This window comes from Rhinolophus hipposideros, assembly GCF_964194185.1.
Source record: "Rhinolophus hipposideros genome assembly, chromosome: 23".
Classification (NCBI taxonomy): Eukaryota; Metazoa; Chordata; class Mammalia; order Chiroptera; family Rhinolophidae; genus Rhinolophus; species Rhinolophus hipposideros.
This window is the reverse complement of record NC_138069.1, coordinates 23500590-23610686: the sequence shown is the minus strand read 5'-3', so window position 1 is coordinate 23610686 and position 110097 is coordinate 23500590. Positions and strand designations below refer to the sequence as shown.

At 49.9% G+C, this 110097-nt stretch overlaps 3 protein-coding genes across 19 annotated transcripts; 2 read left to right on the top strand and 1 right to left on the bottom strand.

Annotated features, from left to right (window-relative positions):
- The first annotated feature begins 22458 nt into the window (after positions 1-22458).
- On the top strand, positions 22459-27114 carry RPS14 (ribosomal protein S14). Of its 2 annotated transcripts, none has more exons than XM_081034766.1 (5): positions 22459-22735; positions 23763-23913; positions 24544-24705; positions 25763-25839; positions 26993-27114. In XM_081034766.1, exons 2-5 carry the CDS (start codon positions 23765-23767, stop codon positions 27058-27060), a joined length of 456 nt encoding a protein of 151 aa, XP_080890892.1. In that variant the 5' UTR covers positions 22459-22735; positions 23763-23764; the 3' UTR covers positions 27061-27114. The 2 variants fall into 2 exon arrangements, with proteins under 2 accessions (XP_080890892.1, XP_080890893.1); XM_081034767.1 differs by having other exon boundaries at positions 22726-22940.
- A 132-nt stretch (positions 27115-27246) lies between these two features.
- CD74 (CD74 molecule) lies at positions 27247-53786 on the top strand. Of its 3 annotated transcripts, XM_081034763.1 has the most exons (12): positions 27247-27384; positions 30689-30806; positions 31609-33305; positions 44033-44258; positions 47621-47793; positions 48002-48081; positions 48599-48661; positions 49395-49490; positions 49821-49908; positions 50904-51095; positions 51594-51656; positions 51935-53318. In XM_081034763.1, exons 4-12 carry the CDS (start codon positions 44182-44184, stop codon positions 51940-51942), a joined length of 840 nt encoding a protein of 279 aa, XP_080890889.1. In that variant the 5' UTR covers positions 27247-27384; positions 30689-30806; positions 31609-33305; positions 44033-44181; the 3' UTR covers positions 51943-53318. The 3 variants fall into 3 exon arrangements, with proteins under 3 accessions (XP_080890889.1, XP_080890890.1, XP_080890891.1); XM_081034764.1 differs by lacking the exon at positions 50904-51095 and having other exon boundaries at positions 51935-53786; XM_081034765.1 differs by lacking the exons at positions 27247-27384; positions 30689-30806; positions 50904-51095 and having other exon boundaries at positions 31622-31781; positions 33128-33305; positions 51935-53786.
- An 85-nt stretch (positions 53787-53871) lies between these two features.
- On the bottom strand, positions 53872-89796 carry TCOF1 (treacle ribosome biogenesis factor 1). Of its 14 annotated transcripts, none has more exons than XM_081034755.1 (27): positions 89599-89787; positions 87159-87214; positions 84099-84238; positions 80752-80825; positions 79861-80029; positions 79233-79306; positions 77114-77344; positions 75379-75588; positions 74942-75163; positions 74609-74803; positions 74295-74471; positions 73877-74128; positions 73629-73787; positions 71371-71508; positions 71018-71176; positions 70674-70880; positions 68048-68158; positions 63721-63904; positions 62467-62603; positions 60772-60885; positions 60274-60517; positions 59673-59758; positions 58937-59114; positions 56495-57046; positions 55736-55833; positions 54956-54999; positions 53872-54008 (listed from the first exon to the last, which is right to left on the bottom strand). In XM_081034755.1, the coding sequence occupies exons 1-26, from the start codon at positions 89704-89706 to the stop codon at positions 54973-54975; spliced, it is 4302 nt and encodes a 1433-aa protein (XP_080890881.1). In that variant the 5' UTR covers positions 89707-89787; the 3' UTR covers positions 53872-54008; positions 54956-54972. The 14 variants fall into 14 exon arrangements, with proteins under 14 accessions (XP_080890881.1, XP_080890884.1, XP_080890885.1 ...); XM_081034758.1 differs by lacking the exon at positions 53872-54008 and adding an exon at positions 54052-54175 and having other exon boundaries at positions 58937-59063; XM_081034759.1 differs by lacking the exon at positions 53872-54008 and adding an exon at positions 54052-54175 and having other exon boundaries at positions 58937-59063; positions 59673-59755.
- Between the last annotated feature and the right edge of the window lie 20301 nt (positions 89797-110097).

Here is a 110097-nt window from a genome sequence, read left to right as displayed (position 1 = left end):
TCCTCCCCACCTTTGCCTTGGCTCTCGAAAACCCATTTATTTCCTTTATCTTGATTATCTGGTTCACTTACTGGTTTCATTGTTTACCAGAATGTCATCTGCCCCCAACAAGTTGTTCCCAGCTGAATCCCCACAGCCTGGCACATAAACAGGCAAATGAAAAAAATGAATGACCTTCGAAAATTTTCTCTCCCACTGAGCCTCAGTTTCCCACCCCCAGTGTTTTTTCAACAATCTAAACGACCGTGCAAGTTAGGCAAGGTTACTGTGCCCATCCTCATCAAACAGAGGGGGAGGAAGCCCAGAGAGTGAGATGATTTCTGGGAGTGTCACACTCAGCTCTGACTGCTCTAAGCAAGGGCCTTTGGCCATCCCTGAGCCAGCCTGTAATGGGGGTGGGGGGTGGGGCGTGTGGATTTGATTAGTGAGCAATAAGGAGCTTGCAGTTATGCAAATCATCAGGCACCTCCCCTGGGGAATGCTGATTCCCTAGGCTTGGGGTGAGGCTGGGGCACATTTGGAAAACAGTGCATTGCCGATTTCCTAAGGACCTCCAGAGGCTCGAGATTATCTAACTGAGAGCAAAGCAAAACCATATGAGCAACCAGAGCTAAGGAAAGGGAGGTACAGAAGACAAGCTTGACCAAGATAGACTCATCCTGCTTCCCTCAAAGGGTAAACTCCTTGTGCTGGGTTTGGGGAAGGGGTGTTCAGCTGGCCTGCTCATCTGGGGGTGGGGAGACAAGATGCTAGGAGATGGGCCCAGGCCTCTAACTCCCAGACATGTCCATGTGACAGCTTTGGGTAGAGTGTAGTCAGACAAGACCAATCTTAAGCTTCGGTCCACGTTCAAATACAGCCTTGTGACTTCCTAGTACACACTCCGGCCACCCCACCAGGGCAGCCAGGGCAATAGCACCCACCAGCAAATTCTCCTTTGTAATCTGTGTTCCTATGGTCCTCAGGTCCTTGAAGATGGTCTGGGTCTTGGGCAGGTTAAACAAGCCCCTAGAATCTTACTCATGTAAATCTCTACTTTAGAAAACCATTTCCGCCCACCTGAGGCCCTGTGGGCATCTTCTCTGCCGGGCACTGTGCTCCTTCCGGGTAAGGAGATGCAAGGTTGAAAGAGACATGGGTTGGAGATGATCTGTGAGGCCCTCGCTGTGTCCAGAGGCTAGCAGAGCTGAAGGCCTGCAGGGGCTGCCGAGAGCAAGTGCTATGGCCCCCAGTAAGAGGGAAGCAGAGTGAGGGAGCTTTTGGGGGAGGCAACCTCTGAACAGGGTCAAGAGGAATGGGTGGGATCAGGGTGGGGAGATGGACATTCTCAGTACAAAGGACAACCTGTGCAAAGCCGCATGGAAAAAGCGGAGTGTTACAAGGGCAGGAGGCTGGGGAAGGGGGAGAAGAGTGGAGGAAGCAGGAAAGAAAGAATGAGCAAGAACCCTGGAGAGGAGGGTTAGGAGCAGATGATGGTGACCTTGTGTGAGGGGCTCCAGGGATTGGACATCTGAGAGCCTGGTGGAGTGAGAAGGCTGTAAGCAGGGGCAGGAGGTGATACGAGAGAGGGGGAGGGAGGCCACCTGAGCTGAGTGAGAGGCTGCATTTGGCCAGTGGAGCTGCAAATCCACCCATTTGGAGAGCATCTGTGAGCGAGGGGAACGTGTCACGAGCCGCTCTTCCTATTCTCTTTAAGTCTTCAGAGTTGCTGTTCACCACGCTGGACCCAAAGCCCTCCAGCTCACTCTCACCCAGAAAGCCTGTAAGGAGGCGAGTCCCAGGCCCCACTCAGGGAAGTGGCCTCCCCAGGAGGTTCTGAGGAAGACTGTTGGGATGACCCCTCCTCTATCCCCTCCGGACTCACCATATCTCCTAAATTGTAGGGACTTCCTTTGTGCTGACAGCTTCCCCTACACAGACCCCCTCCTCTGTCCCAGATGGTCTCAGGGCCCACTTGACACTCCCCTTAGCTGTCTCAAGGGCGCCTTTATCCAGCTCCACAAATCAAAGGCTGAACTCATTATCTTCCACCCAAACGCTTCGCCCCCTCTTCCTATTTGCCCAATTCACAAGTCCAGTCCAGAAATCTGACACCAGCCCCTTGTCCCAAATCTCATCCATGAGCCAGTCCCATTGGTTCCGCCTCCAGTTTTTTTCTGTAACCCAACCTCAATTCGTCTTCATGACTACCACCCTAATCCAGGCTACCATCTTGTCTTAATGTCTTATCTTAATGGTCTCCTAACTACTCTCTCTCTCTCCCACTTTGCCCCTTCTAATGCAACCTCATCATGCCCGTTTCTTACTTAAAACCACCAATGGCTTCCCACTGCTCTCAGGATAAGTTCTCCATTTTGTTTTCCCAGCCTCATCTCTTGTCCTAAATAGTACACCCCACCCTACCTTCCTCTTTACTTCACTAATTCCTCAGTAAGAGTATGGACTCAATCCAGACAGTTTGAATGCTGGCTTTGCCGTACAAGCTGTGTGACCTTGGGTGAGTTTTTCAACATTTCTGTGCTCAGTTTCCTCATCTCTAAAGTGGGGATAATAATCGTATGCACTTCATAAGGCTGTTGTGAGAATTAAATAAATTAAATATGTAAAGTCGTCAGTGTGGTGCCCTCACACGATAAGCACTATATAAACATTAGCTAAATCATTAATTATGATCCTTTGGATATCAACTTAAATTTCATTTCCTCCTGGGGCTTTCATTACACCACTAATCCAGACCACGCTTCCTAGTGTACGTGTCACACCTGATCTTCATCACCCGTGTAGTAACTTGTAGGTTGCCTGTCTCTCTCTAGAGTGTAAGCTGTGTGTGGGCAGGACCACGTTTGTCTCACAGTTCCAGGCACAGGATCGGCAACCCATAGATACTGGCTGACTAAACAGACGAAATGAAAGTAAATAGATTCGTCGCAAAACAGAGGCCACTGTCTGCCTACAAAATGCCCAACCATGGTACTTCAATCATTTATTCATTTGACATTGATGAGTACCTCTCCTATAGTCTTTCTCACACCATCCTGTGGTGAGGGGAAGTAGAGGGAAACAGAGACGAACAAGACAGTTGTAGGCCCTGTCCTCCAGGAATGTACAGTCTACTATAGAGACAGACATGTAAATGCATCAGATGATACAATGTAGCCTAACAGGGTTGTTACACTGGCCTGTAACAATTTTGTTTTGTGAAGCCTTTGGAACAATAAAAATAAAAAGTAACTGAAAACAGACACTGTTGCCTATTTTAGCTATTATCCCCAGTTCCCCGCAGGGATGTCTTTATAGCAGGAAGGGTAGGTCCTGTCCCACGGGCATTCAGGCCACCCACTCCTCCTCTGCCTGGAGACCTCCTTCATCCTTCAGGGCCTCACTTAAGCAGCTCCTCCTCCAGGAAGTCTTCCTGCTCCTGCCAGGGCTCTGTATGGGCCTCAGTCATGGCTCTAGTGATTTTCTGGGACTATAGTGGGATTTGTCAAGAACAATCCAAATTTCATGTCATTTGCTTCTTTAAAAAAGTAAAAGGTGATTCAATGAATGTGTAACTACATGTGATTTCATGTTGGACTTCAGTGGAGGCAGAAAATAGCCTCTGTCAGACCACGTGACCTGATTTGTGGTTTAGAGAACATGGTCACCATAATTACAGCACTGACCACATGGTGTGACAGTTTCCTCTCTCTCTCTCTCTCTCTCTCTCTCTCTCTCTCTCTCTCTCTCTCTCTCTCACACACACACACACACACACACACACACACACACACAGCAAATCCTTCAAGGATGGGACTATTTGCTTCCTGGCAGACTTTGATATCTGTTAAACAAGGAGAAATAAGGAGAAAATCTGTGAAATGGGCAGGTTATCAATGCTTCCAGTGGACAACGGCTATAAAATGTTCTGGAAACCTGGAAACCAGCTCAAGACTGTCTGCGGTGGGAGATAGGAGCAATTAATAGCAATTGATTACGTACTCTGGTGCATGTCACCTGCTTTCTGTTTGTTACTCAGCAACCCCAGAGAGCAGGAAGCTCAGAGAGGTGAAGCAACTTCCCCCAGGTCACCCAGACAAGAGTGACAGAGGAGGTTTCATATCCTGAGCCACACTACGTGCTTGTCACGATTTGTGTTACTCCACCTCCTGGTGCCCAGGGGCCACAAGTCACCAAACTGTGCAAGACCACCTGGGTCTGTGCCTCCTCTGTTTCCACGGGGTTTCCTTCCCACTCTTCCCTCTTGTGCCTCCACTGTGATAGATGCTGCTGCTGTTCGAAGGGCAACCAACCTGCAGCTGGTTTCCAAAGCAGTCCCACCTCTGGGGCCAGGTTGCCTGTTTCAGGCAGAATCTAAGGACATGTGTCACCCCTTCCCCAGGCCATCCCTCACTCCCAGGAGCTGCCACTGGGCCAAAGACTCTGTAGCACAATCCCTTTCGTGTACAGCACTTTTCCTGGTTTTTGTTTTGTTTTGTTTTCCTTTTATAAAGCATTTTCCCATTCTGTAAACCGATTCCTGGGGACCCCACAAAAGTCCTGCGAGGTAGTCACAGTGGAGACTTTTCACTCCCATTTTAAAAATGAGAAAATGGAGGTTCAGTCAACCTGTGGGAGATCCCCTCAGCTTGCCAAAGAGCCAAGCGGTGCTCAACACAGTTTCGGACCACCTGCCCACATTCTTCCAAGTCCCTGGAGGGTTTAAACTTGACCTAGAGAGCAGGGATGGGGAGTGAAAGATCTTCAGAATCCTCACACAGAGAAGATAATGGCTTTTGCAAACAAATGTAAATCGCTTAATTTCCCTTTTTACGATGCTCATTGTGATGTACCAATTACAACCTCACAAAGAAAACACTCAGAGGCACGTGTGGTCTCTAAATGACGGGACGGCTGTCAGCTCAAAGTCCTCTGAAGGCACGGCAGGGCCGGGCCGAGTTCAGGCTGAGCAATCAAGGAGCAGGTGCCAAGGTCTGTAGTCGCTGGGCGAACTTTACCAAACCTCTCAGGTGCTTCGCAGAGGGCCTTTGTCCCGACCTTGCCTCAGCCCCAGGCCATTTCTCCTCCACTCCTCCACCTCCTAACCTCCTTATTCTTCAGTTCTCTTCACTTGATCACCTGGAGCAAAATACTTTTAAGGGCACGCTAATCAAAAGATTGATCCAAAAAACGCGGTGGGATTTCTCCACAAGATTCCCATTGATTATTCTAGTTCATTCTCACCACTCGCGTGGGGTAGGGGGTAAGCATTACAACTCCCACTTTCTACTTAAAGAAACTGAGGCTCAGGGTCCTGGTACCCCCACAGCAGAGATCTAGAAAGACCCCCCCAAGTGAAACAGGGAAGGGTGGTGGTCGAGCCATCTGGTCTGGGGGTTTGCTACCCAGTTTTCCTCCTTCCTACCACTCCACACACCGCCCCCAACATGTTTTGTTCATTTGCATGATTTTCCTGGGCCCCCTTGCTTCTCAGTTTATAATTCCTTAGAAAAAAATCAATCCACCTCCTCACAGAAATAGAGAAACCCAGGCCAAGGCGGGAGCAGGGGCCTGCCGCCATCGCCAGTGACAGAGCTGAGCGAGGATGACCTGGGGAGGCCTTGGGTGATTTGCTTGTCACCCTTCCCCACCTGCCCAGCTGTGTGTGTGCACCAGCAGCTGACAAGGAAGTGGCACCAGCAAGGCAAGAAGTCCCGGGGGCAAGTCTAGGTATCATTCCTGGGCCCTTGGAGATGAGCCAGCGTGCGGGGTGGGGATGGGAACGGCGCAGACTCCAGCGGGAAGTTGCCTCTGGACGGGCCTGGTGGTCAGACCCTCGTCTGGGGCTCTCTGCTCCAACAGGCATGTGGATTCTTCTCATTCCGAGGTCCTCTGCACACCCACCTGTCTGCGCTGGGTCTGACTTGAGGTGGAGCTGGGGTTGGGGAGGGAGGAGTGAGGGAAATGGGAGGGAGACTCCACACACACACACACACACTTGCACTCACTTGTACACTGCCCATATCGCTCACCCCCACCCACCTCCCTCCATCCAGTGCTTAAGAGCTTTGGAGCCAGACTGTCCTGCGTTGGAATCTAAGGTCAGCCCTCACTTACTGTCACTTAACTTGGCTTCAATTGTTTATTTTTAGAACGGGCATAATAGTACTTACCTCAAAGGGTTGTTGAGAAGATTAAATGAGATATTAAGGAGCCACTTAGCATAGCTTTATTGTTACTGTTATTTTAGCTGACACTTCTCTGTAGTTCATTGGGGTTCCCTTCTCTCTATTGTATACATATACATATGCACACGCACACATGCACACACAGACACACACACACCACAGGCTAACTCCCAGACTAGCCTTAGCCAGCTGACCCCCCCCCCCAAAGCCCTGCCACCCTCTGACCCCTCTGCTCTAGGAAGCCTGGAACTTTCAAGGCCTGGGTATGTGCCCTGTGTGCCCAGCATCCCCTCTGCCCAGAATGCCCTCACCTCTACCTCTTCATAATTCTAACCCCTTCCCCCCTTCCTTCAAGTTCCAGCTCCAGTCCCATCTCCTCCAGGAAGCCTTCTCTGACTGACCTCTGCTGTTCTTCCTCCGAACAGCTGAGGCCCTCTGAGTGAGTCACTGCCACTTGGTACTGCTTTGGAATTCCTGACTTTGTTGGTGAGAAAGCCTCTTCCTTCTTCCTCCCCAGAGTCCGTTGAAACTGAAAAAAGTATTTTCCAGGCAAATATGGGATACCCTAAATCAACCTCAAGATTCCTGTGTCACCCCACGTCCTAGCAACTGTAGTCACCATCATACATCTTCCTGGAGCTGGAAACAGGGCAGGAACTAGAGGTCGCAGGCCAGTGACCCAGGTGGACAAATGGGAGAGGCTGGAAGGACCCCCCACTCCATTATTGGGGTCCCAGAAACAGTTCTGCTGAGGGATGGGGAAGTAGAGAGGGTCATGTGGAGCTGAGAGTCCCTGACACCGACCGTAAGGAAAGGGGTCAATGTAGGCCCCCAGCCTACAGGTCAGCAGCTTGAGGTGAGGGGGAGAGGAGGGCAAGCCCCAGACTCCCCACCTTTCATGGGGAAGGCATGCAAACCTGTTCTCAGAGACCCTGCAAGGTGCTCTGGGCACCAGCCGTGCGAGTGGAAGAAGCTGCGGGAAGCAGATCCCATCTGACAAGGGGAAACCACTCAGAAAGCCCAATAGACTTGGGCACAGTTTGTTCTTCACCAGGCGACAACTGGGAGAAGGGAGGGGGTTGGCAGAGGCCGTTCAGCACTGGTCAGGGTGGGTTGGGGGACCCCTGCGTGGGGTGGGAGAAGGACCAGGACTCCTCAGAAGCTTCCAGGTTCTCAGAGTAACTAACTGTCTAAGCTTCAAAGCCATTGATATAAAAATCTCGGAGTCTGGTTCTAAAATTCTGCCCTTTTAAAGTTCTGAAATGCGACACACAATTTTAATTGTTTTAGTAGACGTTTAAAAAAAGTAAAAAGAAACAGGTGAAATTAATTTTAATAATATATTTAACCAAATATACCCCCAATACTAGCATTTCTACATGTAACTGATATGAAGAAATTATTAATGAGATGTTTTAAATTCTTTTGTGCCAAGTCTTCAAAACCTGCTGTATATGTGACAGGGCATATCTCCTTTCAGACGAGTCCCATCTCAATGCTCGATGGCCACACGTGGCTAGTGGCTGCAGTGTTTGACCGCATAGTTTAGAAACCTAAAATCTGAGACTCACTTCTCTAAAATTCTAGCATGTTGTGCCTCTGAGATTCTAGAATTCTGCAGCATACTAAGGTTCTGTAATGCTACAACTGTGATTCCACCAGATTAAAATGTTTCCCCAAGTCCGCTCATGGATAAGGCTTCCCCCCCACATGTTGTGTGTGTGTGTGTGTGTGTGTGTGTGTGTGTGTGTGTGTGTGTGTGTGTGTGTAAAGAAATCCAGGTCCCTGCAGAAGGTCTGGGGGTGAGGGAGCAAGGAGCCCTCCCCTCTGCTGCTCCGACCATCAGGCCCAGCTGGTGGAAGCAGGGGTAGGTGTGCCCACGTGCCCAGGGTGCCGGCCTCTCCACGTGGAGCTGCCTCACCCGCCATCCCTCTGGCTCGTCATCTGTCCATCCATGCGCACAAGCCTGGCAGTGAGACTCCTGTCTTTGAGTCCCTCCGGGTGGGGGTGGAGAGTGTGCCCCTGCCTCCCTCCTACTCTGGAGAGCCTCTGGGGGCAGGTTGTGGCAGATGGGGCTGGCGAGTGTGGTTAAAACCCCAGATGGAATCCCCTGAGGGTGGAACTGGTTTCCATTTGCTCCAGGCTGCAGTCTGGGGGGCAGGAGTCACGACCGAGGAGGGCAAATGTCAGAGACCCACTGTTTGGGGCTGGGAGAGCCAGAAAGGCTCTCTGAGGTCGTGTGATGTATGCCTCGAGTGGTGCAGATGGGGAAACTGAGGCCCGAGAGAAGAAGGGGTTTCCTCAGAAAGCCACAAGGTGAATGCACAGCCAGATGAATGCCTCCTGGTTAGCCATGGCTTTTCCTCTTCCTGCTCCAAACTCCCGTCTCAGTCTGGGGAAAGTCAAGGTGCAAACCTGCATGGCAGGATGTCAGGGAGGCTGTGGGAAGGCCCCACAGGTATATCCAGGTGACTTCCTGGGCCTGCTTGCGCCAGGCCCAGATATCTCCTGGTTCCAACCTTGCTCCAGGCTCAATCTTGCCCCAAGTTCACCCTTGCCCACAGGCCCACAGGTCCTACAGAGGGTCCAGGAAATCAGGGCGTAGGCACAGGCAGGGGTCTGGGTGAGGCAGAAGCTGGAGCTGGATGGGGCGAGTCCGAGTCAGCAGTGGGCTCTGTTATCCAGCTCTGTATTCCATCTCAGCCTCCTTTTGTAGCCACAGTCCCATTTTCTCCTCACAAGAGCCACATAAACTCCCAGCCCAAACGCCATGCAAAGGGCCAGTGCTGGAGCTTTGTGACTGTTCCACTTTTTGCAGGTGGGGACACGGAGGCCCAAAATGGGGCTATGACCAGTCTCAGCTTACAGAGCCAGAGGGAGGCCCCTGGGGGAATCGCTGGCTCAGCACCCATCCAGGTGGCGCTCCCTCTTGATCCACTACCAGGTACCCAGAGGCTCTGCAGCCGAGAAGACGAACCTCAGGAGTCACCTGCAGCCACACTTTCCAAGCTGGGCTGTTTCCAGGCCGGGTTTCCCCTCCAGAGAGAGCCCCAAGGCCATTCCCTATGGCCAGGAGAACCAGGGAGGAAATGACAAAGATCCTGCCATAGACAGTAACAGAGAGCAGCCTGAGCTTTGGTTTCTGGGATCTGGCTCTGCTGAAGTTGGGGGTGGGGGGGTACAGCAGAAAGGCAGACCTGGAATCTAGATTTGGAAAAACAAACTTCGGGGTGAGGTGGGCCTGGGTTCGAGTCCCAGGGCTGCTACTTGGCAACCGTGTGACCTTGTGTCTGTGACGTCGCCTGGGCTCCTTCCTCTGTTACCGGGCTAATACCCACCTCCAGAGTAGTGGGAGTCTGCGTGTGCACAGCTAAGCCCATAGTGAGTGCTGAATAAACGTTAATTCTTGCTCAAATGCCCCTCCAGGAACCAGTCAGGTCTGCGCCAACACCCCCCCACCCCCACAGCTGCTGCCCTTTGCTGCCATAAATATGGTCCATAAATATTTATTCAACAAACAAATGAATGAATGATTATTGACAGTCCAAAATACAGCAAACGATAGGGGAAGGCTTTGAACTCGTCTATCAGAAGATCTGACAGACTCTGTCACAACTCACTGGGTGGCCTCATTTTTTAAAGGACTTAATAATAACTAACCTTTCTAAAGCACTCACTGTGTGGCCAGGCTTTGCTAAGAATCTTAGCGCACTTAGTTCTCCCAGCAGCTCTCGGAGGTGTGACCATCACCCTGTGTTCCAGATGAGGAAACTGAGGCACAGAAAGGCTAAGTAGCCCCACCACCAAATTGCTGGTTGGCGGCCATGCCTAGATGCGGGCCAGCCGTCCTGTCCCCTGAGCTCATGGTAGTCATTCACGGTGGCCGAGGGCCCTTTTCGTTCTCCCTTCAGGGTTCCTCCAGCCAGCGCTCCTCTGGGGGACAGCTCCCCTCCGCAGGCTGCTGCTGCAGCAGCTCAGGGCTTCCCACACATTTTGGAGGCTCCAGCAAATCAACCTTTGGGGTGTACATGGGAGATGAAGTGGGGGCTCAGAGACTGTCAGTCTGTCGCTCGGGCCTTTTGTCAGAGACTAATGCTCACCACTTTCTCGGTGTTTCCTGTCCAGAGGGAGACAGGAAGCCCTCAGCTCATCCTCCCCCACCCCTGCCCCAACTTCTGGACCTTCCTCTTCCTTGTGCAACCACTAACCTTGAACTTGAGGTTCAATCCCGGGCAGACTTCCCAGTGTGAAGATAACAACTCAGCACTGGGAATCCAGGGACAGAATTCTGTGCTCTGCTAAGAACCAAAGGGTGCTTTCCTCTCTGTGCAGGCAGTTAGAGAAATCCTGCCCTGAGATGGGAGAGACAGGATCAGGAATGTGCCAACATCAGTTTACACAGAAGCTCCACGGTGACGGTGCGAGATTGTCCTGACCACCCTGCTTAGAGACAGGTCAGATGGTTATCACCCAACTGAACAGAAAAGGAAACTGAGGCCCAGGAGGATTAAGGGACTTGTTCATGATTATGCAGACATTTAGAGGCCGCAGCAAATGTTTATCCAAGTCTCCAGAGTGTGCATGATAACAATAACTGTTATTATTGTTGCAAATATTTACCAAGCTCTGACTCTGTCACGAGATTTCCTCTCATTACCGTATTTAATCCTCTCAGCGACTCTCAGCAGTGACCCCTATTTTATAGATGAGGACTGAGGCACAGAGAAGCAGTTATTTGCATCCAGTAGTCAGAGTGTCAAAGCCAGATTTGAACTCAAGTCTGTCTGGCTCCAAAGTTTCAGTCCTTACAGGCAACGTAGGGCCACCTCTTCCTGGGGTGGCGGAGTCACCCTGTTTCCCAAAATGGGGCCTGGTATGTGCCTGGCCTCACCCCCTCATGGAGCTGCTCCAAACCTGGTGCACACAGCTCCTGGAAACCCCTCAAGCTGCGGGCCCTGGGAAACGTAGCAGGCCCTGCAGGACGTGAGGCATGTGTGTGTGAACCCTTTACACGTAGCAGCAGCCACTGGTCTAGGTCAACGTGGCCCTGTGACAGCCGCAGAGATGAGCTCACACATGTATGCACAGATTCCTTCCTTCCTTCATTCATTCACCTAAGACCAGCCAAGCGGCCCTCATGTTTCTACACACAGACATTCACTTCTTTTGCCCACCTCCCCAACTCCGGACAGCTACAGGATTTATGGGGCCCAGTGCAAAACAAAAATGCAGAGCTCCTTGTTCAAAAATTAAGAATTTTAAGACAGTGACAGCAGAGCATTCAACCAAGTGCGAGGCCCGTGGGAGTACAGAGGTGGCAGCCCATGCATGGCCTGCCCCGGCGCCTCACCCCTCTCCTTCTAGCTTACCCCTCCTGCCACCCTACCCTCCTTTCATATCCTCAGCATTCCAAGCTCTTTCCCACCTCAGGGCTTTTGCAAAGGCTGTTCTCTCTGCTGAGAACCCATTTCTCAGTCTTCTCTCATAACTGGGCTTTTCTCATCATTCAGCCCAAATGCCGCCCGCTCAGGGAGGCCCTCGTGGCCCCGGTCTAACGTGGCCACCCACATCGCTCTCCATCATATCTGCTGTTTATTCCGTCCCAGTGTGCATCGGCAATCTGTGACCTCACACGTACTTGTCAGTTTACTGCTTATTGTCCATTTCCCCGAGGGTAGGGCCCATGTCTGTCCCATTCAGCACCAAATCGCCAGGGCCCAAACCAGTGCTTGGCACATAGTAGGTGCTCGATAACTATCTGTCAAACAGTAAATGAATACATGAGTGAACAGATACAGACATCCTAACACACCCCTCTCTCCCCCCATCGCCTCCCACCCTCCCTCTGGAACCCAGACAAGCCCCTGGCACCCCAACAGCACCCAGACAGCACCCGAGAGCTAAGACCCAGAGGGGTAGACGGATACTGAAGATTCCAAGCAAGAACAGATGGAAGTGGCAAGGCCTGGATAAAAAGAGAAAGAAAAAGAAAGAGGAGAGAGGGAGGAGGAGGGAAAGAGGAAAGAAAAAGGAGACAGAGTTGGAGGAAGGAGAGGAAAGGCAGACAAAGGGGGGAGGATGAGTTGGGCTTGGTGATAATCCTGTTTCTTCTCTTTATTAGTGAAACTAATAATTACTATTAATACCTGGCCTCTCCCTGGCCCTTTCATCCAGGATGGTGGGGAAGTTTTGAAGATGAAAGTCTGGGGGGCCTCTCAGATGCAGGTTACAGGGCTTCACAACCACTAATTAAACTTGGCAGCCCCCTCCAATTACCCCCTACCCCCCACCCCCAGGATACTGAGCCACCTAATTCAATGCCTTTCCAGGTGGGCACGCAGTAGCTCGCAGTAGCTACTCTCTGGGTCTGGCCCTCCTCCAAGAGATGCTGAGTAGCTGCCATTGGCCTGGGGTGGGGCTGTCAGCAGAGATGGTCATGGGGGAGGTGCCAGAGAGAGGAACCTCACACCAGGTGGCGCTGAAACAGAGGAGCCTTTCCCTCAGCTGAAATTACACCCCCATGCCTGAGGCTGCCCCTACAACCCCACCCCGGGGTCTGTGTCTCTGGGCCCTGCCAGATGGCAGTGGGGGAAGTGCCACTGGGAAGGAGGACCTAACTAGACAAAGAGACAGAGTCAGCATGTCCAGCTCCTCCGCGCAGCCCCAAGACCACCTGGGGTCTTGGTTTCTGGCATCCTCAGAGGCCAGTTTGTTCCACCTCCCTCAAATGGGCCTCCCCTCTCTAGCAGTCATGGCTGACATAAGCCAGGCTCCCCTGCACGTGTGCAGGGATGGGCCCTCACTCTCTCCTGTTGTTGAGCTGCCTGGACTGTGGGCTGTGTGACCGCATCGAATCCCTTAACATTCAGTACAATCTAGAGGCTCCTGAAGTTATATCAGCAGCCCCCTCCTTTCAGATGAGCCCCCCACTGCCTGCCCCATCTTTCTACTGGGAAATCACGGGGGCGGGGAGCTCCAAAAATAACAGGGCCTGAGCTTGATTCCCACTCTCCACAAAGGTCATGAATTCCCCACCTTGGTTCCAGGCTCCCCCACCTTGGTAAGTGGCCCCACCGTCTACCCGATTGCTCAATCCTAGGGCCTGGAATCATCCTCACTCCACACCCAGTCCATCTGGAAACCCCCGATTCTCTTTCCAACGTATCTCTCAAATCTGGATGTTGTCCTCCGTGCTCACAGCTGCCATCGTGCTCTGAGCCATCATCTCTGTCTGAACGCTGGAGGTGACAGGGGTGGGCTCAATCTCTTAGAGGGGGTGGGAAGCAGACTCTGAGGAAGAGACCAGAAGGGTGAGAAGGTGCAGTTAGGAGGCGGGCTGGAGAACCAGCCAGCGTTCAGACGGAGGGAACAGCTAGTGCGTAAGCTGCCAAGGACGAGAAGGGATGAAGGACTGCATGGGGCTGGGGGCAGGTAAGGAGAGGGGAGAGGTGAAATCATCCAGGAGGCCAGGGTTCTGGGGGGCCCTGGTGAGGAGCCTGCATGGTGTCCTGCACACCGTGGGAAGGCCGTGAAGAACTCTGAGCAGAGGGTGGCGTGTTCTGATTTGTGTATGTCAAAGTCCGCGCTGGCTTTGTTTGGAGAATCAGGTAAAGGTAGTCGTGCTGTTCCCTCCATCTGAACGCTGGCTGGTTCTCCAGCCCTCCTCATAACTGCACCTTCTCACCCTTCTGGTCTCTTCCTCAGAGTCTGCTTCCCACCCGCTCCAAGAGAATGAGCCCACCCCTGTCACCTCCTCAGTTCTACCTGTTTCCTTCACAGCATTTAGCAGGATCTGTAACGATAAAGTTGTCGGCCAGTTTACTATATACCATCTCTCTGTCTCCAACACTAGATTGTGCCTTGATGCCTATATTGTCCATTGCTTTTCATTCACCAATGCCTAGCACAGTGCCTGGCATACAGTCCATGCTCAATAAATGTGCTACATGGATAAGCAACCCAGGATCTATATCCTAGTACCACCAGCCCATTGGGGCCCATTCTTCCCTTCTGGGCAACTCAGAGCAAGTCCTTTGCAGCCTGGTCCCGCAGGGTGGCAAGGGGCATGCGGGGCCGGCAGCAAGCGCTGTCCCTTGACTCCACTGTGAACCCCCCGAGTAGCCTTAGGCATATCCCTGGCCTCCTGCCTCAGCTTCCCACTCTGAAAACGGAAACGATCACCTGAGTGAGCTCCTGGGGGTGACGAGGCAAAGGAGAGAACCTACGCCAAGGCCATCACACCCACGTCCCAGGCACATGGGACTGCACTTGACTGAAGTGCAGATTTACACACTGACTGACACTCACACTCCGCAACCACCTTCTAGGCTCAGAAACCACAAAGCCCTTCCCTAAGAGCCCCCCCCAACACACACACACACACACACACCAGCCTCTGCCAAGGCCCATCCTTCCCCAGCAGTGTGGCGATCAGGCGCCATCTAATGGGCTCCTTGGGGACAGGAGGCATTCTCAGCCCGTGTTCCACTTAGGGTGGGGCCCCCCACTCAGGACAGAGTTGGGCCTCGGAGCAAACAGAGGGGCTGCCCGTCGGGGTACTTAGCCTCTTGCCCAACATAAAATCTTAACACTGAACCCCGCAGGCCTCCTTCCCCTCAATCTTGGAGCTTACCTTCCACCATTCCCTCCACTGCAGCCACACAGAACTTCACGAATGATCCTGAATGATGGGAGTTTTCCTTTCACTCAAGACCTTCACACAGGCAGTTTTCGTGGTCTGGGAATTCTCGCCACTTTCATCTCCCTGTCCTGGCTGAGCTCTACTCCCACACTGGGCCTCTACTTCAGTGGGCCCTGCCCAGGCTAGAGCTGCCCTCCATTGCCTGAAGCCCCCTCCCCAAGCCCGGGGGGCTACGCCTGCTGCTCAGGCACCACGTTTCTTGCCTTCATGCTTGTCAGGTGAAGACCTTAACAGAGGCCTGGAATGCTCTCCTCTTCGTGCTCAGTGCTGAGAGAGTCCGGGGCCCATGTACTCAGACTGCAGTGAGTCCTGTCAGCATCTGCAGCAGGAGGGTCACAGCCTGTGGAGGATGGAAACTAGACGTTTCCAGGAAGGATGCAGCGTGTTGCTTCAGGCTGGGCCCCACCTCCAGGCCCAGCACCCATTGGGCTGCATTAGGTTTCTGACTCCTGTATGGGTGTCTATGGTGAACTAACTTAACCTCTCTGGACCACAGCTACTGCTCCCCACCTTCTCCTTTCTACTTTTTGCAAGACTTCCTTCCAAGGGGAGGAGAGGACAGATCCCACGGATGAATTAAAGTAGGAACTGTTGCTAAGAATTGGAAGTATGGCGCCTTCTAGGCTGGGCTTGAGGATCCAGGAAAGGGCTTAGGTTTGGCTTTTCAAGGACAATTGCCTGCTCTTCATTCATCTACTCAACAGATATTAAGACAACGCCTGGATCCAAGATTTAAAATATTTGGGCTCTGGAGTTAGATTGCCTGGGCTCAGATCCCAGCACCACTACCCAGCTGTTGACCGCTTACTGGTTTCCTCAGTTGTAAAATGAGGGGAGTAAAAGATTTCTACATCATGGGGTTATTGAGAGCATTCAATGAGATGATACATACAACTCGCTTAGTACAGGGTCTTGTATCTTGTAAGTGTTCAATTAACATAGGGCTATCTTTGCTACTATTATTCATAGAGCAATTACAGTGTTCAGTCTCTAATCTCATGCTGCCTTTATCTGCCTACTCCGCACCCAGGGCCTCCCTTGTCTCCAGCATTTTGGTTCCCATGGGGCCCTGGGCACCCCCTCCCCAGGTCTCCCCTGGATTCCTCCTGAAGGCCTCAAAGCCTTCTGCCGCCTTCAGGACTTCCAGAACCTGGAATCTCCTCTCTCCTAGTCTTTTCTTTGAATATTTCCATCTTGTCCCAGGGAACCTGGCCCTCCCCTGAGGATGCGACGTTCCCCCTCAGGCCTCCCACTGGTTTCTCCTTTTTCTTCCACAGCCCGTGGAAGTGAGAAAGGGGGGGGGGTGAGGGAAGAGAGACATTACAGGACGTGAGCACGTCCGTCATCCTCCCTGCTCCCCAGTCACTTTCAGGCTATTCGCCCTCTCTCCTCTCTAAAGGACACTAGGTTTGAAGCTTGTCCCTGCCCCGTGGCACTCATTACCTTACCTCAGTACAGCCATCCACCAACCTCTGGCTCACACCTCTCATCCTGGAGGGCTTTACCCTGGACTCGATGTCACTCTCAATTGGTTTGTCCATGTTTTAGTTCTTGGTCATTTCAATATTCACATAGATGATTCACATAGAGAAGAAAATTAATATTTTCTTCTCTAACGACCTTGTTCCCCAGCCCATCTTGGCCACTCAGTCCCACGGTCAGTACCCACGCCTGCGACTCCTCCCTAAATCACCATCTCAATCTCATGGCCTCCAGTCCCCGACCAGCAGCTCAAAGTGTCAGCCAGTCCCTGACCCCAGCCGCCCCTTGCCCCATCAGGACCTCTAACCCTTTGCTCCCCTAAGGGCCTGTATACTGTCCCTTAGCCCCTTGATGCTCCCACTACCCCAGTTATCCACCTTCAATACGACTCTCAGTCGTGCTCATTGCTCCTGTGCACTCACCTTTGATTTCTCTGCCCGTCTCTCAAGTTCTCTTCTCTTGGTAAAACCACAACTCTGGTTAAATCCCACACTCTGCTTACTCCATGCCTACATCCATGCAGCTGAACATGGCTGGGGAAAAGACCAAGCACCAAACTGCAGTAGACCCTTAATGCTACCCCGGAATCATGCTCTAATCCCTTAGACCTCCATGACCATTCAAATCCTTCTCTCAGCTCCAATCTTCAATATTCACTCCCCTGCCCAGCCTCATAGCTGCTGGATTCCTACTTCCCTTTTGAGACTGTTCACAAGCTCTCACTCCCAATGCGCTCAGCCTCCAGCATCTTCCTTCTCCCTCTGTGCACAGATGCACTATCCATACTTCTGTATAGGGCCCATTCCTCCCTCTGTGCACTACTCAAGGATGCGGCTCCATCATCAGTTTTTCTCTCTGGACTAGACCATTCCCATTGGTGTGCAAGTATCCGTTATTGATGAACCTTAAAGGAAAAACAAAGGACCTCTTGATCTCACTTTCTCACTCTTCTGCCCCTTTGCACATTTTACCTTCCTCTTTCTCTCTTAAATGTATTCCATTCAAGTATTTGCACTCCCCCGACACACAAACACACCTGAAACTGCTCTTGTCAAGGTCCCCAGTGCCCTCCAAGTTGCTACATCAGTCGTCATTCTCAGCCCTCATCTTCCCTGACCTCTCAGTGCGTCGCCATGGCTGCCCATTCCCTTCTCCTTGACGTCCCTTCTTCACTTGGCTGCCTGGACATCCCCTCTCTTGGTTTTCCTCCCTTTTCCCTGTTCCCTGCTCCTTTTCCCTTGGCTATCTCCTTCTCTTACTCCCATGTTTTGATGCTCAGGTCTTGGATCTCTTCTCTATCTACACTCAGCCCTTCGGTGGTCACAAACAGTCTCGTTGTTTCAAATGTCACCTTGATACAGGTCGAAGACTCCCAAATTCACACTGCGAGCCCAGATCCTCTCCTCAGTTCCAGACTCATCCATCCCAAACCTCCTCAGCATCTCCACTTGGCTGTGTGATAACATCTCAGGGGCGGCCGGTTAGCTCAGTTGGTTAGAGCGTGTGCTCTTAACAAGGCTGCCGGTTCCATCGCCACATGGGCCACTGGGACCTGCGCCCTCCACAACTAGACTGAAACAACTGCTTGACTTGGAGCTGATGGGTCCTGGAAAAACACACTTAAAATAAATAATAGTTAAAAAAAAAATCTCAGACTCAGGCCTCAGACTGAACATCTACTCTTCCCCCAAAAACCTGCTCCACCATCGACATTCCCCATCCCAGCTCACGGCAACGCCATCCTTCCAGTTCCTCCAGCCATAAATACTGGAATCATCTTTGATAATCTCATTTTCTCATGTCCCTTGTCTAATCTATCAGAAAATCCTGTTGGGTCTACTTCCAAACACAATCAAATTTTGCCACTTCTTTTTGGCCCCACTGACGCCACCTTGGTCTTAGCTTCCAATATCTTCTCTCACCTCTTACCCATGATCCCTGCTTCTATGTTAGCTTCCTACCCCCGCCACCAACAATCTATTCTCCACAGAGCATCCATAGGGATCCTATTAAATTATAAGTCACATTCTGCCACTCCTCTGCTCAAAACCCTCCAATGGCTCTGCTCAGAGTAAGAGCCAAAACCCTTACAATGACCTAAAGGCCTACATAATCTGCCCCCACTACCCATTATTTCCCATCACTTCATCTCCTTGTCACCCAGCTGTCCCCTCACTCATACTCCACTCCAGCCACAACGTCCTCCTTGCTATTCCTAGAATATACCAGTGGTGATTCTACCGTAGGGCCTTTGCACGTTACTCCCTCTGCCTGTAATAATCTTCCCTTAGATATTGGCATGTCTTGCTCCCTTTCCTCCCTCACACCTCGGCTCCAATCTCTGCTCAACGTGGCAATCCTGCCACCTCTGTTTAATTCCGACACCTGCCCCACCTCTTTCCTCAGACCTCCAATACCCTTTACCTTGCTTGACTTTTATTTTTCCCATACTACTGATCACCTTCTAACATAATAGAAAATTTTCTTACATATTATGTCTCTCTTTCCTGCCAAATGTTAACTCCCACAGGATAGGGATCTTGTTTTGGTCACCAGTGTATCCCAAGTATCTAGAAGAGCGCCATACACATACTAGCTGATGAATAAGAATGTACTGAATGAGTGAATGAATGAATGAATAAACTATGAGAGAGGATGGTAAACACGTTCCCTGTGCTCACAATGTTGACAGTGCATGGGGTGGGATAGGATGGGGAAAACAGACAAAGCAACAGGGAGCGAAGACAGTGCAGAAAGTGACTCCTGCCATTCCTCCAGCCTGAGCTTCCTTCCATCTCTCTTTACTCACACACAATACCCCAGCCATATTACCTGTGTTTTGAATTCCTTAAATTCTCCCAGAGCCTTCCCACCTCAGGACTTTTATATAAACTGTTCTCCCTGCTCAGACCATTCTTCCCCGTCATTTAGCTAATTCCTACTCTGTTTTCAAGTCTTAGCTTAAATGCCATTATTATTGTATCTCAGGGCTTAACACTGAGTAAGTTCCCAATAAAGACATATGTTTCAATATACAATTTTTTCAATAGTGCTAGTATACCATTTTACATGTGAGAAAACGAAAGCCTAGAGAGATAACAATTTTTGCCCAAAGACCCTCCACTAATAATATTTGCAGAAATAATAAACATGTGGATTAAATAATAAAAGTGGAGTTTGAAAACAGTGACTTTGATGGTTTCTGGGATGCTGATTTCCTGTGCTTGCTTTGGAAATCTAAAATTGAAACTACACAGAGAAGAATAAAGGGCCCCTGTGTGAGGATGACATGCAAATTCGTGAAACATTCCATATTTTTGCCAGATGGAAGGGGGGTTGGGGGATAGGAAAAAAAAAGAAAAGGGATTAAGAAGTACAAATTGGTAGTTACTAAATTGTTATGGGGATGTAGGGCATAGCATAAGGAATATAGTCAACAATATCGTAATAACTACGTATGGTGTCAGATGGGTACTAGATTTACCAGGGTGATCACTTCGTAAATTATATAAATGTTCAATCACTACGTTGTACACCTGAAACTAATACAATATTGTATGTCAACTATAATTGAAAAAAAAGAATTATTTGTAAAAAAAAATTTTCCTGTGGAAAAATTTGTCCTGAGGTGATGGGGTTGACGGCCTTCAGCCACAACATTAAGCTATGCTCTCTTCAGCAAGCCTTCCCTCTCTGAGATTTAGAGGTCTGTTTGTTTAATGCAAAGTGGAACCCACTCCACAAGACTCCAGTCTCTGCTAACATAAGGCCTCTATTGGAGATCTCACTACTGGAAAACAAAAAGCCCTCTTTTTCAAAGAATATAAACAGACAATTCACAGAAGAGATGCAAATGCTGAAAACAATCCATAAAGAGATGTCTAACCTTACTAATCCTGGAAGAAACAGAATACAACAAGCAGATATATTTAGTTTCTCAGTTTAGCAGAAGTGAAAATTGATGTGAACTTTCTGGAGGGCAGTTCAGCAACACGTATCAGTACATAAAATACCTGTTCCTTTTGACTTCTGGCAGTTTACCCTGCCAGAAGGAAATAGCACAAGTGTGCTCTTGAGAGTTTTGTTTATATTTGCAAATTCTGGAAATAACCAAAATGTCCAACGATATAGAACTGGTTAAATAAATACTGGTACAGCTACGCAAAAGAATATCAAATCGTAGTGAAAAATGATGCAATACAGGTATTCTGGTTGTTTGCAAGGCAGAGGATTGGGTTGCTAGGGACAGAGGTGAGAGGAGGAGGGTTTTTTGTTTGTATACTTTTTGGTAACTGTAACTTTTTATTTTTGTGAATGCATTTAATATTCAAAATAATAAATAAAATGTAAAATATTTGTAAAAAATGTAGGTTTCACTAGTTGTTATGGGAAAAACAAGGTTAGCAAGGGATGTACAGAATACAATTTCATTTACATAAGATTGTATATTATATACTAAAGATATGGTATACATATAAGTACAGAAAGTTATGTCCAGAATGATGTTTCAATTTGATAATGGTAGTACCTCTAGAAGAAAGAACTTAGAGATGATTTTTACTTTTTTCTACATATTTCTCTGTATTGTGTGAATTCTTAATAATGAACATGGTTTTTTTTAACCATCAAGGAAAAATATTGTTAAGATTATTTTCCTTTCTTAAAGAAAGAAGTGCCCTGGGGGTGGCCGAATAGCTCAGTTGATTAGAGCCCGGTGCTCTTAACAACAAGGTTGTCGGTTCAATCCCCACATGGGCCACTGTGAGCTGCACCCTTCACAAACAGACTGAGACAACTAATTGACTTGGAGCTGATGGGTCCTGGAAAAACACACTTAAATAAATAAAAGTTAAAAAAAATTAAAAAGAAAAAGAAGTGCCTCTTCTGTAAGTATATGCGTAGATGATATTGGAGAAGAACATACACTGACGTGGTAATAGCTATGGGTAAAAATGTCATTTCTTTTCTCTTTTTTGTTCTCCATTCTGCATGTTTCTATTTTATGGGTTTTTCTGTAATTAATTTATTTTGCGAAGGGGAAAGGGGGCACTACAGTTTTAAGAAGTTCTTCCTTAAATTAAGCTCAGGTTGTTCAGTGGCATCAATTCCAATGCACAAAGGGCTATATGCTATTCTGCATAATTGCTCATTTTGTTAAAAAAATTACATATATATGCAAATTACATATATATGAAATACATATATGTAATTTTTTGAACAAAATGAGCAATTATACACACACACACACACACACACAGAGGGTGCCAAAAAATGTATACACATTTTAAGAAAGGGAAAAACTAAAAAACTGAGCTGGCCATGTGGCTCAGGTGGTTGGAGCGCTGTGCTCCTAACTCCCAGGTCGCTGGTTCGATGCCCACATTGGCCAGTGAGATGCACTCTCTATGCTAAGATTGTGAACAACAGGTCTCTCTGGAGTTGGGCTGTCATGAGCAGGGGGTGGTGGAAGAACGGGGGGGGAAAAGAAAAGTGTATTAAGATTGTAATACTCAATATATACTGATAACAAAAGAGGAATACAAGTCATGTGTATACACTTTTTGGCACCCCGGTATATATATTCCATTCCATATATGTTCCATTTCATGGGTTTTACATACATGTATAGGTGTATATATGCACCTATACATAAACACATATGCACATACATACACACACACAGATATAACCTACTTCTTAGCCCTCCCCCATATCTCTTTCTATACATTCTCCCAATGTTTCAAGGTCCTCCAATATTGTTATTAGCTCAATATATAGAAGTAGCTATTAAACCTATAAACGTTGAAGTCAGAAATGCAAATAGGCCACAAATGTATGATAGCAGTTAAAATTCCTCATCTGTAAATGGGAAATCAAAACAGTATCTATTTGATCATGCTGTAAGGATTAAAAGAAGCAATGCGTATTGCTTAGCCCAAGTTGGTATATAACAAATACTGAATAATTTGTTCTTCTTTTCCCTAGTACATGCCTAGTAGGCTAAACTCGTTTCTTTGTTGTTGTTGTTCCCCTCCGCGCCACGAGGTGCGCTGTTGCTTCCAGGCTGACCAGGCCTGGGGTCAGACTGGCGGAAGTCCTTCCAACCGCGGCAGCCGCCATCTTAGAACATAGATGTAGCTGCTTGGTGCAATCTCAGAGGCTGACCCGCTCGGTGCGACACCCAGCCCCTTGCCACCTTTGGCGCTCCCTTAAGTAAAAGAGTCTTTTCGAGAGCGAGGCTTAATCTCCTTGGAAACGCTAAAGCCGGTGTCTTTCGTGAGGCATCGCCCCGTGACCTCAGACGTACACTTCCGGGTACGCAACGTTCCCATCGCCCCGCCCCTCCTCTCTCTTTCCGGTGGCGGAGTCTGGAGAAGACACGCAGGTAGGAGTGCTGGGCGAGGACAATCGGGTGGCATCCTGCGGCAAGGGGGTCCAGCGGAGTGGGGGGCGCGGGACTGGGGTCTTTGCGTGGAAGTTGAACCAGGTGCTGGGCGAGAAAGGCGCGGCCAGTCGACCCCATACGCAATTTTTCGCCTTGTCTTCGGGAGGCGGCCTCCTTGCTTCAGGAAGGAGCCTGTAAAGTGGGGGTGAGTGAGGGTCTAGCTTTGAAGGCCTTGGCGCGGCGCTGCGACCCCCGCTCCGTTTAGGTGGCGTTGTCGGGAAGGAGCAGGTATCCTAGTCTAACGTGGGCCCCCGCCTCTATTCCGTCCGTTTCTTCCTGGGCGGTCGCAGACCAGGCGCCTCATCTCGAGTTGCCTCGTTTGGAAAATTAAGCACAATCATGGCGCCGATTTCGTGGGGTTGTCGTGGGGATCCGAGGAGGGAGGGCAGGGAAAACGGCTCCGTGTGGGTTAAATGTGGGCGATTGCAAAGCCGGGTCCGGCCTCCAAGCCGGAAGTCGGGTGTAGGCGCGGCGGGTGTTTCCCGATAGGGCGCCCCCGGGAGTCCTGTGTGCGGGAGTGTGGGCGGCCGCCGGGGGCCCCTGCGTGCCCTGGGCACGTCTCCGCGTCCTCGGCGGGACGTTGGGTCCCTGCGAAGGGTCCGTGGTCACGTGCCAGCCACCCCCTGGGCTGGTTCGGTAACAAGGGCTCCCGGTCATACAGCCCAGGAAAACGGGACGTGGGGTTTTTTGTTTTGTTTTTTTAATAATCTTGCAAACCAAAAGTATAAACGTTATGGGCTATTTGAACCCAGGGACGTCTTTTAAGCCTGGATTTTTTTTTTTTTTTTTTTTAACAAAACCACATGTCTCCACGGGCATTTTGGACAGGACCAGATGTCTGCCAATCCTTGGGAGGAGGTGCTCCTAGAGAAGCAAAACTTGGGGTTTTCTTTCATAGCCAGGGGAAAGGGTTCCTGGAAACCCTTTGTGCGTTGACTTCTGTGATGTTTTAAAAATTTTCTTTTAGCAATGGCACCTCGCAAGGGGAAGGAAAAGAAGGAAGAACAGGTCATCAGCCTCGGACCTCAGGTAGCGGAAGGAGAAAATGTGTTTGGCGTCTGCCACATCTTTGCATCCTTTAATGACACTTTCGTGCATGTCACCGACCTTTCTGGCAAGTGAGTATCTGGGTGGAGAGGTGCAGGACCCAGCTAAGCAAGGTGTTTGGGGGAGGAAGGGGGTTTTCCTGGAAGAATTAAAAAGAATGTTCAGGTGACATGTGCTTGGTTGTTTAGTCCACAGATAACTAATTTCCTGGGCACTGGGATTACCAGAGAGCTGTTCTGTGCCCTCCTGGCCTGTCGCTGTGGTGACTATTGAGTCCTGTCTCTCGGTAGTTTGTAGAGGCGATGGTGGACTGGACGTTAGCCCTGGGTACAGGTTCGGGCTGCCATTAGCAAGCTTTTGTGACTTGTGTGATGTCACTCATTTTAAGTTTTGTTTTCTGCGGATGTAAATTACGATAATAGTGCCTACCTCACAGAGTAATTGGGAGAAATTAATGCAAAAGTAAGGAACCATAAAGTGTTAATACAGAGTTCAGGTGTCTTATGCCTTTGGACTCCGGTCGACTAACACCCATGGAGGCAGAGCCTGTGGCAGTCTTGTCAGAGACCGGAATGCATGTTCCAGTTGATTTTCATCCTCTGTCATACCAGAGCTGTAGATCTCTGTACTCATTAAGGCAGGATATGCACTCTGAGTCCTTGTTAGATGGGAAAGAAATGACCCTGTGCTTTTGTCCCCAGGGAAACCATCTGCCGTGTAACTGGTGGGATGAAGGTAAAGGCTGACCGAGATGAGTCTTCTCCATATGCCGCCATGTTGGCTGCCCAGGATGTAGCCCAGCGGTGCAAGGAGCTGGGCATCACTGCTCTCCACATCAAACTCCGGGCCACGGGAGGAAACAGGTAGGGAAGGCTGGGGCTGGGTTGTACGGTGACTGGGTTTGGCTGCCAGAGCATCTTAATCTGAGGCTTGGTTTTTCTTTTCTGACTTGGTATAGGATATCTTAGCTACGTATGTAATTAATAATTGGTTCCTATATGCTCCCTCTCCTAAGCACCTTACTATGTTTATTAAGCATTCACTGCATACCAGGCTCTGTGTTCTGGGTACTAGAAAAGGGTGATGGGGGAAAAGTAAAGATAGCCTCTACCTTCTTGTGTGGCACCTAGGCTTTGGAGACTTTGAACAACATAGGGCAGGGGAGCTTATTTGCAGCAAGTGCTGGGAAGTACAATGTCATGGGTGGATTGGTGATAAAGTGTAATTTAAACATAAGACCTAAATGTGCCAGAAGTCAGTCAAGTGAAGGAAGGATGAGGAGAGTCTTCCAACCAGAAACAACTGCAAGGAAAAGGTCCTAAGAAGGGAATGAACTTGGCACATCTGAGGGAAAGAGTGGCATGGGGTGTTATCAGAGAGAGAGGCTGAAACAAGGTCCTGTTAGGTCATGAAAGATCTGGTAGGTAAGAATTTGGACCAGGGGTGGGGCATAAATACTGTTTAATAGTAATGACCTGGTGGGATTGGGTATGTGTGTTTTAAGATGACTTCTGTGAGAAACAGACCAGGTAAAAAGTTAAACTGGTCCAGTGGAGAGATGGTAGTGTCTTGGGCGGGTGGAGCAGTTGGAAATGGACAAATCACCAAAGAAGATTTAGAATCACAGCATGTGGCTGGAAGGGTAGTGCCTTAAACAGGCTGTAGGCAGAGCAGGGTGCAAACTGACCCATGGCTCTAATGTGGCCTGTCGCTTATTTTTGTGTGGTCTGTGGACTGAGAATAATTTTCACATTATTAAAAGCTGGTTTCTTAAAAAGTATGTTACAGAACTACATAAACCGTAAGTCACCCGCTAAACCTAAAACATTTACTATCCGGCCCTTTATGGAAAATGCACATCCCTGAACTAGAGGGTTGTGAGAGCTTGCAGCCTATAATAACTAGATCTTCATTTCCTAGGACCAAAACTCCTGGACCAGGGGCCCAGTCAGCGCTCAGAGCCCTCGCCCGCTCGGGAATGAAGATCGGACGGATTGGTCAGTGCCCTCCTCTAGCTGATGCTTGAATTTGCTTTGAAGCATTGACCCTAGAAAGCATGTGGTGTGCCCAGCGGTTATAGGGCCTGATCTGGTGACTGTTGGCAGTTAGGTTAGTTACTGCAGGCTGCAGCAGACACTAGGTGACAAAATCTCTGAACACCCCTGTCGCCGTGATGTGAATGTCCTTCCTTTCTGCATTTGGTCAGTACCGTGTCACTTTTGAACCTCTTCCTGACAGTGGCAGGTGGAACTAAGAGGTGAATTTTTACAAATTGAAGGTTTGTGGCAACCCTGTATATCGAGCAAGTCTAATACCAGCACCATTATTTTTCTAATGTTCTTGGTGGTTAGCATTTTTTTTTGGCAATAATGTATCTTTTAATTGAGGCGTATGTACATTGTTCTTTTAGATAATGCTGTTGCACACTTAAGAGACTATAGTTAAACAACTGCATAAGCAACTAGAAAACCCCCAAAATTTGTATGACTCACTGTATTGCAGTGGTCTGGAATCGAACCCGCAATATCTTTGGGGTATGCCTGTAACTGTCAGTGTGGAATGCCAGTCATTGTGACAATGAACGGAGGTGGGGCAGCAACTCTCATGGTTGAGAATCACAGCAAGTTCCCTACATTTGTGTAGTCACAGGTCTTAGCCGTTTTCTATTGTTTCTGTGTACTTGGTGGCAACATATACTGATTCTTCAGTCTGATGGTCCAGTCCTCCTATTTTAAGATTTTTTTTCCCCGGAGTGTTTTCAACTTCCTTTTACCTATTGAAAAGGAGATAGTCAAAAAAAAAAGAAAAAAAGAAAAGGAGATAGTCTTCAGTTACACTATTCAGGAGGACTTTTCTACTAGACTCTGGGCTAGGTGTTACACACCTGGATTTGTTACCTGTCTCTGACATCCTGTGCAAGTTGCTTACCCTTTCTCAGCCTCAGTTTCCCTTCTGGAAAGTGAGTTCAAACCACATCGAAAGTTTTGAGAAAGCAGTGGGGAGGGGGTTACAGCTCCATGTCCGTCTGTTACTTCCTGAGGACTCATTCGGGGACCAGTTCATCCACTGCACCGCTAGCCTAGGGAGGCCTGGACACCTTCCCATCTACCTCTTTCCAGGCAATGATGTTTTTTCTCTTCCTCCCCACAGAGGATGTCACCCCCATCCCCTCCGACAGCACCCGCAGGAAGGGGGGTCGCCGTGGTCGCCGTCTGTGAACAGGACTCCTCAAATTTCTGTTTTCTGTTAATAAATTGCCTTTGTATGAGCTATTTCGACTGTAGTTTTCTCTCCTTCATGTAGAGGCCACCCCTCAGGGAAATTGGATTCCTTTCTCCTGTCTTATTTAACCAGCGTGTGGGACTGAGTTGATCACAGGTACGGTGCTAAACCAGCAGACATTTAATAGATACGTCGCTTCAGAGGACGTGTATAACCTGTCTGACAGGAACGCCAGAGGGTTTGGTTCAGCTCCTGACGTGGGACAGTGTGTGAGCCTGGTTCTGCAAACTGGCTTCCTGGGAGGAGGAGCCTAAGCAGAGGTGAGAGGTTGGTGCTGCAGTTGACATGTATACACTTCGTGTTGTGGCATTAAGTTACCTCAGGTACCTAAAGCAGACCAAGGCCTTGGGAAGCTTGTTTTAAAAGTGGAGGTCTTGATTCCAAAAATGGACCAATTCTTAAAGAGCTAGAGTCGAGTGGAAACTTGAGCCAAGTGTAGCCTGAGCAGAGGAGGAGACTTCCAGACTTGAGCCATATATATACACATGTGGGTGTACACTCGTCCCCCAGACCTTCTGTGCAAAACTGGTAGCGCACTCTTGCATCTTGCTTTTCCTCACTTGGAAGATCTTGGAGACTGTTCCATAGCAGTACATAAAGTACATAAAGATCCAGTCATCCCACAAATACATCCCGAGCCCTATTTTCATCAGCGATGAAAAAAGTTATGCTTTCCGGAAGCTTGTATCCAGCTCCAAGGACCCAGTGGCACCAGATGGTACTGAGTGTTCTGCAAGGGATTGGCACAGGGCCCTGTGGTGGTGACTGCTACACCAACAGGTTATTAGGAGATGTAGGACAGCAGCAGAACATATCCAGGTTCATCACAGCTTGTCAGTACTTAACATTGGAGACAAAACATTCTTCACAACTTTCCCCTTGGAAGAACCCTGGAGACCCAGGCCTAGCCATGGCTCCTACTAACTTAACTATGGGGGACAAGTCAACCTTTTTGGACTCTTCATCCTAAAAATGAATGTGATTATAACCCAACGTATAAAAGGAATCCGTATTGATAATTGATGTTAGTAAGTGAAGAAAATATAAATCTAAAGGAATTCCAAATAATATAGAAACTCCCCTATCAGTAAGTGGAAATTTTTCCTCCCCTTGAGTGTGGGCTGGATTTAGGGACTCGCTTCCCAAAAGAATAGAACATGGAAGAGGGAGATGCTCTGGAGAGACTTTAACCAAACTATTGATGTTGATATTGCTTGTGAGAAATGTTGACCACGTACTCTGATGAGATGAGAGCACCACCTCTGCGATAATTCTTTCCGAAAACCCATAACCCAATTAGAGGACATTCTACAAAATAACTACTTAAATTGTCAAAAGTCATGAAAAACAAGGACAAAGACCAGAGGAGTTGAAGGAGACATAATAGTGCAATGGGACCCTGGATCAGAAAGTGCATTTGTGTAAAAAAAAAATCTAAATAAAAGTCTGGTGTCTAATTAGTTTCTTAGTTTTGAGGAGTGTATCATTAAAGTGTTTAGCACAGCGCCTGGCACTGAAGAAGCTGCTATTATGCTGGTTCGATTCTTATGCCAAGCAGCATGAGTGACAGCTGGCTGGAGTCCTGGTGGGAAAATGCTGGCGGTTGCTGGGGCATTCTTTATTTCCTGTGATGGGGCTTTGCAAATTGGCCTGCTGTTGCTTGGTAACCAGGGATGCAACCAGCCAGGTCTTTGAAAGCAGTTCCTTTGAGGGTTTTGTTTTCAAGGAGAGCTAATTTCTGCAGCTCAAGTTGGAATAGGCCACCCTGAGGCGGGCAGGACACCATGAGGTGTTGGCCACCTAAGATTACAGACCGTGGAAGCCCAGCCTTGGCAGATGAGCCTGATGTCCCTGGCTGTACCTGCAAGTCCAGTCAGGCCCCTAGAGATGGTCCCAGCTTCTCTCCCGGCTCCTTTCACCTGAGCTCCTGCAGCAGTCTCCTAACAAGTCTCCCTACCATCTCTGGCCCCTGCCTATCCCCACCCCTCCACCCCCACCTCCTGCCCCAGCTAGGTGATCTGAAACTAATTGGATTATATCACTTCCAGGGGCTTGTCACTGCCCCAGCCTGCTGTCTTCAGTCTAGAATCCAGTCTCCTGCGGGCCAGAATTTTTTATCTGGCCTTGCCCTACCCCTTCACCCTCTCTGCCCAAGCCAAACCTAGTCCTTTCACTTTACCAATTCTTCATGTCTAAACTGTTTGCCCATGCTTTTAATACCTGCTTTCCCCTACTTGTCCTCGCTACCTTCTGCTAATCTGTTAGAATCAGTTCTTCATCGCTCAGTTATCTTCCTGGCTGCCCCTCAAGGTGCTCTTCCACTGAATTTCCACAACACCTTTATTCTCTATGGTCACCCTTTATCCCAACAGCCTGTTTTCCCCACTCATCTCTGAGCTCTCAGAGGACAGGGAATATGTCTTGTTCAGTGTCTGCCACCCTAGCACTTAGCCTAGTCTCTGCAACAAAGTCGGAGTTCGATAAAGATTTGTTTGATGAATCATTGAAAGAATAGATGAATGGGCTTCCACATTCTGTAGTTAACTCAACTAGATAGTTTGAAGGGCCCTTCCAGATCATGGATAAATTAAAATACGTAAGTTCCTGGGCTTCAAAGAAGTAAAGGGCATTAAGGAAATGAGACAGAAAGACATCAAAATGAAATGGATTAGGGAGCAGAGAGCTGTAGGTAAAGAAAGCTGTGGTAGCCATTAGGGCAAATACCAGAACCAGTGCCAGGAGCTTAAACAAGCTCTGTCCCTAACCCCAGGTGAGGGAGCTGAACTTGACCTTCACAGTAAGCAGGAAATCCTCAGATTTCTGAGCTCATGTCCCAGGTAGGACTGTCCCCGGGCTCTTGACAGAAACAAAAGCATATCCTCTGCGGAGAAAACCATCTACAACTGAGGCCTTGCCAGCAGCTTTTGCTTCTAGTTAGTCTTCATTGGCCTGGGTGATGAGGTGGCTCTCTGTCGTCCCGGAGGCTACTGTCAAGGCCATTCTCAGTCTCTTAATGCACGATCAGGAAAATCTTTCCTGATGTAGCTTCAGGGGAGTATTACTGACCTTAGGTGGTCCAAAGAGAAGATGTGTAAGGGACTTCAAATAGGTAAAGTTCTATCCTGGGGAAGAGGGAGCAAGCAGTCGTACTGCATGTAGGACTTGGCCAGTGGGAAGGAGTTGTAGAGAGGTAGACTTGAGCATCAAATAAAGAAGTTTCCTAAGAGCCGCTTGGTGAGAATAAAACTGCTTCATATAATAGTTATCTCCCCATCATTGGAGGCATGAAAATATAAACCAGACTCCAAAGCCTAGTTACATCAGAAGTTTTTAGTGTGGCAGAGACAGTTGTACCCCAATATGCTATTCCTTCATCTTCTATTGTAAATAGGAGTCTCCGTTTTTAGCTGGATATATTGCTAAATGGAATAAAACTATAATGCCCAGCCTCCCCAGGCAGCTAGGTGTGGCCCATATGACTAAGTTGTGGCCAATAAGTTCAGCAGAAGTTGTGTATGCAATTTACAGGAAGTATCTTAAAAAAATTTTTTTTTTTAATTATAGTTACCATGCTCAAGATACAAGTTGTGATCAAAGAAGCAATACGGTGACTGCTGCTGCCAAGTGCCATCCAATGGAAAGGCAGGGATCTTCAATATAGGAAGCAGCACATCGAACCTTAGTGAGTGTGACAAGTTGCAACTTGTTCGGTGCAGACGGTCGGGTGTGAGCTACGGTTGAGAGATGTGTTGTAAAGTGTGCCGTAAATCATCCTCCATCATGACAACGTTCTGTGTAACATCGCTTCTGGTAATACATGGCAATTACTGTCAAAAACCCTTACAGTATGTTGTCATCCATCTTCACCAGACCTGGCACTGTGTGACTTCTGGCTTTTCCCCAAAGTCAAAATGACTACGAAAGATAAACGTTTTGAATCAATTCAGGACATTGAGGCAGCATGACAGTGCAACTAAAGACACTCATGAAAGAGGACTTTCAGAACCGCTTCAGAAAGTGGCAAGAACGAAGGGATAAGTGTGTTCATAGCGAGGGGGAGGATTTTCAGGGTGATTAATGGCAGTGTGTCTTTTACTGTAGTAAAATTTTTTTAAATTTAGACATTCATCGTAGTTTTTGGTCACATCTCACAACATCCCCAGGACTTACTTATCTTATAAATACAGAATTGTTTTGAATGGGAAAAGGCAAGTGCTTTTCCCCTTTCCTCTAGATAATTGCTTTTAGATCTTTGCTGAAACTTGTCACCTTATCTATCAGTCTTTCACAGATCAATTAGTGTTCCCCACTACTACCTCCGACCATCATTCTCAAACTGTTTATCCATTTTCCTGCCATGTACACGTAACCCCAGCTGATATGTGTGTCTGTCTCCGAGTCCAGTGGTGCTAAACCTCGAGCATGCGCCAGACTCAGATTCAGCAGATCTGAGATGGAGGCCTGAGGATTTCCATTTCCAACAGGTTCCCAGGTAGTGCCGATCGCAATGGTCTCAAGATCACACTTTGAGAACCACCAGACTTGTCTGTTTAGGTCACTGCTGTGTCTTGACCCTGGGAACACTGCGTGAGTGATGGTGCTCTGTAAATACTTGTTGACTCACATTTCGGGCATTATCTCTTTCAATGACTTTGAGGTAAGTACTGTTACCCACATTTTACATATGGGGAAATCGAGCATCAGAAGAATTAAGTGACTTGTTCAGGGACACATAGCTAGGAAAAGGCAGAGCTGAGGTGCACGCCTGCTTTTGTCTGTAACCCCAGATCGCGCTCGTACTCGTTGCTGTCATACCCCTGGCAGGTGGGGTTCAGTGCAATCATTCTGGCCATGAGGTTGAGGCAGAGAAGGACCCTCCCTGTCCCTGTGTCTGCAGAGGGTTGGGCAGTAGATGGCAGCAGAGTGCTGCACCTGAAGGGAGCCCAGTTGCTTCTGGAGCTTGCAGCCATCAGACATCAGTGACCGCCAAGTGGTGGCATCATTTTGACAGGAAACTCCTGCTGGGATGGGGCGGCATCTGGGTTCCGCTGTCATTACTTCTGTGGCTCTAGGCATATCCCATTTCCTAATGGGTCTCAGTGTCCGTATTTTTTACGGAGAGGAAATTGGATCTCCATAATCTCCAAAGGGCCACGGAGTTTAAATGCATCTATGAGACAAGTGTAGCCACTAAAATTCAAATGCCCCCAAATCAAATGTACGATTCTCTTCTCTTCCACTGGAAAAAAACAAAACAAATCACCAAAAATAAATACATAAACCCCACTATCATAGCACTATCCAAAAGAAATATAATGAACGTCACAAAACTGAGCCACATATGTAATTTCAAATTTTCTAGTAGCCATATTAATGAAGTATAAAAATAAAATTAATTGTAATACATTTTATTTAACCTAGTATGTACCAAATGTTTTCAACATATAATCAATATAAAAATTACTATCAGGATATTTGACATCCTTTTTTTGTACTAAGTCTTTGAAATCGAGTGTATGTTTTATACTTAGAGCACATATCAATGTGGACTAACTGTGTTTTAAGGCTTCACCTGCCACACGTGGCTCGTGGCTGCCCTATTAGACAGTCTAGCCCCAGGATATTAATGGCAACCACTTAGTTAGGTAGGCACTGTGCTGAGTGCTTTCTATAGAATATTTTAATCCTCACAATGCCCTGTGAAGTAGGCAAGATGATTAGTCTAATTTTGCAGATGAGGAAACAGATTCAGAGAAACTGTCTTGGCCAAGATCATAAGCAAGTAAGTGGGAGCGTCTTGAATTTGAACTTGGCTCCATCTGGCTTTAGTCGGTGCTCTTTATCTTAACATAATCCTGCCTTGATGGTAGATGCTTAGGACGTGCACCCAATGGGCCCACTGGCAGGGATTCCAAATCCAGGGAAAGCAAAAGCCTGGAGCCAACAAGCAGGCCTTTGTGGGCAGGAGGCCAGGCCCTGAAGCTTTCTTTCTCCCACCCCCAGTTATGTGTTTGACAGCATCAAGCTTGCCTGGCAAACAACCAGTGACTCTGTCAAGGAGAAATCATGACATTAGGAAAATCATGTTTGTGTGATGAATAACTGAGCTTGCAAAGAAAAAAGAAATCTGGCATCAGGAGAAAATGAAAATTGAGAAATGCAGAACAGGAATAACCTACAGGTGAGTGCAGAAGAGGACAGAATTCTAAGGGACAGGGCTAAACCCAAAGTGCGGAGGTTATAGGGGGGCAAATTGTAGCCCTGCCTCAGGAAAAATGTCAATAATGGTATTGTCAGTAAGTAAAATTTATTAAGCATTTACCAAGCAACTTAAATGTAGCATCTCTTTTAATTCTCATAATCATGCTAGGAAGTAGGTACGACTATTATTGCCATTTTATAGATGGGGAAACTGAGGCATACGATGCTAGTAGGTAGCAGAGTTGAGATTCAACCAAAGCAACTTTGGCTGGAGTCCGTGCTCTGGACTGCCATGCTGCTCATGTGGTTAGTGAGTTCTCTGTCTCTGGAGGCATGCAAGCATGTGAGGAAGTGCTCAAGAAGGATCATTCTTGAGTAGGACAGAAGCCTGGTGAACTGATAATAAGCTTGTCTACCTGGTGAAGGTAGAAATTGCCCACATGAAACAAAAATTGAGAAGGAACCCCGCCTGCCTTTCTAATCTGTCTCCTTGGGAGACAGATAGGAGCTGCAGGAGGCATGGCCTCTGCTAAGACTGATCCAAGGGAGTAAAGGGTCTGCGGGAGGCAGTGCGGCGTGCTGCTTAATAGAATGGACTCTGCAGACAGCTCGGACCTGGGTTCAAATCCCGGGTGTGCCACTTACGAACACTTAGCTACTACTTGTACATCCTATCTAATCACCCTTAGACTTACAGGGCTGTTGTCTCATTAAAATGAGAAAACACGGAGAATGCTTTATACTCACTTATTAAGAGATGAGACACAGTTCCACCCAGAGGGAATGAAAGTCAGGAGCCAAGTCCTCAAATCCAGGGGGTGGGGCTGTTGGTGGCAGCATTTGGGACATGAGCTGACAGGTTGAGGAAGGAGGTCTGAGTGCTGGGAAGCAGGAAAAGAGAGGTAGCAGGGAGCTGGTGTGGCTGTCTTGGAGGAGAGGGCCACTCCTGCTGGGGGAGGGCCTGGACGACAAAGCGATCTTGCAGTGAGAGGGGCAGCTCGGTGGAAGCACCATGGGACTCACAATGCGGGAGCTGGGCAGGTCCCCTCCTTACCCCCAGCAATATCAGTCCTCCCTCAGAGTCATTCCAATCTGTCTGTCGACAAACATGCTTGAACACTATGACCTGCGTCTTCTTCCACCTGCTGCCCCCACCTCTCTGCTCCCCTCATCCTGTTGGCTCTGCTGCTTCCCCTCCCAGTCACCTCCCAGCCCATTTTGCAGAACTGCTCTTGTCAAGGTCTCTCATGACTCCATGTGGCCAAGCTCAGTGGGCATTTCTTGGTCCTCATCTGCCCTGTCCTCTCAGCGGTGTTTGACATAGTTGACACTCCCTCCTTCACTCCTCTATTGGGATCTGTGATCACACCCTCTCCCATTTTCTTTCTGCTCCCTGACCACTCCTCTGCTGCTCACAACTGCTCCTCTATTCCATCTCTAAATGTGGAGAGTTCCCAGAGCTCAGCTCTAGTCCCATGGTTTTAAATACTGTCTGTAAGTTGATAATTCACAAATGTATTTGTTCATTCTTTTTTTAAGTTTCAGTCTGATACCTTCAACCCTCTATTTGATGTCTGCATAGGGGTGTCCCACAGGATACAGCCAGACCTGTTCCAGAATGTGTTCTCGCAATCTTCCCCATCTCGATGAATGCTGCTCTCCATCGTACATCGGTGCCTGAAACCTGGGCACCCTCTTTGACCTCACTCCTAAAGCAAGTCCTCACAGATCTACCTTCAAAATAGTTACCGAATCTGTCCGCTTCTCCCCGTCTCCAACAACCTGAAGTCACCACCATCTCTTAACTAAACTATTTCAACTTCTAATTGGTTTCCTGGCTGCTGCTCCTGCCCCCCTTAAATCTGTATGGCATGTGGCATTTTAAAACATAAACCACACTGAGGCCCTCCCTGCCTGACACCCTCCATTGGCTTCTTACTGTTTTTAGAAAAACACCCAAGCAGCTACCAGGCCTATCCAGTCTGGCCCTGGCCTAACGTCGACATCCGAAATCACTCTCCCCTTTGCTTACTAGTTTTCTTTCTGTTCCTCAAATGTGCCAGAGACTTCCTGTTTCTATGAATGACGTCATCTTCTCCATCACCCAAATAGGAAAGTTCAACAGCGTCTTGGTTCTCCCCACCGACCTCTACCCGTCATATCCAGTCTGGCCTGAGTCGTGTGGGCTGTCATCCTGACAGTTTTACTCTTCGTCCCCTTTCTTCCATGCTTCCAGCCACAGCCTCCATCAGGCCTGCTTCTCCAGCTTAACTTTTCACTACAACCTCCTGACTGGTCTCCCTGTCTTAGCTTCAGCTCTGACCTGACCACAGCCACAGAGGGACCCCTGACCCTTAAGCCCCACCTGTCATTGACTGGTCTCTGACTGAGATCTGACTCCTGTACCACCAGAGACTGGGCTCAGCCCTCGCCAGGTGTCTCCAAGCGCCCCTGTACCTTAGTGCCTGGCCTAGAACTGGTGTTTAACACAGATTTCTTAGATGAATGACTCTTAGGGGAGGACTCAGTGCTGCTCAGTTGCACTGGTGGAGATCACGCATCCAAAGATCATGCTATTTACCTACCTGCCAGATGGTGCCTCGCCCTGGAGAAGAGGTGGGGAGTCCCAGATCCTGAATTGGTTGTAGGACATCTGAGCTTGGGCAAATCAAATCCCCTCCCGGCTCAACTGCCACCTCAGTAAGATGGGAGGAGCCGAGCAGCTAGTCTCTTTCTCCCAGAAACACTATATTATATCCAGGGCCTTTTGTTACACAGTGTTTCCCCACCCAGGCTCTCCTTGAACCTTCACAGCAGTCCCATGAGGCAGTGGGGCTTATCTGCCCCTGTTGTGTAGATTCTCAAGGCAGCAGCCTGGACCACCCTTTTAAAACACAAGTCAGATAATATCTTTTATAGTTTTTTTTTTCCTTTCAAACCAGAATGTTGTCAAGATTTACCAATTACATGCGGTGGTTGTTTCTTGAATCTTTTTAAATATAGAACCCTGTCTACACAGACACCTTTTCTCATGACATTGACTCTGATAGTACTGTTGTTGTCTGCAGAGTGTCCCTGGATTTGTCTGTTAGCTCGTAGTGTTCCTTGTTCTTCCATCTCCCGTATTTACTGTACACTGGAATTTAGGTCTAAAGGCAGACTCAGTTTAATGATTTTTCAGCAAAGATACTTCCCAGCTGGTGCTGAGGATTTTACCCCATTAGGAAACACGTGATGTCAAGTCGTCCCACTATTGGTGATGCTAAGTTTGATCACTTGGTGGTGACAGCAGGACTGCACCATTGTAATGTCCCTTTCCCTGTTGGCAACCAGCAAGGTGCTTTGGGATGATACTTTGATGTGTCCTCCTCAGACATTTATCTCATGGTTTTGGCATCCATTGGAGGGCTTTGCCTGAATTAATTATTATACTGGGGGTTACAAATAGGTGATTTTTCTAATTCTATCTTTCCTTTTACATTACTTAGCTTACATTCTTCTATGGAGTGTTCCCCCAGCAACTGGGATTGAATTATAGTTCCTTCTAAAGATGTGGGATAAATTATTCTAAATGATGCTGGAATTGTCCTATATTTGGCTGGCAAGTGCCTCTTCAAGTTGGCCCTGGGGTCCTTCTGACAAATGCAGTAGTCTTTGAACACTTCTTTGCTTTCTGGAAAAAAAGATGTCTCCGACTCACCTGTATTCTCCCTTCCTCAGCTCTGCAATCTGCCATGTTGGACTGGGATATGAATCCAGGAAGTCTGCCTCAGAGCTCTTTTGTTTAACACTCATGTTGGACTGTGGGGGCCAGTTTCGGCTCTGTGTGACCTTGGGCCAGTTCTCTTCCCCTCTTTAAGCCAGACTTTCTCTGTATGAGCAGTGGGGGAGCTGAATTCTGCCTTAATCCTGTAACCCCCTAAGGGTGTGGCAGATACTAAGCTCTCCTTGTCACTCTGTCTCTTTCCCCAAGCAGGAAGGGTGGGTGGGACAGGGCTCCTCCACTGGGTAGTGGGGCCTGTGTGACAACGGAGACCTCCTACCCTGTTAGAACAGGTTGGGGGAGCCCTTCTGGCTCACCCTGGGAAACTCAGAAATCTCTAGCCTACGGCAGACAAGGACAGGATGAGCTTTGGGGGTCACCCTCAGCCTTAGCCAAACCTGCCTCAGAGGAAAAGGCTGTAGACTGCCATTTTGTTATTGCAGTTGGCTTAAACTCAATTGACTCGGATGCATTTTTTTCTTTTAAATTAAGTTTTACATTGTATCAAACTCACAAATTGCCATATTTAAATAATCAAATCCTTCTATAAGGCTGGCTGTGAAAAACAGTGCCTCCCCTTTTCACACCATTTTTAAATTTTTAGCCGATTTCTTTGGTATTTACCTCCATGTCTCTGAATAACTTCTGGTATGGTTACTTCCTGATTTTTCAGTTTTAAACATTACCTGGTTGGCTTTTCACTATGGCAGATGAAGATTTAGCCCCGTTTCCTCCTTGGTCCCTCTCCGTCACTCTTCTTGTCCTCCTGGCCTCCCATATGCCTCTATTGTTTGTTCGGTTAGATCCGTATTCAATGTTTACCACCTTATGACAATGTAAATGCTATTCATGGCTGAGCTACACAGTCTACTAGGATTACTATTCATTTCCTAAATAACTTGTTTTCCGAAGGATTAAGAGTTGTCTTGGTTTTTCATTTGCTTTTCTATGAAATTATTATAATTTAACCTCGTATTCTCCACAAATGAGCTCACTTTCCTCTGAGGACATTCAGGCATATCAGATATCTATCAGTTTAACTCGCCGAGGAAATGTCTTTCAGAGCCTTCAGGCCTCATCCAATGTGGATCTGCTGGGATTTTTCTGTCCTGTCATCCTGGGGGAAATTCTCTTTCATGAGTTGAATTTCAAGTTTCCCAAGTCCCAGGTCTTCCTTCATTTTGGTTCAGCATACCTTCCTGAAGCTTTCTGAGAAAGCAATTTTTTTTTAAGATACTGAATGTCTAAAAAGATATCGAGGACACCCTCACCCATTTAATATTTTGGCTTAGTAACGTGAAAATCATTTCCCCATAGAATTTGGAAGGCATTGTTCCATTATTTTCTGATTTCCAGGGTTGCTGTTCAAGAGGTGCTAAGTCATTTTGATTCCTGGTACTTTGTCTTGTTTTTATCTTTCTGGAAATTTGTGGAGTCTTTTTTTGTCTGTATTTTTCTGAAACTTGATGCGCCTTAGTACGAAATTATTTTCATATCTTGTCCTCAGAACTCACTGGGCCCTTTCAGTTTGGAAATTTATGTCTGAGTTTTGCAAATCGTACTGTTTTATTTCACTGATGATTTCTTTCCCTCGATTTTCTCTGTTCTCTATTTCTGGAACTCTGATATTTAGGTGTTGGGCCTACTGAATGGTCTTGAGTTCTTTTATCTTTTCTCTCTGATTTCTTTTTATCTTTGTGGTCTACTTTCTGGGAGATTAAAAGAAAATCTTTATCTTCCATCTAGATTATTTAATATCTGTCCTTGTATTTTTTTTTTTAAATAGCTATGGTTTTGTTCTTCTAATAGTATTTATATCTTTATAGTATTCTATTTGTTTCATGAGTGTAATATGCAGGGCCTTTTAGCTCCTTACGGCTATTAATAACCCTCGTTTCCTCCATGCTGCATTTTGGGGTTGGTTATTTGTTTTGTACATTCTGCTTCAGCGGCTTTCTTCAGATGTTCCATGATCCTTGATTTTCTAAAAAGCCAGGTGGGAACTGGAAGCCATGAGTAGGGCTTATCCACTGAAGGCTTTCCTGGAGGGTTATTTGGTTGGGTTGTGTCATCAGGGAACGCTGATGTCAGAATCTTTAGGTCATTCCTTCTGGGATGGTCATGCTCCCCTGAGAAGGATCCTCCCATTTATTGCCTGGAGGGAGAAGGCCTGGCTTCTGGCATTCTGGGAAGGGGGTTGAGGAGAAGGCTGGGGCTCTCAGCTTCAGTACCAAGCCTGTGCCCTGCACTTGCCTGGGGATAACCTTCCAGTCTCCTCTCGGGATGGGAGAGGACACAGGTATCCAGCTGTTTCATAAACCAATCCTCCTCTCTTTAGCCCCACGTTTACTCCCACCACAGTGCCAAATACCCAATTCCTGAGCCTCCTGCACAGAAACAGGAGGCCTGTCAGCTTTTCTTGCTGCAGGTTTAGGATTCAGCTTCCTGGGGTCTGCTAAGGGACTTACCTCTGTTCCACCTGCTTTCCAGCTCCCCTAATTCTGCTGCTGTTTTCTCGTCTCTTGTTCTCTTTGCCCTTTAGATTTACATTTAAACAAACAACCCCCCCCCCAAATATTTGTTATTTAGTGACAGAAGTAAAGTAGGAGGGAAGCAGATATCATTACCAAGAAAAATCTTTTTTCAAAGTAAGCTATAATTCACATACCATAATATTCAAACTTTTAAAATTGTACAAGTCAATGGCTTTCTGTATATTCACAAAGTTGTGCCACTGTAGAATTCCAGAATATTTTCATCACCCCAGAAGGAAACCCCGTACCCACTAGCAATCATTCTCCATCCCCTGCTTCCTCCAGCCTCTGGCCACCACTGTTCTACTTTTTGTCTCTATGGATTTGCCTATTGTAGACATTTCACATAAGTGAAATCATACAATATGTGGCCTTTTGTGTCTGGATTATTTCACTTGGCATGATGTTTTCAAACTTCACCTATTTTATGGCATGAATCAGACTTCGTTCTTTTAATAAAATGTTTTATTGAGACATAAATTCCTCTTTATGGCTATATATAATATTCCATTGGACCGGTATACACTGCATTCCATTTACCTACTCATCAGTTGATGGACATTTGGATTGTTTCATTTTGGGGCTGTTATGAATTTTGGTGCTACGAACATTTGTGTACAGGTTGCTGTGTGGATGTTTGTTTTCATTACCTATTTAGATATCTAGGAGTGGAATTACTGGGTCATATGTTCACTGTTTATCTTTTTAAGGAATTGCCAAGTTGTTTTCCAAAGTAGCTGTACTATTTTACACTCCTACCAGCAATGTATGAGGGTTCCAACTTCTTCACATCCTTGCCATCCCTTGTTTTTGTCTGTCTTTATTACAGAAATCATAGTAGGTGTGATGTGGTGCCTCATTGTGGCTTTGATTTGTATCTCCCTAGTGACTAATGATGTTGAGCATCTTTTCATGAGCTTCTTGGCCATTTGTGTATCTTCATGGGAGAATATCTATTCACACCCTTTGCCCATTTGAGCTTGGGTTGTCTTTTTATTGTTGAGTTGTAAATATTTCCTCCCATTTTGGGGATGACTTTTCAATTGTTTTGATAGTGTCCTTTGAAGCACAACTTACGTTTTTTTCTTCGTTGCTTGTGTTTTAAGAAATCTTTTGAAAAGGTCTTATTTTTAACACAGCTTTACTGAGGTATAATTGACACATCATAAACTTTACATATTTGAAGTGTACAATTTGGTAAATTTGGACATACGCATACATCCTGCACATGTCCTCCACAATCAAGATAATGAACATAACCATAACACCCCAAAGTTTCTCTGTGCCCCTTTGTCATCCCTCCCTCTGGTCCCTTCCTGCACCCTACCCCTCAGTCCTCAGGCAACTATTCATCTGATTTCTGTCACTATAAATTAGTTTGCATTTCCTATAATATTACCTAAATGGAATTATACAGTATATATTCTTTTGTTCTGGCTTCTTTCATAGAGCACAATTATGTTGCGATTCATGCAGGTGTGGGTATCAGTAGTTCAGTCCTTTTAATTGCTGAGTAGTGTTCCATTGTATGGCTGAACCACAATTTGTTTATCTAGTCACTTGTTGATGAATATTTGGGTTGTTTCCAGTTTTGGGCTATTCCCAGTAAAGCTGCTATGAACATTCATTCATGTGCAAGTTTGTGTGGATGGATGTCTGACTCCATTTTTCTTGATTATCCAGAAAATATCTTTTTAAAATTATAGTTTGCATACAATATTAGTTTCAGGAGTACAACATAGTGATTTGACATTTATGTATCTCACACTAAGTCTAATAACAACCTGTCACCCTGCAAAGTATTGCGCTATTATCGATCCATTCCCCCCACCTTTTCACCCCTCCCTCCACCCCCCACCCCTCTGGCAATCATCAGTTTGTGCTTTGGTTCTATGAGTCTGTTTTTGTTTTGTTTTGTTCTTTGTTTGGATTTTAAAAAAAATGCTACATGTAAGTGAGATCATGTGGTACTTGTCTTTCTCTGCCTGACTTTTTTCACTTAGCATACCCTCTAGGTTAATCCACGTTGTTGCAAGTGGCAGGATTTTATTGTTTATTGCTGAGTAATAATATTGCTGAGTAATATTCGTGTGTGTGTGTGTGTGTGTGTGCGTGTACCCATTAATCTATCAATAGACACCTAGGTTGCCTCCATATCTTAGCTATTGTAAGTAATGCTGCAGTGAACATAGAGTTGCGTGTATCTTTTTGAATACTGATTCATTTTCTTCAGATAAATACTCAGAAGTGGAATTTTCTTCAGATAAATACCCCGAAGTGGAATTGCTGGGTCATGTGGTAATTCTATTTTTAGTTTTTTGAAGAATCTCAATACTGTTTTTCCATAGTGGCTGCACCAATTTGCAGTCCCACCAACAGTGCTCAAGGATTCCCTTTTCTTCACATCCTCGCCAACACTTGTTGTTTGTTGACTTTTGATAATAGCCTTCTGACTGGTATGAGGTGATATCTCATTGTGGGTTTGATGTGCATTTCCCTGATGATTAGTGATACTGAGCATCTTTCCAGGTGTCTGTTAGCCATCCGTTTGTCTTCCTTGGAGAAATGTCTCTTTGTGTCCTCTGCCCATTTTTGACTGGATTAGATTTTTGTTATTGAGTTGTATGAGTTCCTTACATATTTCGGATATCAACCCCTTATTGGATAGATCATTTATGAGTATATTCTCCCATTCAGTAGGTTGTCTTTTCATTTTGTTGATGGTTTTCTTCACTGTGCAGCTTTTTAGTTTGATGAAGTGCCATTTGTTTATTTCTACTTTTGTTTCCCTTGCTTGAGGGGCCATATCCAAAAAGATATTACTCAGATCAATGTCAAATACTTTACTACCTATGTTTTCTTCTAGGAGTTTTATGGTTTCAAGTCTTACACTTAAGTCTTTAATCCATTTTGAGTTTATTTTTGTACATGGTGTAAGAGAGCGGTCCAGTGTCGTTTTTTTCCCCGTGTATCTGTCCAGTTTTCCCAACACCACTTGTTGAAGAGACTGTCATTTTTCCATTGTATATTCTTGTCTTTGTTGTAGCTCAATGGACCATATAAGTGAGAGTTTATTTCTGGGCTGTCTGTTCTGTTCTATTAATCTGTGTGTGTTTTTGTGCCGGTACCGTACTATAGCTTAGTAGTATAAGCTATTTTGTTATAGCTTAGCTGTATAGTTTGAAATCAGGGCAGAAAATACCTTAATAGTAAATATTTGAATAATAACAATTTCATTTCTTGAGTATCTCCCATTGTACCAGGCTCTGTACTTAATGCTTATTTAATCTAGCAACTCTGCAAGTTTAGTATTCTTGTCCTTACTTTACAAAGCAGAAAACCAATTCAGAAAGGTCAAGGGCCTGGGTCAGGTCACACAGCTAAGATGTTTCTGACTTGGTATTTGAACTCAGGTCTGGCTGCATCAAAGGCCATGTCTGCTCTTCTTCTTCCTCCCCCGAAGTAGACAGATATACTGTCTCCTTTAACTCTTGAAATCTGAAACTCACTGAATATTAGAACCACACAGTCTTTAAATTAAAAAAAATACATCAATGCAAATTTTAAAACATGCCAATTTAAGATTAATGAAACCAACATGGAATACAAGCCATAGATAGTAAGAAATCAAACCTTGCCAACACAGTTAAATGTCCCCTGGGTACCGTTCCCAGTCCTCCTCCTTGCCTCCCTGCAGAGGCCCCCACTCTCCTGAATTGGAACCACACGATTTGAGCATCAGGAGGCAGAAGGGTAGAGTGGTTAAAAACACGGGCTCTACCAATTCCTGGATGCATGATCCTGAGCAGGCTAGCAGCCTCTCACAGCCTCCATGTCCCTATTTGCATATGGAGAGCAAATAAAACAGTCCTCAAAGGGTCACTGTAAAGATGAACTGAAATAAAGCATGTAAACTGATTAGCATGTGGCCTGGCACAAAGGAGGGCTTAGAACATGGTGGCAAGTATTAGTACCAGAGCCTTAGAACCATGGACTCAAGTTCATAAAATGCTCAGGTTAGAAGGGAGCAGAGGGAACACTGAACCCAACTTTCTTCCCGTTTTTGAGATGAGACCATAGAGGAGAGGGACTTGACTACGCTCACAGAGGGTGAGCAGCCCCTGTCTGTGCCCATTAATCTATCAGTGAGAAAGGGAGACAAACAAAGGCATTTTCTGCTTCAAAGTGATTTCCTGTCTAGGGACTGAACATTTCTTGAATATCCAGAGAGACTTATGAATCCAAAGGTCTGCCCAGAAACAGGTGATGAGGGCCCTGGGCAGCCAATGGACATGTGCGGGCCTTTCTACCTGCTTGGGGAGCTTCCCCTCCCCATCCTGCCTGTCAAAGTCTGCTTTGCCCCAGTCAGGGTATTTCCAGCTTTGTGGGTTTCATTTCCACTTCTACTAGGTGGGCGGAGTGGCCTTCTGTGGACGAATCAGATTCCTCCTCTGCCCCAACTTCAAAAGTGAGCCAAGGATTCAGGGTCTCAGACACGCAGGCAGCAGCAACAGCGGCAACAGCAGCAGGAGGTGTGGGGAAGACCAGAGGCCAGAACCATGGACGACCAGCGAGACCTCATCTCCAACCATGAGCAACTGCCCATGCTGGGCCAGCGCTCCGGGGCCCCGGAGAGGTATGTGTAAGCTGCAGGAGGCAGCACACCAATCCCGGGCCGCACAGACGTGCACAGGTGCTGGGGAAGGGGTCCCCAGAGGCATGGAGTCAGGCTCTGACTCGAACACTGTTTGGGTGGCTTTGAGCAAGTCACTGGCCTGCCCTGGACTACGGTTCTCCTTCCTATAGAATAAGGGAGCTTCTCTAGGGCAGGGGTTTTAACTTTGTTCCCATCATGCGCTTCCCTTCTCAAAATCAGAGGAGAGCTCTGGACGCTCCCTAGAGTTTCATACAGTATCAGGGGCTTCATGGATCACCCCCACCTAAAGCTGAGCCGTGAACCCTAGGTTAGAAATATTGGACGAGATTTTGACAATGTTATGGAGCCTAGATGGAGAAATTGAGTTTCTAGAAAAGAATGGAAGAGCAGCTCACCGTAGAGGAATTCTTTCCTAATAACCATGGATGGGTATAGTACATGTTTGTATGACGGGAATTATAGTTGCAGGAGTAGATGGAGACATCGGCCATCACAGGAGGGAGTTAGAGAGGTTGGAAGGGGGCGTCAAAAAGGGCAAGGAGGGCTCTGGTCCGTTACTGGAAGGGGCTGAGTGCTGATGTGTGTCATATTCTGCCAGTGCCCCTCTCCCTTGCAGTCAGGGGCCGGCACGGACATCCAGAGGACCCTGAGCCCCTTCTCCCATCCCCTAGATGGCCTTACCTATGTGTTTTCCTAAAAAAATGGGGGGCTAGAATGCAGTTACCCCAATGCTCCCCATGTCCCTCAATCTCGAAAAAGTACTTTGTGAATTACTAGGCCTTACAGCTAGATGTGAGGTCAGCTGTTGCTAGGCAAAAGGGGTTTGAGAGCGACACTCAGAGATGTCGGGGACCTGCCTTCTGGGGCACTAGGGCAGTGGCCTGTGAAGACCCTGGGGAATCCCATGGCTAGGAGGGCCAGCGTTCTTGTGTAGGTCTGTACTATCATATGTGACTTGGAAAAATCACTGCTTCTTTCTGGCTCTCAGTAATGTAATAACAATGACAACAGACATGATAATAGTTTCCATTCACTGTGTACCTGTTACCAGTACTCAACCACTGTTAGTAATTACTATGATTAGTTATGTGCTGGGTACGTAACTAAATGCTAAACTCAATCCTAATTCTCACAGTAACCCTGAGTTAGATACTTCCATTATCCCCAGTTTTACATAAGAGAAAATTGAGGCTCCTTTTGGTGACTTATCTAAGTTATAGCCAGTAAATATTGGAACTAGAATTTGAATCCAGGACTAATGTGGTTTCAAAGTTTGAGCTGACTACCATCTGACCCCCTTCTAAAAGTACAATTTGCGGGGAAAAGAGGTGGGACCCCTTTGAGCTCAGACTCAGTTGCTGACCCAGTGTGGGCTCAGGGTGCCCCCTCATCAAACCTTTGTCTGGTTTTCCTTTTAGTTGTTACTGCTTCTAAAACTGGCATGGCCCAGTCTGCTGAGGCCATTCCAGACCTGAGCCTGTTTCAGACCCTTTCGTGAACACTTCTGCCTGGCAACATTTGCATCATCATTCCTGCTAGTTTTGGTTGGCTCCCGACTTTGACTAATTACCTTTTTTTTTTTTAATTGAAAGAGGCAGTGGAAAGGAGGAAATGAAGAGAGGGGTGACGAGTTGGCTTTCATCCAGAACCCAGAGGACAGACATTTAAGATATATAAAGAGGAAGGAAACCAGATGTTCAAGTTAACTCCCTTGGGAATAGTCAGTGTTACTTGTGAAGTGCTAACTATATGTTAGTAATGGAGGTGAGAACTTTACCTTCATGATCTTATTTAATATACCAACCCATCGAGTAGATGGGATGTTCTTACCTCAGTTTACTCAGAGAGGTTGACTAGTCCCTGGTCCCTGAGCTAAGGGAGCAACAGAGCAGCTTTAATCTGTGGTCTTATCTTTAATATGGGTGTCTGGATTCTTAGGCCTTATGAGAAACTGAGGTTCCGAGAAGGGAAGGACTTCCCCGAGTTCACAGGTGAGAGGCAGAGCTGGGACTAGATTGAGTGTGGGGTTGCCGAAGGAGTGAGCATGTAGGTAGTGAGCTGGAGACCTTGAACCCAGGCAAGACCCAGGCTTGGATGGGTTTTTCACTACCTTTAGAGGCTAGGCCACCCCTGTTCCTGGGAAAGGCCAAGAAATGGGATTTGTTTTCCCTTCCTGTATGGTTTCCTCCTTTTCCCCACACAGGGTTTTTGCTTTACAGAATAACAATCCCTTCTACTGGACCTTGGCCCAGAAAGAGAGGGCTTGCAAGCAGGAAGCCAATGAGAATGAGCTATGTCTGTGATGCCATGAGTTACTAGACAAAAGCGTCTCCTGGAGCTTTCTAAACCTCCTTGCTGGTTGCCAGAGTAAACAGGGTGTAGTCTCATCCTGACAGTTTCCAGTGGGGTCCTGGTAGTCCCACCCCTGGGTGGAGGTGGGAGAAAACAGGTCAGGAACTCTAAGGGTCCTGGAACAAGATCCTTCTATCCCCCATACTGTAACTTAAGCATGTGCACCCCAAACTGCATCCAAGGCCAACAGCTGCTAAGGCTCCCTGAGGTCTGTCTGGCCATTGCTCCTTGTGCAGCCATTCTGTCCAGAGAGCGATTCTTCCAGGTCACACAGGCTCAGGCCCCGTACTCCTGCAGAAATCCCTCCTGAGTGGATATTACCATTCAAAATTCTTCTGTGCCATTAGCTCTTACTTCAAAGAAGAAAACTACCAAATCCTAGAATTGCTGAGGTGACAGGCCCAGAGAGTGGCAGAGACTTGCTCAAAGACACAGAGTATGGGGCAGAGAATGTGCCCCCGCATGGTGGGTGATGCCTGGCTCTGCTTTAGCCTGGCATTCATTGTCTGATGCCTCTAACCTACTCCTAAAATGTCAAGGCCTCACTTCTCTTTTTCAGGTGGGCTGCAAGCTCTGCTGTCCAGGTCCCACTTCCCTTTTCTCTGATTTCACTGCAGGGGTTGGGCGGCTAGGAGGGTGAAAAGCCTCCCTTGAGGGCAGCCCTGGCAGAGGGAACCTGGAGAGACACTCCACCTCAACGCCTCATAGCATAGGTGGAAATGAGGCTCTTACCCACTCAGCTTGGGCCCAGGGACAGCTCCAAGATTTCAACTGTAGGGCCAGCAGTGGTTGGAATGGTAGGGGCCGGGAGAATGTCTTTAAGCTACATGTCCATAGGCACTTGTTTGTGCCTAAAGTGTGTGTTAGGGGTAGCTGAGGGAGTGGGTGGGCTAATGGAAATGGGGGACACATTCCCCCACTCACAGCCAGTCCTAGGGGCAGCCACCTCCACAAACTCTCCTCTGACGTATCCCCCCTCTCTCCAACAGCAAGTGCAGCCGTGGAGCCCTGTACACAGGCTTCTCTGTCCTGGTAGCTCTGCTCCTGGCTGGCCAGGCCACCACTGCCTACTTCCTGTATCAGCAGCAGGACCGGCTGGACAAGCTGACGGTCACCTCACAGAACCTGCAGCTGGAGAACCTGCGCATGAAGCTTCCCAAGCGTGCGTGCTCCATCTCCGTTGTGACATCCCCCACCCTCCCTCACCTCAGAGACCCCATTCCTGCACCTACCTGGGCCCACTGTCCTCTCCCTCTGACCTGCAATTCCAGCCCCTCCTCATCTGGGTCTGAGGTCTCGGTCCCTGGATATGAGTACCCTCGTCCCTGGGCACTGGGGCCACGCTCATGCTGTATCTCCTGACCTTATAGCTGCCAAGCCTTTGAGCAAGATGCGGATGGCCACTCCCATGCTGATGCGGGCGCTGCCCATGGACGGCCTGCTCCAGGGGGTAAGGAAACGCCAGGGCGGTGGGAGGGAAAATGTCATCTAACCCGGATGGAGGGCAGGTGCCAAAGGACAGAAAAGCTGACTGAGGAAAAGCCCAACGGGCGAGGGGTCCTGACTCCTGGGGGAAGCCAGGGCCCACCAGGGCAGGTGGAGGAAAGCGCCCCGTGGGGTTGTTCCTGGGAGGGTGCCCAGCCCGCCAGTTTACACGGAGCTTCTCATGTCCCATAGCATCACACAGTCCCCCCCCATTCTCAAAGCCTTCACTATGTATGGATAATGTCGCAGTTCACAAAACTATCTGCTGTCCACAAAGGCCCTGGGGCCTGTGTGCGCAGATTTGACCAATAGGGACCCTGAAACAGGTAGGTGACTTGCTTGAGCTCTCACATTTGGAGATGGCAGAGATGGTCCTGGTGAGCATGTGGGAGCCCAGACCCTTCCCCGGCCCCAGCTGCTGCCTGTGCCAGGGCCCCTCCTCTGGGGCCAGCACTGGTAACCCCCATTCCTTGCTTGTGCAGCCCGTGCAGAACGTCACCAAGTACGGCAACTCGACGGAGGACCATGTGATGCACCTGCTCCTGGTGAGTGCCGCGTGCAGCCCGTGCAGGCCCCGGCAGGCCTGCTCACGGGCCACATCCAACAGGGGCTCACCAGATGAGCGAAGGAACACGAGTGGCCCTTACACATGGTGTACTCCACGTCCCACCACTCCCTGCTTTTGTGGGCGGTGGAGAAACCAAGGCCCAAAGCCTGGCAGTGTCTTGCTCAAGATGCCCGTTTTTTCCATCCCAAGTTTTTCCTGCATGTCTTCTCTGTGCCAGGAACTGTGCGAGGCTCTGGGCCCGCAACAGGGAGCAGTCAGACCCAGCTCCCAATCCCATGGGGAGGCCAGGTTAGCGTGGGAAATGGAAACGTGAACAGGTGATGAGGGATGTGCAGGTGGCTCTGTGAGGAAAGACTCGGGACCCAACCTAGCTGGGGTGGGGTCCAGGAAGTCTGCCTGGAGGAAGTGACACCTGAAAGATGAGTAGGCATCTGCAAGTAGAAGGAAGCCTGGGGGTTAGTAGTATAACCGGGCCTGGAACCTGGGTCTCCCACCTTCCAGCCCTGGGGTCTTATGGCTCTGTAGCAGCGAGCCTGCCATTACTGCCTCCTTTCCCCCTAGCTCCATCACGGCTGAGGGCCAGGGTCCCAGCTTGGTGCAGCTTGGGTCCACCCCTCAGAATGGAAGACCAGGGTAACATAGGCTGCACACTGCATCTCACCGGCCAGGGAGCTCTTTTTAACCTTCCTTCCTGCCCTGCTATCCTGCAGAAGGCTGACCCCCTGAAGGTGTACCCGCAGCTGAAGGGGAGCTTCCCAGAGAACCTGAAACACCTTAAGAACACCATGGAGGGCCTGGAATGGAAGGTCAGTGGGTCTCTCTGCACTGGTGGCCGGCCTCTTCTCCTGCTTCCTAGGGCAGGGCTGGGAAGACGGGGGTGAGGGCTGGGCTGGGGGAGCCATTCTCAGAAAGCTAGAGGCTTCCCAGAATTCATGAAGCCACACACACGGGAAAGTGCTTGGAGTTGAGGAACTACCTCAACCAAACCCTGTGGGTCTCTACAGGGGAACCAGGATGCAGCTGGATTCCGGGGTGTAGGGGCCTGCCTGGCCCTCCGTGTCTCTGACCTCTGGGGCAAAGCCAGGCAGGGCTGGAGGGAGCTGTTGAGCCTGACCCCCTGCCTCTGTCCCCATTAGGTCTTTGAGAACTGGATGCATCAGTGGCTCTTGTTTGAAATGAGCAAGAACTCAATGGAGGAGAAGCCCACTGATGTTCCACCAAAAGGTACAGGAAGTTGGGAACCTCGGGGTGCTAGGGCTCTGGGAGCTCCCTCAGGGCTCCCCTGGAGCTACGGAGGTTAGAGCCTAGAGCACTCCCTGATCGAAGTACTGGCCTCTGCAAGCCTCTCTCAACTGTCTCCTGTCTGTCCTGCCTGTCCCTTCTGGGCTTGGCTGCCCCCCAACCCCCATCCTATCTGAGGGCCCGAGGGGACAGAGATCTCCCTTCAGAAGTGACCTCGCTTGTGGAGAATGGCACTGCACAAGTGGGCCTGGAGCAGAAACGACTGGAAACATTCTAGCAGTCATCACAGTGGCCTTTCCCACCCTCCAGAGACCTCCCTGAGGTCGCGCTTACAGGGGCCGGACAAGAGGCCCTTGGGGTTTTTCCATCTCGTGGATAACGTGTGCCAGGATATTTCATCCCTAAAGCCTTTGAATGCTGTGTTTTAATCCTGGTGATACACTGTCTGCTGTGCAACTTCGGGCACCTCTTCCCTCTGGGCTTCAGTTTCAGAAGTGGAAGATCAATGGTCCACCCTGGGAAGCCTCTGCGTTTTCCGTCATAGATTCATAGAAGGCACAGTAAAGACGTTATCTTGACCAACTCCCAGCTGTTTGAATCCCCTCTACAACATCCACAAACAAACCCCATTTCTGCTTGTACACCCCCAGCAACAGAAGCTCAGACTTACCAAGGTGTTCATTGTTTTTCCTTAGAAATCAGAATCATAAATGCAATTCCAAACTTTAAAAGGCATTGAGTGTGAAAAGAAATCAAGTTCTGGAATGAATGTGCCACAGCCATTCACTTCCTCTTTGAGATCTTGGACCTTGTTGGCCCAGGCCTCAGTTTCCCCATCTGTGCAATGGGTAGAGCGAGCACAGTCACTTGGGCAGAAGGCATTAGGCCCACAGCAGTAGTATGTGGATCTCTGGTTCTGCTGAGACCCTGGCCCAGAGCCTGCTCACTCACTGTCTTCACCATGCCTGTCGCTTCAGTATTGCCCAAGTGTCTGGAAGAGGTCAGCCGCATCCCCGCCGTCCACCCGGGCATGTTCAAGCCCAAGTGCGACGAGAATGGCAACTATATGCCGCTCCAGTGCTATGGGAGCACTGGCTACTGCTGGTGCGTCTTCCCCAACGGCACCGAGGTCCCCCACACCAGAAGCCGCGAGCGCCGTAACTGCAGTGGTAAGCAGTGGCCACTGTGCCAAGGACTGTCAAAGAAACAGGAAGGACCAGGAAGGCTGAGGGGCAAGTGGTCCCTCCTGGCACACATGTGGCCAGGACACTCGAGGTGGTCGCTCCAGGGGGGCAGAGGGGCAGCCAATCAGCCATACATCCACCTACTTGTGCATTCCTCACGTTTGTCCATCTATCATTTCTTTCCTTAAATCCACTCATCTTGCTCATTTATCCTTTAATCCTTTTATTGTGATTTTTACTCATCCATGCACTATTCGCTTACGTATCCAGTAGCCCTACAGATCCACTCATTGCATTTCATCATCCCTTCCTGACCTTTCTCTCAATTCCCACACTTCATTGCTGCCATCCAGCAAGCATCCTTCCTCTCCGAGCCTGCTCTCCCAGGCCAGGCCGGAGGCCAGGATGGGAAGCACTAGCCCCTCCCCAGTGGGTGTGCTAGCGGGACTGCAGATCACAAACGGCCTTGCTGCTCCTTTGCAGAGCCCCTGGACATGGAGGATCTGTCATCCGGGCTGGGCGTGACCAAGCAGGATCTGGGCCAAGGTGAGGGTCCCTGAGGGCGGAGCCAGTGCCCAGCTGGGCCACCTCCCTCATGTGTGGATGCCTGGCATGGCATGACCCTGGTCTGTTCTGCAACCGCCCTGAGACATACATTTCAGAAATGAGGAGCAGGGTTATGGGTGGCTCTGATGTCAGTATTTGTACCCAAACAGGAAGCAGTGGAGGGTAGAGTCCTCGACTACTCTGAGGCCCCAGAACGCTGGGGAGGGGCAGGGACCACAGGTGACCCCCACCCTAACCTGCTGCTTCTCTCTCTGTAGTCATGTGAGAACAGCAATCGAAGACACCAGCACTCAGCCAGCCCTGCACTACCAGTTTCCTTGCTCCCGTTCCCCAGCCCTAGCCCCCTATTCCTCCCTATACCTCCCGCCCCCACTGTCTCCCACCCTGCACCCCATTCCACGAGATTGGCGCCAGCTCTCCAGCGTCCTTGGACACGACAAATCACATCACAACAGCACAGATTAACAGCGCAGGAGGGACCTGCTGCCCAGCCCTCCAGCCGGCAGCAGGGACCCGGGGCCCAGGGAGCCGGACCAGGGCTAGGCCGGCCATTTCCAACACCACAGCAGCCTCCAACAGGGAGCTCCAAGATGTACACCCATGGATGAGGAGGGCTGGTGCAGGGAGGGGGGTGGGGCCCCCCAGCCCCAGGCCCAGCCCTGTGGCTGTCCCCCCCTCTGGCTTTAGCCCTGGCTTCCCGCCTGTGTAACCTGGGGCACGAGTCACTCTTCCCTCTCCCCAGCATCACTCCCCAGGAAGAACCACCCTCTCCACCCGTAACCCCTCCTCACTCTCTGCCAACCCCAGTTCCCTCTGCGCAGCAAGCTTGTCATCAGCCCTCAGGGCTGTGGCTCCTGTGAGAATAAAAGGTAGTAAGTAGAACACTTCCGGCTCCTGGCTGTTCTGTTGGGATCTGGTTCGTTGACCCCAAGGAGGTGACCAAAGGCCTTGAATCCAATGGTCTGGGCGGGAGGACTCAGCCTGGGGAGCCCACACACACGCCTGTGGGGCCAGGCAGGGAGGGGGCTGCAGTCTGTGGACACAGACATGCTTGGTTCCCATGTTCAACACAGAGGAATGCTCTGCTTCCAAAGGGAAGCAAGCTCCTGCCCCAAAGATCTTAAGCACCATCTCCTCTTGGTCCCGCTTCCACTTCCCCGTACCCCCATTTTCAATGTTATAGTAAGGACGAGCGTGATGACAGATGACGACAGAGGACCCCAGCCCGGTTTTGCCAGGGGGGAGCAGAGGCCCTTGTTGCCAGATTTCTTTTCAAGAGGAGCCCCAAATCAGGACATTCAGTGAAAACTCCATTTCAACGAAGCCCTCCCGGACACTACTCTGTGCCCTGTTCCTGGACCAGCTCACGTATGGGGACAGAGGCTCTGAGGGCCTTGCCCAAGGGCCCTGGGTTAAGGGTCCAGCCGGATACCAGCCTGGGTCTCTAAGACCTCCCCAGCTCAGTGCTCTCTTCCTACACGGCCGCTCACGGTCTCTAGCAGAAGGCTAAAAACCTTGGAGAACCATCTCCGCGACCTCAGGTGCCCCACACTGCTTTGGGCCCAGGGAACTGGGCCTCTGCATTGCTGGCCAACACCAAATCCTGTAGATGTCACCATGACATATATTTCACATTCATTCACTTCTTGCCGTCATCATTACAGCACCTTTATTACCTGTACTCAAGGGTAACTCAGTCCTAACTGGTTTTCCTGCTCTTGCCACAGCTATTCTACACCAAGTACCTCAAAAGAGCCTTACCCCAGCTCAAGTCCTAACGTCAAACTTCAGAAGATGGCTTGGAAGGCCTCCTCTTCCATTTCTGACGTCTGGGTATTTGCCTAGCCTACCCCAGCATGTGGAAACCCACCATGACCGTGCTTCAGCTTTCCCTTAGCTAAGATGCCACCTCTTCCAGGAAGCCTGCCTTCCCCACCCCAATTCAGCACCAGACACTTGACTGAGGAAAAATGTTCTGTTCCGCTCACCACAGCACCCCAGGGCCTTCACACACAGTAAAGAACAAATCCTGAGCGACGGTTCGTTCACCAGGTGTCAGCCACACTCTCCCTTCCAAGAATAAGTCAATTGCAAAACATTTGCCCAGGTGCATCGGGAACCTGCACCTTTCCTTCAAGTCTTTTTATTCGAAGTTCTTACCAAAAAACAACAACAACAACAAAACACAAAACGGGGAAGAACTGACAAAAGGGGGACAAAATCTCTGTGTCGGTCAGGGACCAGGGACATGGAAGGAGCGGCAAGGCTGGGCCTTCCTCAGTCTGCAGGGCAAAGAGATGGAAAGTCCTGAGGCTTCTGAGCATGTTAGGTCTGAGAAGAGAGGGGCAGGTCACTTAAAAAAATATATATATATACTGTACACATCTATACGAAGCGTCCTGTGTTAGGGACAGACGTGGGCGCGGGATCAGTCAGTGGACTTCCTTCTCTTCCTTGGCAGGGCTCACGGGCTCGGCCAGCACGAACACTGCCATCTTCTGGGAAGGGAGGGGAAGTTAAAATTCAATTCCAACCCATGGTGGGCCGTGGGCAGAGGGCAGAGGCATGGGTTTGGGCACCACCTGCCTTAAGACATCCCTGGGGGAAGGACACACATCGAGACGGAAGATTTCCCCACCTTTTCCTCCATCAAGGAGAATCAAATCAAACCAAATCAAAACCTGGCATCTCGACACAGGTCAGGACACACTTAAGTGCTGGCCACATCCCGGGAAGTGGGCTGAGTGCTTTAGTGCCCAAGTTCATTCCTTGCCACCAGCCCTGGCAGGTTCTGTATGGCCCCCATTTACAGCAGGATGGTGGCTGCTGGGCCTGCCCAACAGTGGGGCACTTAACCCCTTCCCCATCACCCAGGAAGCACAGGGCCATCGGAATAGCTGCTCTTGAGCAACCCATCTCCTTTCCCTGTGCAATTGCCCTCAAGTTACAAATCATAAGGAACAGGAATTGGACAGCGACGAAGGAGAGACCAAGCTCAAGCCTTCTCCTTGTCGACCCCAGTGCCCAACTGAGGCATGCAGTGCCTGCAGCCAGGGAACACTCAGTGCCAGCCACTCATGGTTGTTCTGTAGCTCCAGCTCCTGGCATCACTCCACTGCCCTTGACGAACAGAACCTCACCCTCCAGCCCACCTTCCCCTTGGTGCCCACCTACCAGGTCCTGTCTGGCCCCCTGAGCCCCACAGCAATGCCGGAGCTGCCCTCCCACCCTCACCAGGGAGCGGGCGGTCAGAAGGGGCCCTGGACCAGGAAGCCTACCTGCTGCCGTGTGCCCCTCAGACGGTCTGTTCCGCTGTCTTTTTCTGTAAGGAGACGGGTGGGAGACTCTTGTACTCATGCCGGTACATGGGAGGTGAGAGACTCGTACTCCACCAGGAGGGGACGTCACAGTTCCCTCCTGAGGATTCAGGGCTCTCAGAACAGGTATTGGATCTACAGGGATCCCCAAGGGCAAGGACAGTGCCCCGCGTGCCTTTGAGGACAGAGTCCAGGCCTTTGCAGCAACCGACGGTCAGTTTTTCTGAACACAGCAGAGGCCCTGCTGGCCAGTGAGAGCTTCGTCTGTATAGGGTACCGACCCTCCCCCACCCCCTCTTCCTTCAGGTGAGCGGCCTTTATCAGCCACGAAGCCGACGAGTATGAGTGTCTCTGTGGAGGGGACCCCTGGCAGCTGCGGCACACATCCAGGGAATGTTTCCTCTCTCACCTGAAACCTACAATAGTCTCCCTGTCCTTCCTGCTCCCTAGGGGTCTCCTTCCTTCACCCACCCCCCAAACATCCATCTCTCTCATAGACAAGACAGGGTATCACTTCCGTGGCTTCCGCATGCACAGACCTTGTCCTTCCTCCGGGTGGCTCTTCTCTAGTGTCACAACTCACAAGCACCCCACCCGACCCAGACCCTGAGAATGGGGGCAGGGACCGGGTCTGGCTTCCATCCCATCCCGACATGCACAGGATGGGCTGATCACATCCACCCAGGGCACTGGCTTTGGGTCCCTTTTCTAACCTGAAACCCCTCAGGAACTCACTCTTACCTTTTTCTTCTTTTTCTTCTGGAACTGTGAGTCAGGCTCTTTGGTTGAGGCCTTTTTGGCTTTCTTCTTCTTTTCCTTTTTGTCCTTGTCTTTTTTTCCTGAGGGAAGAGAATAAACTTCCTAAACAACATATGTTAATCTTAAGTGTTGGGGTCAGCGTCTCCAGGAATCCTAGAATTCACTCGATTTGGGTCCCCCAGCTTTCTCCACCCCCCCCGGGGAGCCATGAAAACACAGGCTTTTGTGACCACTTACTTGCCCGAGAGCTCTCAGGGTCAGCCAGCCTCAGGATTTCTGCCCAACCCATGGATCACCTGGATTATCACTATTTTCTTTAACTCACTTTAAAAAACTACATATTTATTTAAAAGACACTTTCTGCCTATAAAATGGGAATGAACTATCCCCTCTTATACAGGGTTAAATGAGGTCCCATCACACAGAGTCTAGCAGAGCTAACAATAAGGGGCGGCTTTCCCTCTGAAAGGAAACTGCTGTCTAGGAAACATGGACCCCCGAGAAGCCCGAAGCTGAAAGTACACGTGGCCGCAGGCAGCTCCGAGTGAGCTCAGGGGGGAGGAGGCCACACCCTGGAGCCCCGGGTCTAGTTCTGGCTTTGCCACTACCTGTCTCCATGACCCTGGAAACAGCATGTCTCATTCGTTCCCTTCAGTGTTGGCTGAGGGCCCATCCCACCCACGTGGTGACTGACAGCCCTCAGGGCAGGGCCAGGGCAGCACGCTCCACGATGGCACTTACTCTTGTCAGGCTTTTTTTTCTCTTTCTTGCTCTTTGAGTTGGCTTGGTCTCCACCCTCAACCTTCACCATTTCTGGCTCCCCTTCTGGCTTCTCCTTGACCCCTTGGGAGCCAGGAGATTCCTTCTCCTTCTTCTCCTTGCTGTCACCACTTGCTGTGTTTGCCTTAGATTTCCCCTTGGTAGTCCTGGGGGCCTTTCTTGGGGAAACAGCACCCTCCCCATCGTCCCCGGCCACCGGCTGCTTCTTCTTCTTCTTGCTCTTAGGGGTGCTGACAGCTGCCTGGTCTCCCGACAGCTTCCGCTTGTGGCCCACCCGGCCCTTCTTGCTGCTCTCCTTGGCGGCATGCACAGCCTTCTTCCTTTCCTGTTCCAGCAGCTCCGTCAGGACCTTCACCACGGTGGCCTGGACCTGGGCTTCGCTCACGGGCCAGGGCTCACTCAGGAGGCGCTGGGTGATGTCACTCTGCAGTGCCAGTGTTGAGGCTGGGGGGCTCCCAGCCCCTTTACTGGGCTTCTGGGGCTTCTGAGTTATGGTGCTAGCCTCTCTTCTGCCTAGAGAGAGAGAGAGACGTCTTGTGTCACGGATCTGAGAGATTGGGAAACAGACCTGTCACGGTACAAGAATCCAGGGGATCCAAGGACAGAATTGACCTTTAAAAAATGGTAGACTGGAAAAGCGAGGCCCTGTGGTCACTCTACCCCCACCGGCTCTCCGAGATGACATCTTTCCACCACCTTCTAACTTAGAACTCTTGTTTCCTCTAAAATCTCAAAGTTCTGGTTGGGAATAGAAAATGGCTTCAGAATGTTAATGAAAGGTCAGACAAGAAGCGCATGGTACTGTCTAGTCACGAGTCCAGAGCTGGGAGGCAGGAGACCTGGGTTCTAGGTCTACCACCAACGTGCTCTGTAATGCTGATCCTCCCATGGCCTGTTTCCCTGTTTGTAACATGAGGGCGTGAGATGCACAGTGACGTTACACCATTCTACACTGTAGGTTCATGATAAAAGTGAGGGCCATGTAGCCATGTAACTCATGCCCATCTACACACAGTGGGCCCACGGCCCTTCCTGCCCAGGGGTGCAGGCGGCAGGCGGCTTGCAGGTGGGTGGGGTGTACACACATGTGGCAGCTGACTGAACAGGTTTACTGCTTGCCAGAGCGACTTCTGGTGCAGCCTTTGTTTAGAATTTTTCACACCTCCGTTCTCCTTTGATAACTGTGCTTACTACATGTGTGAAGAAAACCTCCACAGCCCCCTTTAAAATGTCACCCTGGCACACCCGCCTCTCACAAAGAGAAGAAAACTGGGGAAGAAAGTGAGCAACGACTCCTCTGCTGACCCAGCACAAGACAAGCTGTAGCTAAGAGCCCAAGATTCGGGGGTATGGGAAAATAGCACGTGTCCCAATACCACCCCTAACTTCCCAGGTGACTTGGCAGGTCTCTGCTCCATTCCGGGCCACACAGGCCAAGAGCTCCTCCATGTTGGGCTCTAAAAGGTGCTCGTGACTTGGGCCTGCTCCATGTCAGGAGGCTGGGGCTGTTCCCTGTAGCGTGCCGTGGGCCCTGGTGTGGGGCCTGAAGCGGCTCTGGCTCCAGAGGAGTACTGGGCAGGGCATGCTCAGCAATGGGGTCTCAGGACGGAAAGAGGCCCAATTCAGTCCTCTGGTGTTTTCTAGCAAGGGCAGGCGTTGGCTGGAGGGGAAGCTAAGGAGACAGTTGGCCCTGGCAACCTCTTTCCCTGCAGCCCACTTCTTCTTCCTGTTTACAGACCCTCCAGAACACCAAGGCCGGGGACCCCTAGAGCTGACCCAGGTGTACCTGGCTGGTACCTGTCCCTTAGGCCTGGCAGAGTCGGGGTGGCTGATGCCCCAGCCCAGGTGACCCGAACATTCCCATCTGCCCTCCAAACAGCACGTGACAACTTTCTATGTGAGCCGCGCCTGGACACCGATTGCCACGTGTGGTTATGACACACAGGCCCAGAGAGGCCAGGGGCTCGTCTGAGGCTTTAGAGCACGTCAGCCCATCGCTGGGGGTCTTCATCATGTGCTGGAGACTTCTCCCAAAATGACTTCTGTCTTTCATCTGAGCTCCCTGAATCTCTATACCCCACACCAGGAGCTCATTTATCAGGAAGAGAAGTCAACAGGGACAGCCAGAGAGAGCTGAGGCCTGCTCCAAAGCCAGGGTGCACTTCCTCTATGGCAAGGGTCACCCCGCCAGGTGCACCAGCGCCAGACACCTGCGCGCAGGCCCCCCCACCCCGGCACCTAGAGCACCACCTCCGGGTTTGATGCAGGGGTACCAGGCCTAACTCGGAGAGGCCCTAGAGACAGACAGGATGTGCTGGTGGACGATTCCTAAGGAAGGGAAAGGAGGAGCCACTGCCTTGTTCTTCCGCACCCTGCTAGGTCTTTCTGTGGCCCTCGACTCACCTGTTTTAGGGGACACAGTGGCTGCTTGTTGGGGCTCCACTGCCCGCTTGCCATCTGGGGCATCCTTGGTGGCCGGAAGAGAGGAAACCGAGGAGGTGAGGTCTGGCTTGGGAGCGGCCTTTGCAGCCTGGGAATTGGACGGAGTCAGTCCAGGGGTCACATAACCTGAGAGGAGAGACTGAAGAAGCCCAGTGTGAAAGAGGCCAGGACCCTACCCACCCAGCCCTTGAGTGCAAGGCCTGCTGTGTAGGAACCAGCCCAGGGACCCCTACGATCGGGCCAGACCCTCTCGCTGTGCGGTGCGCACACCAGCCCTTTGTGTGTCCTTCCTGTGCTATTTTAATTAATACTTACTTTAGACAGGCACATTTAAAAGGAAATTTCTTATTACTAATGCAAAAGGAAAATCATTAGAGCTTGTGTCTAGATGATAACATTAAAAGAAATCCCACCTGTTAAAGAATGTTTTTATATGTGAATCACCTAAAATCAAGGTGAGCCCTTTCTATAGACTCCAAGAGTCAGTCAGCTACTCACGGCTTCATGCTAAAATGGGGCCTTGGGGGGCCTGGCTCCACGCACATGGGACCCAGCCCAGAGCCCCCGGGAAGGGGAAGGCCACTGACCTCTGACCTGGGGGGTTCCCTCAGCCTAAGGCTGCACCAGGTGGGCGGAGCCTGGCCGAGGCTCCTGCCCCAAGACCCCCGAGGTTGCCAGCCCTCCCCTGTGTGGTTACCTGGGAAGGCGCCACCATGTCATCGTCACTGGACTCTGCTGTGGTCTCCTCCACCAAGGTTTCCTTCCTGGAGGCTGCTGCACCTACTGGAGGAGCATAAGTAACCTGTCGGGAGTCCCAGGTACCCCCTGGCAGCTGGGCAGGGCGGAGCCCTTCATCAGGGTCCCCGGGATAGCCGGGCCCCTGTCTATGCACCTCTCCCTTCCACCTAAGGCTTCATCTGCTCCTCTTGCTCCAAGGTCAACTGTTATTCACAGCATTCCAGGCAAGATACCCGAATACTCAACCCTTCCATTCTAATCGCCAAGATCTCCTTACACTTCCCTGCTTTCCTGCAAGGGGTGGGTGGCCCTGGGATTTGGTGTCTGTGTGGGGTCAGCTATGGGAGCCTGATTCCAAAAAGCTGGGAGTGGTCAAACAGCGCCAGAGGGTCTCTGACAGCATTTGGACCAACTACCTCTGGGGTCGTACAGGTGGGGAAACAGGCCCAGTGTGGGATGACTAGGCCAAGGTCACAGAACAAGCAGAGATCCAGAGCAGAGGCCTGAGCCATTTCTCCCCCCTCCAGGCCCACCCAGCATTCCCCTCCTGAGACCCTCACCCTGCCTGTGGGCCAACGGGGCCACCTGGGGCCTCTCAGCGTCCTCCTCGTTCCCTGAAGAGCTGCCGGTGCTGTCGCTGTCATCTGAGGTCCCAGAGTCCTTGACTCTCGGGCATCCCGACGGAGGGGCCGTGGCCTGCTGGACCACAGGCACCTCAGGCTTTCTAAGCTTGTTGGTCACTCTGGCCTGCACAGGGGTGCCCTGGGGGCTTGCCATGGGGAGTGTGCCCAGAGCACCGTCAATCTAATTTGGTGAAAGGAGAAAGAGTGGGATAAAAATCAGAGGAAATAAAATCGGGTGCTTAATGAACCTCAGATGAGGTCCAGGCATTGTGCTAGTTTCTTCCCACAATGCTCTACGACGGGCAGCTACGACCTGGGCAGGTAAGTGCTGGTGCTGGGACTCAGGCCCCTGCCTAGGTCTCCCTTCTGTCCTCTGTGGCCTTTGATCGCTGTCCCTTCCAGAGTAGGGGTTGGGGCCCCGGCTCCCCAGCTCACCCCACTTGAAGACAGGGTCCTAGCCGCAGGAGGCTGGGCCTCACTGGCTTTCTGAGCAAGGACCTTCAGGGCGGCCTGGGTCAGTGGGAGGTAAGCCAGGTTCCTGTTTGTCACCTGTGGACAGCCAAAGGCAGCCCTGAGACTGCTGGGTTCTCAGGTGCCCTCTGTGCCACGCCCCGGTCAGATCCCGTTTGGCTTGGGTGGGAGGGGACCTGTAACAGCAGGGAGCCATGGGGCTGGAGTGGGGACTGAGGGGTGGGCAAAGGGGCCCTGCCACTATCTGGGCAGAATATGGTGCCAGGCTTCAGGTTATGAGCTAGTCATACAGTTCTCGGAGCTCCAAAGCCGGTGCCAGCCCAGGGGAGGCAGGAGGCACAGGCCCCACCCCCGGCCTCACCCTCAATCTGAGCCTTCACTGGGGACAAGTCTACAGCCTGCTGGTTGCAACAGTCTCCTCAATGGTCTCCTCAGTGCCACTTGTGCTTCCCACACCCACCAGCAATCAGGGAGAGAACACTGGTAAGAGAACTGGGCGTGACTCCTCGCTGTGCACCTCCTAGCCCCAACTGCCCGCCAGCAGCCTTTCAGGCCCAACCCCTCACTCCACATTACTTCCTCCAGCTTTCCCACCCCCAAGCGCTTCCCCAGAAGATCCTTGCACCTGGATTTCCCTGCCTGGAGCGCTCCCCAGCTCAGCCTGGCCTGGCTGCTACTCCTGTTTCCATGTCACTTCTTTGGGGAGGCCATCCCTGCTCATCCTTTCCAAAGCAGCTCACCCCATTGTTCTCCAGTCTATACTGTTTCCTTCAAAGCACCCACCAGAAGGTGAGTACAGCAGTTTTTGGTTTCCTTTAGTGGCTGCCGCCCCACTCGGAAACTCCACGAGGGCAGGGACCTCCCTGTCTTGTTCCTACTGGACCCTCAGTGCCCAGCACGGACAGACAGACGCGCAGCACCACCTGCTTGCTAAATGGCTGAATGGTTGTAGTGACACAACCCGGATACCCACCCAGCTCATGGTGGGCCCTGAGCTGGTGCCCAACTCACCTCTGGCCTCCCCCAACTCTCTCCTGCCCTTTCAGAAAGAAGGGGTGAGGAAACAGGAAAACTGGCATGGCCCAAAGAGCAATGCACTGGGAGCCAGGACACCTGGGTCTGGCCTTCCCTAATCCTGGACAGGTCTCAGCCCTCTTGTCGAGGGGGTGGTGCTGCTTTATCATCTGAACAATGAATGAGCCATTAACTGTACCCTGTCCAGCTTTTAGACCCAGGCAAGGCCCACATACAAATGCACTGAAAATGGGGAAGGTTGGGAAGATATTAAGTCACTAATATGAACACTAAAAACGGGTAACCAACTTTTATTCACAGCATCCAAAACTGGGAGGAAAAAACAAAACAAAAACCAAAGCCCAACCATGTTGGAAAAACTGAGGGACTCAGGGAGCAGCACTGGCTCTGCCTGGTACCATGTTCCCAGATTACTCTTCCTGGCCACTCAAAGGTAATCCGGGAGCTTGGATCGGGTGTAGCCAGAGCGCAGGAGAAGCTCTAGCTGCGAGGGGCAGCTACTTCTGCAGGGCTGGGTGAGAGCAACTGCAGTCCCAGCCAGTGGCATGTGTGGGTACGTGGGGGAAGAGCAGGGGGGCCCCTCACCCCCGCTGGTATGCACAGCCCTCCCTTGCCCTCCAGTACCTGCGTGGCTGCTGCTTCTTGTTTTTTGCCTTCTGTCACCCGACTGGACTCCTCACTGCTCCTGGCCCCAACAACACTGGTTCTGAGGGCTGTCCTTGGCTGGGCCTTGGGCATGGACACCACACTGGTTCTAATGGCTGAAATGGAGCGGGATGGGGTACATGTCAGGGCACAGAAACCCCACGGCCTCCCCAGCAGTGGCACTCTCCAATTTATCGTACTCAGGACTTATGCAGTAGCAACCTGTGTAATGCCCTCCCCAAGCCTGCCAGGCAGGAGCTGTTTCAAACTTCATGTTACAAGACTCGGGGAGGTCAGAGAGCTACTGGGGCAGTGACCCCACTGTGTCCTCAGCCCCTCCCCCTCAGTCCTCTACAACGTTCCCCCTCAGCTGGCCCAGCTGCTACTCCTGAGCAATGGTGGGAGCAATGGTGCCAAATGAGACTTCCTGTGCATTGAAAGCATCTCTCATCAGAATCACCACGATCATGCGCAAAGACTGTTACACGTGCAGCACTATTTATAAGAGCAAAAAAACTGCCTAAACAAAACCCTCAGCGTCCTCTGATGGCACTGGCAAATAAACTATGGTATGGTAGTGGTAGGAGCAGGAATCATGCTGTGAATATGTAATGTAACAATGTATCAAGCAAAGATCACTGAGCCCCTGTACAGTACAGTCTCACTAAAAACACAGGTATAGCTGAGGTTTCCGTAAAGTTAACAGTTGTAAAATGTTAACAGTAATTGTTCCGGGCAGTGGAATTACAGGTGACGTTTCTTTTGTGCTAGTCTATATTTCTTAATTAGCCTACCAAGATTAGGCATTATAGCCTCATTAAAAAATGTCACAATAACAAAAATAATAACCTTTTTCTTGCTATCACTGGTAGAATCAGATTCTCAAAAGTCAAAGAAATCCCAGCGCTGGTCCTATCTCCCACTGAGAGATGAAATCCTTCCCTGTGATGTCTGTTTCAGGATTACCTAACCCTCTTTACATGCCCCCAGGAACGGGAGGCTCACTACCCCCTCACAGAGTTCTCCATGTTCAGAGTCAGTTACAAAACTCTTCTTTAGACCTTGCCCCAAGTTCCCCTGACCAGCAACTTGCTTTGTGACTCTGCCAGCGTCTTTCCCCTTATGGGCCTCAATGGGGCGGGAGGAGAGAAGGGAAAAGGGGTGTAGAGTGGTGTGTGTGTGTGCGCCCCCCGAGGCTGGCGGTTGCGGCAGGGGCATCAGCCCCGCACTCACCGGGAGTGAAGCACTGCGTAGCAGGGATCACATCGTCATCCTCGCTCTCTGAGGAGGAGCTTCTGGCTGTGCTCTCCGAGGCCTGGGCCTTCCTTGGGGTGTTCGTAGCCTGGGCTGGTGTGGGGGTAGCAGCTGGGCAAGCTGGACTACGATTAAGTTCAAAAATCAGAGGGGTTTTAATCACCTTGAAAAACAAAAACAAAAAACAACCCCCCAGTGATTAAAGGCTGGGCCAGGAGGAGGGGAAACTGGGGTGGGGTAGGGTGTGACGAGGCAAGAGGGTCCTGAGAGCTTGGGGCAGCTGGACACAGAAGCAATGCCAGCTGCCGCAGGCACTCGCCACTCACTCCCAGCCCAGGGACCTGCTGAGACCCAGCACAGCACCTCACAGCTCCCAGGAGCCCTCCTGCCCCTCACAATGAACCCTTGAGGTCGGCAGTATTAGCTCCTCGTACAGAGGGAAAGAACACAAGTCCAGAGAGAGGGGAGCAGCATTGCCCAAGGTCACACAGCATAACGGAAGCAGTGCGAGGGGTAGAGCTCTGAATTCAGCCTTCTTTCCTCTGGCTGGCTTCACAGACACCTACTGAATGGTCACAATGCATGTCTACCTGGGGAGCTGTTCAGTCTAGCTGTCCCCACCGCAGGGATTCTGACACAGCTCCTGAGAAGAGCCCAGGAGGCAGTAACCCAGCTGCACTGACCCAGTGTCTTCAGCAAATAAAATGCACATGAGAAAAACCAACAGTTAAGGATCCAATGTGGTGTGTGCCCCTTATTTGGACACGATATAAAAAAAAATACCATTGATGAGACAATTGGGAAAATGGGGACACCAACTGGACAGGTTGATTTTTTAGATGTGGTATTGTATTGTGGTTGTGCTTTAAAAAAAACACAAATAACACAAAAAAACGTGATCAACGGAGTGGAGGGTTTGGATGAAATGGGCTTGGACTCAAGTTCAGAACTCCTAAGGCTGGGGAGGGCTTGGGGGGTCCTTTATGTTGATTTATCTTGATCTATCTTTGGGCGCACTTTAAATTTTCCAATACGACAGCCAAAGAAAAGCAAGCAGCAGCTGCTCCCTGGTATTTTGCGGACCAGTCTTGGAACTGCAGCTCCGGTCAACGTGCCTACTGCATTCTGTGAGCCAGGGAGTGGGGCGCCTGCTTTCCATTCCCCAAAGGTCAGGAAAGGCCTGCTCCAAGTTCTGCTCCCTCTCTGGCCAGCAGGGAGACACAGGGCAGCAGGAGGGAGCTGCCCGAGGTCAGGGTCTGGGACCCAGGGCTCATCCTCACCACCCTGCCCACCTCTGGAGCCTGACTCCTCCCCCGCCCCCAGGGTGTTGTGGGAGAGGAAAAGAAAAGCAGAAAGGTGCCGCCCAAGGCTGGAGGCTCTGCTGGGTTTGGGCCCTTCCTACCCCTGCCAAACAGCCGCCCCCATGGCTGCTCTGATCTGCCATTTCCAGAGCCTTCCTGCCCACGTGATGAAAGAGAGAAAGATGGAAAGTGGGAGAAAAGCTTATAGTTGAGGGAGGGGGGAATCTATATATATGTGAGAAGACAGAGGAACAGATTGTCGGGGACGAAGAGAGGCAACGAACCCACTGAAGGAAACAATAGCGTCTGGGATGTTAAAAGCGGCTCAGCAGCAAAAGACGCCTCCTCCTCATTCCACCTGCCCACGCCGCCCGCCCCAGCCTCTGGGCTGCAGGGGCACAAGGGACCACGGCCGAGCCTTGCTTCTGATCCCTCCTCTGCCACGACCTCCCCGTGTGGCTGAGTCCCTGCGCTTCGTGAGCCTCAGTTTTCCCTGTTGAAAGGGCTGTTAGTAATGCCAGTCTGTGTTCACCCATTGGAGGGCCTCTGATGTGCTTTGGAAGCTGCAAAGTACAGCACACATAGCAGTGACAAGGGCCTTCCTTCTGGGGTGATTAGAAAAGGCTCATGAGAAGTTGAAGCAGCCTACATATTTGCTGTGCCTCCCTTAGGTACCGGGCAGTAAGGCACCAGAGGGAATATAGGGACTCCCTACCGCAGGGTTTGATGTCTGCAGAACCAAACCTGGGGGCAGTGCTCATTCCAGGCTGAAGCAGAGTTGGGGGTGGACTAGCCCCTCACTGACTAGCCCAGGCTGCAGACCCTGCGCAAGGAACACAGTGATGAAGGGCAGTTGCAGGGGGCAAGCTCTTCTCCAAGGGCCTCTTTCAGGACTGTCTGGGGCCTGACTGATGGACAGATCCTGGGCCACCCCATCCCAGGGCACTGAGAAATCCCACTCCCTAGCGATTCCCCCAGGGAGTCTAGAGGACTGAGGCTCGGAGAGGGCAAATGGCCTCATGCACGGTGACAAGCTAACAGGCACCAGAACTGGAAGTCAGTTCTCCAGGCACCAGACAGGAGATCCTTCCAGGACCAACCATGCAAAGCCTCCAGTTTAATACCCTAATTGGGTTTCTTACAGGTCTGTTGCCCTCTTCTCTCTTCCTCGACCTGAAACTGAGGGCAGGGCCTATGTCTTTTTAATTTGGTAGCTATGCCAGGCTCCAGCACAGACCCTCACCTGGGCTTAATGCCAGCACAACAGGGCTGAGCCACAGACCACCCCCCTAAAAGCCAGCGGGGAGGCCCCATCCCCTGCAGGTGGGGAGACAGAAGCACAGAGGGGGCCTGGGAACGGAGCCACACCCCCTCTCCGCTCCCAGCCTAGGGCTCTGCCCACGACCCTGGCATCGATCGAACCCTTTCCCCCACTGATGGGCTAATAATAAAAACAGTGAAACTTGTCCATAGAGAAATGCTTGATAAAAGCATAATAGCGATAATAATCATAATTAGTGAGCTGGGGATTAAAAAGCTAAAAATCCCCCAGTTCGGAGGAGGCAGCAGCGTCCCCAGGCTGTGCCTTTTCCCTGAATCCTCCCAGGGGAATGCACAAACTGCCGACTTTTTTCCCTTCTTTTTAAATAGAGGCTCCAGAATCTTCAGGACTAACCTACCAATTAAATGGTTCAGTTTAAGTATGAAGTTCATTTTAATTGTGTTAGTCCGCCCCCGCAGAGAAGGGCAAAGCGGCTCCCTCCCTTCCAGCTGTTTAGAGCCTCCCGGAGAAGGAAGCCGTCCCCTAAAGCAGCAGAGAGCAGTGCCCCAGTCCTGCTTTCCTCCTTCCCTGGAGAGGGGAGTGTCCAGGCAGGACCAGGGTGTGGGTCAGAGCACAGGTGGCCTGGGTTCCAACACTAGGTCTGTCCACTTGTTACCAGCCATGTGACACTGGGGCCGTTCATTCACCTTCTCTGAGCCTCATTCCTTCCTCTTTAAAATAGGAATAACAGAAGGACCTACCTTCCTGGGGTTGTTGTGGGGATTAAACAGATTAATGCACGCCTGGGGCGTGGCACAGAGCCTGGCACACAGGAAGTGACCAGGCTGTACTTGTTTAGCATTACTTTCGTGATGTGGAGAAGAGAAAGGCAGTGAGCACCCTATCACTGCGTGTGCAAGCAGCATCGGACCCGACTGATGGACTGATCAGCACATGATACGACAAGTAAGAGGAAATGGTCTGGGAGTTGCAGAACCCCAGCATTTCCGAGGGGCCTGGCAGAAGCTTCCAGGAGTTTGGGGCTAGAGGAGGACAAAGGGCAGTGCTGTCTGCCAGAAAGGCCTGGGAGTCACACAGAAGCTTGGATACCAGCCCAGTGGACGTGGGTCTCTGAGCTGGAGACAGGTGGGCTTGGTGCCACCCTCAGGGCCGGTCCTGGGCAGGCCCATGGGATTCCGATGAGCCTCAGAGGGCACCTGGTCCCACACAGGAAGCAGAGATACACAGGATACCTGGGGACCAGCGTGTGCCCCCATCCCTCGGCTCCTTATAGGTCATGAGAATTTGGGGAAATCGCTTCACCTTGTAGGGTGTTGATTCGACAACAGACGGGCACCACGTGCCCTCCTACAGGAACAGGCACTCCTGGTCAGGCAGTGTGGACGCGTACCAGTGCAGACGCAGGAGGGAGAATGCTGTCCTGCCTGTTTACAGTTGAAACTTTCGGGCCTCAGAACGGCTAAGGCGTGCCCAGGATCACGGAGCTGGTGAGTGGGAGAGCCGGCTCGAACCCCACACTGTCCGGCTCTGAAGCTGGACGATCAACGACACTCTGCTGCCTACCTCACAGGGTGACGGTGAAGACCAATGTGTCAACACAGAGGAAAGAAGGGCTCTAGAAACTGTGAAGTGCTGTTTACATGGGGAAGGTCTGTCCTTGTCCCCCAGAGGCCTGCCAGCCCAGCTCTGAGCCTGCAGTGTCCTCAGAGCAGGACCGGCCTACCTGGTGCGCCGGCATCTCCTCCTCACTGCTTTCTGAGGACACCTCGGCATTCTTCTGCGGGGGTGCTGGGGCCGGGGTCTTGCTTTTGGCAGTTCTGGAGTTACTCTCCTTCTGAGGGGACAAGCACAAAAAATGGTAGGGGAGGGGGGGTGTTAGCTGAGCGGGAGCACAACGGAGGGACCGGTGAGCAATGCCCCTCGCGCATGCTGGCTCAGTAGGGAAGGCAGCATGGCCCCTTCCGGCATGCATATGGGGGGATACAGCTGCTGGCTCTGTATGTGCCACAGCCACTGGAAACGTTAAGTCTCTACTCTGCTTATCCTCCTGCCAGAGCTGACTCTGAATTTGAACAGGATATATAAATCAGACGCCACTAACACCTGACCACTAAAGTGCTGTTGGCTGCGAAGCTGAACGAGAGGTGACAGCAGCTTGGGACAGGTTACAGGGGTGAGCCAGTGGCCCCAGCACCGCTCACATCTGGCTGTAATACCTCCAGCTAAACGCAGGAGCTGACTCAGTGTTCTGATGGCTGCCATCTCCTCCTGTCAGGCCAGGCATCGACGAGGGGGGCTGGCTGGGTAGAACCAGCAGTCAAGGGGTCAGAGGAGTGGGAGAGCAGTGAGGAGTGGGCGCGGGTGGGGACCACCCCAGGGGAGCTCAGGGAGGGCAGAGGGCAGCTTTGTGCTTCCCTGGTGGCATGAAGGCCCCACCTTCCACTACTCAGCCCAGCCAGCAAAGTGAAGCCCAGTTTGCCGGAGTCTCCAATTTCTTGAGAAGCTAGAAGATGCTGTTTTGTACGTGTCATTTCCCAGCGTTTAAATGGGTCAAGTAAAATGCACACTGCAACTGCCATGTCCGTGTCTTCCTTGCTAACAGAACCCAGCTTGGTTCTGGTGGTCCCCATCCCAGGCTTTGGGGAGGGCGGACCTTTCTCCCAGCCAATCATGGGAACAGCAGGCCCCTCATGAGTAAGTTGGGGGTAGGGTGGGGAGGGGCAAGGGATGGGGGAGATCGCTTGTACCATAGATCTGGACAAAGAGATAAGGTGAGGTGAAGTCGGCTGGGGGAGCACGGAGATGAAAGAAATCTGGGCCACCCGATACTGAGCTTAAGGGATCCCCTGGACGGCAGCCTTACCCTGGGACTTGGCGTGCCATGAGAAAGCAGTCCCCTCACTACCTAAGCTCTTATGAATTAGGTTTCCTTCTGCAGATCAGGATGTCCTGAGGGATACAGCCACCTACTTAAACTTAAAAAAAAAACAAGCTGCACAAGTCAAAACATGGCTGGGGCCCCTGGTTGTCTTAGTTTAGCAACTAGTCCTCCATAAATGTTACTAGTAACAAGCAACTAGTAGAAGTGGCTGTTGCCTACAGGTTGGCTGGCCTTTGCTGAACTCACCTGACGTCATGTCCCTTCCCCTTGGCACATACTATGCACGCCCCCACTCCTCCCACGGGGAGTGCCTGTTTCCACTTTTGTGTCTGGTGAGCCTCAGGTTTCCCTTCAAGCTTAGCTCAGTCACCTCTTCTGGCCTGAGATCTCTTCTCCCAGTCCCATCACACAGAGCACTACTGGTACTTTCCAGAATAATCCAGTCACATCGCCTGGCCCTACAGACTATAAGATCCGTAAGGGCAGGGCCAACCTCTTACATCCCTTTATCTCTACCAGCGAGAGGGAGCGCTCAGCAGCTGGCCCGATACACTGACTGAGGTTAATGCTGGGAGCATGTAACAGGCTTCTCAGGGCTTGTTTTACTCAGGAAGAAAATCCAAGGGGACGGAGCACGGCCTTGGCCCAGGGATTTCTAGCTTTCTTAAGAAATGGAAGATCCAGCCACATACTTGTAGAGGATATATTTCTACAAGATCACAATTGGCTGGAGCTCACAGAGACTGTCTATCTAGATGGGCCAAGGGCTCTCTAGTTTGCCCCAGTTGTCGCCTCTCCCTACTGTCTCACCTGACACCAAGGCTCAATGTCAGTTGCCATCTACACATCTACCAGGCCTGTGTCAATCGTTTCCATTGTATGTTTAAGTCTTGTAAGTCCTGGAGTTTATTACCCCGGGCTTCTGCAGGACACAGCCACCCCTGCTGCCTTCTGCTGGCAGACAGAGGGAAACTCATCCAGATAAAAGTCAGTTCTTCACTCTTCTCTCCCCACATTCCAGGCTTCATACTAAGCTAGATGAGCTCTCCCTGGAGAGATTCACATGCCAATGTGAAGTCCCAGGCCCAGGAGTGGGATGTGACTTCCTCTGGCTCCCCAGGGCTTTGTGGTACCTACACCATCATCCAAGCCTCCCCATGACTCTGACTGACATATTTTAGGCCCCATGTGCCTTGGTGGGAGTTTCTGGCTTCGCCTTCCATGGGACTAGTACGTCCACTCAAGCTGTGGAGGCCTTGGTATATATGGGAGTGCTTAGGACACCTTCCATCAGGGAGGCCGTGGTTGGGGTTTTTTACAGCAGGTTTCACCAAAGGATTGTGGAAAGCATCCTGGAGCCAGAGCCATCATCTGGTCTTCCTTCCCCACCTGGTTCTGAGCCCAAGTTCTGACTGAGGGATGGGTGGCGGTGCCCAGGCACTGGAGCCACTTCCTCGTTTAGTCTCACCTGGGTGGGGGCCACAGCTCCTGGTGTCTCCCCCTCATTGTCCGACTCTTCCTCGCTGCTGCTCTCTGAGCCTTTCTTCTGCTTCTTAGCCTGGGCGGCTTTGGTTCCTGTCTTTTGTAGGGTTGCTGGGGCAGCCCCTTTCCTGGGGGACCCCTTTGTGGGGATTGAGGCAGTTCTGACCTGTGTGTTCTTCCCTGAGGGCTTTGCCTGGGGTGACGAAAACAGAATCAGGGAAGAGAAAGCAGAGACACAGGAGCTAGATGGGGCATTCGCAGCTGTGCTGTGGGCGGCTCCTGGCACAGAGGGGAACCACAGGGCTGCTCTCCACCCTCCCTGGGCCTCACCTGAGGTGCTTCCTCCTCACTGTCCGACTCCTCCTCACTGCTCTCTGAGTCCTCCTCGACTGGCTCTGGCTGGGCTTGGGCCTTCCCCACAGCTGGCACGGGTACCTGGCCCCTCACAGAGAGAGCACTGCTCTGGGGGTTTCTCGCCGGTGGCTTTACCTGAATCGCAAGGAGGTAACAATATTGAGGAAGGAAGTAGACAGCATGGTTCTTTCTAGATTAAACCCCACTCATGGCGTGATGGTGGTGAGGGCACTCCTTCCTCTGCCGGGCCCTGTCCAGGCTCGGGCCACTGCTTGGTCTCCCTCTCAACCACACCCCTGGCACCTCCTGTGACTTATGGTCCCACTTGCCTTGGCTGGGGACCCCTGTTTTGCTTGAGCAGCTGCAGTGACCACTTTCCTGGGAGCTGATGCTGCCCCTTTGGCTGAAGCCACTCTAGTGGGAGCTGGGTTGACTTTGGTCTGAGGGGTTTTTACCGAGGCCTTCACCTGGAAGGAGAAAGGGAATTATGGAAGGGAGAAGGTGAGATGCAATAGAGCCGTCAGCCAAGAACGCTGATTCTGGAACCAGATGCCTGAATGTGGATTCTGGCGCCTCCATTTAATAGCTGTTTGAAGCTGGGCAAACCATTTGACCTCACTGGGCTTCAGTTTCCTTTTCTGTAAAATAGGGATAAGAATAAGGCCCACCCACGGGGTTATTGTGAGGATTAAGTGAGAGATTCACAGTGTTTAACATAGTTTCTGGTACATAATAAGCACTCAAACTCATTGTGAGCACTTTTCTTAGTGTTAGCTAAGCATAAGACTACCCAGAGCAAAGGTATTTTCCAGGCTCCCTTTCAGCTAGGTGGCCATATGATTGAGTTCTAGCTAATGGAATGTAAGTCGAGTTCACACATTCGACTTTCTGATACATGTAGGAAACGTGTCTTCTTCCTCCTAGCTGGCTGGAATGCTGAGGTAATAGCTGGAGCTTAAGTAGCCGTCTATGAGGTGGGAGCCAGGTACTGAAGATGGCAGAACAAGATAGAAAACCATTGTTGTTTGAGTTTTTCTTCAGGTTAACCTAAACTGATATCCAGGGAATTCCCAAAATGCCTGTCAGGGTCCCCAGCAAATACAGACCTAGAGGGATGAGAGCAGTGAAGAGTGAAATCTTTGACAGGCGTATGAAAGCAAGCCCTGCTAATGTGAATCAGAATGAGGATTTTGGCAGTATGTCAAGGCCCCTGCCTCCGTCAGAGATGTCATTTGATCAGTGCCAGAAGAAATCCCCCACATTCCAGATTCCCTCTTCCACATGAGAACAAATGAAATTGAGAGTCAGGACTTAAAGAAAGGAAATCCCTTAAAGCCTAGACCATGTATGACTTAAGGCCAAGATGCTCATCAGTACAGCACTCAAGTCACCCAGAGCTGAGTAATCTCTTTTCTGTAGACAAAAGACACTAAGACGAACCTGACCTAACAACGTGCCATAAGTGTAAAAGGACTGAAATCATATAAAATATGTTCTCCAGCCATTAACAGGATTAGAATAGAAACCAACAACAGAAAGAAATCTGCCCCAATCCCAGATATTTGGAAATTACCAACTTCTAAACCCACAGTTCAAAGAATAAAAATAAAAACAACATTTCAAATTTCATGGGATGAAGTTAATGTAGTCCTTAGAGGGAAATTGATAGCTTTACATACTTATATTAGAAAGAATTAAAATCAAAAATTTAAATCCCCCCTTAAGAAGCTAGAAAAGAAGAGCAAATCAAACCCAAAGTAAAGGAAGGAATAATAAAGATCAGAGTAGAAATTAATGAAATAAAAAGAGGAAAATGATAGAGAAAACTCAATGAAATCAAAGTTGTTTCCTTAAAAAGCACCACCAAATTGGTAAGTCTTTAGCTAGACTGACCAAGAAATAGGACAAGACACAAATTACCAAAAATTATGAAAGAAAGCAGGACATCACTATAGACTACCGAAATTAAAAGGATTATAAAGGAATATTATGAATGAATTGTCCCAACAAAATCGACAACTGAGATGAAAACAGATGACTTTTTAGTAGTAGTAGTGGGGCAACTCACGCAGGCCAGGTACTGTTCCACCCCCTGGCCTTTGTATGGGCTGGGGTTTCTCAGCCTGGAACAGTCCATGTCACCTGGCCAACTCTTTCAGCCCTGTTTAGATGTCACTTCTTCTAAGAGTTCTTCCCTTATGAAAAACCCCTAGATGCTGTCACCGGCCATGCTTTGCTAGACCAGGTACACACCCTCTATCGCAGCCCTATTCCCATGCTGGAATAATCCGTGTATATGTCCACACCCCACTTCTAGGCTGGGGAGTTCCTGAGGGCTAGGGCCCCAGGAGCCCCAGACAGGAGAGCACCTGGCAGACGAGGTACTCAGCGGAGCCTATGGAAAGTACAAGCAGTATCAGCGGGAGCTCAAAAGGCCATATGGGAGCCCCTAGAGCTCTGATGGGCAGGAAACAGAGTGAGAAGTGGGGCATGAGTCTGAGGTGAGCTGCCCCTGCGGCCAAGCCCCTCCTCAGCCCTGTCCCGGGCACTGGGAGGGTGGGATGGGCAGGCTCTTCCTAGACCTCACCTGTGTTGGAGCCGAGGCAGCCTCCTCACTGTCTGATTCCTCCTCGCTGCTCTCTGAGCCTTCGTGCGTCTCACCTTTGACCTGAGCCACGGAAGGCCTTGCCTTCCCTTGTCCTGAGGGCGCCTTGGTGGGTGTGAGGCTCTTCCCCACAGACTTTCCCTAGGACGACCAGGAAAAGACGCGTGTCACAAGAGCCTGAAGGACCACGAGGGGGTGGCCCTGAGTCAGCCAAGCACACGTGGCCTCACCTGTCCCCGTGCAGCGGCAGGAGCTTTCTCCTCCTCACTCTCTGACTCCTCGCTGCTGGAAGAGCCCTCCCCTGGCCTCTGGGTGTCTCTGGTCAGAGCTGGGGATGATGTGCTGGCTGGTGAATTTGTTTTTCCCGCTTTCCAGGGGGCTGGAGTGTCTGCTCGCACTGGGGGGACCTTCGCAGACGTGGGAGTGATGGGGGTACCTTTCCTTGGGGAGGCTGTGGCCTTAGTTTTCATAGCCGGTGTTGCCTGAGAGGACACAGAAGTCAAAAGCTGGAGAAAGATCCTGCATTCAGAGCCCCCGTCTGTTCTAGGGTGAAACCCCACTACCGTCCTTCTCCATAGCTCCCTTTGGAGCTGACCAGTGGGGGCGGCTCAGGGTCAGCCTATGTAGCTGCCCCTCCTGAGGCCTCACCTGGGCTGGAGTCACGGACGCCTCTTCACTGCTGTCCGACTCCTCACTGCTGCTCTCCGAGTCTTCCTTGGACCTATCAGCCGTGACCTGAGGGGCTGCAGGCCCTGACTTCTGCAGGGGGCCCTTGGTAGGACCTGAGGCAGATCTGACCTGGAGAACTTTCCCCGAGGACTTTGCCTGGAATGAGACACGTGGGATTGATTGTGTGCAGAGACACAAAAGACGGAGAGGGCAAGCAGTCAGTGTGCAGAGAGGGAGGGGGCTCCCAGCACTGAGGGGGAGAGAAGAGCCTTATAGGTAGGCAGGGGCCGCACCTGGGCTGGGGCCACAGCTGCTGGGCGCCCCCCCTCGCTGTCTGAGTCTTCCTCGCTGCTGCTCTCGGAGTCATCCTCCTGATGGGTCAAAGTGGCTGCAGACCTTGCCTTCCCAGGGGGTGCTGCGACAGCGCCCTTCCCAGAGGCCACAGCTGAGGTGCTTCTGACCTGGGAGGTTTTTCCCAAGGGCTTCCCCTGGGAGTGATAAAGAAGAGGATCAGGATAGGCGGCCCCAGGGCCAATGTGTGTGAGGCGAGACAACAGGTGAGGAGGACAGGCCCGCAGGCAGCTTGGCGGGCAGGGTAGAGGCCGTGCGGTATCCTCCAGCCTCACCTGAGACGCGTTCGCGGTTACAGGCGCCGCAGCTGGTGCCTCGCCTTCACTGTCCGACTCCTCACTGCTGCTCTCCGAGCCCTCCTCCGGCCGCCCTGCCTTGGCCTGGGCAGCTGCAGGCCCTGCCTTGCCAGGGGGTGCTGGGACGACGCCTTTCCTCGGGGACCCCTTGGCAGGGGCTGAGACTGCTTTGACCTGGGGGGGTTTCCCTGAGGACTTTGCCTAGAATGAGAGGCAAAATCAGGGGACAGAGGCAGCTCAGAGTGTGGCTGTGAGGAGGGAGAGGAGACCAGGCAGGGCCAAGGGCACCACACACCACAGGGAGGGGAGGGGGAAAGGCTCTGAGCATGCCAAGGGCTCTTGCTTAGCAGGAGAGCAAGTCTTCAGAAGGCCTTCTGGGAGGGGCATGGGCTGCATGGGCTCCCCCCAGGCCTCACCTGAAGTGGGGTTTGGGCAGCTGGTGCCTCGCCCTCACTGTCCGACTCCTCACTGCTGCTCTCCGAGTCCTCCTCCGGCCGCCCTGCCTTGGCCTGGACAGCTGCAGGCCCTGCCTTGCCAGGGGGTGCTGGGGTGGCCCCCTTCCCAAGATTCCCCTTGGCAGGACTTAAGGCAGGTCTGACCTGGACAAGCTTCTCCGAGGCCTTCACCTAGTAAAAGAGAAAGGACGATCTGTTCCCTTCCCCCAGGAAACCCTTTGGCGACACCTTAAGGATAAAGCCCAGGTCTTAGTGGGTGGTCTCTACACCCTGCTGCTTCTCTCCTCACTCCTCACCTTGACTGGTGCTCTGACCTGGCCTGTCAGCTCCACACTTTCCCTCCTGAGGCCTTCACACCCCATGCCCATTTCACCTGGGAGGAGGCTACCACGGCCTCATCCTCTGGGTCCCAGACACCAGTTCCTTGTGGCAGTTCTCCCTGACACTCCTGCCCTGCCCCCACAGTTGCCCTGCACACAGGGTGTTATAGCCTGTCCCCGGCTGGGCTGCCCAATCAGCGAGAAAGCTCTGTAAGTGTTGCCATAGTGCCTGGCCAACCCACTGCTGTACCGTGCGTGCTGCAGGCCCTGGTGCATATCTGACTGGGCTCAGGGGAAGGAATATGCAATGGCCCAGAGGGACTGAGAAATTGGAAGAGCCTGGCTGTGGTAAGCGGAGAGTCCGAAAGTGATGAAGGGCCAGAGGGAGGCCCTCCCTGAGTTTTCGACCTGTGGACAGGTGGAGGACCCCTGGGAAGCCTGTCCTGGTCTCACGGGGCAAGGTCCCAGGGCCTGGGCCTCCTCCTCACTGACCCACTGACTCCTTGCTGTTGTCAGGCTCTGCTCATGACCTCAGGGCTTTAGCACGGTGGCTACAGGCCTCGTCTTCCTTGAAAGGTCACAAAAACTTGGCTCCATCACACTAGAAAATCAGCGGCTCTGATCACTTTCGTTCTATAAACCTTCCTAAGCAGAGGGTGCAAGCTGCTTCAGACAGGCTTTACCCGGCTTGCACCTTTTCAAATTTTTGAACTAACATCTAGCAAAGTCAATCTGATTGAATGTCTCCCACTAACCAGACTGCCCCAGGCCTGGGTGTGGGGTGGGATCTCGGCTCTTGGACCTGACCTGGGTGGGCCCAGGGCTTTTAACACCAGTCTGACCCATCCTCTTCCCTCTTTCCTCTGATTCCAACAGCTTTCCAGCCCCTCTCCCTTGCGATGCACCCAGAGCCTTGGGGGCTGCAGCCCTGGCCACCCGCCCAGGGAAAGGGGTCCCAGCAGATGGAAGGTAACCAAATTCCTGTTAGCTAACAAGCCACGATTTGGCCTGAGAAGTCAGAGGACCAGTCAATTAAAACTTCTCAAGTCCCTTCACAGCAGTACTAGCTGGGACGAGGACCGCAGCCCATTTACTAGATAGGGAAACTGAGGTAAAGGGGAGTTATCAACAGAGTGGGGTGTAAGACCACTTTCTGGGAAGCAGCCATTCAAGGCTGCTGCTGGAGCAGGAAGGCGATTACCAGGTGGCTGAAATATGCCCAGCTGCTCTTGCCATTCAAGTTTCACACCCTCTCCCTGAACTCCAAGGGGAGTCTTCTCTGGCAGCTACTCCGCCAATCTCAGGGGGCCATGGGAGAGCTCCAGGCTGCTGGGAACCCCTAAGACCCCGAGGGCCAGCCCTCCCCTGCGCCTCACCTGGCCAGGCTTCCCTGCAGGAACCCCCTCCTCACTCTCAGATTCCTCCTCGCTGCTCTCCGAGTCCTTTTCTGACTTCTTGGCCTTGTCAGCTGGAGTCAGGGCACCTCCCCTGACTTGGGGTGTCATATTCCCTGCCTTCCCAGGGGCTGCAGCTGCCCTTTTCCCTGGAGACTCCTTGGCAGGGGCTGGCGAGGCTTTGACCTGTGGTGGTTTTACCGAGGGTTTCACCTGGAACAAGTGAATGGAATTAGGGAAGGAATAATCCTGACCGCAGGAGCGTGTAAGATGCTGCAAGGTTTATAAAGCCCTTTCCTGATGTCTTTGACTCTCAAACAACTGCCAGAGACAGACACTACCTTTACGTCCATTTTACAGAAAAGGACAAGTGGCTCTAAGAGGTTAACTCACTCAAGACCGATAATAAGGTGAAGAGCAGCGACGGGAGCCCATGTCTGTGCGGCTTTGGGGGCAGAACTCTCGCCCACTGTGCTCCTCTGCCACCTGGCACAGAGAGGTAGCACCTCCATCAGGAAAGCCATCCTCGCCTGCCTCTTCAACTACAGTATCTGATCACGTGGCCATCCCGAGGGCCAGGAGGCCAGGATCTTAACGCCCGTCTTGCTGATACCCTGGGCACATTCCTTCCCTCTCTGGGCCCTTTCTTAGACTTCTAAAAGTCTGTCACTTCCAAGGCAAGTAGTACCCTACCTCAACCTCTTATCAGTTAGACCTCACCTGACCCTGGGTTTCTGGGGTAGCCATCTCCTTAACTAAGTCTTCCTTACTGCTGCTGGAGCTCTGTGCTGGCCTTTGGCCCACTAAGGCCGCATGTTTAACTGCCGGTTTCCCAAGATGTCCTTATGGCTGGCTGTATCTAGGGCCCAAAGGCAGGGGACAGTATGTGGGGAGCACCTGCAGTCAGGCCTGGGGTAGACAGGGGTGAGGTACTACTCTGGAATGTGTCTCCACCTTCACGGGTTACTGGGTGAGGCAGGAGGAGAGGTGGGAAGTGCTCTGGGCACCAGATCAATCCATGCCTGAATCGTGCTTCTCCCTCCCAAGCTCTTCCCACTGGGCGCCCTGGTGCCTGCCACCAGTACCTCCTGCCAGCATATTCCAACAGTCCGTCAAGGTCTCACCACTCTCATTCTGTCCTCCAGTCCAGGCCACAACCAATGAACTTCATGAAACAAATCAGGCCATCTTATCTATGCGCCTGAAACCGTACAATGGCTTCTCACAGCCCGGAGAATAAAACCTAAACTCCTCCCCTCCCGGTGGTCATCACGGTCAGGCAGTAGATCTGGCCCCCGACTACCTCCGACCTCATCTTACGTCACCCTCCCCCCACATTCATGAATTTTAAGGAACCTTAAAAGCACCAAACTCTCTTTGTCCCTGTCTCTGCCCATGCTGTCCCTTTACCTACATCACTTCCTGTTACTGCCCCTCAGGGCTCGCTACCTTTCCCCTTCACAGAAACCATCACCGCGGTAGTTACATTTCTGAGGGAGCTTTCACTTCCCCACAGCAGCAGGAACCCCACCCAACTTGCTTACCACTGTACCTAAGGCCCGACTCTTGGCAGATAAACAGCAAGAAACGACTCCCTGGTCACAGTTCAGAGAAGAAACAAGGCCACAGACGAAGACCTGCCCACCTCGCGCCAAATACCTAGGACTGGCATCTGCCCGTGGACCCAGAAACCCCTCAGCAGCCTCACCCCGTACCCCCTGACTGCACCACGGGACGGCCTCCCTCCTGTCCCTGGGCCTTCGTGCAACAATTCCGACTTGAACACCCTTCCCCCTACATCCCTTTCTGGTGAAGCCCCTTGTGCCCCAAGACCCTGCTTGAGCGCCACCTCTCGCAAGAAGCGTTCCTTTGCCTCACAGACAGGATGGCGTCTCTGCCCTACCACGCTGGACACTTCTCACGCCCAGAGTGCAATGAGCAGCATCTGGCTCCTCTCCCCTCTCCAGGCCTCAGCCTTTCCAGCTCCCGGTCACCCTCAAGCACTTGCTGAACTGATCTGGTCCCATTGGTCTGTGACGCCAGGCTCCTGGGAGGCTTAAAGGTTTGCAGAGAGCAACTCCTGAGGATGGGTGGCAATTACCTCCACGTCTGTCTCATCACTCAAGCTGGAGGTGTCCTCGCTGGAGCTGTCGACCTGGCCCGCCGATGCCACTCCTGAGGGACGAACAGGGAAGGCACTGAGGGCCACCCTTTCCAGACCTGCCTGCACTCCACCACGCCAGCTGATCAGAGCCAGGTGCTGAGCTCTCGTGCCTCGCTTCAGCTCATTTTCTTGAAGCACCACGGCTGAGGTGTGTACCACTCTCTACGTTCCGGCACACCCATGAGGCCCTGAGGAGGACTAGAATAGGTCCTAACACACATGTGCCAGCACCTGATAGCTTAAAAATCTCCTTCCACCATCACACCACAGAAGGCAGGGCAAATGCCTATTGTACATGAAAAACGGAGGATAAGCCAGACCTCTGAGGTCAAGCCTGAGGTGGGCCTTGTATAAACCTGAGGGCAATAAACAGAAGGTGCTTCACCACCACCCCCCCGGGTGCTCAACTCCTTCGGTAAAGCCTGATACGCCCTCATCGAGGAGATGGGGGGCCCTCATTGTCAGAGACAAGCACAAGCCTCTGAATTGCAGAATATCTTAGAGCTTGACAAAGCAGTACCCAGGCCTGCCCCCCCACCCTGCCCATACTCAGGGGGCTTCTCACCAGGCTTGGCAGTGTTTCCAAGGGCCGGGACGCTGCCCTCCGCAGTTTCTGAGACCAGGATGGTATTTGCTGAGGGCGCTGCTGACTTGGCTGACTTCCCGGGGGGAATGTGGGCCACTGCCTTCCCAGAGGCAGGGTGTGGTGTGGAGTTCACTGTCTTGCTCTTTGCCTACAGGGAACAAGGGACCCACACTTGGGTATGGCCCGGTGAACTGAGAAAACAGACCACATCTGAACCCAGCTCTCCCACTTCCTAGCTGTGTGAGATTGGGCAAATTACCTCCCTAGGTCTTTGTTATCTTTCAAGTGAGGCCAAACATGGTGTCCCCCTTACCAGGACACTGACTTGCTAAGGGTAAGCAGCATTTTCTTGTGGTTACCACCATTACTCCATTATTTGTTTTACATTGTTGCTTATGCTGCAGGCAATTTCAGGGACACAATTCTTTACATGTCTATAACACTGCTTTATGAATTACCAGAAAACGATCCTCTCCTTTCTAACTCGTTTCCAGTCTAGAAAATGCTTTCAGAGCTTGCAGAACCACAAGTGTCTTCTTCACTATGGTGTCTCACTGCCTCACAGTGCCCGGAACGTAACCATTGGCACAGATTTGCCGAGTCAACTGGCGAAGAGAAGCCATCTGTTCCAGGTGAATAAGGTGCCCAGTGGCCCATGGCAGTAGGCATCACCCCATCTTACAGAAAAGGACACTGAGGCCTAGAGAGGTGAAGGGACTCATCCAAATCACACAGCTGGTGACTTAGGCTGAGCTGTGAATCCAGGTTGAGCAATTATGCATAACCCTATCCTTCTCTGACACAGGGGACTGTCCCCTACGGAGCACTTCAACTCCCATGGGTAATAGCCTGGAACACGGTCCCACTCACCTTGGCTTTTTCTTTCACGTTGGATGGCAAAACTGCCCCCACGACAGAGGAGTTGGTAGATGCTAGTCTTGGGGCTGCAAGACACAAACACCCGCTGGATGAACCAGGTGAGCTTTTTCTCAACTAAGAACAGCAAACAGGTTTCAGGTCACCTAACAATTCAATTGGTGTGGCTGTCTAGTGCTGGGTAAGGATCTGGGGCCGAGCCCAGCCTTGTGGGAAAGAGCACTGTGGTGCATCAGCCACGTCCTCCAGGAGCGGGAAGGAGGGAGAGGTGCAACACGAAATCTCCACGTCTGCATCCCTGATAGACTCCCAACTCCCTGGGAGCATGAGACCCTGGAGCCCCCAGAGGCAAAGGACTGGAACATGGTCCTGCCGCAAGCTACCACAAAGGCACTGCACAACTCCAGGGGGTGCCATTCCCACAGGCTACCATGGAGCCCTGATAGTCGCTCAGTAAGACAGGGGCACCCAGCCAGCCCCAGGTTCGCAGAAAAAGCTGCTCGGAATTTAAATGGTTTCTTAGTGGGGAGGTAGCTGAACCCTGAGACTGGGGACCCGGTGAGATGGTGAGATTTCTAGATGCTTGGTGCTTTTACATCTCCTTTAATCTCAGACAGGAAAAGATTTCTAAGATATGCTGTGAAATAAAAAGGATGGTTAAGATGAATGGCATGATATAATTATTTTCCTGGCATTTAACTCCATCTCTTTTTTTAATTGTGGAAAATTTTAAGCACATTCCTAAGTACAGTATACTGAACCACCCAGCTCTAAACATTACAAACTTGGGGCCAATTTTATTTCAGTTATTCTCTCACTCGCCCTTCCCCAATGAGTATTATTATGAAGAAAACGCCAGACATCATATCATGTTGCCCACATGTATTTCAGTATGTTTCTCTCAATGAGGACTCTTTTAAAAAGAATTATGATTGCATTATCACAGCTTTAAAAATTCATTAATACCGAGTAGCCAGTAAGAAATTCTATTTTTCTTTTAAATAGCATATAGATATGTACGAGGCGTGATCAAAAAATACTGCGAATGTTTAAATTTTAAAAAATTTATTACAGTAAAAGACACATTGCCATTAATCCCCCTCAAAGTACTCCCCACTTGCTTTGAACAAACTTACCCCATCATTCTTGCCACTTTCTGAAGCAGTTCTGGAAGTCCTCTTTTGTGAGCATCTTTAGTTGCACTGTCGTGGCTGCCTCGATGTCCTGAATCGATTCAAAATGTTTAACTTTCATGGTCATTTTGACTTTGGAGAAGAGCCAGAAGTCTCATGGTGCCAGATCCGGTGAATAAGGAGGATGAGGACACACCGTAATGTTTTTGACAGAAATTGCCGTACCAGAAGTGATGTGTGACACAGAGCCTTTCCGTTGTGATAAAAAAATAAAGTGAATGCTGTTGCCAAGTGCCATCCATTGGAAAGGCAGGGATCTTCAATACGGGAAGTGGTGTATTGAACGTACTTAGTAACAGTGTGTGACAAGTTTCAACTTGTTCAGTGTAGTTAGTCAGGTATGAGCTACTGTTGGGAGAAGGTGTTTTTAATTTTTTTTAAATAAATTTTATTGGGGAATATTGGGGAACAGTGTGTTTCTCCAGGGCCCATCAGCTCCAAGTCATCGTCCTTCAATCTAGTTGTGTAGTTGTGGAGGACGCGGCTCAATCTTAGTTGCAGGGGGCACAGCCCACCATCCCATGTGGGAGTCAACTGGCAACCTTGTTGTTGAGAGCTCCCGTTCTCCACCGATAGCTCAGCAGCAGCTCATTGTCTTCAATCTAGTTGTGGAGGGTGCAGCTCACTGGCTCTTATGGGAATCGAACTGGCAACCCTACTGTTCAGAGCTTGCGCTCTAACCAACTGAGCCATCTGGTCACCCGAGAGAAGGTGTGTTTTAAAGTGTGCCATAAATCATCCTCCATCGTGACAATGCTCCGAGCCACACATCACTTTGGTACAGCAATTTCTGTCAAATAAAAACATTAGAGTGTGTCCTTATTCACCTTATTCACTGGATATGGCACCGTGCGACTTCTGGCTCTTCCCCAAAGTTAAAATGATTCAGGACATCGAGGCAGCCATGACAGCACAACTAAAGACATTCATGAAAGAGGACTTCCAGAACTGCTTCAGAAAGTGGCAAGAACGATGGGATAAGTGTGTTCGAAGCGAGGGGGAATATTTTGAGGGGGATGAATGGCAGTGTGTCTTTACCGTAATAAAAACTTTTTTTTATTTAAACATTCACCATACTGTTTGATCACACCTCGTATGTATGCATGTATGGGCGGCTATCTATGTGGCTGTACAGGCAAAGGAGAAAGTTTTAAGGTTACCTACCAAGAGATACTTTTAGGGGATGAAAGAGGAGCAGGGTAGAAGAGGAAACCTCCCATTTTTCTTCTATATGTTTCTGTATGGTTCAAAGTGAACGTATTTTGCATTTGTAATTTTAAGATTAAGCAAGATGCAGAATATATATTCAGTATGATTGCAAATATTTTAAAAGTACGCTCAGGAAAAATAAATGGAAGAATAGTTTGCCAAATTATAGGTGGCAAGAATATAGGTAATGTTTTCCTGCCTTTTTAAAAAAGCAATTCGCATATATTCTATAACGAATACTCCCTAATATAGCCTATATTTCTTTTAAAATCAGAAAACATTTTTAAAAATTAAGACATTACTTTCTATGTAAGCAAAAAACAATACAATACAGAGAAGAATGACGATTCCTCTGTGGAATTACAACTACTGTTGGTTAAAGCACAAATTTCCCTGAGAACTTGGGGCGAGGGGGTGTGAAGGCCTCACTGGGTCACCCCTATGGAACCAGAATGCCCAGGACAGCCTCCCAGAACTAACAGGTACACATCCAAAACGACAGGAAGATCAGCAACTCCAGAAGCAGCCCACGGGCCACACAGAAGAGGTATCCACCAGGCACCCTCTCTGAAATCTAGCAGTTCTGAAAATGTGGGCTTCTTTCCACCTTTATTACAATCACCTGGGGGCTTGTCAAAATGCAGGTCCTGGGCCCAAATTTGATTGTAAGGGCCTGCCTGGGATTTTGTTCATCGGATCCCCAGCAACTGGGGACAATGTTTGCACGATGAAGGGCTCAAATAAATACTGAAATAGATATGTGGGCCCTTCTGATCTTTCCCCTAAAAGGTCCTGGTCTTCCTGGGGCTCAGTGAAGACGCTGAAGGTGGGCTCCCCCTGGAACAATCCAATATCTAATAGCCTGTTCCCAAAAGGGGCCGGGCCCTGGGCTGAGCCCCCAGAAGCACCGAGGATGGGGGCCCAACACGGGGCTCTTACCGGCTTTGGCGGTTTCAGCCTCTGCCTCTTCCTCCTCCTCTGAGCTCTCCGAGGTGCTAATGGGATCTGACACACGGTTCTTCTTGGCCTGCAGCGCTGCGTCTTCCTCTGCCTTCCGCTTCTGGCCAACCTCTGAGGTCCTGTAGGACAAGGTGACTGGCTATACCTACCAGGTAACACGGACAACTCCAGATTTGAAAAGAAAGACCTTCCCTCATCCTCCCACCCCTCCAAAGGAAATACGAATACAGAGAGTTTAAACCACGATTGAAGGCACAGTGTAGACACAATTCTGCATTTTCACTCGTTTCATAAAGTGGTTTTATAATCGTCTAGTAGACTTCAAAATAATCAGGAATGGTCAGTAACATGTAGTAAGAGTAGCCATAACCGTGGTATGTGCTGGCACCTGTAGGCACTTCACAGGGCCGTCCAGGCTCCTCCCTCCCCCTGAACTTCAGGCACCTTCCTGGAAGACCCTGCCCAGGTCCTTCTTGTCTTTCAGGCCTCAGCACCTAGCTTCCTCAGAGAGGCCCTCCCTCGTCACTTCCTCCCCCAAGACATTCTCTGCCCTGTCGTCCTGTTTCATTTTCTTCAGAATACTTTCTCTTGTTATTTTACTTCCTTCCTGCCTGATGCCCCCACCACACAGTAAGGCCCCAGGAGTGGGGAGGGCTGGCGGGAACCTTTCCTAGCTCACTAAAGCATCCTTAGCACACAGCATATGTCTCAAAATGTGAATGACTGACTGGCTTGCCCAGGGTCAAAGAGTAAGTTGGGGGAATTAATAGGATAAGCACTCAGACGGCTGAGTCCCAGGAACCTTCAAGTGTCATCTCCTTTGGCCCCACCCTCCCGACGCAAGAAAGTCACGCTGTCTATGCCCCATGTAGTCCAGCTGCGACAGACATTGCTCTGCCACAGTTTGGGATGCGCTGCTCAGGTCCCTGGTTCCCAGGCAGGTTGCTTGTTGAGAATCTCTTGCTAAAAACAGATTTCGTTTATTACATGTATCAACTTCGTCTGCCTCTCTTTTCCAGGTAGAATGTTAAGTTTCACAAGGGCAGGACTTTTTCTCTGGTTTGTTCCTAGTCATATCAAGAACGGTCCTGGCTCATAGTAGGTGTTCAATAAATACTGGGGGAGGGGAAATGCCCCCACCAGCCAGGTTTAGCACTTTATTTACTATTATTATCTTCACTTTACAGATGAAGGCACAAACCCAGGGAGGCCAAGTTTGCCCACGGTCAGCTAGTCACTCGGTTTGAATTTGTCAGGAACCACTAGGCTAGGCTGCCTCGGGTGGGTAGGAGGTTCTTGCCCCACTCAGTCCCCCTTACGAATGAGGGGACAGGGGCAGGGAAGGGCTTGTGATACAGCTCACTGAGGCGGTTCTCTGTGGAAGTGCTGTGAACAGCACGTGAGACATGTGGGCAAGTCGGAGAGGGTGAGGGCGAGGAAATGTGTGGTATGCCCTGTGCTCACTTTAGCAGCAGAGGAGATGCAAAGAACGGAGGGCTGACAGGGCTTTCAAAGGCCTTAGCTCTCCACTGGGAGCTGGGATCCCGTCCATACCATTCCTGCCTTTGCTTATGCACCTCACGACAAAGCCCACCACTCCCACTGTAGCCTATCTCATTTTTGGATAGCTCTGATGACCAAGGGCTCGGAAGCTGAAACCTGTGTTCCTAACGCAGGTGCAGACATGCCCCTGCAGTCCGCGGGGCCCCAGAGAACAGCAGTCTGTGTCTGCAGGGATGTGCACACCATGGTCCCTCCCCTGCCCCTCGGCCATCTCTTTTCCGTCACGGACAACTCAGTATTCTCTATCATTCCTCATGGGCTATGACTACAGGTCCTTCACTGCCCTCGTTGGCTGTGGTCAGGCCAGTGCATGGAGAGAATACAATTATCCCCTCCTCCATTCTCGAACCATTCTTCTGTGCGTACACCCTTGGATTATTTCCCCTTCCTTAATAAGTATAAGTTCTACATGTTTCACAGACATTTCACATTCAAACATATCCTTGAAGTCTTTCCCTCCAAATCAGGCTCCCTTCCAGCTCCATGCGCAAGCCAGACACCTGGGAGTCGACCTGACTGCCTCTCCAAACCATCCACAGATCCTGGTTTCATCCCCGAATATTCCTGGGATCCACTTTCTGCCTCCCGTGATTCCTGTCGCAAGCCCCACCAGCTTGTGCCTGTCCCCAGCCCTAACCAGTCTCACCAGGCTGCAGACCGATCTTACCACTCTGCTTCACCCTTCCACGGCTCTCACGGCTCTTGGGGTAAAGACACTTCTCACCATGGACGATCAGGTCTTACCCGGGGTGGGCCCTGCCGACGGCCCAGCCTCACCTATAATGTGCCCACAGGCTACAGGCCTCGGCACCAGCAGTTCCCTCTGCCAGGTGCACTCCACCTGCTTCTCCAAACCTATTGCCTAGTTTATGCCCCCTCTCCCTGCAGATGTCAAATCAAAGGTCACCTAAGGGAGGTTTCCCCTAAAACCCTAAATGATGTTTATGTGGTTTTGGCCTTCTTTTTGTAATCCTTACTACCATTATAATTTTACATTCCTTTGTTTCATTCTTCGATGCATGCCTACCTGCCCGATTCCAATGTCAACTCCAGGAAAGAAGGCATGTCTGTCTCCTTCATGACACCCCCATGCTTAGAAAAGGGCCTGGCATTCATTAAGAGATTAATGTTTGTTGATTGAATAACAAGTGCTGAGAAGCTTTTGTCCTTATTGTTATTTAATATTCATGACATGCTTAGAAAAGGGCCTGGCATTCATTAAGAGATTAATGTTTGTTGATTGAATAACAAGTGCTGAGAAGCTTTTGTCCTTATTGTTATTTAATATTCATCAGACCTCTCAATGTTCTCTCCCACTACCAGACACCCATACTTGTGACCTGGCTTCTTGGGGGTGATAATGGTGTCCACAGTGGGCTCTGGGGACAGATCTTAGAGCAGATCAGTAACCTAGCTTATTCCAAGCTAATAGCTTGGGGTGTCCTTACTCTAATCCTTCAGCCCCATCAGACTTACTGTTGCCAGTGTGTATAGATGTCCAGAAGGGTTACAGGCTGAGTTGGGAAACTTTTCTGCAGAGAAGTAAAAAGAAAGCAGCAATTAATCCCCGAGCACAGCAAGGGTCCTCCTTGGGCCCAACTCTCCACACCCTCAAGACTTGCACAGATCAGTGGTTGAGAAGGAGATTATTTTGCTTTGGGGACTATGTCTGCTTGACCCTGGCTGTACCACCCAAACCTGCCGGAGACAAGCAAGGCAAGTATTTCCAGTTAAAACCTTTTACGACAACACGTTTGTGAGAGGTGCCTTTGAGAGACTGGAGCTGGAATGTTCCAGGCTAGCATTTATCCAGCCCCCAGCCTCCCTGGCACTCTCCAAGCTTGGAGGCCACAAGACAGGGCTTTTCCTATCCCTGACCTTTCAAAAGGCTTTTAAAGGTCAGCTGGTCAATCTCCCCAGGTCAGTATGAATCACAGCCCAGACACCTGAGGCATCCAGCATCCAGGTGGCATGACCGCAGTCCACTCACCCATCCAGTGGGAAGTGACTGGAAGGTTTCAGTCCCTTGGGAGAAGCAGAGGGAACCAGGCAGAACCCAGGCCTTTGGAGCCAAGGCCAGAGGGCCTAATGTCTCTGCAAATGTCAAGAACCCAGGTGTCAAGTGCCCCAAGGTTTAGTGAGCAATGTGCAGCGAGGGCACAGGGTGTTGGGGACCTGGGTAGAGTAGCTAAGAGGGTGCACACAGAATCTGGCAGAACTCCGTTAAATGGCTGGGCTAATCTCCTCACCTCTTTAAACTTCAAGTACCTTCTTTATGACATACCCACCCAGCCGGTGGCTATCAGGCCTGAATGACATAATCTAGTCATTGCTGAGCACGGTGAGCCAGAAACACTGAGACTTCAAGTGCGAGTTTCACTGTACTCCATCCTAGGCACACTGGTCTCCTAACCGTCCCTCAAGTGTGTCAGGCCACCCTGCCCTCATCAGGGCTTGCTATTCTTCCTGTCTGGAATGCTCTCCCCTGCTAACGACACGACTCACTCCCTTCCTTCCTTCAGGTCTCTTCCTAAATGTTATCTTCTCAGTGGGGCTTCCTGAGGACCCTATTTATAATTATTTTTATAGCTAGCACCCACCATCACCTAACACACTGTATCACTCACTTTTTTTATATTTGTCACTTATCTGCTCATGCTTGAAGGTATGCTCCACGAGGGCAGGATACCTTTGCCTAGGCAAATGTCCTAATGAAGGCAGGGACTGTCTTTTGTCCTCCTCAGCTGTTAAGGGATGTAAGTGGAGTAAGAAAGGCAATGGAGGTCCAGAGTGGGTTAGAAAAAGCATAGATAATGTCTTAGGGCCCATTTACTCGCTCCAGGCGGTCCCGAGCAAGCAAGCATCAGGACTAGAGCTTCCACTATAGCCAAAGGGATGTGACTAATCAGGTAATCACTTCACCAGCTTAAAACCCTCCAGGGATTTACAGCTGGTCTTCAGATTAAGACCAAACTGCCTACAACAGGGATCCAGCCGGCACCCCCCACGCCCCCCAGGGACCTCTGTCACCCCCTGTACTCCACATTTCAGCCACCATGGACATTCCCAGGGCCAACACGTACACAACAAGTTCTCTCCCACCACAGGGCATTTGCATCTCTGCCTGGAATATCCACCTCCCTTCTCAGATCTCAAATGCGCATCCACGTCCTCAGGAAAACAGTCCTGGATCTCCCTCCCAAGGGCAATCTGCCATCCCTGTGTCAGTCCTCTATGCCTCTCGTTCCTGCCACTTACTGTACTGTTACATGTACAGTGACTCTTCTGATTCTTTGATTTACGTCTCTCTCTCCTACTAGATTTCGAGTGTAAACTCTAAAAGGGCTGGGGAACAGGGCTCACCACTTCATCACCAGCACCCAGGGCGCCAGACGAAGTTGTTGAAAGAATGAATGAAGAAGTGATTACAGGAGTTCGAACCGCCAAGCTGTCCGACTCAGTACAGAAGGACTACTAAGGGCCGGAGCGCCAGCTCAGTTACGGTGCCACAGACCTCTCCTCTGGGCATCTCCTTCGCCCCGTGGGGCTGGTCGGAATCCACCCCTCAGACCCGCAGCTACAGTCTCGCCCCAGGGGGCCGCGCCGAGCCACGTGGCCGGGACCCAGGAAACTTTAAATCGCCGCTACCAGGAAGAGGGTGGAGGTACCCGACGCGGGAATTACAAAGCCCTGCGCGGCTGATCACACGTGCCGGCACGCCCACTGTACAGATGGGGAAACTGAGGCCCAGAGGGACTGGGAGCCACAGCGGGAGACAGGCTGCGGCTCCTTCGGCACCCCTAGTCGCCGCGGGATCCGGCTCTGGGCTCCCGCCAGGCCGCCGGGAGAGGGGGCGCGGGCCACACCTCTCCCAGATCTTGCACGCGGCCCTGGCACACGGCCTGCGCACGCTTACCTGACTGCTTTGCTCCTTCACTTCCCGCGCCGCGCGCACAAAGCCCGCCTGCAGCAGATGCTGGTAGATCAGGGGAAGCAGTTCCCGCCGCTTCCTGGCCTCAGCCATGCCCACGACCTGCGGCCGGACAGCTCACCAGCACACCCACGTCAGTCCACGCCGGCCACTTCCCTCGTGCCCTTAGACCTCACGAGCCCCACTTCCGGCTCCTCGTTCGCCCGGCCGCGCGGCACGCCGGGAAATGTAGTCTAATCTTCTGGAGGGGGTCCAGCCCTGGCGGTTGAAAGGGGCGGAGGCTCCGAGGGCAACGAGACCTCCTATTGGTGGGGGGGCGTGTTTAGACCTGGACCCGCCCACTAGGCCGGCCTTGATTCCTAAGCAAGACTCCTTCTTAAATCCTTCAATAAGTGGTGTTGGGAAACCTGGACAGACACATGCAAGAAAATGAAGCTGGACCACCTCCTTACACCATATACAAAAACAAATTCAAAATGGCTTAAAGACTTAAATGTAAGATCTGAAACCATAAAATATCTAGAAGAAAATATAGGAAGAAACTTCATGGACATTACCCGGAGTAAGATTTTCACTGATATATCCCCTTGCGCGAGCGAAGTAAGAGAAAATATAAACATGTGGGATTACATCAAACTAAAAAGTTTCTTCACAGCAAAGGAAACCATCAATAAAACAAAAAGGGATCCTACTGTATGGGAAAAGATATTTGCCAATGATATATCTGATAAGGGATTAATATCACAAATCTATACAAAACTTACTCAACTCAACTCCAAAAAACAAACAACCCAATTAAAAAATGGGCAGAGGACTTGGGGAGACATTTCTCTAAAAAGGACATACAGAAGGCAAGAAGACATATGAAGAAATGCTCAACCTCACTAACCATCAGAGAAATGCAAATAAAAACCACAATGAGATACCACCTCACTCCAGTCAAAATGGCTATTATCAATAAATCAACAAACAACAAATGCTGGCGCGGATGTGGAGAAAAGGGAACGCTAGTGCACTGTTGGTGGGACTGCAGATTAGTGCAGCCACTATGGAAAACAGTATGGAGGTATCTCAGGAATCTGAAAATGGAACTACCCTATGATCCAGTAATTCCACTCCTAGGCATCTACCCGGAGAAATCCAAAACTCCAATTCAAAAATCTGTATGCACTCCTATGTTTATTGCAGCACTTTATACAATAGCCAAGATATGGAAACAACCGAAATGCCCATCGGTAGATGACTGGATTAAGAAGCTGTGGTACATTTATACAATGGAGTATTACGCAGCCATAAAGAAGAAAGAAATCTTATCATTTGCAGCAACATGGATGGATCTAGAGAACATTATGTTAAGTGAAATAAGTCAGAAAGAGAAAGACAAGTACCATATGATCTCACTTATATATGGAATCTAAAGAAAAGACTATGCGAATGAACTAATCAGAGACAGTTTTGGGGACGCGGAGAAAAAACCGCGTGGTTAGATGGGTGTGTGGGAGGGGGTTGGGGATAGGGGAAAGGTGAAGGGATTTGGAGGCAGCTGGCGACCACAAGATGGCCTCGGGGTTTTTTTGTTTGTTTGTTTGTTTGTTTGTTTGTTTTTTGTTTTGTTTTTGAAAATTAATTTGGGGAAGGTATTCTATAATGTTGTGGAGATTTTGTTGGGTATCCGATGGGCATGCGTCCTGTTGGGGAGACCACCTCAGGGATGCTGTGGATACCTGATCATGGCATTGGACACCAGAGGCTGGACATTAATGAATGCCAACTATAATTTTATATATATAATGTGATGGTTCGGTGTGGGGTCGGAGGGATGGTGGATGGGGGTAGGGGGGTTCACAGTGTGAGGGATATGGATGATGAACGTCTAAGTATTACCTTGTTTTGTACACCTGAAACTAATAAATAAATAAATTTATGAAAAAAAAAAAAAAGAAAAAAAAAATCCTTCAGACTTGCTCCTTGAAGGGATTGCTCTTCCATGTTAGCTCCCTGATGGCTGCTATCAAGTTTTATTCATCTCTGAACATCCTAATCTGCATCTCTTTCTAGACTCGAACTTCCAGTTACCAATTCATTTATTAATTTCACACTTTTTCAGGACTCTTGAACCAGAAACTACTTGTCATTATCATTCATTCACTGAACAAATTGTTATTGAGCACGGTACCTTGAGCAAGCACGGCTAGTAGGATGGGGGGATAAAAAGACGAATAAGCCATGGCGGCTGCCCTCAAAACTCACAGGGACAAGACACTTGGTAACCAAGCAACTATGATTCAATCCCTTATGTGCACTGTTGGGGAAAGGCAGAGCCTATGGCAGCAGGGACCAGGGGCACCTAACCCCAAAAGACATCTAAGACGAGGCTTAAATTTGGAGTAGGAATTTCTGGGTGCAGAGGAAAGAACTGGCATCCCAGGCAGAGGGCACTACCTGAGAATAGACAGGAGAAGCCATAGATAAGTTGGTATAGGTTGGTAAACCCAAACATAGAACCCAATCTGTGCTGTTGGGCTGTAGAGTTGGTGGAGGGAGAGGGAACAAGTGAGAATGCAAGGGGATGGAGAAATAGAGAGGGCCTACAGCACCCCCTAACCACCCCCCCCCCAGCAGAAAAAGCAATAGATAAACAGTCTCTGACCGGCGTTATGCACGAGGGTGGCCTGTGTTTGTGTTTTTTAAAAATTGCTATGACCCAAGTGTGGAGGATGGATTTGCAGAGAAAAAAAAACTACAGGCTGTTGTAGTTGTTGAGAGGAGGTTGTCAGGGAGAGGATGAGCTAGGCTGGGGAATATTGGAATGAGCTGTTCTTAAAGTCATGGCCTGGTTGAGAATCTGAAGACAGCATGAACCACCTAGCCTTTGTTTGAAAAAATTTTGAGTGTGTACAGACACGTAACATTTTCCATCAAATATCAGGACATACATAAGCACATACCCGAATCTCTTAGGGTTAGAAATGCTCCAGGAAGAAACAGGGACAGGACCATGGGAATGACTGAGTGCAGTGGAGGAAGAAGAGGGAGGAGACTAATCTACAGTCAGCCTTTTAGCAAATATTTACTGGGGAATGAAACAGTCTCTCCCCCAATAGCACTTACGGTCCAATAGGGGAGACACATGCTAAACAAATCGTCATACCAATCCATTGTTACCGTGAGTAACAGTGCAGAGAGGAAAAGGATAGTATTTATCAGAATAGTGTTTAAAAGCTATCCTGGAGTCACACTGCCAGGGTTCAAATTCTGGCTTAGCCTCTTATTAACTAGGTGACCTTGGGCAGTTACATAACTTCTCTGTGCCTCAGTTTCTCCATCTGTAAAATAGAGATAATTATAGTTTCTACCTTATAAGGTTGTCATGAGGAGTAAATGACTTCTAAGTAGAAGCGCTCAGAAGAGCTGCTAACCATAGTGCTGTGTATGTATCTTAGCCATTATTGTAAAAGCAGGAAGCTGTTATTTAACAGGAGGGAGGGATCGATCTTTTTTTGGGTGTTAGAGAAGGATTCTCTGAGCAAGTGGTGTTCATGAGGGAATCTTAACTATGTTGAGGGGAGGGTGGGGGGAAAATACTGGGCAGAGGGAAGAGCCTGTGCAAAGGGCCTGAGGGAGAAGGTACAGCTGAGTGAAGAGGCAGGCAGGTAAAGTCCTTTACAGCAGGACCTAGAGAGAGAGCGAGCAGGACTGTTGGGGAGTATAGAAGGTGGGCAGAGGGTAGATTCCACATTAAGGATGTTTCTCTTCATCCTAAGAGTGATAGGAAGCCACTGACAGTGTAGGCCTGAGTGGGACAAGATAACATTTGAATTTTAATGCAACCTGCATGAATGCCCACTGGAGAGTGGAGTAGTATGTATGTGAGTAGATGCGGAAAGACGAGTTAGGGCTAGGAATGCAGGCAGGAATCCAGGGAGAATTTAATGGGGGTGGTTCTGGTGGTAGTAGAGTTGGAGAGTGGTAGAAGGCTCCAGAGTTATCAGAAGTAAAATCGTCAGCGAGATGTATTGGAATGGAGGGTAAGGGAGAGGAAGTGTCAGAATGGATTCTGGTCTCTGTCCAAACATGCAGGCCGTGACTTTCACTGAGATAACAAAAACTGGACAGGACTGGGACGGGGGGGGGGGGGGGTTTGAGCCAGAGGGGAGGGTGTGCAGGGAGATATGAAAAGTGCAAGTTCTGCTTTAGACATGTTGAACTTGAAATGCCTTTGAGACAACAGGTGCCGTTGAGAAGGCACTGAGAAACCTGGGTTTGGACACACAGGGAGATGTGAAGTTCTCAGGAGAGAGACGATAATTGAGACTGTGGATGAGGGCAGGATTTCCCAGGGACAAGAATATGAAGAGAGAAAAGAAGGTGGCCCAGGACGGAGCTCCGAGGCACACTCAGAGCTTAGGGCTGTACAAAGGAGGATATGCCTGCAGAGGCAGAGAAGGAGCGGACACAGACGGAGTAGAAAACCCAGGGGAGTGGGTGGAGGGAAGGAAGGCAAGAGAAGAGTTTTGGGAAAGTGGGAAGAGTCCATGGAGGATACTCTGAGAGATTGGACGAGATGAGGATGGAACCACTAGCTTTGGTTCAACGACAGGCATGGGGATTGTTGGTGGCTCCAGGGAATGCTACTTCTATGGAATGATGGAGAAGGTCAGATGGCAGTGGTCTGATGAGTAAAAGAGGGCTGAGGGAGGCAGTGGGTCTTTTGAGAGGTTTTTGTGTGAAGGGGAGGAGAGAGCTGCTGTGACAGGTTCCTTGTGTGCTGGGAGAGGTGTGTTATGAGGTGGAAGACGCCCGAGTGTGTTTAAAGGCTGATGGCAGATCCAGGGGAGAGAGCTTAATGAAGGGTGTAGGAAATAGGGAAGATAATCAGCGAGTGGTGTTCACAAGCACGTGCAAGGGGATGGGATCAGGCGTGTAGGTGGAGAGGTTGGTCTGGGAGTGGAGGAGGGGCGACTTCTCCAGAATGAGAAGAAGGAACAAAGAGAGGACGAGTGCGGATGTAGATGTAGGTTTGTTGTGGGATGTTAAGGGAGATTTCATCTTGCGTTTCTATTTTTTCTGCAAAGTGGGAGGCAAGGTCTTCCACTGAGAGCGAGGAAGACGTGGGGAGGAGTTTGAAGGGAGGAAGACGGTGAGCATTTGGAGAATTGAGGAGCAAACTTGCCCACAAAATCCCCATTTGCCTGATCGTGTTGTCAGCCTAGTTGAGGGTGATGGTCATTCATTTATGTGTGTCCTGTCCTGTCCTGCGAAGTCATTTCCCCCTTCATGGCTCACCTATCCAGGTGTAGGCAGGGGCAAAGTACTTAGTGGGATCAGTTTTCAGGGAGACAGAGGAAGCCTTCATGCACCGGTCCACTACGAGTCTGGTAACCAGGAGCCTGAGCTCTGAGAGGGTTTTAACTTAATTGATTGTGATGCCCAGGTTAGTGGCTGGAGGGCTGGGTGGGCCACTCACTGAGACAGTGAACAGGGCGATGAACAAACAAAATATTGGAAGATCAAAGATATTTCCCACCCCTCCAAGAACCAATTTTGCCCCCTTGAGGGCATGATTGCCTCAGTAGAATACATGCTTTAGCAAATTCCCTGGAGGCAGACTCAGGGACGTCTTGTTGGCTGCACCCCAATCAATAAATATTGACAAATGCAAGGGTGGTTACAGCTTGTCTCCTGAAGAACAGAGGGCAGAACAGGCTGGCACACACTGTGAGTATAGGTTTGGAAGCAGAAATGTGGAAGGCTTCTAGAAGGCAATAAGAGAAGGAACCAGGGGCTGAGTCCTTGGCTGACCTTGGAAGAAATGGAGAACTGGTATTAAATTAAAAAACAAAAACAAAACCAAACCAGGATAGTCTAATACCTCCTGTCTGCCAACAGGTTGTTTGTTTTTGTTTTGTTCCTAATAAAATTCATTTGAGGCACTTATACTTTGTCTTTGGCTCCTGGGAGGCTGCCTCTGCTGTGGACAATTTCTTTATTTCCTTGATTTTCCAAATCATACCCTTCACTGAATTGCCTTGGGGCCCAAGCACAAAATTAAAACATTAAACTGATAAAATATAACATGGCAACAATTAAGACAGCAGCAAACAAAACAGTGCATTAAAAAAAATTAGCCTCAGAGCATTTTTCTACCAGTTAGAAAAAGATGTCTTTGTCAGCGGTAGAAGCCAGAAGCTTCCAAACCACTCAACTGCGAGCACCTCTCGGGTAAGCAGCATGCCTTAGTCATCTTGAATTCTTGAGCAGGGCACAGTGAGGGCATTCAGAAAATGAGTGAAGGAAGGACTGACAGAAGAGAAGGAAGCTAAACAGGTGAGGCATTATACCCTTTTGTTCCCAGCAGGAGTGGCTCCAGCACAGAGGTTGGAGGTAGCATGATACAGGAAAGACACTACTGGGCCAGGCGTGAGGAAACTACCCTTTTGGCCTGGGTGTGTTGTGTGACCTTGGGCCACTATCTTGCCCTCTCTGATCCTCAATATTTCTTTTGGTTGGAGAGGTCGGACAAAGACCCTTTCAGAGAGGGGCCCATTTGGGAAGGCTGCCCTTGCCCTCAGGCCCCAAAGACAGCCCCTTCATCAAGGGATTCTCTCAGGACCAAGTCACTTGGGCTAGTAGGTTTCCCATGGCCTCCGTTCCTGTCGTGGGATGACAGTTTCTCCATTTCTTTTTTCTTCAATCTCCTTGGAGATTTTGAAGATTTACAAAAGGTTGAAAAGTTATTACTGAAGTAACAAGTCAAATAATTCACAGGTGTATAGAGACCAAGTTAACCTTTCCTCCCTGTCATCCATTCCCAGCCCACTTCCCACAACTCCAGGCCCTCCTCCCCCAACCAACCTAGGGGGGTGGTTTGTGTCAGATTCCTTCACATCTTTCCTTTGCCTGGACAAACACAGACATCCTCCATAAGATTTTAATCCCCTTTTCTTTTTTCATTTCTCTTCCTTTTTCTTTCCACAAAGGGGGATCATACTAAACACACAATTGTGCAACTCACTTTTTTCACTTAATAACATATCAGAGCCGTTTCTCCAGACATTTGGATCTGCCATAGCCTTTTGAATAACAGTAATAGCTAACATCTATAGAATGGGTACCCTGAGCCAGTGCTGTGCTGCCAGGTTTACAAGTACTAACTGGTTTAATCCCCAGAGCATCCTATGAGGCATATAACTGGGTATCAGCCCTATTTACAGATGAGGAAACTGAGGCTCAGAGAAGTCAAGGCCAATGCAGCCAGTGAGTGGCAGGATTTGGACAGGCTTCTGCAGCCAGGGTGCTCAGTCCTTGGTGGGACGATTGACAGACAGCAGTGGGAGACAGCATGATACAAATTACTCACTTCTGGTTTTCTGGCTAATACAAGCAAGGCTGCTCTAAATGCCCTAGTAAATACATCCTTACAGCCCAGAGCTTTAATTGTTGTAGGATGGAATCAAAAGTGGGCCAGAGGGGAGGCATGGGTTTATTTTCACAGCTAAAAGCCAGATTGACTGCCAGAGGGTTATAGAAATTCACAGTCCCATCAGTGTAATTTCTTATGTATGTGGTTTTATTTCTCAGAGCTGGAAGTGTCCTTGGAGAACATTGAACCTGCTCACTCCTACTGATAAAGAGACAGGCACAGAGGCAGGAATCGACTTGAGAGGTCCTCCGTGGGGTAGAGGCAGAGGCAGGCCCTGTCCCTCTTTGCCTGGACAATTGCCACATCACTCTTCCCTCCAGGCTGCCTCTCCCTCTGCTCTCTTCTCCCCTGTCCATTCTTCCTATTGTACTTAGCATCACATCACGCCCTGCTTATCAAACCTCTCTCACGTGAAACACTGACCAGAGGATCAAGTCACAGCTTCTTAACAGGCATTCAAACCCATCCCAGTTTGTTCATCCTTCAAAGCCAAGTGCAAATGCCACCTCTTCCATAATTCCTTTCCTGACTGCCCAAGCTTCTCATTTCAGGCAGGATAGGATCATCTCTGTTCTGCAGCAAGGCCCCTCTTTGGAGGAGCCACATTGCAGAAGGACCTGCCAGGAGGGGGCAGTGCACAACCAAAGAAAGGTCTCCCAAAAGGTCAAGGTCACCAGGGTGCCGGGAGCCCATCACAGACCTTCTGGTATGTGCCCCTCCATCTCCAGTGTGGATGCCTGTGGGAATACAGGGTCCCACCCCCCTGGGGCATGACCTTTGGCAAGCCCTGCCTCTCCCTGGGCCTCAGTTTGCATCTCTGTAAAACCAGAGGGTTGGACCAATTCAGTATTTCTGGAATGCAGTGCTGCAGAAAGTAACATCAGGAAATAAATAGATGGACATTTAAAAATGGAAATCATTATGTGCTTATTTTAATGTGTATTAACAAAAAATAACTAGCACATGAAACCTGTTATTTCACAGATATTATTGCTTACAATGGGGCATAAAGTAGGCATTCAAGTAAAAAAAAAACCAGTGAGTCAATGTAAAAGAAAGTGCCAATTAAATAATAGTACAGGTGGTAAGACGGCAGTGAATGGCTGCAATGGAGAAAACACTGGTCTGCCTTTGTCATTCTAGAATTCTGTGATTCGCAGTGATTCCTGTTCTTGCTAGGGGTGGAAGCAGGAAGGAAAGAAGGGACACTGGGCTTGGGGTGGAGGGGCAGGAATGCAGCAGATGGGCCTGTCCCTACCACCTGACCCTCCTCCACCTGTGGAAGGGTATCAGTGCCTGCCCCCCTCCCCGCCTTCTCTCTCAGCTTCCCTTTGGTTACTAAGGAGTGGGAGGCTGAGAGGGGCTGCATTCTGGAAGCTCATCTGCTCCCTCATTTTCACCCAGCACCCTGCTTGGCATAAACTATTCAGGGTGATGATTAACAAGAATGCAGGAAGGCACTGGGGGTGGAGAGAGAAAATAAGGCCATGTGGACAGAGAATTCTTACATATGTGAATGTCCAACCTGGAATGACCGTCTAATGATTCCCAAACTTGGCCATGCATTGGAATCACCTGGTGATTCAATAGAAATACAATTCCAGGGCCCACCTCAGGCAATTCTGATTACATCTGCATTTTTAAAAGCTCTCCAGTCAATTCTGATGCTTGTAGGTTTGTAACCGCCATGTTAGATTGTACATCTCCCTCAGTGTATCTGTGGAGACACAGGATCAGAGAGGTTGTGTCACTTACCCAGAGTTAGACAGCAAATCAACAGCAGATGTCCTGACTCTCAGCTCACTTCTTCCCACTGAACATCCTTTGTTGAGCCTAGTTCGTGGTTAGCAGAGAACTCCGCTGACAAATGGGCAGGATTTCTCTCAGCCTTTTTTGCCTCTGGGCTTGTCAAGGACTTCCCATAGAAGAGAACATGCTGTGTGAGCAGCCATCTGCAGAGCAGGCCAGAAAGCGGTGGGAGGAGTGGAGGTAGATGGGAACGGAGGGGGTGGATGGGAGATACAACCTCCTCCCTGCAGTTGCCAGCCTACACATTAGCCTGCTGAGGGCAGGAGCCAATTCAGATGTAGGCCACCAGTAGCTGGGTTTTCATGAGGGGTCCGTAAGGAACAGAATTAGGAGCAATGACTACAAGGAAAATTCCAGATGGTAGTTTCTTCCCCCCCACTTCTGCCTATCACCTCCCCCCCACTCTGGTTCAAGCTGTTGTTTCTCAGTCTAGTTGTGTAGGACCCAGCTCCCTAGCCCATGCTGGTATTACGAGCCTTGTGCTCCCCCCGGCTGAGGCAGTCAATCACCAGTCGTTGGTCGGCTGCTCACAGCAGCTCACGGCAGCTCTCGCTGGCTGCCGGCCGCTCACGCTGGCCACAGGCCACTCACAGTGGCACACAGCAGCACACAGTAGCCCGCGGCAGCACTCAGCAGCCCACCGCAGCTCACGCCAACCTCCCGCTCGCTGCTCAAGGCAGCCCAGCTCCAGGGAGAGCTGTTGTTCACAATCTTAGATGTAGAGGGCGCAGCTCACTGGCCCATGTAGAAATCGAACTGGCGACCTCGGCCTTAGGAGCATGGCACTTCAACCACTGAGCCACTGGGCCGGCCCCAGATGGCATTTTCTAACAGTGATCAGTGACCTGGGAGACAACTAACCTTGGAGCAATTGTCAGGCTCCCTGCTTTTTATAAAATTATTATACAGTATTTAACATATGAAAAATATGGTGACAAAGACATACAGATCCCATGTTCCCAGGACCTGGACTGTGAAATAAGACAACAGAAATAAACAGGAGCTTCTCAGCCCATTCCCCTCCCTTCTGCCCAGAGTCAGTCACCACCCCATTCCTTGAGGTTGGTGTGCATTGGTTCTTTACATGTTTTCATATTTATGCTACATATGTATACATTCATAAAACACGTAAAGCATTGCTTTGCAGATTTTTAAAGTTTTTGTAAATGATATAATATTGTACATAGCCTCCTGTACAAGCAACTTGCTTGTTTTGATTCAAAATTTTGTTTGAAATTTATCCATGTTGACGTGCAGAGATCTGCATATGTGTTGCCACATATATTTCATTGAGTATGCACCACAATTTATTGTCCTATGGACGAGCATTTGAGTTATTTCCAGTTTTCCACAATGCAAACCACATTGCTATGAACATCCTTGCACGTGCTACCACGTGGAGTCGCCGGGTGTCTGAGTCTCTCCAGGTTCACCTGCTATCACCTGCCTGCATCTGAAGGGCTCGCGGCCAGTTTCTGTTACTCCACATCCAGACTCATGTTGCCAATTGTCAGACTTTGGAATTTATGCCACTCTGGTGGGGGCCAGTGGTCTCTCCTTCGTATTTTTAATTTGTGTGTCTCTGATCAGTGGAGCTGGAACATTTTCACCATTTGACTGGTGGTTTGGGTTTCCTGTCCTGTGAATTGCCTTTGTATCCCCAGTCGTGTTTCCCTGGGTTGTTTGTGTGGTTCTTATTGATTTGTGGGAGCTCTAATCCTGGGTCTGCTGCTACTACCTTCTGCCAGTTGGTGGCCTGTCTTTTCACTTTATTGATGGAGCTTTTTGAGGCACAAGGGTTTTACATTGTAATATAACCAACCGCGTCAATCTCTTCCTCTGTGGTGTGGGCTTCTGAAGTCTGCAGTAAGCTGAGGACATTTCCCCATATAGGGCCCTCAGGACGCCTTGTGGTGAAGTGAGAGGAGTATGGGCTCTCAAGCCAGGCCAACTTGGGCGGAATTCAGACTGAGGGATTTGAAGAGTGAATTTAAGAGTGAGTTATTTTACCACTGGGCTCCAGCTTCCTCCCTTGTAAAATTGGGGTAAGGATAGTGTCCAACTCTCTGTGATGCTACGAGGCTGGAAAGAGCAGGGCAATGGCAGAAGAGCTAAGACCCCAAGGAGAAGGGAGGATTCTCTGAGAAAAGTCTCTAGAGAAGCTGTCACCTGAGACCCAGCCAGTGTGGATGTCCCAATCTTGCCCAGCCCCAAGAGATTCACACAGTGCGTGCAGATATAAGTGCATCTCCGAGTAGGGCTGGGTCTCTGGAGGAACTGGGACTCGTGGAACGCAGGTCTACCACCCTTTCCCTTCCACCATGGCCCTGGGTCCTGAGCCCATGTTTGGGGACTCTGGAGGCAGGGACACCTGTGGGGTGGCATTCCTGATCTCGTAGCAGAGGAAGGAGGGTGTACACCACGGCTGTTGAAAGCTGCCTGTCCACCAGTGGTAGCAGGCTTGGGAGAGCATCTGATGGTTCCGGGGGAAATATTTGTCTGGGGAGAGAAAAGGGTACACGTGCCCGGTCACTTTCACTCAGACGTGACCGCATGCCAGCCCACACAAACAGGTGTTTTGCGATCACAGTAGAGAGGTACCTCCAGTAATTTGTCATGGGCACAGCACCCTGTTGGGACATGATCAAGCTGGAGGTAAGGTAGGCAGAGCCTTCTGGGGTCAGCGGTCTTTGGGACAAGGCCACAGAGCCCATGGTCAACATGGCCAAATATGGCTTCTTATTCACCCCACTTACTGACCCCAAATCACTCCACCACCAGCACCACAGAGGGGTCAGGCTGCTTGAGTGGCCAGAGCACTGGGGGTCAGTCAACAGCATTGTTTACAATGGACACTTACTTCTGGAGTAGGCAATATATACTCATGATGCAAATTCGTAAAGGTAAAAAGAGGATGCAGAGAAAAGTGAGTGCCCCACCTTCCCAGGAGAATGTAGCATTGATGGAGAGTATATACATATAGGTATTTGTGTAAGAGTGATAGTAGTACATTATACCCACTGTGGTAAATCTTGCTTATTTCTTTTTCACCTCATCTTCTCTCTTCCAAATTTCAGTCCTGGAATATAACAGGCAGGCATGAATGTTAAGGAATGGATGGATCAGTGGACGGGGTGGTGGATGAATGAATAATGTTCATCCAGGTTTAGGCTTTTTCCACTCTGTATTTTGAGACTCATCCCTGACCTTGGGAGGGTCCTTCTTCCTTCTGCATGTCATTGCAGGTGGGTAAATTCAGACCTTCTTGACCCTGGCACAGAATCGTAATGGGGGAACTAAGTGAACCAGGCAGCTGAACAGCTTAATTGTCATTTCCACCAGCAGATGGTTACCAGGGAAACTCAAAGAATGTTAGAACTGAGAAGGGTTTTCAGGCAATGTGGAGGCTGCCCGACAGAATCTTAAATTGGGTGGGTCCCCACAAATTATTTAAGGCTTTAATTTTTTGTGTGTTCATTTCAATAATATAAAACAATTGAAAATTATGTTTTGGGATCATCTGAATGTCTGCCTGGTAATGTGTGGCCACATGAGCATGCGCATGTTGGCGTGTGTCTTTATGATGACACTGGCACTGGGATAATCAATGACTACACGGCCTCCTGAATACACCAAGATTTTCACATCGATTGAACATAGTAGGTTCTTATATTTTGTGTCTGCAAAACCCTGAAGATCCCTGATGGATTCGTAGGACCAGTGAGGATTTTTTAAAAGACATCTGTGAGATACTCAAGTATAAGAAACATAAGGACAAAGAGCACCAGGTCAGGGTCAGAAACCTGGATTCATGTCACATCTCTGCCTCTTCCTGGCTGGGTCATCTGGACTCTTTTGTTTCTTCTGCTTTACCTTTCCCATCAGTAAAATAGAGATCAAAATGACTTCCTTGCAGGATATTATGAAGGCAGAATGAGAGAGTGAATGTGAAAGTTCTGTCTTTATAAGCATGTTCCACCCTTTCATCTTGTAAGGTAGGGAAACGAGGCCTGAAGAGGTGATCTGACTTTTCCACGTCAGTTATTGGCAGAACTGGGCTGGACCTCAAGCTCCTTACCCCCCCTGGCACTCCCTCCCTCCACTGTCCGGGTCCCCTAGGCCCTTAGCAGGAGTGGTATGATTCTAATTGCAGAAAGTATAATAACAACGTCTCAGGTGGGACCTGTCCCTATCTGGGCAAACATACTATCTCTATTTTTATATGTTAAAGAGATTAAATTAAGGAAACCAAACATAAATGAACACACTGAACTCCCCACAGCTCTACTTCTCTTCCCAGAGCAAAAACAAATTCTTCCTCAGGCAAAAGGTCAAACAGGAGTCATGGGGGCACAGGACACCAAACTGCAGACTGCAGTGTCAGACGCTTTGATCTACCACTTTGTCAAGTTGAAGGGCCATTGAGCTTGGCCCATGGGCTTCATTTCAGCACGTGCTGCTCTGGGGGATGTGGTCTCAGGGTTGGGGTCACCAGGGCAGCTGTGACTTCCAGTGAGCAGGGACCATGTCTGGTCACTGCTGTTTGTCCCAAGCTCAGCTCAGGGCTTTGCACAAAGTAGTTGCTCGATCAACATGTAGAGAATGAAGGAATGAGTGACTAGAGTCACGTTCTTTGTGTTTAAAGATTTGGAGAAAACTCTCAGAGAAGATGCCTCACAAATCCCGGTTCAAAATCAGGAGGTCAGGAAGCAAGGGAACTCAGGGCAGAAATGGCCTTCGGGCCTGGATGTCAGGGACTGGGTAGGAAGGAGATAAGCAGGGAGTGAGGCCCGGTCCAGAGGCTGAGGTCAGATACAATGGTTGATTGACTCATTGTAGCAAATCTCTGGGCCGAGGATCCTCCACATATCAGACTCTGGGCTAGATGCTGGGGATCCTGAGTGAAGAAAGTCCTGCACCCCACGAACCTCCAGTCTGTGGTAATGAGCCCACAGTGGTGAAGAAGAGTTTAGGCTTTGGAATCAGACAGATGTGAGCTCAAACCCAAGCTCCACAAGTGTGACCTTGGGCAAGTTACTTGATTTCTCTACCTTTCAGTTTCCTTCCCTGCAAACTGGGATGAAGAATAGCCATTGCCTCCTCAGCTGGAAAATCAGATACAATTCTAAGGCACTTAGTACCTGGCACAGAGGGAGAACTTAGTACCTGCTGAGCATCCAGCATGACCATCTGACGGGGCTTGGGCCCTGCCAGAAGATGGGCCCATCTCCTCTGCTTACCCTGAGCCCCGACCAGCTTCTCAGACCACACAGGATGGGTATCTCTGCTCCACGCAAGTCAAGTTATTTATAGTTGATTTGTTATTGGGTGGTTGCTGTGGTTGTTGTTTCTACTAAGAACACTGATGCTATGAATAAACTTGTGCATTTCCCCTGGTGCATGTGAGCAAGAGTTTCTTTAGGGTGTACATAATAATAATAATAATAATAATAATAATAATAATAATAATAAACAACCGGAAAGGTAAGGGCACTGAGCAAACAGAATGAAGTCTATGGAGCTGGAGCCTGCTGCTAGCAGTGTTCCGAGAAACCAGGTGTTAACCCTGTAGTTGCTGGATCATGGGGAATGTTGGGAGGCTCCCCAGGGGAGGAGCTGAGGCAGTCAGAGTACAGGGGCTCACACAGCAAAGGGATGGGGGGAAGAGACTCAGAGTAGTAGCTATTTACCAACTGGCATGAAATCATTTCAAAATGGTCAGATGGTAAGCACTGGTGTATATGTGCCTGGGAGTGGACTGCAAGGCTGTAGGAAAAGTGAACGATCAACTTCCTAAAACAATACCCGCTTGTTTTCCAAATCACTTACCCCCATAGACAGTCCCGCTACCAGGAAGCGTCCAGTTGATCCACATTTTTGCCAACACTTGATATTGTCAGGTTCCTTATTTTTTTTTATTTAATTAATTTTATTGGGGTGACAATTGTTAGTAAATTTACATAGATTTCAGGTGTACAATTCTGTATTACATCGTCTATAAATCCCACTGCGTGTTCACCACCCAGAGTCAGTTCTCCTTCCATCACCATATATTTGATCCCCTTTACCCTCATCACCCACCCCCCACCCCCTTACCCTCTGGTAACCACTAAATTATTGTCTGTGTCTATGAGTTTTTGTTTCTCATTTGTTTGTCTTGTTCTTTTTGGTTTATATACCACATATCAGTGAAATCATAGGGTTCTCTGCTTTTCCTGTCTGACTTATTTCGCTTAGCATTATACTCTTAAGATCCATCCATGTTGTCACAAATGCTCCTATATCATCTTTCCTTAACGCCGAATAGTATTCCATTGTGTATATGTACCACAACTTCTTTATCCATTCATCTATCGAAGGACATTTTGGTTGTTTCCATGTCTTGGCCACCGTAAACAAAGCTGCAATGAACATTGGAGTACACGTGTCTCTATAGAGAAATGCTTTTATATTTTTGGGGTAGATACCCAGGAGAGCGATTGCTGGGTCATATGGTAATTCTATTCGTAATAGGTTCCTTATTTTTTGCCAATTGAGTAAGTACAAAATGATATCTCATTATGGTCTTAATTTGCATTTCTCTGAATCCGCATGAGGTAGAACATCCTTTCATATGTTTGTGGGCCTAGAGCTATTTGCTTCAAGGACTTGGGCCTCTGATGGTACCTGCTACCTGCCTTGAGTAACAAACAGGTTGGGTGGTAAGATCACCTGGTGGGGAGCCGGGAGACCTGGGTTCCAGCCTCAGCATGATCACACCCCTATTCTGTGCCCTTAGGCAAAGCATTTACCTTTTCTGAGCCTCAATTTGACCATCAGCCAAGTTGGGGGGAGCCTTACTCTGTTCATAGGAGGGAGGCGAAGCAATCCAGTGAGATCATGGAAGTAACTGTGCTTTGGGGCCTGAAAAGTCCAGTACCAGGCAAAAATTAGTATTCCCTCCTTGCTAATAATGTAAGAAGGCTTTGAAGCCTAGGGGAACAGGAACAGCCAGCCAACCTCCTGGAAGCAGAGAGCACCGGCTCCAAGTCTTACATGAAAGTCTCCTGACGTCCCCCCACCCCCAGGCACCTCTACTCCCATCAGTCAGAGAAGGAACAAATTCCATTAACTCTTGGCACAAACATGCCTTAGGCAACCTGAGGGGCTTTGGGAACCAAAACTCATGCCCGGGCTGCTCTAACGTGCAGCCGAGTAGCACCCTGGGACCTGGTGCTTCCCTGAAAGACCTGCCATTGTAGGTTGTTGGGTCAGGGGGTGGTCAAGACTTAGCTGTCCAGGGCAAGACAGAGAGGCAGCCACGAGACAGCGCCTAACCCTTAGGTTCACGCCTCTCTCCTCTGTTCCTTCTGGTCTCACACTCCTCACCTGTTCAACAGCAGGAGGGTTAGCCTAGAAAAACCTTTCTCAAAGCCTGAGGATGGTAGTTCACAAGGGGAGGAAAGATGCAGTGGTGAAAGAAAATGAAACGCTGTGTTAGATTATCTTTGCAGCTAACATGTGCTGAATGTACCAGGCACTGGGCTAGGCATTTTACAAGCATTATCTCACTGGCTTCTCACGACAGTCTTATGAGGCATGTACTATGGCTGGCTCCATTTTACAGGTGAGGAAACAAAGGCTTTGCAAGGTTAAGTGATTTACCCAAGGTGTCTCAACTGATAAGCGGCAGAGCCATGGTTCAAACCCTGGCGGTCTGTCTCCAGATCTGTTCTTAACCAGGTTGAATTAGCAGAACTTGGTGAGTCATCCTATTGTGGGGTGACAGGGAGGGGAAAGAAGAGTTCACATGCCCTTTCCTTGATTTGGCTCAGTGTTAGATAGTGTCCTGGTGGCTAGTGGAGAAATATAATGAAACAAGAAAGAAAGAAAACAAAAACCCATCCAGTTTTCCCTTCTCCCGCCAGAACTTCAGGTAAGGTGGTAAATCCAGCAGAATATGAAAGCACACTGAGTGGGCGTGAGGAGATAAGGCTCTCTTTTAAGCCAAGACTTAAGGGACTGCTAAACATGGGAAGAGGGCAGCAAAAGGGAGCCCGAGGCAGAGAGAAGAGCATGTGCAAAGGCCAGGAGCTAAGCGGGAGCATCCAGTCACACACACAGTGGATAAAAAAGGTGGGGACATGGGAGATGAGGCCTGGACATCAGCAGGGGCAGTCACCCAAGGCCTTGACTTTGCGGCTTCTAGATTGGGGCTGGGACAAAGGAGGGGTGAGAAAGCTGAGGAAGTACTGGGGGACAAGTGGGCTGTTGGTTGAAGCTGGGAACGTGAAAGAAGGAGTAAGGGAGAGGGCAGAGAAGGTGGTGATAACATGCTTGGCGTTGGCCTCCCCAGTGTGGAGGGGGTCACTGCTAAGGTCTCTTCCAGTGCTGACCTTCTCAACTTCCCTGGAAGGAAGGAACATCCACGAGCCCCTCCACCCCCAAATATTCTGGGCAGGAAGGAGCGGGATCTGTTTTGTCAATGCAGCTTGCAATAAAGAGTCTCATTCAGGGAGGCAAACAGCTGCTTGACTATTAATAGGCAGGGGCCTCAGCCGCAGCCTGCTGGGAGGGCCTCGGCATGCAGTTCTGCAAAGGTGAATCAGTTCCTTCTGCCTGTCAGGATTTTGTACCCTATAGTGGGACAATTGGCTGGGTGCTTGTTTCTCGGAAGGTCAGTCACCTAGAGCCTTTGCTGGGACAGTTTGCAAAGTGTGTGGCATGGCCTTGCTGGAATGCTGGCCCTCCTGCTTCATGGGGACCCAACCAGAGGGAGAGGGAGCCCAGGGAATCCAGAGCTGGCCAGAGAGGCAGACATCCATGTGGGCAGGGACTGGCTAGCTGGGGTCTCCACAGCTACTCTCATGGAAGAGAGGCACCCACTCATAAGGGGGTCACAGAGAGATCAGAGTTGGGTGGCTGGAAGGAAACAGGGTTCAGTCTAGAAACAGGAGTACTGATGAAGCGAACTGGGGAACAGAGAGGGTGGAGATTGAGTCTGGGGTGAAAGAGAGACCCCGTTCATGGAGATCCCTGGTCATGAGCCAGACGAGGACTGAGGGGAGCCTAGAAGTCCAGACCTGAGAGGGTGAGGCGTAGGAAAGGCCACAGGCTCCTCCTGGCTGTCGCCTTCGTGACATATGACCTCATTTGCGGCCAGCCAGCTCACCCATCTGAACAAGCCTGTGGAGAGGGTGGCTGGGAGCGAGCTAATGGAAACCCGACGGGCACCCTGGGCCCACACTGAGGCCAAGTCCTGCTGTGCTGGAAACCCCGTGATGCCTGCCCGAGCGGGCGCAGGGCTCACAGGCTGGCTTTGTTCTCCACCCTCTCAGGTGGCTGCTTCAGGTGGTGGCCACTTCAAAGAAGCCCCGTTTAAAGCATGGCCTCGCCTCAAGTTTCCTGAGGGCCCTGTCCGGGCTAATGAGATCATTAAGAGGCTCCTTGTTAAATGGGTTTAAATAGAGTTTGCCGGTACAGCCTCTGGCTGAGCCCTGTGCCCTGGTGTAGTTACCTTTTTTTTCTTTTCCATTTTAATGTATATGTATTTGTATCTGTATCTGTGTACGTACACGCTTGAGAGTGTAGGCTCTGGCCTCAGACTCACCCACTTTCTGATAGTATGACCTCCGACCACTTACTTACCACTCCTTAGTGCCTTGGTTTCCCCCTCTGTAAGAGAGGGCTAATCATTGTACTGCTAAATTGTACCATAGAACCCTCCCCCGTGTCTCCCCATCATCCTCAGGAGAGTGTCCAAGTTCCTAGGAATGGTCAAGCTTCCCTGGCCTGCCCCACCTCATTCCTTACCAGGCCCATTTCTCATATTTGCCGCTTTGACCACATGGACCAGCCCTCTTGATCCATCCCTCACATGTGCTGTTTATTTGTCTCCGAACACTCTTTCCCCACCTAACCTTCCTTCCTTTAGGTCTCTGCTGAAGTAGCACTGCCAGGGAAGGCTCTGCTGATTGCTCATGTCACTTCCCTGTGTCCCCATGATGGTGCCCATTGCCTTGTACTGAAATCCAAGTCTTTGTGATTTTTCCCCCCAGAACCCCAAAATATCGGAGTCTACTTCGTGTCCAGATTGACGGATCAGTAGGGCCTTGGTGGTCGGGAAGGCAGGAAGCCTAAGGGATGGTGCCTCACTCTGAGTGGGGGTCGTCTGCAGGCTGTCTGGGGGGTAGAAGTGAGATCAGGGTCATTACAGAGTGGGGAACAGCATCTTTCAAGTCAAAAGGGTGAGGAACGGACAGATAAACGGGAGGCAGAATAAGAGAACTAAAGCTGGGGGTGAGACAATCAAGAGAGAAACCAGGCCATGGTTCAAGGAGTGAGTGGAGGCTGGTGGTGAGGAACAAATGTGCAGACAGAGTGAAACAGGTCTAACTTGTGCTCTCGGGAGGGCCGGGTGCCTCACAGAAGCCACGGAGGCTAAATACGCATCTCCCCACTAAACCAGGAGCTCCTTAAGGAAAGGGATGGTGTCCTTTTCACATCTGTGCCCCCTGGAAGGCAGAATGAACCGCAAATCCTTTCATGCAGTCAGTGTTTAACAGAAGAATTCACTCCCCTGGGCGTTTGAAATAGGTATCATTTGTTGAGCTTTTACCAAGTACCAGGCACTGTGCTGAATACTTCCCATCCAGCATCCCGAGGATGTCAGGTCCACAAGAGCAGGATCAGGGCCTGTTTGGACTCACCATTGCATCCCCAGCGCCTAGCACCTGCCTGACAGAGTTGGCGCGAAACACGGATTTGTTGAATGAAAAAAACATCCTGCCTAAGATAAGAAGCTGAATCTCAAGCAAGCTAAGTAACTAAGGTTATTCAATCAATGGGTTGGAGAAGTCAGGATTTGAACCCAGGTGTGTCTGGCTCCAAAGTCCACAGGCTTAGCCATGCTCTGCCGTCATGGCCATTACCTCAGAGCTCACTGTCACAGGGCGGCCTGAGAACAAGTGTCATCAGCATCACCTGGGAGCTTGGTGGAAATGCAGAATCTCAGCTGCACCTCACACCTATTGAATCAGAATCTGCATTGTAACAAGATGCCCAGGGAATTCAGACACAGTACCTTAAAGTACGAGAAGCCTGTTTTCGGGGGCACGCACTTCCTCTCTCCTCCCCAGCCAGTCTATTCCTATAGCCACTGAAGGGGTCTACACCCTTGGCTGACAAGCAACCTCAATCAAAATGCACTTGGTCTTTGCGTCCTCTGTCCTTTGCCACGAGACTGCTGGGTGTGATTGTAGTGCTGGCAGCTT

What these genes read in the sequence shown, in the direction of transcription:
- CD74 (XM_081034763.1), top strand. Translation starts at nt 44,182, where the DNA reads ATGGACGACCAGCGAGACCTCATCTCCAACCATGAGCAACTGCCCATG. An exon ending in GCGCATGAAGCTTCCCAAGC is followed by an intron (nt 47,794 to 48,001) that starts GTGCGTGCTCCA and finishes CTGACCTTATAG; the next exon opens with CTGCCAAGCCTTTGAGCAAG. An exon ending in TGGACGGCCTGCTCCAGGGG is followed by an intron (nt 48,082 to 48,598) that starts GTAAGGAAACGC and finishes TTGCTTGTGCAG; the next exon opens with CCCGTGCAGAACGTCACCAA.
- TCOF1 (XM_081034755.1), bottom strand. Translation starts at nt 89,706, where the DNA reads ATGGCTGAGGCCAGGAAGCGGCGGGAACTGCTTCCCCTGATCTACCAG. An exon ending in CAGCTGTGGCCCCAGCCCAG is followed by an intron (nt 74,472 to 74,608) that starts GTGCGGCCCCTG and finishes GTCTCATTCCAG; the next exon opens with GCAAAGTCCTCGGGGAAAGT. An exon ending in AAGAAGCAGCAGCCACGCAG is followed by an intron (nt 60,886 to 62,466) that starts GTACTGGAGGGC and finishes GGCTGTCCACAG; the next exon opens with GTGACAAACAGGAACCTGGC.
- RPS14 (XM_081034766.1), top strand. Translation starts at nt 23,765, where the DNA reads ATGGCACCTCGCAAGGGGAAGGAAAAGAAGGAAGAACAGGTCATCAGC. An exon ending in GTCACCGACCTTTCTGGCAA is followed by an intron (nt 23,914 to 24,543) that starts GTGAGTATCTGG and finishes TTTTGTCCCCAG; the next exon opens with GGAAACCATCTGCCGTGTAA. An exon ending in AATGAAGATCGGACGGATTG is followed by an intron (nt 25,840 to 26,992) that starts GTCAGTGCCCTC and finishes TCCTCCCCACAG; the next exon opens with AGGATGTCACCCCCATCCCC.